Source organism: Ylistrum balloti, unplaced genomic scaffold (assembly GCF_031769215.1).
Source record: "Ylistrum balloti isolate Yb309-2 unplaced genomic scaffold, AGI_CSIRO_Ybal_v1 Utg370024, whole genome shotgun sequence".
Classification (NCBI taxonomy): domain Eukaryota; kingdom Metazoa; phylum Mollusca; class Bivalvia; order Pectinida; family Pectinidae; genus Ylistrum; species Ylistrum balloti.
Window position 1 is genome coordinate 1,084,634 of NW_026782090.1, and position 144,179 is coordinate 1,228,812.

The following is a 144,179-nucleotide window of genomic DNA, read 5'->3' on the forward strand; positions in this document are numbered from 1 at the left end:
AATGGCATTAAAGATAAGACAAGATGAAAATATTAAAGATATAAAGTTTTTCAGTAAACAAAGAGAGTTCAAAATATCTCAACTGGCAGACAATACAACTTTGTTTTTAAAGTCAAAAAAAGATATAAGCAAAGCATTAAACTTAATTGAAATATTTGGTACTTTATCAGGATTAGTCCTTAATAGACAAAAAACTCAAGGAATAAAATTAGGACAAAGGTTACTTATAGATGAAAACTTTGAAAACATTGAATGGTCAAGTACATATGTGAAAGCATTAGGAATATACTTTTGTAAAAATAAACAGTATGATTATAAAAACTGGGAAACTAAGATAGAAAAAATTTAAAAACATTTTATTTCTTGGAACAAACGGAAATTAACAATGATTGGCCGAATACAAATTATAAAGTCCTTACTTATACCACAAATTACATACACCTATTCGGTGCTACCAATAACAAAAATAAAAGAAATAGAAGGCATATTGTATAGTTACATCTGGGGAGGGAAAAAAGAAAGGGTTAAGCGAAAAACTATAGTTCAAACTTATGAGAGGGGAGGATTAAATACAGTTGACCTCACAGCACATGTTAAGTTAATGTTAATAAAATGGGTGAAAGCGCTAACAGACGAACAGGATAGTCAATGGAAAATAATTCCGGGGAGATACCTTACCAAGGCTGGGAGAAAATACATAATTTTTGCTATGAATATTGATAATATAAACCAACTGAAAGAATTTGACATTCCCACATTTTATAAGAAAATTATAAAGGCCTGGATTGAAATGGGAGGGGGACAAAAACAATATCCAAAACACACTGTAGACATTGGAGGCCAGATAATATGGGGAAATGGATTCATTACATATCAAAATAAAGTTATAGTCTTTGAAAAATGGATTGAATCAAATATTATAAGAATAAAAGATTTATTAGATAATCAAGGAAATATTAATGAAAATATTATATTAGCAAAATTAAGAAACAAACACAATTGAATTTCAGAATTCGCTATTTTAAAGAAATCCATTCCAAATAAATGGAAAAATAAATTAAAAAACTCAAATATAGACAAACATATATGGAATACAGAACCTTTTAAACCTACTATAAAACTGAAAACATCAACAGCTATATGGGAATTAGATCAGTTGTGCAACAAACAAATATACAACTATCTTAAACACTTAAACTCCCAAAAACCAGTCTCCTACATCTATTGGGCTTCCCACTTTCCTGATGAAGAAGACTTAGACAAAAAAATGGCAAATGCCCTGAAATTCACTTTCACTCACATTTATGATAATAAGCTGAGAATACATCGATGGAAATTGATTCATAAAATCTTAATAAACAATCAGTTATTATAAAAATATAACATAAGGATTAATCCACTATGCAACTTATGCAGTGTAGTTGAAGATTTTGATCACTTTTTTTACAAAATGTGACTTTATAGTTCATATAAACAATCAACTGAATAAAATTTTTGAGTTGATAGGCTATAGAAAAGACATGATAACATTAAAAAACTTAGTGCTAGGTTATAAACTCCACAGTGACAACCATGTGAATATAAATATTTTACTAACACTCATTGGATTCACAATCTATAAGGGTTACTGTATGAGTGATAACAAACAAAAACAAGTTAACTTAATAAACGTTCTAAAACAAGAATTAGAAATGTTTCTTGAAATTCAAAAACACAAAAATAAAAGTATTCCTAAAATTATTAGTAATTTCTTCAACCATTTAGAATAATCTAAGTATTAATTTTAATCTATAACACTTGTGCGTCTTATCTTGGTCAATGCAACCGGATGGCCCGCGAACGGCATGTAAACATAACAACACGTGACCATTTCCAATGTAAAAATAGCTTCCTCAAACCGTTAAGCCTGCCTGAACAAAGTCATTTCATATTAAATATTACTTTACCTAATACTAATAAATACACTGTAATTACTATAAATTACATAAGACAGTCATAACTTACTATCTAATTTGCAAGAAAGCGGGCTTCAACCAAACTTAGGCCTGCTACTCTGTTTCTGTTAATGTATATAGATCTACCTGTAATTGAGCTTCAGAAATATCATGCCACGATAAACAAAAAAACGAATTCAATAGACTAAAAATACCCTAAAAAAATAAACTGAGGTTTTGGAAACAAAATAAATGTTACTTACCATGTCAAGCAGTAAATGCTCAGCGTTATGCAGCCATGTGCTCCGTTTAAAGTACCGTTGGCGCCTATACTAGTGCATGGAATAATCGTGGGCGCGTTCGACTCAAGTTATGAATACTTAATACGTCTTTTTATTGTCTTAATATTTTAATATGTTTATATACTTATAAACAAATCGAAATTCTTTGTTGGAATGAATGTGATATCTATTTTATCTATTGTAAACAAATAGCTATAGGTCAGACTACAGCTACATGTATTTAGGATGAATGGTTATGTGAAAGGCGAGTGAAGAATGTGAGCCCTCCTGCGAGAGGATATTTCTGTATCTATTTGTTTATCACTGTATAAAAAGAATGTAAAAAAAAAAAAAAAAAAACAGTTAATTAAGACAATCGATTCAATATATAGGGAGTGGTTGTAATGGTTACCTGCTTTCTATACATTTCACGAATATGTTCTGGACATAAAAGCGTGCTCTGTGACGTCACATTGTTTTACGTTGCGCTTGTCAACCAATCTCTCCCAGTGTGCATTGCGGTAAGCCAATGATGAATAATGTATTGTGACTATCACGGAACGACAACTCTGGTAGACATTGCTCAGTTTTGAATATGCTGCTTTACGTTGTGTTCTATCATCCAATGCATTGATCTGGTCCAAAACTGTTTTTGTGTACTAGATTAGAGAAAAACAGATATTTACATAGGAATTATTGATGGAAACCAACTTGTTCAACCTTCGCATTATTTTCGTCCGAACAGGAAAATTGGAGAAATGGTTGGTCAAAATAACGAAAGTTACATAATCACTGAAAAAGTGATATCTTCACGCGAAACGTTATATCACAAATGGAGATATTCAATATATCACCACTGGAAAAGATATATCATCAATGGAAAAGATATATCATCACTGAAAAAGATATATCATCACTGGAAAAGATATATCATCACTGGAAAAGATATATCGAAAAGATATATCATCACTGGAAAAGATATATCATCACTGGAAAAGATATATAATCACTGGAAAAGATATATCATCACTGGAAAAGATATATAATCACTGGAAAAGTTATATCATCACTGGAAAAGATATATAATCACTGGAAAAGTTATATCATCACTGGAAAAGTTATATCATCACTGGAAAAGTTATATCATCACTAGAAAAGTTATATCATCACTGGAAAAGTTATATCATCACTGGGAAAGTTATATCATCACTGGAAAATTATATCATCACTAAAAAAGTTATATCATCACTGGAAAATTTTATCATCACTAAAAAAGTTATATCATCACTGGAAAAGTTATATCATCACTGGAAAAGTTATATCATCACTGGAAAAGATATATCATCACTGGAAAAGATATATCATCACTGGAAAAGTTATATCGAAAAGATATATCATCACTGGGAAAGATATATCATCACTCGAAAAGATATATCATCACTGGAAAAGTTATATCATCACTGGAAAAGATATATCATCACTGGAAAAGTTATATCATCACTGGAAAAGATATATCATCACTGGAAAAGATATATCATCACTGGAAAAGTTATATAATCACTGGAAAAGATATATCATCACTGGAAAAGATATATCATCACTGGAAAAGATATATAATCACTGGAAAAGATATATCATCACTGGAAAAGATATATAATCACTGGAAAAGTTATATCATCACTGGAAAAGATATATAATCACTGGAAAAGTTATATCATCACTGGAAAAGTTATATCATCACTAGAAAAGTTATATCATCACTGGAAAAGTTATATCATCACTAGAAAAGTTATATCATCACTAGAAAAGTTATATCATCACTGGAAAAGTTATATCATCACTGGAAAAGTTATATCACCACTGGAAAAGTTATATCATCACTGGAAAAGATATATCATCACTCGAAAAGATATATCATCACTGGAAAAGTTATATCATCACTGGAAAAGTTATATCGAAAAGATATATCATCACTGGAAAAGATATATCATCACTCGAAAAGATATATCATCACTGGAAAAGATATATCATCACTGGAAAAGTTATATCATCACAGGAAAAGTTATATCATCACTGGAAAAGATATATCATCACTGGAAAAGATATATCATCACTGGAAAAGTTATATCATCACTGGAAAAGATATATCATCACTGGAAAAGATATATCATCACTGGAAAAGTTATATCATCACTGGAAAAGTTATATCATCACTAGAAAAGTTATATCATCACTGGAAAAGTTATATCATCACTAGAAAAGTTATATCATCACTGGAAAAGTTATATCATCACTGGAAAAGTTATATCATCACTGGAAAAGTTATATCATCTCTGGAAAAGTTATATCGAAAAGATATATCATCACTGGGAAAGATATATCATCACTCGAAAAGATATATCATCACTGGAAAAGTTATATCATCACTGGAAAAGTTATATCGAAAAGATATATCATCACTGGAAAAGATATATCATCACTGCAAAAGTTATATCATCACTGGAAAAGATATATCATCACTGGAAAAGATATATCATCACTGGAAAAGTTATATCATCACTGGAAAAGTTATATCGAAAAGATATATCATCACTGGAAAAGTTATATCGAAAAGATATATCATCACTGGAAAAGATATATCATCACTGGAAAAGATATATCATCTCTTGAAAAGTTATATCGACAAGATATATCATCACTGGAAAAGATATATCATCACTGGAAAAGATATATCATCACTGGAAAAGATATATCATCACTGGAAAAGATATATCATCACTGGAAAAGTTATATCATCACTGGAAAAGTTATATCATCACTGGAAAAGTTATATCATCACTGGAAAAGATATATCATCACTGGAAAAGATATATCATCATCACTGGAAAAGTTATATCGAAAAGATATATCATCACTGGAAAAGATATATCATCACTGGAAAAGATATATCATCACTGGAAAAGTTATATCGAAAAGATATATCATCACTGGAAAAGATATATCATCACTGGAAAAGATATATCATCACTGGAAAAGATATATAATCACTGGAAAAGTTATATCATCACTGGAAAAGATATATCATCACAGGAAAAGTTATATCATCATTGGAAAAGTTATATCATCACTGGAAAAGATATATCATCACTGGAAAAGATATATCATCATCACTGGAAAAGTTATATCATCACTGGAAAAGTTATATCATCACTGGAAAAGTTATATCATCACTGGAAAAGTTATATCATCACTGGAAAAGATATATCATCACTGGAAAAGATATATCATCACTGGAAAAGTTATATCATCACTGGAAAAGATATATCATCACTGGAAAAGATATATCATCACTGGAAAAGTTATATCATCACTGGAAAAGTTATATCGAAAAGATATATCATCACTGGAAAAGATATATCATCACTGGAAAAGTTATATCGAAAAGATATATCATCACTGGAAAAGATATATCATCACTGGAAAAGATATATCATCACTGGAAAAGATATATCGAAAAGATATATCATCACTGGAAAAGATATATCATCACTGGAAAAGTTATATCGAAAAGATATATCATCACTGGAAAAGATATATCATCACTGGAAAAGATATATCATCACTGGAAAAGTTATATCGAAAAGATATATCATCACTGGAAAAGATATATCATCACTGGAAAAGATATATCATCACTGGAAAAGAGATATCATCACTCGAAAAGATATATCATCACTGGAAAAGATATATCATCACTGGAAAAGATATATCATCACTGGAAAAGTTATATCATCACTGGAAAAGTTATATCATCACTGGAAAAGTTATATCATCACTGGAAAAGATATATCATCACTGGAAAAGATATATCATCATCACTGGAAAAGTTATATCGAAAAGATATATCATCACTGGAAAAGATATATCATCACTGGAAAAGATATATCATCACTGGAAAAGTTATATCGAAAAGATATATCATCACTGGAAAAGATATATCATCACTGGAAAAGATATATCATCACTGGAAAAGATATATAATCACTGGAAAAGTTATATCATCACTGGAAAAGATATATCATCACAGGAAAAGTTATATCATCATTGGAAAAGTTATATCATCACTGGAAAAGATATATCATCACTGGAAAAGATATATCATCATCACTGGAAAAGTTATATCATCACTAGAAAAGTTATATCATCACTGGAAAAGTTATATCATCACTGGAAAAGTTATATCATCACTGGAAAAGATATATCATCACTGGAAAAGATATATCATCACTGGAAAAGTTATATCATCACTGGAAAAGATATATCATCACTGGAAAAGATATATCATCACTGGAAAAGTTATATCATCACTGGAAAAGTTATATCGAAAAGATATATCATCACTGGAAAAGATATATCATCACTGGAAAAGTTATATCGAAAAGATATATCATCACTGGAAAAGATATATCATCACTGGAAAAGATATATCATCACTGGAAAAGTTATATCGAAAAGATATATCATCACTGGAAAAGATATATCATCACTGGAAAAGATATATCATCACTGGAAAAGATATATCATCACTCGAAAAGATATATCATCACTGGAAAAGATATATCATCACTGGAAAAGATATATCATCACTGGAAAAGTTATATCATCACTGGAAAAGTTATATCATCACTGGAAAAGTTATATCATCACTGGAAAAGATATATCATCACTGGAAAAGATATATCATCATCACTGGAAAAGATATATCATCACTGGAAAAGATATATCATCACTGGAAAAGTTATATCGAAAAGATATATCATCACTGGAAAAGATATATCATCACTGGAAAAGATATATCATCACTGGAAAAGATATATAATCACTGGAAAAGTTATATCATCACTGGAAAAGATATATCATCACAGGAAAAGTTATATCATCATTGGAAAAGTTATATCATCACTGGAAAAGATATATCATCACTGGAAAAGATATATCATCATCACTGGAAAAGTTATATCATCACTAGAAAAGTTATATCATCACTGGAAAAGTTATATCATCACTGGAAAAGTTATATCATCACTGGAAAAGATATATCATCACAGGAAAAGTTATATCATCACTGGAAAAGTTATATCGAAAAGATATATCATCACTGGAAAAGTTATGTCGAAAAGATATATCATCACTGGAAAAGATATATCATCACTGGAAAAGTTATATCGAAAAGTTATATCATCACTGGAAAAGATATATCATCACTGGAAAAGATATATCATCACTGGAAAAGTTATATCATCACTGGAAAAAACTATATCATTGCTCATTAGTGATGATGTAAGATTAATTTTGTCATCATTGCAGTTTTTATCAAATCGATAAACTCATGTTTTTCACTGGCAAAAATGAATATGAATATATAATATAATGAATAGTAACAGCAGAAAATGCATTGAAATGAATTTCACAAAGTGGCTGCTACGTAAGGGAGTATTTCCGGAACAATTGTGTCTAATATAATAACATATTTTCCTGAACACATGCCACCTATGTACTCACCATCAAAAACTGCTATACTAAATGTGAGGAGAATGTCATTAGTTTGCCTCTTGGTCCCGTTGTTGTATACCTTGTTCTCATTTGAATACGTGGTACCATTTTGTTAACATATTATGATGTTTTCTTCACAAATGATAATATTGTTTATACTTAGGACAAAACTATTATTGTTAATATTTTACATTCACATCTCTGTTTATATTTATGATGTAATAGTAAAACTGTTTCAGAACTACTGATGCAAGGATAGCGTACAATTCCTAATCAAGCGCTACCAAAAACGCAAAATAATTTTGTCCTGCCGATATTATATTAATCAACATAACCTAATTAGTTTCGTCAGCTGCGCTTATTTTGATGAAAAAATAGTAAAAACCCTTTGTAGCAGAGTTAGTTTCGTATTTCGAAATCATCACTGAACGCTTGGTCATGTATCTCGCTCTACCGCTATACATGACTTGGTTTACATTCCTACTCTAAAAACAAATGGAAATGTAAAAGAAAGGAATTGTAAGGACGTTTAAAAAGAAAAGAATCTCTTTAAGAATAAATATTAATATGAATATGTCATGAACTAGGAAAGCTGTCATAGTTCTTAAGTTGTACTAAATAAGTGACAACGACGGTTCATCGGGAGCTATCCTTCTGGAATGTCCGTTTTGTGATTGTGCTAATCTTATTTCAAGAAGAGATAAAAGCGGTCTATATATGACATGCATGGAATAACATTCATTAGATCAAAACATCTTTAAATAATCTACATAGATATCAGAGAAAATATATCTTTTTAAGGATTATTTACTTTTTCTAGCAAGACCATGTGTTGGCAAAGGTCAGAGGTTACATGTCAGGTAAAGTCGCGCGCATTTAATGTCATTCGCATTGAATATATTTTTTATGACCAGGATGACTTGAGAATAGTAGTTTTGATATGTGTAGTTGTCTTTGATTTGCCTATATATCTTATTAATATTGTTTTCTTTTCTTTGTAGAAAAGACAGAGCAAGAGTTTGTTGAAATTTCAATGTCCTACTACTTGCACTTCTTACTTGGGTTGGCCAATGGCTGGTGTCGTCGATGCCCTAGATTTATGGGATTTTAATTTTAATTATGATTATGTTACCATGTTGGTATTGTCCTGAATTGTTACGTATGCTAATGTAAATTGAGTTACATTATTGTCCATGTAATGCAAATCCTTTGCAAAGTAAGTAGATCGGTATATGTTATATATCATCATAATTCATGCTTTATTATGTTGTATCTAAAATAGCATGTATAGAATAGCATTTTACAGAGTAGATAAATATTTTGATGGAATTCTAGTTACAGTCTTGTGTTCGATGAACAAGACAAAACATTAAGGCCTTGAAAAAAGGTCAGATGTAAAGACTCATAATTTTTATTGATATTTAAGTATTGCTGGTACTTTTCTGTTTTTCAGTTTTAAGGAAATAGGAAAACCAAATGAAAACTGTAAATATCCGCGTAAGTTATATATGAACATGACTGTTCAAAATTGTCGTATTATTAAGTAGTTCCCAATAGTTATCAGCATCAAATGTCTTACATTATTGTCTTCTTATGTTGCTAAGCAACCACAATGTAAATAGGTCAAGATTGTTTTGTTTATTGGTATGATAACATCGTTAAATTTCGTTCCTACTTTAGTTCTGTAAAATAGGAAATTGTTAAATAACAAATCATGGTGTGGCTGTTTGCAGTATTCGTGTTCGGTTAAACTGCATACGATTTTGACAATTCTAGTTGGTCTGTTTGACCTGTTATCGATAAGATCGGTAGGCGTGTGACGCAAGTCTGTCTGTGTGTATAAGATATTGACAATAAGCCTATAAAATGAAGACTGCTCCAGACTAATTCTGCTTTTCTTCCCATCGACCTGCAATCCCTGTCTTCTGACTTTAATGTATCGATTTGCAAACATCAAAAATACAAATCAATGACTTCTTCAATCCTGGTATGAAAGAAAAAGAAATAGAATGTAACCACTTGTGTGTATCTTACCGTTTAAAAGATTACGAACCCACGAATTCGGAAGAAGAAGAATAAGAAACATAACAAAAACGATAGGGTCTTTCACCAGTTAGGATACTCGATGATTAAATTCTTGGAGGTCGGGTGGGGCAGTGGTAACACACATGCCTTTCGCCTAGGCGTCCTGGGATCGATTCACGTCCCGAACTTGGTATGGTCATTTGCACGTTAAGTTTATATTTATAATTAAGTATATGCATTCATTCCATCTAACGGATATACACAATATAATCACTTATAGCTCTTTAAAGAATATAACAATTAGATATCATTATTATTATCATTACAATCATAGCGGCCCGACAACACATAAAAGGTCATGAGGGCCATCAAGAGATCCTAAAGGAAATAATATCAAAGGAACTAAAAGGTGAAAGACAAATGTCAAAAATCTTTAATGGTTATATCGTTACAAACGGTTAAAACGGTCAGTCATAATCTATAATATAGACCAATATCTTTTAGATAACCTAGAACTTTATCAGTCTCAACAATCTAAAAAAGGGTCGTTAGACTTGTAATGTTACGCTAAAAATATCTCGAATAGACTGAAGGTCAAAGCAGTCCAATAAAAAATGTTAAACGGCTCATCAAATTCTGTGCACGTTATCAAATGAAAACAGGATATACAGCAACGGAACCAACAGGCAAACAAATGAGCATTAAACACGTCAAGCTTCAAATCGCGCAAAGAAATAGAATATTTTCCAATGGAGTCACTGTTGTGACCGTCAAACTTTTTCAGCAACCTACATATTCTGGAATCCTATACGACTTTGTCAGACAGATGTTTAAAATGTTATGTGTAATTAATCCTGATACTGGTAGCAGTCCAATTAATGATGGCTGCACATTGTCCCGATCAATCTATTATTACGAAACAACAAAACATCATTGTGGGGTAATTTTTTTATTTACAATATACATGAATGACAAAATCAAATCGAAAAAAACACAGGAAGGATTTTTTTCATAATGAACAACAAAAAAAAAATTAAATAAAACATAAAAAAAATAAAATTAATGTATTATGTCAAAGTAGTGATAAACAAACCCTTTTACGATAATTTGTGAATGAGATTTACTATTTGATGCATTCCACTTATCAGTGCTTGAAGAGGTACATTGCTAAAATCACCGGGTTTTAAGCGAGATTGTGTATGATGATAACTATTATAGATGGTTGGTATAATTGATAAGCTGTTAAAGATATATGAGGTAGCTTTGTATAGATACTCTTATCGTGTACACAAATCCATAGTGGATATCCATAATAACACGAATAATCAATTGCTGAAATCTGTATTCCGTCGAAAAAAATGTCGTAATAGACTTATTTTAGTTAATCATATTTCTGTTATTTTTTTTTTAACATGAGACAGTCATTTACATATTTAATTTAGACAAAAGAGTATACATGTAGTTAGCATGTATGTTATTATGTGTTTCAAATATTTAATAGTAAATTACAACATGATTTTGTATACAAAGATCACGTGAATACATTGAATGTCCCTTACACTTTCTCATGAATATATACAAAATACACTGCACCAAAATAAACATATATGAATAAATTGTACGACTGCAAAATGATACACTTAATATAAATATATATTGATATTCTATATCCAACTGTTGCCACTAGGCATGTGCGGATTGTGTGCGAACACATTGGGCACCAACTCTAATAGGTCGGATAAAATCACAGCCTCGTCCTTGACACGTTTCATTAATCATTCGAACACTTCTATGGATGTATACACAGGTGTAGTCCCGTGAGCCAAGCCTCTTACACGGACTTCTGTTTTCCCTGTTGTTACATCGTAGCTTTGCCTTCAGTACATGGGAGGGAAATAAGCCTGACTGATGATGTAACTCGTAGTACCATGGGCACAGAGAGACAACATATTCTGGTAGAGTCTCTGTAGAATTGCTAATTGCACTGAAAAATGAAAATCCATATTTGTGAATTGGCCAATTCGTGCATTAAAATACCTTTAAATTGTACATCAACTTTAGAAAAACTTTATAACAATAAAAGTGACGTTGATAGAGCTTACGGTGTATTTACATAAAAAGCTTCAGAAGTATATTTTATATCTACATCGCTTTGAGCTGCAACAGCAGCCATCATGATTTCTATAATTGGCTTTGATAAGGAAAAATGTCTATTCTTTTTTACTGATCGGTTTTAATTTACCTATCACAGGTGGTGCCGTAAGATTGGCTCTCAATCGCTATAGCCTCAGCCTCTTCTCTGGTGAAAATAATATTTTCCGTGTGCAAAATGTTTTGCAAACGATAATCTGGTAAAAGGTTTGCTAGGATCATCGTCAAGTGAAATGTGGTCAGTGCAAAGATCATGTTACACATGTACATACTGAAATATACAAATTCAATCGTTATAGAGCATTTTACAATTTACTAACTTCTACATCATCAAGATTTTTTTATTTTATGTACAACTATTTATGGTATTTCAAAACATTCAGTTATAAGTGATTGGCGATTTTTATATTTTGAAAAAAAATTAAAACACTTGTTTAACTGAAGTATCAGTGATAATAATCATATAACATACCTGTCTCCGAACAGATGATATTCTTATTCGAATACTAGTGTAGATATAAACGAAGTCTTCAGATAAAACACTATGTTATGTTTCATCATTGTTTTTATACTATTCTTAACGGATCTTCGTGACTGAAAGTTAATCATAAAAGGTGAGTCCAACATTAACCACAACTTACGCCCTTTCATAAATGTAAGAAAACGTCTCGAATAATATGTAGGTTTTTTTTTTAATCCTTCTGACTTCCGCATATTTACTACGTTTTATCACACATGTTATCTCTGAAAAATCCACCCTAAGGTGTTAGCGCCACTTGGGGTATGCACTCAAGATAAACTTGTGAATTGCATTCTACCTTACTTTGCCTGTCGTTTGTAGGGAAATCGCAAGTAAAATCCGTCCCTTAAAGGGTCCAGGAATCATACTCGATGTCTTACTGTTAAACAGGCCACATTTCAGCCCAAATTTCAGGGCACACTTTCAAACTGATAATGGCACCAACTGTAACTGTATTCTTTGATTTAAGGGAAAGAATCACAAAGATATGAATACCTTAAACAGCAGGCAATATGACATTTGAAATATCATGATCACGTAATTTTGTTTCCAACATCAACAAAACCGGTAAAAGTAATTGGATACTAGAAGCAATGATAAGAAATACTGATGATTTTGTAATTGGAATAAAACATATTTGTGTTACAGGTTGGTATAAGCGTTCAATGAACAATGAGCTTGTCATGGTATGTATATATTGAAATTTGCTTAATACTGTTATGAAGATTCCATTGTTATGCATGAAAAATGAATTTACATGTAACAGTTTAATCAATAACAGTAAATGAACCAATGATTTAATAAAACATCAAGAATTTGGTGTTTTTATTCGTTTGATTTTATTTATTCTTTTTTTTTCGTTTTTTTTTCAGCCATTTACTAATGCTGCAGAATAATGCTGTTCCGTCTGTTAAATTGTGTATTCTTCAATTGAACTCCTCCGTTGGATTTTTAGCTGACATCTAAAAAATAGATTAAACTAATATACAAGGGTTCCAGAGGGCCTGTATCGCTCACCTGGATCTTTAAGACCATCATTACTATATCTGTGCATATGTAACACGTTTAACACATTTGACCCCCGTGAATTTGACTTTGGGTCAAGGTCATTTGTTTTACTTTCTTGGACTTCATAAAAGAACATACTGGCAAAATATAATGATTCTAGGCTTTTCGATATTTTAGAAGAAATTAAAACGTTTCAACACATTTGACTGATGTGACCTTGAAGATTGGTCAAGGTCATTTCTTTTTGCAAACTTTGTTTGGCTTCATCATAGCAACCTTCCAGCCAAATATGATAACACTACGCCTTTCGGTATTTTAGAAGAAGTTGTTTAAATGAAAAGTTGACAGACGCCGGAGGGCGAGAAGGACGACGGACGCCGCGCAATGGCATAAGCTCACTTGGCCCTTTGTAGCAAGTAAATTAAACACGTTTAACAATCTGATAATTTATTTCAGATCCGCCATGACCAATACCTACAGACAATTTCATCCTGTTTTATTCGACAAAAAATTTCATTTTCATATAGTTTATTGCACTCTGGCGAAAATGCATATTTTACTGCAAATATTGTAATGATTGTTCAAAAATGAGTTTAAAATATCGACACGTATTAATGATGTTCAGTAGGCATAGGTTTAACATGAAATCTCGCATTTCACCCTGAAAAAAAATCTGTAGCTTTGCATTATAACACAGTTGACTTTCTGTTGATATCGATCCGAAACTGTGAATTTTAATATCGTGACGATTTTATATCTGGTTGTAAATACATTTAGAACGTGCAGAAGTAATATGCTTAAAGCGTATCAAATAAGTACAATTTCCTTTAAAAAAGAGGATGTCAATTCTGCATAGTACCGGGTTTCTTTTAATTTCGTTACCTGATTTATTCGTTTTGAAAGATTGTGTTTATGTTTAACATTAATATGCAACCTGTGATACACACGTGGATGACATACAATAGAGGAAGTAAATGCTGACACCCAGACGAGGTCAAGGTTGTGAAAGATAGATACGATATCGCTCTTCCTGAGGGAGATGGTGCTCCTCATTCAAAGAAATATTAATAATTAGGGATTCTGGTGTGATTACATAGAAAAATCTCAATATAGAATGGTACAAAACACACAATTAAATCACACCTATCATTATTTAATATAACCGATATCACGTATAACTAAACAATGTATTAATCCCTGACCAGTATTTCAATAATAGGATTTGATTTGGGTCTCGTGGAAGAATCTGGAGAAGTCTTGAGTGTGATCCAGATGAGATATGAACATGTATGTGTAGGTATATATTGTTGAGTCAATAGTTCTCTCGACTCGGGTCAAACATATCAGGAAACGGCTGAGGGAAATCAACATCAATGACAAAACCACAGATAAGGAGTTGTACTAACATCATATCTCAACGCATTTCATAACTCTCCATCCTTGGTCATCAAAACCAAGGTGAAGTACTTGTGTATATTATGGACCGTGTCACCATTCAAACGAATTGAAACGTTACGTACAGAAAAAATATCATCAGACTAAACGCTAACTTTCCTTCCGAATTGCCTTGTTACAAATGACGTGCTCAAAATCCTGAATGTTTTGGTGTTAGGAAAATTTTCGACCATAGATTGTAAATGTGATATTTAAGCGGTAATCATATTATTAAGCTTTTCGTGTCGAAAATATTGCTCTGAAATGTGAGTACATTAATTGGAATTTCAGCATTTTGTATCTATAGCAATAATTGTGGATTGCGCTAATTTGTCAAAAAAAATATATAGCGCTTGCATTTAATTTGATTACACTTTGTACAGGAAAAAAGGAATGCTCCTTTTTAACAGCACTAATATCCAAAGCTTAACTTTGTTCATTTCCTTTAAAAAAGGTTCAAGATGGACGGAATGACCGACTGATGACGGACGAAGAGTGATTTGATTAATTAATTATTATAGCAATGAAAATATTATTGTTCCATCGGGGGATACGTAGAACAGCAATTATATTAATTGCATTCTTTGCTTAACATTTTACAGGTTTTTTTAACAGACAATTACCATGGCAATATATGTGTAAACTATCAAACCTCAAGACCTTTCCAAACTTCTGGTAGTTTTGTACCCTAAATTGCAATTTGGAACTTTGACCTCTACCTTAAGCCGGAAGTTGACGTTTTACACAAAAATGTCCAATTAGAAGTGCCATTTATTATCAATTCAACATAACATATCAAAAATGATTTCAAAATGTCACGTCATTATTGAGATATTGACGTAAGGGCAAAAATCAAATATGGCGTCATGGCGGCCATTTTTGTTTTTTCGACAAAGTTGAAAATCATCAGAATTAAGAGGGCACGTTACCAAACCTATTCCATCACAACATAATAAAATTTCTTCCTAGGATCTTGGAGTGATTTTAGTTCAAACGTTTTGTCTGCACTTTACATTGAACTATCGGAATTTTAATAAAAAGAAATAAAACGTCAAAAAAGACGTCACAGAATCAATGTAGACACTAAAATGATCGCATTAAAATTCTGCATTAAACAGTGGGGTATAAAATTGAAGATATTTACTAATAATTGTTTTTTTCTATTCTTAGATTACGTAACCCCTTAGCGCGCTTTTTTATTTGAAAGAATTTCTATTAGCATGTAGGAAAAAAGGTAAGATATGACCCTCCTCTACATAAAATATAATTGTAGCAAATTTATAGTTTTCGAGTTATTGATGTTTTTAGAATTTCTGGTAATTGGGTCAAGGCGGCCATACTGGATTTTTGACCTACATCAAAATGAGGCATTAAGAAATTCATAACATACTATATATGTACTTACATAACGGAAGAAGAATAATAATAAAAAACATAACAAAAACAATAGGTTCTTTTCATCTTTTAGTGAAAAACCCTAACTGTAATCGATTCCATCCATATTTAACTGTGATTTTGCGTTTCTCTTTTACTTTTCAGACTATTTTTTAATTAGGATACTCGTTGATTAAATTCTTGCATTGCTGGTTGGATGGGTCAATGGTAACACACATGCCTTTCGCCTAGGATCGATTCACGTCACGTGGGTTTTACTCCGGGTACTCCGATTTCTTTCCACAGTAAGAACTATCGCGCGCTTCCATCCGAGCCAACAAGAGTGATTGATATGAACTTTAAACTTGTTTCGCTATTGTTGTGATATGAGTAAAAATTATATTTATACTTCAGTTGATGCATTCATTGCATCTAATGGATATACATAATATATGAATGTGTAACTCTTTAAAGAATATAATAATTAAATATTATCATCATCATTACTTTCTTAACGGCCCGTCAACACATAAAAGGTCATAAGGACCATCAACCGGTGAATGACACAGCAATTGAACAGAAAATAATATCAAACGAATTAAAAGGTAAAAGACAAACGCCAAAATTCTGAAATGGTTATAAATCTGAACAATTTCAAAAAGGACCTTTACACTAACGTTACGATTCAAAAATCCTCGAGTAGACTGAAGGTCAAAGCAATCCAATTAAAATGTTTAACGGTCAATGACTCATCATATCCTATGCACATTCTCAAATGAAAACAGAGTATACAACAATGGAACCAACAAGTATACAAATGAGCATTAACCACGTCAAGCTTCAAATCGCGCAAAGAAATATTATATTTTCCAATGGAGTCACTGTTGTGACCGTCAAATTGTTTCAGCAACCTGCATCTTCTTGAATCCTATATTACGAATTTGTCAGACAGATGTTTAAAATGTTATGTGTAATTAATCCTGATATTGGTATCAGTCAAATTAATGATGGCAAATAATTTTCCCGATCAATCTATTATTACGAATCAACAAAACAGCATTGTGAGGTAAGTAATTTTTTTTATTTACAATATACATGAATGACAAAATCAAATCGAAAAAAGCAGAAAGGATATTTTTCATAATGAACAAAAAAAAATTAAATAAAACATTAAAAAAATAAATAAAAAGATAGATAATTAATGTATTATGCCAAAGTAGTGATAAACAAACCTTTTTTACGGTAATTTGTAAATGAGATTTACTATTTGATGCATTCCACTTATCAGTGCTACATGCTTGAAAATGTACATTGCTAAATTCATCGGGTTTTAAGCGAGATTGTGTATGATGATAACTATAATAGATAGTTGGTATAATTGATAAGCTGTTAAAGATATATGAGGTAGCTTTGTATAGATACTCTTATCGTGTACACAAATCCATAGTGGATATCCATAATAACACGAATAATCAATTGCTGAAATCTGTATTCCTTCGAAAAAAATGTCGTAATAGACTTATTTTAGTTAATTATATTTCTGTTATTTTTTTTCAACATGAGACAGTCATTTACATATTTAATTTAGACAAAAGAGTATACATGTAGTTAGCTTGTTTCATGTATGTTATTATGTGTTTCAAATATTTAATAGTAAATTACAACATGATTTTGTATACAAAGATCGTGAATACATTGAATGTCCCTTACACTTTCTCATGAATATATACAAAATACACTGCACCAAAATAAACATATATGAATAACTTGTACGACTGCAAAATGATACACTTAATATAAATATATATTGATATTCTCTATCCACCTGTTGCCACTAGGCATGTGCGGATTGTGTGCGAACACATTGGGCACCAACTCTAATAGGTCGGATAAAATCACAGCCTCGTCCTTGACACGTTTCATTAATCATTCGAACACTTCTATGGATGTATACACAGGTGTAGTCCCGTGAGCCAAGCCTCTTACACGGACTTCTGTTTTCCCTGTTGTCACATCGTAGCTTTGCCTTCAGTACATGGGAGGGAAATAAGCCTGACTGATGATGTAACTCGTAGTACCATGGGCACAGAGAGGCAGCATATAGTGGAAGAGTCTCTGTAGAATTGCTAATTGCACTGAAAAATGAAAATCCATATTTGTGAATTGGCCAATTCGTGCATTAAAATACCTTTAAATTGTACATCAACTTTAGAAAACCTTTATAACAATAAAAGTGACGTTGATAGAGCTTACGGTGTATTTACATAAAAAGCTTCAGAAGTATATTTTATATCTACATCGCTTTGAGCTGCAACAGCAGCCATCATGATTTCTATAATTGGCTTTGATAACGAAAAATGTCTATTCTTTTTTACTGATTGGTTTTAATTTACCTGTCACAAGTGGTGCCGTAAGATTGGCTCTCAATCGCTATAGCCTCAGCCTCTTCTCTGGTGAAAATAATATTTTCCGTGTGCAAAATGTTTTGCAAACGATAATCTCCTAAAGGGTTTGCTAGGATCATCGTCAAGTGAAATGTGGTCAGTGCAAAGATCATGTTACACATGTACATACTGAAATATACAAATTCAATTATCGTTATGGAGCATTTTACAATTTACTTACTACTACATCATCAAGATTTTTTTATTTGATGTACAGCTATTTATGGTTTTTCAAAACATTCAGTTATCAGTGATTGGCGATTTTTATATTTTGAAAAAAAAAAAATTAAAACACTTGTTTAACTGAAGTATCAGTGATAGTAATCATATAACATACCTGTCTCCGAACAGATGATATTCTTATTCGAATACTAGTGTAGATATAAACGAAGTCTTCAGGTAAAACACTATGTTATGTTTCATCAATGTTTTTATACTATTCTTAACGGATCTTCGTGACTGAAAGTTAATCATAAAAGGGGAGTCCAACATTAACCACAACTTACGCCCTTTTATAAATGTAAGATAACGTCTTGAATAATATGTAGGTTGGTTTTTTTAATCCTTCTGACTTCCGCATATTTACTACGTTTTATCACACATGTTATCTCTGAAAAATCCACCCTAAGGTGTTAGCGCCACTTGGGGTATGCACTCAAGATAAACTTGTGAATTGCATTCTACCTTACTTTGCCTGTCGTTTGTAGGGAAATCGCAAGTAAAATCCGTCCCTTAAAGGGTTAAGGAATCATACTCGATGTCTTACTGTTAAACAGGCCACATTTCAGCCCAAATTTCAGGGCACACTTTCAAACTGATAATGGCACCAACTGTAACTGTATTCTTTGATTTAAGGGAAAGAATCACAAAAAGATATGAATACCTTAAACAGCAGGCAATATGACATTTGAAATATCATGATCACGTAATTTTGTTTCCAACATCAACAAAACCGGTAAAAGTAATTGGATACTAGAAGCAATGATAAGAAATACTGATGATTTTGTAATTGGAATAAAACATATTTGTGTTACAGGTTGGTATAAGCGTTCAATGAACAATGAGCTTGTCATGGTATGTATATATTGAAATTTGCTTAATACTGTTATGAAGATTCCATTGTTATGCATGAAAAATGAATTTACATGTAACAGTTTAATCAATAACAGTAAATGAACCAATGATTTAATAAAACATCAAGAATTTGGTGTTTTTATTCGTTTGATTTTATTTATTCTTTTTTTTTTTTCGTTTTTTTTTCAGCCATTTACTAATGCTGCAGAATAATGCTGTTCCGTCTGTTAAATTGTGTATTCTTCAATTGAACTCCTCCGTTGGATTTTTAGCTGACATCTAAGAAATAGATTAAACTAATATACAAGAGTTCCAGAGGGCCTGTATCGCTCACCTGAATCTTTAAGACCAACATTACTATATCTGTGCATATGTAACACGTTTAACACATTTGACCCCCGTGAATTTGACTTTGGGTCAAGGTCATTTGTTTTACTTTCTTGGACTTCATAAAAGAACATACTGGCAAAATATAATGATTCTAGGCTTTTCGATATTTTAGAAGAAATTAAAACGTTTCAACACATTTGACTCATGTGACCTTGAAGATTGGTCAAGGTCATTTCTTTTTGCAAACTTTGTTTGGCTTCATCATAGCAACCTTCCAGCCAAATATGATAACACTACGCCTTTCGGTATTTCAGAAGAAGTTGTTTAAATGAAAAGTTGACGGACGCCGGAGGGCGAGAAGGACGACGGACGCCGCGCAATGGCATAAGCTCACTTGGCCCTTTGTAGCAAGTAAATAAAACACGTTTAACAATCTGATAATTTATTTCAGATCCGCCATGACCAATACCTACAGACAATTTCATCCTGTTTTATTCGACAAAAAATTTCATTTTCATATAGTTTATTGCACTCTGGCGAAAATGCATATTTTCCTGCAAATATTGTAATGCGATTGTTCCAAAATGAGTTTAAAATATCGACACGTATTAATGATGTTCAGTAGGCGTAGGTTTAACATGAAATCTCGCATTTCACCGCAAAAAAATCTGTAGCGTCACATTATAACACAGTTGACTTTCTGTTGATATCGATCCGAAACTGTGAATTTTAATATCGTGACGATTTTATATCTGGTTGTAAATACATTGAGAACGTACAGAAGTAATATGCTTAAAGCTTATCAAATTAGTACAATTTCCTTTAAAAAAGGATGTCAATTCTGCATAGGACCGGGTTTTTCGTTACCTGATTTATTCGTTTATAAAGATTGTATCTATGTTTAACGTAAATATGCAACCTGTGATACACACGTGGGTGACATAGAATAGAGGAAGTAAATGCTGACACCCAGACGATGTCAAGGTTGTGAAAGATAGATACGATATTGCTCTTCCTGAGGGAGATGGTGCTCCTCATTCAAAGAAATATTAATAATTAGGGATTCTGGTGTGATTACATAGAAAAATCTCAATATAGAATGGTACAGAAGACACAATTAAATCACACCTATCATTATTTAATATAACCGATATCACGTATAACTAAACAATGTATTAATCCCTGACCAGTATTTCAATAATAGGATTTGATTTGGGTCTCCAGGAAGAATCTGGAGAAGTCTTGAGTGTGATCCAGATGAGATATGAACATGTATGTGTAGGTATATATTGTAGAGTCAATAGTTCTCTCGACTCGGGTCAAACATATCAGGAAACGGCTGAGGGAAATCAACATCAATGACAAAACCACAGATAAGGAGTTGTACTAACATCATATCTCAACGCATTTCATAACTCTCCATCCTTGGTCATCAAAACCAAGGTGAAGTACTTGTGTATATTATGGACCGTGTCACCATTCAAACGAATTGAAACGTTACGTACAGAAAAAATATCATCAGACTAAACGCTAACTTTCCTTCCGAATTGCCTTGTTACAAATGACGTGCTCAAAATCCTGAATGTTTTGGTGTTAGGAAAATTTTCGACCATAGATTGTAAATGTGATATTTAAGCGGTAATCATATTATTAAGCTTTTCGTGTCGAAAATATTGCTCTGAAATGTGAGTACATTAATTGGAATTTCAGCATTTTGTATCTATAGCAATAATTGTGGATTGCGCTAATTTGTAAAAAGAAAAAAAGAAAATATATAGCGCTTGCATTTAATTTGACTACACTTTGTACAGGAAAAAAGGAATGCTCCTTTTTAACAGCACTAATGTCCAAAGCTTAACTTTGTTCATTTCCTTTAAAAAAGGTTCAAGATGGACGGAATGACCGACTGATGACGGACGAAGAGTGATTTGATTAATTAATTATTATAGCAATGAAAATATTATTGTTCCATCGGGGGATACGTAGAACAGCAATTATATTAATTGCATTCTTTGCTTAACATTTTACAGGTTTTTTTAACAGACAATTACCATGGCAATATATGTGTAAACTATCAAACCTCAAGACCTTTCCAAACTTCTGGTAGTTTTGTACCCTAAATTGCAATTTGGAACTTTGACCTCTACCTTAAGCCGGAAGTTGACGTTTTACACAAAAATGTCCAATTAGAAGTGCCATTTATTATCAATTCAACATAACATATCAAAAATGATTTCAAAATGTCACGTCATTATTGAGATATTGACGTAAGGGCAAAAATCAAATATGGCGTCATGGCGGCCATTTTTGTTTTTTCGACAAAGTTGAAAATCATCAGAATTAAGAGGGCACGTTACCAAACCTATTCCATCACAACATAATAAAATTTCTTCCTAGGATCTTGGAGTGATTTTAGTTCAAACGTTTTGTCTGCACTTTACATTGAACTATCGGAATTTTAATAAAAAGAAATAAAACGTCAAAAAAGACGTCACAGAAGCAATGTAGACACTAAAATGATCGCATTAAAATTCTGCATTAAACAGTGGGGTATAAAATTGAAGATATTTACTAATAATTGTTTTTTTCTATTCTTAGATTACGTAACCCCTCAGCGCGCTTTTTTATTTGAAAGAATTTCTATTAGCATGTAGAAAAAAGATAAGATATGACCCGCCTCTACATAAAATGTAATTGTTGCAAATTTATAGTTTTCGAGTTATTGATGTTTTTTGAATTTCTGGTAATTGGGTCAAGGCGGCCATACTGGATTTTTTAACTTACATCAAAATGAGGCATTAAAAAGTTCAGATGTACTATATAGGTTGCGTGCCTATCCCTTACCATTTTAATGATTACGAACTCACATATTCGGAAGAAGAATAATAATAAAAAACATAACAAAAACAATAGGTTCTTTTCATCTTTTAGTGAAAAACCCTAACTGTGTGACTGTGATTTTGCGTTTCTCTTTTACTTTTCAGACTATTTTTTAATTAGGATACTCGTTGATTAAATTCTTGCATTGCTGGTTGGATGGGTCAATGGTAACACACATGCCTTTCGCCTAGGATCGATTCACGTCACGTGGGTTTTACTCCGGGTACTCCGATTTCTTTCCACAGTAAGAACTATCGCGCGCTTCCATCCGAGCCAACAAGAGTGATTGATATGATCTTTAAAATTGTTTCGCTATTGTTGTGATATGAGTAAAAATTATATTTATACTTCAGTTGATGCATTCATTGCATCTAATGGATATACATAATATATGAATGTGTAACTCTTTAAAGAATATAATAATTAAATATTATCATCATCATTACTTTCTTAACGGCCCGTCAACACATAAAAGGTCATAAGGACCATCAACCGGTGAATGACACAGCAATTGAACAGAAAATAATATCAAACGAATTAAAAGGTAAAAGACAAACGCCAAAATTCTGAAATGGTTATAAATCTGAACAATTTCAAAAAGGACCTTTACACTAACGTTACGATTCAAAAATCCTCGAGTAGACTGAAGGTCAAAGCAATCCAATTAAAATGTTTAACGGTCAATGACTCATCATATCCTATGCACATTCTCAAATGAAAACAGAGTATACAGCAATTGAACCAACAAGCATACAAATGAGCATTAACCACGTCAAGCTTCAAATCGCGCAAAGAAATATTATATTTTCCAATGGAGTCACTGTTGTGACCGTCAAATTGTTTCAGCAACCTGCATCTTCTTGAATCCTATATTACGAATTTGTCAGACAGATGTTTAAAATGTTATGTGTAATTAATCCTGATATTGGTATCAGTCAAATTAATGATGGCAAATAATTTTCCCGATCAATCTATTATTACGAATCAACAAAACAGCATTGTGAGGTAAGTAATTTTTTTTATTTACAATATACATGAATGACAAAATCAAATCGAAAAAAGCAGAAAGGATTTTTTTCATAATGAACAAAAAAAAATTAAATAAAACATTGAAAAAATAAATAAAAAGATAGATAATTAATGTATTGTGCCAAAGTAGTGATAAACAAACCTTTTTTACGGTAATTTGTAAATGAGATTTACTATTTGATGCATTCCACTTATCAGTGCTACATGCTTGAAAATGTACATTGCTAAATTCATCGGGTTTTAAGCGAGATTGTGTATGATGATAACTATAATAGATAGTTGGTATAATTGATAAGCTGTTAAAGATATATGATGTAGCTTTGTATAGATACTCTTATCGTGTACACAAATCCATAGTGGATATCCATAATAACACGAATAATCAATTGCTGAAATCTGTATTCCGTCGAAAAAAATGTCGTAATAGACTTATTTTAGTTAATTATATCTCTGTTATTTTTTTTTTCAACATGAGACAGTCATTTACATATTTAATTTAGACAAAAGAGTATACATGTAGTTAGCTTGTTTCATGTATGTTATTATGTGGTTCACATATTTAATAGTAAATTACAACATGATTTTGTATGCAAAGATCACGTGAATACATTGAATGTCCCTTACACTTTCTCATGAATATATACAAAATACACTGCACCAAAATAAACATATATGAATAACTTGTACGACTGCAAAATGATACACTTAATATAAATATATATTGATATTCTCTATCCACCTGTTGCCACTAGGCATGTGCGGATTGTGTGCGAACACATTGGGCACCAACTCTAATAGGTCGGATAAAATCACAGCCTCGTCCTTGACACGTTTCATTAATCATTCGAACACTTCTATGGATGTATACACAGGTGTAGTCCCGTGAGCCAAGCCTCTTACACGGACTTCTGTTTTCCCTGTTGTCACATCGTAGCTTTGCCTTCAGTACATGGGAGGGAAATAAGCCTGACTGATGATGTAACTCGTAGTACCATGGGCACAGAGAGACAGCATATTCTGGTAGAGTCTCTGTAGAATTGCTAATTGCACTGAAAAATGAAAATCCATATTTGTGAATTGGCCAATTCGTGCATTAAAATACCTTTAAATTGTACATCAACTTTAGAAAACCTTTATAACAATAAAAGTGACGTTGATAGAGCTTACGGTGTATTTACATAAAAAGCTTCAGAAGTATATTTTATATCTACATCGCTTTGAGCTGCAACAGCAGCCATCATGATTTCTATAATTGGCTTTGATAACGAAAAATGTCTATTCTTTTTTACTGATTGGTTTTAATTTACCTGTCACAGGTGGTGCCGTAAGATTGGCTCTCAATCGCTATAGCCTCAGCCTCTTCTCTGGTGAAAATAATATTTTCCGTGTGCAAAATGTTTTGCAAACGATAATCTCCTAAAGGGTTTGCTAGGATCATCGTCAAGTGAAATGTGGTCAGTGCAAAGATCATGTTACACATGTACATACTGAAATATACAAATTCAATCGTTATGGAGCATTTTACAATTTACTAACTTCTACATCATCAAGATTTTTTTATTTTATGTACAACTATTTATGGTATTTCGAAACATTCAGTTATAAGTGTTTGGCGATTTTGATATTTTGAAAAAAAAAATTAAAACACTTGTTTAACTGAAGTATCAGTGATGGTAATCATATAACATACCTGTCTCCGAACAGATGATATTCTTATTAGAATACTAGTGTAAATATAAACGAAGTCTTCAGGTAAAACACTATGTTATGTTTCATTATTGTTTTTATACTATTCTTAACGGATCTTCGTGACTGAAAGTTAACCATCAAAGGGGAGTCCAACATTAACCACAACTTACGCCCTTTCATAAATGTAAGAAAACACCTTGACTTATATGTAGGTTGTTTGTTTAATCCTTCTGACTTCCGCATATTTACTACGTTTTATCACACATGTTATCTCTGAAAAATCCACCCTAAGGTGTTAGCGCCACTTGGGGTATGCACTCAAGATAAACTTGTGAATTGCATTCTACCTTACTTTGCCTGTCGTTTGTAGGGAAATTGCAAGTAAATTCCGTTCCTTATAGGGTTAAGGAATCATACTCGATGTCTTACTGTTAAACAGGCCACATTTCAGCCCCAAATTTCACACCACACTTTCAAACTGATAATGGCACCAACTGTAACTGTATTCTTTGATTTAAGGGAAAGAAACAAAAAGATATGAATACCTTAAACAACAGGCAATATGACATTTGAAATATCATGATCACGTAATTTTGTTTCCAACATCAACAAAACCGGTAAAAGTAATTGGATACTAGAAGCAATGATAAAAAATACTGATGATTTTGTGATTGGAATAAAACATATTTGTGTTACAGGTTGGTATAAGCGTTCAATAAGCGATGACCTTGTCATGGTTTGTATATATTGAAATTTGCTTAATACTGTTATGAAGATTCCATTGTTATGCATGAAAAATGAATTTACATGTAACAGTTTAATCAATAACAGTACATGAACCAATGATTTAAGAAAACATCAAGAATTTGGTGTTTTTATTCGTTTAATTTTATTTATTTTTTTTCCGTTTTTTTCCCAGCCATTTACTAATACTGCAGAATTATGCTGTTCCGTCTGTTAGAATGTGTATTCGTCAATTGACCTCCTTCGTTGGATTTTTAGCTCACATCTAAGAAATAGATTAAACTAATGTACAAGAGGCCCAGAGGGCCAGTATCGCTCACCTGGATCTTTATGACCAACATTACTATATCTGTGCATATGTTCCACGGTTAACATATTTGACACCCGTGCCCTTGACTATGGGTCAAGATCATTTGTTTTACTTTCTTGGACTTCATAAAAGGAACATACTGGCAAAATATAATGATTCTAGGTATTTCGATATTTCAGAAGAAATAGTTAAAACGTTTTAACACATCTGACTCATGTGACCTTGAAGATTGGTCAAGGTCATTTCTTTTAGGAAATTTTCTTGGACACCAAAATGAGGAACATAGTAACCTAATATAATGATTCTAGGCCTTCCGGTATTTTGAAAAAAGTCGCTTAAATGTTTTTAACACATTTGAACTCTGTGACCTTGAAACCAAGGTTATTTTTTTCACAAAGCTTAATCAAATATGCCAAATATAATGACTACGCCTTTCGGTATTTCAGAAGAAGTTGTTTAAATGAAAAGTTGACTTTGTGACCTTGAATATAGGTCAAGGTCATTTCTTTTTGCAAACTTTGTTGGGTTTCATCATAGCAACCTTCCAGCCAAATATGATAACACTATGCCTTTCGGTATTTCAGAAGAAGTTGTTTAAGTGAAAAGTTGGGCCAGGTGAGCTAAAAATGTAGCAAGTAAATAAAACACGTTTAACAATCTGATAATTTATTTCAGATCCGCCATGACCAATACCTACAGACCATTTCATCCTGTTTTATTAGGCAAAAATGTTCATTTTCATATACTTTATTGCACTCTGGCGAAAAAGGTAATTCTACTGCAAATATTGTAATGATTGTTCAAAAGTGAGTTTAAAATATCGACACGTATTAATGATGTTCAGTAGGCATAGGTTTAACATGAAATCTCGAATTTCACCACAAAAAATCTGTAGCGTCACATTATAACACAGTTGACTTTCTGTTGATATCGTTCCGAAACGTTGAATTTTAATATTGTGACGATTTTATATCTGGTTGTAAATACATTGAGAAGTAAAATGCTTAAAGCGTATCAAATTAGTACAATTTCCTTTAAAAAAGGATGTCAATTCTGCATAGTACCGGGTTTCTTTTAATTTCGTTACAGGATTTATTCGTTTATAAAGATTGTTTCTATGTTTAACATTAATATGCAACCTGTGATACACACGTGGGTGACATAGAATAGAGGAAGTAAATGCTGACACCCAGACGATGTCAAGGTTGTGAAAGATAGATACGATATTTCTCTTCCTGAGGGAGATGGTGCTCCTCATTCAAAGAAATATTAATAATTAGGGATTCTGGTGTGATTACATAGAAAAATCTCAATATAGAATGGTACAGAAGACACAATTAAATCACACGTATCATTATTTAATATAACCGATATCACGTATAACTAAACAATGTATTAATCCCTGACCAGTATTTCAATAATAGGATTTGATTTGGGTCCCCAGGATGAATCTGGAGAAGTCTTGAGTGTGATTCAGATAAGATATGAACATGTGTGTGTAGGTATATATTGTGGAGTCAATAGTTCTCTCGACTCGGGTCAAACATATCAGGAAACGGCTGAGGGAAATCAACATCAATGACAAAACCACAGATAAGGAGTTGTACTAACATCATATCTCAACGCATTTCATAACTCTCCATCCTTGGTCATCAAAACCAAGGTGAAGTACTTGTGTATATTATGGACCGTGTCACCATTCAAACGAATTGAAACGTTACGTACAGAAAAAATATCATCAGACTAAACGCTAACTTTCCTTCCGAATTGCCTTGTTACAAATGACGTGCTCAAAATCCTGAATGTTTTGGTGTTAGGAAAATTTTCGACCATAGATTGTAAATGTGATATTTAAGCGGTAATCATATTATTAAGCTTTTCGTGTCGAAAATATTGCTCTGAAATGTGAATACATTAATTGGAATTTCAGCATTTTGTATCTATAGCAATAATTGTGGATTGCGCTAATTTGTAAAAAGAAAAAAAAAGAAAATATATAGCGCTTGCATTTAATTTGACTACACTTTGTACAGGAAAAAAGGAATGCTCCTTTTTAACAGCACTAATGTCCAAAGCTTAACTTTGTTCATTTCCTTTAAAAAAGGTTCAAGATGGACGGAATGACCGACTGATGACGGACGAAGAGTGATTTGATTAATTAATTATTATAGCAATGAAAATATTATTGTTCCATCGGGGGATACGTAGAACAGCAATTATATTAATTGCATTCTTTGCTTAACATTTTACAGGTTTTTTTAACAGACAATTACCATGGCAATATATGTGTAAACTATCAAACCTCAAGACCTTTCCAAACTTCTGGTAGTTTTGTACCCTAAATTGCAATTTGGAACTTTGACCTCTACCTTAAGCCGGAAGTTGACGTTTTACACAAAAATGTCCAATTAGAAGTGCCATTTATTATCAATTCAACATAACATATCAAAAATGATTTCAAAATGTCACGTCATTATTGAGATATTGACGTAAGGGCAAAAATCAAATATGGCGTCATGGCGGCCATTTTTGTTTTTTCGACAAAGTTGAAAATCATCAGAATTAAGAGGGCACGTTACCAAACCTATTCCATCACAATATAATAAAATTTCTTCCTAGGATCTTGGAGTGATTTTAGTTCAAACGTTTTGTCTGCACTTTACATTGAACTATCGGAATTTTAATAAAAAGAAATAAAACGTCAAAAAAGACGTCACAGAAGCAATGTAGACACTAAAATAATCGCATTAAAATTCTGCATTAAACAATGGGGTACAAAATTGAAGATATTTACTAATAATTGTTTTTTTCTATTCTTAGATTACGTAACCCCTTAGCGCGCTTTTTTATTTGAAAGAATTTCTATTAGAATGTAGAAAAAAAGGTAAGATATGACCCTCCTCTACATAAAATATAATTGTAGCAAATTTATAGTTTTCGAGTTATTGATGTTTTTAGAATTTCTGGTAATTGGGTCAAGGCGGCCATACTGGATTTTTGACCTACATCAAAATGAGGCATTAAAAAGTTCAGATGTACTTCCATAACATACTGGTTGGATGGGTCAATAGTAACACACATGCCTTTCGCCTAGGCGTCCTAGGATCGATTCACGTCACGGACGTGGTATGGTCGCTTGCTCGACCACGTGGGTTTTACTCCGGGTACTCCGATTTCTTTCCACAGTAAGAACTATCGCGCGCTTCCATCCGAGCCAACAAGAGTGATTGATATGATCTTTAAAATTGTTTCGCTATTGTTGTGATATGAGTAAAAATTATATTTATACTTCAGTTGATGCATTCATTGCATCTAATGGATATACATAATATATGAATGTGTAACTCTTTAAAGAATATAATAATTAAATATTATCATCATCATTACTATCTTAACGGCCCGTCAACACATCAAAGGTCATAAGGACCATCAACCGGTGAATGACACAGCAATTGAACAGAAAATAATATCAAACGAATTAAAAGGTAAAAGACAAACGCCAAAATTCTGAAATGGTTATAAATCTGAACAATTTCAAAAAGGACCTTTACACTAACGTTACGATTCAAAAATCCTCGAGTAGACTGAAGGTCAAAGCAATCCAATTAAAATGTTTAACGGTCAATGACTCATCATATCCTATGCACATTCTCAAATGAAAACAGAGTATACAACAATGGAACCAACAAGTATACAAATGAGCATTAACCACGTCAAGCTTCAAATCGCGCAAAGAAATAGAATATTTTCCAATGGAGTCACTGTTGTGACCGTCAAACTGTTTCAGCAACCTGCATCTTCTTGAATCCTATATTACGAATTTGTCAGACAGATGTTTAAAATGTTATGTGTAATTAATCCTGATACTGGTATCAGTCAAATTAATGATGACAAATAATTTTCCCGATCAATCTATTATTACGAAACAACAAAACAGCATTGTGAGGTAATTTGTTTTATTTACAATATACATGAATGACAAAATCAAATCGAAAAAAGCAGAAAGGATTTTTTCATAATGAACAAAAAAAAATTAATAAACCGTTGAAAAATTAAATAAAAAGATAGATCATTAATGTATTGTGCCAAAGTAGTGATAAACAAACCTTTTTTACGGTAATTTGTAAATGAGATTTACTATTTGATGCATTTCACTTATCAGTGCTACATGATTGAAAATGTACATTGCTAAATTCCTCGGGTTTTAAGCGAGATTGTGTATGATGATAACTATAATAGATAGTTGGTATAATTGATAAGCTGTTAAAGATATATGAGGTAGCTTTGTATAGATACTCTTATCGTGTACACAAATCCATAGTGGATATCCATAATAACACGAATAATCAATTGCTGAAATCTGTATTCCGTCGAAAAAAATGTCGAAATAGACTTATTTTAGTTAATTATATTTCTGTTATTTTTTCAACATGAGACAATCATTTACATATTTAATTTAGACAAAAGAGTATACATGTAGTTAGCTTGTTTCATGTATGTTATTATGTGGTTCACATATTTAATAGTAAATTACAACATGATTTTGTATGCAAAGATCACATTGAATGTCCCTTACACTTTCTCATGAATATATACAAAATACACTGCACCAAAATAAACATATATGAATAACTTGTACGACTGCAAAATGATACACTTAATATAAATATATATTGATATTCTCTATCCACCTGTTGCCACTAGGCATGTGCGGATTGTGTGCGAACACATTGGGCACCAACTCTAATAGGTCGGATAAAATCACAGCCTCGTCCTTGACACGTTTCATTAATCATTCGAACACTTCTCTGGATGTATACACAGGTGTAGTCCCGTGAGCCAAGCCTCTTACACGGACTTCTGTTTTCCCTGTTGTCACATCGTAGCTTTGCCTTCAGTACATGGGAGGGAAATAAGCCTGACTGATGATGTAACTCGTAGTACCATGGGCACAGAGAGACAGCATATTCTGGTAGAGTCTCTGTAGAATTGCTAATTGCACTGAAAAATGAAAATCCATATTTGTGAATTGGCCAATTCGTGCATTAAAATACCTTTAAATTGTACATCAACTTTAGAAAACCTTTATAACAATAAAAGTGACGTTGATGGAGCTTACGGTGTATTTACATAAAAAGCTTCAGAAGTATATTTTATATCTACATCGCTTTGAGCTGCAACAGCAGCCATCATGATTTCTATAATTGGCTTTGATAACGAAAAATGTCTATTCTTTTTTACTGATTGGTTTTAATTTACCTGTCACAGGTGGTGCCGTAAGATTGGCTCTCAATTGCTATAGCCTCAGCCTCTTCTCTGGTGATAATAATATTTTCCGTGTGCAAAATGTTTTGCAAACGATAATCTCCTAAAGGGTTTGCTAGGATCATCGTCGAGTGAAATGTGGTCAGTGCAAAGATCATGTTACACAAGTACATACTGAAATATACAAATTCAATCGTTATGGAGCATTTTACAATTCACTAACTTCTACATCATCAAGATGTTTATATGATGTACAGCTATTAATGGTATTTCAAAACATTCAGTTATCAGTGATTGGCGATTTTTATAATTTGAAAAAAAATAATTAAAACACTTGTTTAACTGAAGTATCAGTGATAGTAATCATATAACATACCTGTCTCCGAACAGATGATATTCTTATTCGAATACTAGTGTAGATATAAACGAAGTCTTCAGGTAAAACACTATGTTATGTTTCATCATTGTTTTTATACTATTCTTAACGGATCTTCGTGACTGAAAGTTAACCATCAAAGGGGAGTCCAATATTTACCACAGCTGACGGCCTTTGATAAATGTAAGAAAACACCTTGACTAATATGTAGGTTGGTTTTTAATCCTTCTGACTTCCGCATATTTACTACGTTTTATCACACATGTTATCTCTGAAAAATCCACCCTAAGGTGTTAGCGCCACTTGGGGTATGCACTCAAGATAAACTTGTGAATTGCATTCTACCTTACTTTGCCTGTCGTTTGTAAGGAAATCGAAAGTAAAAACCGTCCATTAAAGGGTCAAGGAATCATACTCGATGTCTTACTGTTAAACAGGCCACATTTCGGGCCAAATTTCACGGCACACTTTCAAACTGATAATGGCACCAACTGTAACTGTATTCTTTGATTTAAGGGAAAGAAACAAAAAGATATGGATACCTTATACAACAGGCAAAATCACATTAAAAATATCATGATCACGTAATTTTGTTTCCAACATCAACAAAACCGGTAAAAGTAATTGGATACTAGAAGCAATGATAAGAAATACTGATGATTTTGTAATTGGAATCAAACATATTTGTGTTACAGGTTGGCATAAGCGTTCAATGAACAATGAGCTTGTCATGGTATGTATATATTGAAATTTGCTTAATACTGTTATGAAGATTCCATTGTTATGCATGAAAAATGAATTTACATGTAGCAGTTTAATCAATAACAGTAAATGAACCAATGATTTAAGAAAACATCAAGAATTTGGTGTTTTTATTCGTTTGATTTTATTTATTCTTTTTTTTTTTTTTTCGTTTTTTTTTTCAGCCATTTACTAATGCTGCAGAATAATGCTGTTCCGTCTGTTAAATTGTGTATTCGTCAATTGAACTCCTCCGTTGGATTTTTAGCTCACATCTAAGAAATAGATTAAACTAATGTACAAGAGTCCCAGAGGGCCTGTATCGCTCACCTGGATCTTTATGACCAACATTACTATATCTGTGCATATGTAACACGTTTAACACATTTGACCCCCGTGACCTTGACTATGGGTCAAGGTCATTTGTTGTACTTTCGTGGACTTCATAAAAGAACATACTGGCAAAATATAATGATTCTAGGCTTTTCGATATTTCAGAAGAAATTAAAACGTTTCAACACATTTGACTCATGTGACCTGTAAGATTGGTCAAGGTCGTTTCTTTTTGCAAACTTTGTTTGGCTTCATCATAGTAACCTTCCAGCCAAATATGATAACACTACGCCTTTCGGTATTTAAGAAGAAGTTGTTTAAATGAAAAGTTGACGGACGACGGACGGCGGGACGGACGACGGAAGCTGCGCTATGGCATAAGCTCACTTGGCCCTTTGGGCCAGGTGAGCTAAAAATGTAGTAAGTAAATCAAACACGTTTAACAATCTTATAATTTATTTCAGATCCGCCATGACCAATACCTACAGACAATTTCATCCTGTTTTATTAGGCAAAAATTTTCATTTTCATATACTTTATTGCACTCTGGCGAAAATGCATATTTTACTGCAAATATTGTAATCTGATTGTTCAAAAATGAGTTTGAAATATCGACACGTATTAATGATGTTCAGTAGGCATAGGTTTAACATGAAATCTCGCATTTCACCGCAAAAAAAATCTGTAGCGTCACATTATAACACAGATGACTTTCTGTTGATACCGTTCCGAAACGGTGAATTTTAATATCGTGACGATTTTATATCTGGTTGTAAATATATTGAGAAGTAAAATGCTTAAAGCGTATCAAATTAGTACAATTTCCTTTAAATAAAGAATATCAACTCAGCATAGGACCGGGTTATTTTTTATTTCGTTACATGATTTATTCGTTTTGAAAAATTGTATCTTTATTTAACATAAATATGCAACCTGTGATACACACGTGGGTGACATAGAATAGAGGAAGTAAATGCTGACACCCAGACGAGGTCAAGGTTTTGAAAGATAGATACGATATCGCACTTCCTGAGGGAGATGGTGCTCCTCATTCAAAGAAATATTAATAATTAGGGATTCTGGTGTGATTACATAGAAAAATCTCAATATAGAATGGTACAGAAGACACAATTAAATCACACATATCATTATTTAATATAACCGATATCACGTATAACTATACAATGTATTAATCCCTGACCAGTATTTCAATAATAGGATTTGATTTGGGTCTCCAGGAAGAATACGGAACAGTCATAGTGTGATCCAGATGTGAGATGAGATATGAACATGTATGTGTAGGTATATATTGTGGAGTCAATAGTTCTCTCGACTCGGGTCAAACATATCAGTAACTCTCAATCATTGATCATCAAAAACAAGGTGAAGTACTTGTGTATATTATGAACCAAGTCACAATTCAAACGAATTGAAACGTTACGTACGGAAAAATATCATCAGACTAAATGCCTACTTTCCTTCCTAATTGCCTTGTTACAAATGGCGTGTTCAGAATCCTGAATGTTTTGGTGTTAGGAAAATTTTCTACCATAGATTGTAAATGTAATATTTAAGCGGTAATCATATTATTAAGCTCTTCGTATCGAAAATATTGCTCTGAAATGTAAAAACGTTAATAGGAATTTCAGCATTTTGTATCTATAGCAATAATTGTGGATAGCGCTAATTTGAAAATATATAAATTCATATACAGCGCTTGCATTTGATTTGATTACAGTTTTTAACAGCACTAATATCCAAAGCTTAACTTTGTTCATTTCCTTTAAAAGAGATTTAAGATGGACTGAATGACCGACAGTTGACGGACGGAGAGTGATTTGAATAACAAATTATTATAGCAATGAAAATACTATTATTCCAACAGGGTGTACGTATAACAGCTTTTAAAGCAACGAGTACTCCGTCATCAACATACCCTACGCTGGCTATCGACCATAGCAGTTAAGTGGTCGGACGTGCACTTGATGATCACTGGCTCTCAATCGTAACAACAAATTTCAAGTTAAACTATTTCTCCTTCGGTTTAGCTTTTCAAATCAGTGATTCATCGATTGGTTTAGCATTGTCGTATCGGCTACTTTTGTTCTCCATGAAAACTGTGTGAAAAAAGTAAACAAGTGATGTATTAAGTAGCATAAGCTATGCTCGATGTAATATCTGTGTTGTTGGTGACATAAAAAGAACGATCAAGATACACGATAAGACACTCTTATAAAACAAGTGATGATAGGATTAATAAAACAAATGATGGTAGGGTTTATAAATTAAGTGCTGCCAGAGTTTATAAAACAAGTGATGCTAGGGTTGATAAAACAAGTGATGATAGGGTTTGTGAAACAAATGATGCTAGGGTTAATAAAACAAGTGATGCCAGGTTTAATAAAACAAGTGATTCTAGGGTTGATAAAACAAGTGATGCTAGGTTTAATAAAACAGGTGGTTCTAGGGTTTATAAAACAAGTGATGCTAAGGTTAATAAAACAAAAGATGCTAGGGTTTACGAAAGAACTGATGCTATGTTTTAATAAAACAGGTGGTGCTAGGGTTTATAAAACAAGTGATGCAAGGGTTAAGTCCACTTATGTGTCTTTTGTATAATCGTTGTCATTGTAGATTTATCAAAGTTTTGGCTCGAATTTATCGTTAAAATTAACATTTCTTCGTGATTTTATATATAACATTCTCATCCTTGCTGTCGTATATCACTAAGTGTGATACGGAAAGAATAAAATCAACATTGAGCAGGGACTCGGAAAGACATAATTGCATCAACTACTTTTCCTATTTTTTTTCTCTAAGTTGCCACGAGTAATCACTGATCCGAAGAACACAGTACATTTTATCGTGTAGAGCTTATATTGTTACATTATCTTGTTTTTTCTTATTTCAAAAACATTAAGATCTAATCATGTGCACTTTCTCTGAATAAAACCTATATAACTAAATGACTTTACTCTATGCCTTTCCGACTTACGTACGAATGGAGGAGCACAAACAAGTGATTACGGTCTTCAAATGATTACATATATCGTTAGATGCTGCATAGTTGTCATACGTGAAACAAAAGCCAAAAATATACGAAAATCCTTTTACTACAATATAGAAAACATTCACATCCAAATCATTGTACTTTCCTGTTGCTGATTGTTAATACCATCCTTCATTAGGTACGATATGGCAGCTTTCCTTCGAATGAGTTTACACCTAGAACTACACTGATGACGTATGTTTTAAGTAAGTGGAGAAGAGCATTGGCTTTAGCAGAATATCCTCTGTCATTTTTCTAGCTCCTCTAGATCATTCCAACACCAACAAGCCGAACACAATACATCCGGAAGGAAACCTGGTAGCTGTTCAGACACATGTATTATCGTCCAGATGTTATATTTACACGTTACAAGTAAACATGAATATTACAATACCAGTAATACAAAATAGATTACTACAATTGTGCTAATGCCTGCACTTGTTTTAGTTACAGGTGTCAATTTATTTAAACAAAATAAAGAAACTGAAACTAAATTATTTACAAATAAAATAAGGTATATGGTAACCGATTACCCCCAACAGGACGAAGTATGAAGGAATTGTTCGGCAAATATCATGATTATTTTTTGCCATTGATATATTACAATTTTTCGTTTCGTTCATTATTTCTAGTACAAAACTATATCATCGATGATAATAACCGGATAAACGGACATCGAAACCCTCCTCTAATGATGTTAGGAAGCCGACAGTAGTCTAATCAAATCAAACTGGATTCTCAATCAAAATTATATGTGTTATATCATTTTTTTTATTCTAGTTGCACTAAGCATCCACGTAAAATGAATGCATCATTATCATATTACAGAAAGTTTTGAATTAAATTACCGATCACGGAAGTACATGAGTGTACATCTCACCCAAATAGTCTCTTTTCGGGCTGTAAACACATAAAACTATATTATCAAATTAATGTTAGAAGGCTAAATGTTAGCTTTGGTTATAATCAGTTTTACAAGTCTTATACAAGTGTATATGAATAACAGTATAAATCTAACGTTTGTACTGATGATGTTTTTTTTTCAAAATTTTAAATTTTAGAAAGTGATTCAACGATGAAAAATCAAATTGTTGCTACGCTTTATCCGGCTTCAGTCTGTAGAACATGAGTAACGGCAATATTCCTTTTCACACATTATCGTTTTTTTCTTGAATAAGAGGCATTCTTTATTTTCAAGGCGAACATTTTTCTATTAATATCCTTTTTAAATTGAAGTCATAGAACGGTAGGTGGATAATAAGAAAAAACAATAATGTGAAAATACTAAATTTTCAGTTCGAAGGCTTTTTAAAATCTAGCTGTTTTTAAAGTCTTTCCGTTTGATCAATAAATGTTCGAGGCTAATTATAATCATTATAAAAGGTGTCAACTGTGCTTTATTTTTTGCAGTTTTCAGGTTCTCAAAATCGAACAAAGTGGTCCAACAAGTCAGGGTTTGACTGTTTGAAATCTATTAATTGTAATGATGATTCATTCAAAATTTCCTTGAAATCAAATCAAGTTTAGAATTAGATATACTCTTTAGAAGCAACATTAACGCTTTAACCAAGTTGTCTTTAAATACGCCAAAAGTAGTTCACTGGCAAAATATCTACAAACCGTAATATCAAGCTCTGCATTGTAGCTTATAAATACATATATAGATAACAAAGTAGTAGATATAGGAAAGAACATTTTAATATAATTGAAAACGAAGCAGGGAGAGATTACATTAACCCTCAACCAGGGGTCAGTGGTGAAGAGTGACATTTGATCTTTCACAATGACCATAACAACCTAATTCTATGCAAGAATCTTTGTAAATCTTAGTGTTATGATGATATGGTGTAAATATGAACGAATTTGTTCAAGGGTTCATGAGGTATATTTTATACACAAGGTTGTCACAAATGGGCACACAGACGAAGTGAATACTTCTCCCCTTAAATGTGTGTGGGGGTATAATAATAAGAATTTGAGGAATACAGACATTTTTTTACAATAATAATGAATATTTTTTAAAGACAACAATAAAACTAATTTGCCCTTCCAGAAGATTTGAAAATCCAACACGTTCAGTTGAAAAATAACTTTTTTTCTTGACGTAACACAAAAACAACAAACAGTAACGACACAATACATAAATATTTATCCCACCTTTTTTGTACAAAGATATGGAAACTGTAAGTCATTATATCTATTTTACACATTTTCCATTAAAAAACACAAGAAAGTGCAAAATTTCTATCATTAAGGGGATTTTCGGCAAAAAGTGAGAATCAACTTTATACAATGTCAACCTTCTAATGAAACATCAGGCCGACAGCAAGACAAGAAACTTCCATTGTCGTTAAGAAAATGAACATGAAAATAATATGATGCTCACTGCCAGAGCGTGATGATATACGATCTCGATCAACGAGAAGTCACAAATCAAACAAAATTATGAAAGTATAACCATTTTCCATGAACATATTGATAAATACAAAATATAGAACCATGCATTCGTTATGAGCAGTTTGAACAATCTGAATGTTTTCAACTACGTGAAGATTTCTTATATAAATGCACTGAAAATTAAAAATCAAAAGCTATGAGTTGATTTCTTCACATTTCTAGCATTTCGAGTTAGAAAACGTCTGACACTGTTATTGGTTGATTACATTTACATGTATGATACTGTTTATTTGTGGCTTGAATCCGAACTTGTATAAAGATATTAAATGGTTCATATGTGTTACACACAAGCGATGGCCACATGAGAAAACTGATTTCAAAATCATCACGTCCAATTAAAAATCACGTGTCCAATTAAAGTGAGATTTCAAATAATATTATCAACTGATGTTTACCATATTATATTCAAACTATTCAAAAGAAGATATGACTACATAACAAGCTACATCTTGAACCTTGTACTTTATGTGTACATCTGCTGCCACCAGTGAAAAAGCATTTATGATGCATTTTACAAGGTCCATCCAAGTAAATACTGGGTACTTCATTTTGTTAAAAATATTCACATCACAGTGTCCATTACAAGGGGAAAACAGCTAGTGTTTAAAAGTACAACAACACATAGTTACTTCAAGCTGACACACATGGTATATTGTATACGAATATATTAAACTACACTGTAGCATATACCATTTAATTTCCAGGTCAAATTATATCGTGTAAATTTAAACTGTTTCAAACTCAGCTACCTTACAAATATCAAACTTTCTCTTGAAAAAAGTTACTGTACCATTATCAAAACTGTTCCCAGCTACGGCTGCCATACCAACATCTGCAATTAAGTCACTATACCAATATCAAACTGTTCCCAACAATCACCAGTGTAACAATATCAAACTGTTCCATACTATCACCACTGTACCAATATCAAACTGTTCCAAACTATCACCACTACCAATATCAAACTGTTCCAAACTATCGCCACTGTACCAATATCCAACTGTTCCATACTATCACCACTGTACCAATATCAAACTGTTCCAAACTATCACCACTGTACCAATATCAAACTGTTCCAAACTATCACCACTGTACCAATATCAAACTGTTCCAAACTATCACCACTGTACCAATATCAAACTGTTCCCAACTATCACCACTGTACCAATATCAAACTGTTCCAAACTGTCACCACTGTACCAATATCAAACTGTTCCACACTATCACCACTGTACCAATATAAAACTGTCCCCATCTATCACCACTGTACCAATATCAAACTGTTCCAAACTATCACCACTGTACCAATATCAAACTGTTCCAACTATCACCACTGTACCAATATCAAACTGTTCCAAACTATCACCACTGTACCAATATCAAACTGTTCCAAACTATCACCACTGTACCAATATCAAACTGTTCCAAACTATCACCACTGTACCAATATCAAACTGTTCCATACTATCGCCACTGTACCAATATCAAACTGTTCCAAACTATCACCACTGTACCAATATCAAACTGTTCCATACTATCGCCACTGTACCAATATCAAATATCAAACTGTTCCAAACTATCACCACTGTACCAATATCAAACTGTTCCCAACTATCACCACTGTACCAATATCAAATTGTTCCAACTATCACCACTGTACCAATATCAAACTGTTCCAAACTATCACCACTGTACCAATATCAAACTGTCCCCATCTATCACCACTGTACCAATATCAAACTGTTCCCAACTATCACCACTGTACCAATATCAAACTGTTCCCAACTATCACCACTGTACCAATATCAAATTGTTCCAACTATCACCACTGTACCAATATCAAACTGTTCCCATACTATCACCACTGTACCAATATCAAACTGTTCCCAACTATCACCACTGTACCAATATCAAACTGTTCCCAACTATCACCACTGTACCAATATCAAACTGTTCCCAACTATCACCACTGTACCAATATCAAACTGTTCCATACTATCGCCACTGTACCAATATCAAACTGTTCCATACTATCGCCACTGTACCAATATCCAACTGTTCCAAACTATCACCACTGTACTATCACCACTGTACCAATATCAAACTGTTCCATACTATCACCACCACTGTACCAATATCAATATCAAACTGTTCCAACTATCACCATCACCACTGTACCAATATCAAACTGTTCCAAACTATCACCACTGTACCAATATCAAACTGTTCCCAATTATCACCACTGTACCAATATCAAAATGTTCCCATCTATCACCACTGTACCAATATCAAACTGTTCCAAACTATCACCACTGTACCAATATCAAACTGTTCCCAACTATCACCACTGTACCAATATCAAACTGTTCCCAACTATCACCACTGTACCAATATCAAATTGTTCCAACTATCACCACTGTACCAATATCAAACTGTTCCATACTATCACCACTGTACCAAAATCAAACTGTTCCCAACTATCACCACTGTACCAATATCAAAATGTTCCCATCTATCACCACTGTACCAATATCAAACTCTTCCATACTATCACCACTGTACCAATATCAAACTGTTCCCAACTATCACCACTGTACCAATATCAAACTGTTCCAAACTATCACCACTGTACCAATATCAAACTGTTCCCAACTATCACCACTGTACCAATATCAAACTGTTCCCAACTATCACCACTGTACCAATATCAAACTGTTCCCAACTATCACCACTGTACCAATATCAAACTGTTCCCAACTATCACCACTGTACCAATATCAAACTGTTCCCAACTATCACCACTGTACCAATATCAAACTGTTCCCAACTATCACCACTGTACCAATATCAAACTGTTCCCAACTATCACCACTGTACCAATATCAAACTGTTCCCAACTATCACCACTGTACCAATATCAAACTGTTCCCAACTGTCACCACTGTACCAATATCAAACTGTTCTACACTATCACCACTGTACCAATATCAAACTGTTCCAAACTATTACCACTGTACCAATATCAAAATGTTCAATGTTCCAAACTATCACCACTGTACCAATATCAAACTGTTCCCATACTATCACCACTGTACCAATATCAAACTGTTCCCAACTATCACCACTGTACCAATATCAAACTGTTCCATACTATCGCCACTGTACCAATATCAAACTGTTCCAAACTATCACCACTGTACCAATATCAAACTGTTCTACACTATCACCACTGTACCAATATCAAACTGTTCCAAACTATTACCACTGTACCAATATCAAAATGTTCCCATCTATCACCACTGTACCAATATCCAATATCACCACTGTATCAAACTGTTCCAACTATCACCACTGTACCAATATCAAACTGTTCCCAACTATCACCACTGTACCAATATCAAACTGTTCCCAACTATCACCACTGTACAAATATCAAACTGTTCCAAACTATCACCACTGTACCAATATCAAACTGTTCCCAACTATCACCACTGTACCAATATCAAACTGTTCCCAACTATCACCACTGTACCAATATCAAACTGTTCCCAACTATCACCACTGTACCAATATCAAACTGTTCCAAACTATCGCCACTGTACCAATATCAAACTGTTCCAAACTATCACCACTGTACCAATATCAAACTGTTCCCAACTATCACCACTGTACCAATATCAAACTGTTCCCAACTGTCACCACTGTACCAATATCAAACTGTTCCCAACTATCACCACTGTACCAATATCAAACTGTTCAATGTTCCAAACTATCACCACTGTACCAATAACAAACTGTTCCCAACTATCACCACTGTACCAATATCAAACTGTTCCCAACTATCACCACTGTACCAATATCAAACTGTTCCCAACTATCACCACTGTACCAATATCAAACTGTTCTATCACCACTGTACCAATATCAAACTGTTCCAAACTGTCACCACTGTACCAATATCAAACTGTTCCCAACTATCACCACTGTACCAATATCAAACTGTTCCAAACTATCACCACTGTACCAATATCAAACTGTTCAATGTTCCAAACTATCACCACTGTACCAATATCAAACTGTTCCCAACTATCACCACTGTACCAATATCAAACTGTTCCCAACTATCACCACTGTACCAATATCAAACTGTTCCCAACTATCACCACTGTACCAATATCAAACTGTTCCCAACTATCACCACTGTACCAATATCAAACTGTTCCCAACTATCACCACTGTACCAATATCAAACTGTTCCCAACTATCACCACTGTACCAATATCAAACTGTTCCCAACTATCACCACTGTACCAATATCAAACTGTTCCCACTGTACCAATATCAAACTGTTCCCAACTGTCACCACTGTACCAATATCAAACTGTTCCCAACTGTCACCACTGTACCAATATCAAACTGTTCTACACTATCACCACTGTACCAATATAAAACTGTTCCAAACTATCACCACTGTACCAATATCAAACTGTTCCCAACTATCACCACTGTACCAATATCAAACTGTTCCCAACTATCACCACTGTACCAATATCAAACTGTTCCCAACTATCACCACTGTACCAATATCAAACTGTTCCCAACTATCACCACTGTACCAATATCAAACTGTTCCAAACTATCACCACTGTACCAATATCAAACTGTTCCCAACTATCACCACTGTACCAATATCAAACTGTTCCCAACTATCACCACTGTACCAATATCAAAATGTTCCCAACTATCACCACTGTACCAATATCAAACTGTTCCCAATTATCACCACTGTACGCATATCAAACTGTTCAAAACTATCACCACTGCACCAATATCAAATTGGGGGGCTGAAACCCAAGTTCATTCAAAACTGAGTCAACTTCAGCACCAAGGATACTTTAGTTTAACTTCAAACCAAATGAGCTAAAATCTTAATATGATTGCCTGCATCTAACAACAACTGTAACTGTTTTGACTGAAATATGATTATCAAGCTGGATAGGCTATCAGTATTTAACTTATATCCCTGATACATTGATATAACTATCTAAAGTGCTTTCACTCCACATATCACAATTAAAATGTGTTTAAATAGAACTATCACACTTCAATGTCTAAATTAAGATCTTCACAACATCCCTGTTCACTAAGAATCACCCTTATTTACTAACAATTCCTAATGGTCAACCTCCTATATCAATGCTCATAAAACCAAGCTTTTTTTCATTTGAAACCTTTTACCAAAATATGTCCAATATGGCTGATGAGATCATCTGGTTCTCCGCTTACTTTAGCATGAAATTATACCAAATCCAGCTGGCATCAAATGTAATCCGTACATTGTGTTGTATTTAGGTTTCTACCTCCCCTCCATAATCAACTGAACTATGACTGATGTGAGGTCTATGATGTCATCGCAGGGAATATGGGTGATTCTGCTTAACTCTTTAATTATCTATTTAGAAAAACAAAAACAACAATGGCATTCAATCTTTTTATATAATAGACAATTTCAGATTAGGCTTATCAACACAAGAACAAGAGTATTCAATTTGTTTAATGTTTCTTTTGGGAAGAGTATTATGGTAGAGTTCCACTGCTTGGTATTGCTTTTTCTACGAAAAAGAATTTTTAATTAGTTTTTGCACAGTTCTGCATTAAATTGAACAGTAGCTTCTATAAAACTATTTCGACAAAAGTGAACAAATAAGGAATTTTTTTCAAAGTAATTACCACTGATCAAACACTAAAATCAGAACTTAAAATTTGAATGTCACATATTCAGATTGTCTCCCTAGTTAAATATACATGTAATCACAAAACTAATAGTTTTTTATATCTGGTAGGTCCATATATTTCATAAGATCATCAATAATGTTATTAATAAAGCATAAAAAAGACTTATAAAAAACCAGTATGAGAATTTTATAAAGGCATCAAGCAGAAATTACATAAAATAGAAAATGTGGAGAGTAACCAAAAGAATTGACCACTGACATCAAACATCATAAGAACTGGCTGAAAGAATAAGCAGTATGGTTTCCAGATTGGGGCATAGCTCTCCAGAATATAATTTGCAGTGACCATGTTCAATTGTTTCCCGAAGTTCATGCACAGATAAGGACTTTCTTTCAAGACACAAACCTGATGCATGTTAAAATCTTCAGTGTACTTTGTCATGATAACAAATAAGGCTAGTTAATGGCATTAAGCCTGTAACATGAATAGAGGAAAGACTTTCAAGTTTGTTTAAGGCAGGACCTTGACCCACTTTCAAGATTACAAGGGTCAACTAAGTTGAAATATGTAGATGAATTCATCTCAATAACCAAGATGCCCAGGATATTGACATTAGGCCTGTACCATGCTGAGATGAAGGGCTACCATATTTTTGATGCATGCTTTACCAACATTCAAGATCACAGGGATCAAACGTGTTAAAAGCATGCAAGGACAAAGGGCTACCAAATTTGTTATTTGTGTCTAGTTTCATAATGTAGTACCATGTATCATCCACATAATTTTTATGCAAAATTCTGGCAAGTTCATGCAGACCTTTAATTGTCTGGTAAGATTTAGCATCAAATAAATGTATATGTAATTTTGCCTAGGATTGTTGCAACTGAAGAAATTAAAACCTGCAAGAAGTATTGTGCTGTCTTTCTCTGATAAAAAGCATTACTATCTAATATGACTGATGGTGGTCTAACTAAAAGACAATATAAAATGTGAAGATGATATTCTGTTTCAGGAAAATTACAAACCTTGTCTGATAACAGTTGGTCAGCTAAGTAGACAGAGGACCCTATTACTGATACTGCCAGCAGCATTTTGTCAGCTTTGACTGCCATGTATTTCTTCCTATATAAACTGAAAAATTCAGTAACATACAAAATGATAACTTCATGGTGAACAAAACATACAAAATATAGTTAATATATACTTATCATGTCAGGTTGGAAATGATGCAAACTTGCAACCTTATAATTGTGTATAGTTTAATAAACAGAGTAGAGCACTTTGACTTATCTATAAATGCATTTTCCTTCAAAAACTTCATTCATATTTGTGAAAACGAAACATTCTCTTCCACTAGAATAATTAACAATATTTGATAGCCAAAAAATCTTTCTATAAAACATGTTGAATTTTCTCGAGCTAAAAATGGCTTTTATCATGGATTTACAAATTTTCATATGGCCGAGGATGTTAGCTTGACAGTTAGTTACTATTAGATGACTCTAAACATCAATAGAAACCCCACTCACCTGTCTTTGTTTTGTGGTGAAAGGGCCGTTACCTCAAACAGGAATTTGTACACATCAGAATACTTAATGTAGACAACTGTTAACACTTGCATGGCCACAGCATGATAAACCTTCACTTCTGTCTCATGGTCGTTGTGCCCTGCATAGAAAATAGTGTCCTTGTCAAGTAATCAATAATAAGTAACCATTAAGTAGAGCACAAGGGAACTATAAAACAATGAGAAATATAACTTTATACATGTATGTATCAAATGATGCTTTTTTCAAGCCTGCTCCTCATAGCTTGACTTTTAGTAGACACATTGCATGATTTTTCAAAATTATCCCTTTCAGTATCTATACACTTTTGCCAGCAATGTTTAAGGGCCACATTGCCACTTTTAAAGAAGTCCATTTCTTGACCATTCACAAAGTCTTTTACTGCCTGCACGACATCACCATCTAACCAAAAGTGGGTATCGGTATTGGCCTTTTTCAATTTTGGAAATAGGTAAAAGTGTGATGGACATCAGGCAAATAAGGATGATGCTAAATCTATTCAAAGCTACATGGGCTAATGGCAGCCCTGGCAATGACAGACAGGTGAACAGAGTCATTGTCGTGGTGGAACAACACACCTTTACTGAGTTTTCCGCAGTGCTCGAGTATAGTATTTTCTCTAAACTGCTTAGGCAATGATGCATAATATGTGTAATTGATTGTTTGTCCATTTTGCAGATAATCTACCATCAAAATACCATCGGAATCCTAGAAAACAGAGGTCATAACCTTTCCAGCTAGTAGAACAGTCTTTGCCTTCTTTGGCATGGGTGAACCATTGTGCTTCCAATGTTTAGACTGTTGCTTGGCCTATTGAGTGAAATGATGGGCTCGCATTTCATCCATTGTCACAAACCTTTACAGGAAGTTAGCAGGACCAGCCTCTAAAAGGATCAGATTTGGATACGACAAAGTTCACCTGGTGTGCTTCTAATCAACTGTCAGAAGTACCAAACAGGCTGAGAGCTTTCTCATTCCAAGATCTTTTGTGAGAAAGGAATGTACTGTATGTACCCGACAATAAGACACACTTTTTTCCCATCAAAATTCAATTTGAAGTAGTAGGGTGCATCTTATAAGCAAGATATAACAATCACATCCTAAAATTTTCACACGAAAACAGCATTCGGAGTGGCAGAAATACTGACTTCAAGGGCCATATATGACTTCAAGGTTTTACCGATGGAAAATGGTCAGAAGAGATAAAGAAGTCAAACTACAGGATTTGCCATAAAGAAATTTAAACAGTAAACGTTAACTTACAACAAAATTTCTTTACTTGCTTAAAATATGTAAATAAACTGTAAAAAGTAAACATGCTGAGTTTGTTATTCATTACGGACGCCAAATTGAGATCGTTTAGATTGCGACCCTGTATAACGTATGCGGGGTATTCTTTCTTTCTCTTGGAAAAAATAAATCATAAAACTAGTATACAAGTTATAATAAGTTAATTAATTACTCGTTATGATTATTATTATTCAAAATATTGCCTTTTGGGATTGTAATTCAAGACGATTTTGAGAAATAAATGTAATTTGACTATCATGTGGCTTCGTTTTTTGTCAAACAAATTAATGACACCCGATTGCTGACAACAACATCACGAACCTGATTACATTTCGTCTTGTGTCTATAAATGTGTTACGTGGATCTTTACCCTTTCAACACTAATTATAAACACAGGCATGTGTCAAACTGTGACAGTTTGAGGAGGGTTCTTTTCACAGTGTTGATTGCTGTGAAAACGCCGCCTTTTCGAGAAGCCATTTAGCATTACCGATACCCCAACCATGTTTGCACAAAGTTGTTTCTGATTGGGTGAAATGTGTTGATGGGCTGGACTACTAGTTGAATGACGTTGACATTTCCAAAATCTCATTATTTGATTGGCCAAATTTTGAAGATGGGTTGTATTGCTGATAAATACTTTGTTATTAGTAAGGGAATAGTAGAGTTGGAAAAGGACATCCCTTCTTAACTTCTTCAATACATGGCTCACAACTTATCAATTAGCCCTCATATATTGTAAGCTTTTCAAGGAAAATGTTGATTATTCAAAATAAAAATATACTGAACCCCATGATTTTTACTAATTCCTGATAAACAACATGAGTATTTTTGACTATGTATATCAGAATGAAAAATGTAATTATACCTAGAATTTCCAGTAAAGTCTCTATATAGGTGAGGGTGGAAGGTATGGTCACATTGTAGTTCAATGTTTTGAGAACTCTGAGTTCAGACTGCAGAATACCATCAGCAGTGTAACGATGGCCACAACAATCTCGAAGAAATCTCCTTGCCTTCAATGCAGATACTACCTAAAATGAAATTATGATCGTGTAGAAACATATTGTGAAATCTACTACAGGACTGAAAAATTTCAGTTCTCAAAATGAAACATTAATAAAGAGTGTCATGTCCATCGTAAAGAAGAGTTTTTTTCATTTACTGCTCACAACAACAATGGTCGAAGGTCCAACCATAAGGTAAGTTGATCAGTTATCCTAGAAATTAAATGAAATTCTCATGTTTGGATCACTGATCAAGACTGAGGAAAATGAATCCACTCCGTTTACTTTGCAGACAAACATAATTGTTTATACTGATCTTTGTATCAGGATGTAGAATGCTTCCTACGAGATGTGTCAGAACATACACGAGCATCAGAAGGACACCAATGTGAATACTTATGGATAAGAGAGTGACAGACAAAATTAGGAATGTTTATACAGCTGTCATTATACTCTAAACATAAAGAATACTTCCAATGTGAAAAGGAAGCTTACTTCAAATCTTCTATGTGAAGAGGTAGCTGTGTAGAGCTTGTTTCATTATCCTCAGTCTCCTCAAATGAATCACAAGTATTCTTAGAATCATTATTACATTGAATGTCATCCCTTGAGTCAAGTCACAGATCTTTTAAAGTAACAATGACCATGACCTTTGACAATTGGATGTGAAAAGAAATCCCAAGAATCTAATTTCAATCTTCAAGAATATACTGACATGATGAATCCAATCAATCTGATTTTGTTATCTAGAACTACTTTTATTTTTGTGAGGAAAAAGAAACAAGAAACAAGTATTTGACTCAGAAAGTTCTTAAAATCTACCTTATAATGTGAGGTCAATTTGCTAGCAATTTGACAACAGGATACAGCACGAAGCTTCAACTGGTTCTTGATTCTATCAAGAAGAGCCTTCCAGTCAGCTTGACGGTGCTTGCTTTCACTTTGGGTCACATGATTATATAAGTCCTTTATATGTTGTACCATAAATCTGCACAAACAGAAAGAAAAGAATTTCACAACAGATAATTAATCAAAATAATATGTCTATATGTGGGTCCTGGTTCTTGTAAAGTGCTAAAATATGTTACAAACTATATTTGTTTGCAGCTAGCAGTGTCTGTAAAATTTTCTTTTAACAACTCATTTGAAACTTTTCTTACTCTTGACATTTCACATCATTTTCTTTCAAATTGACATATGTGTAAGATCCCCTCTCCTAATTATCCACAAATCAATACTAAAATATGGTATACACACTCATGACAAGTAGATGTTTTAATGGACATGAGCAAACTGCAGAACACAAGTAAACATAGAGTTTGATCATCTGATAATGATGAATCAATTTTTTTCTTTTAAATTACCTGCATACTCAATTTCTTTAATTAATTGGCACACATTCCGAACTCTGAAAAAACTATACATATATTTTGATTGTTTAATTCATTATTTCATACACATAATAATGTGTTACATTTTGAATTAAATCCTTCTTAACAATGTATAATCTCCTTAATGAAACAGTGATTTAGGCAATTGGTAAATAAGGATAGAAATTAACAGCCATATAAAGGAAGTCCAGTTTCACAAGTTCAATTCTGTATATGTCCACTATTCACAATGATGTGCAACAAATATCTGCAACACATGAAACCGATCAAATTACACAGAAATTCTTGAGTAATGTTCTTCCATATGACAATGTTCAATTTGATATGTCAAATGTTACAAGAAGATTTTGGCCTTGACACAGAAACTGCATTGTTCCTTCCAAAACATGCTCCATGAAGACAAATCTGGTGACAAAGCAGGCCATCAGGTAGCATGGTGATGTTCTTCTGCTGCAGATATGTCTTGACAACACATATGGTATGTGCGATTTACTGCTGTATTTCAGTAAAATAGAAGAAATTGATGACATATAATTTCTTCATAGTAGCACATACGAGTATGGTTATAACATTTTAACTAATGGGGTCCTTCCATGCAAAAGTGTTTGCAAATGTGAGATTCAAACCTAACAGGAGGTTTCTGCCAGAAAGTACACTCACCACTAGACAGTATTAAGGCTTACACGATTTTGTTTTTGGGGAGAAACTAATAGACACTTGGGAAAAATCAGGAAATACCCTGAGCGTATTGTGAAAGAAGAATACAGTGAGCTGAACCATAGCATTTGAACCATAATATATCAACCCATGGATTGACGTTGCACCACTACTCTGTTAGTGACTCGCAGATATCTACTGCACCATGCTAAGCATGCAGCTCTTGTGATGTTGAAACAAACTGGACAGACATCTGGACATCCTGGGGAGATGATGCATGGCATTTCACAATCTGTTATACAGTTCTAGATCTGATCCATCACAATCCTGGACGGCTTGAAGCAGTCAATAAAGAGGACTGGAACCACTTATTAAATACGACATCCATATATACATGCATTGCTGATGTGACATGACAAGGGGATGTCCTGTCTGTATGTACTCTCTTATTAGACTGCTGAAAGTCACTACAGGACAATCAAACCAGCTTTTCATACAAATAATATTACAAGCTCAAAATGTATTCCAAGTTTAGCCACTTTATATATATTTATATAATCTTCTATTTATTCAATTCAATATTACACTAATGGAATGATTTTTCAAAATGTATTTATAATTTGACCTTACAAACTGACAAATATGCAGTATTAATAAATTTATCTTCAAAAACAAGTTATGAAATTATAAAGTTACCTATCAAATGTTTCCAATGCAAGGTATTTTGCTTCTGGTGACATCTTAAACTGGTCACAGGTATTGAAGACAAATTCTGCAAAGTCACCAGTCTTGAACAGACCCTGCTGATTACAAAATTCAATAATGTTATATGTATATGCATTTGTAATGTTGGCAACAAATAGTTTGATTCTGTAATTCTATATGTTGGTCAGAATGCCAAACCAATAAGCAAACATGAATAGAAAAATGCACATTTCACAAAATAACTTATAAATGTAATTCCTATACATGTGAGGAACTAAAAATGTACATTTTGAAACCTAAAATTTTACATAGCAAACGATACAGAAGTACTGGATGTTTGATTGTGCAAAAGTTTCATTTAAATGAATTCTTCGTAAAAAAAAAGAAAAATACTATATGGTTCAAAACAACAAATGAAAATGAAACTACACATACAAAGTGTGACTTGAAACACATCATATTGTTTCTCCATATTGTCAGACTTGATTCATTTATGAGATTTATGTACTTGTATGTATACATATACCTCTTGTGAAGAAGAACATGCCACTCTCCTGTTATTCATAGAAGCCAGCGAAATTAGCCATTCTTGAAGAATATCTGCTGTCACAGCTGTGAATCTGTCATTAAACAAAGGTTCCTCAGGAGTCCCAAAGATTCTATCCATAGCTAAAATTCTAAAAATTTCAGTATAAGTATGAAGAACTAAGTAAGCATACCTGACAATATATACATTATATTCTTTTGTCTCACACTACCCATTCTACATTTTTACATCCATGTTATTCTGTGCATGCATGCAGAATGACTTAAAATTTAAATTGTACATGTTGACTTGAAGTTAAAGTTGGAGGAAAAGAACTTAAGCAACTAAAATGTATTTAGCGCTGCACCGAACAAAGGATGTGCTCTGTTTGTAACCTGGGTTATACTTATTCTAAATACACAAAACCAGACTTTGATTGAAATTGAAATATGCCATTTATTAAAATAACAAATGATGACAGAAAATATGACTATTACAATTTCCATAAACAGTACAGTAATCAACTGTACTTAATGTTATCCAATCAGAGATATCCTAAAAAGCATACCCAGGACTACAAAGATGGGGATCAAATTACGCCATCATATAACCATGCAATTCCATTAATGTTTGAATAAATTGCTCGCTATATCCCCGTCCACATATAATGTATATCAGGTGGAATTAGCATTGATGTTAAAGAATGTAAACATTAAGAGGTAAGAGATGATATGTTGATAAACAGCATGTACATGTCATATGACATGCTCAATAACATCTAATTTTCTAAAAAAAAATCCTTGGTGTAGCACCGGGTATATATACAAAACAATTACAACTGCCTAATAGTAGGTCTCCTGTTGATAAACAGCATGTACATGTCATATGACATGCTCAATAACATCTAATTTTCTAAAAAAAAAAATCCTTGGTGTAGCACCGGGTATATAAACAAAACAATTACAACTGCCTAATAGTAGGTCTCCTGTTGATAAACAGCATGTACATGTCATATGACATGCTCAATAACATCTAATTTTCTAAAAAAAATTCCTTGGTGTAGCACTGGGTACATATACAAAACAATTACAACTGCCTAATAGTAGGTCTCCTGATTGATGCTAAAATTTAAACAGAATTGACACAGTCTAAAAATATAGTACAATAGTTAAGGTATAGCAATCCCACCCATAAATGTCGAACGTGCTATGTAAACAATAGACACTTTACCTTATATTCTTTATCTGTTTATTCTGTTTTTATCTTTCTGCAGCTTTTTCTGATGCGTCCTTATACAGATCTCTTCTCAGAAACATGGATAACCTTTATGAAAAACAAAAATGGGTGGGGGTACAAATTGTATGTTATGTATGGTAATGGTGGGAACACATTAAAAACACAGGTACTTGTGGACTCAATTCCAATCGCACCTAAAAATAACAAACAACACAATGTTTTTTTTTAAATCGAGTCTACAAGTATCGTCTCCAAATCGGTTAGGACTGTTATGCATTTTTTAGTTACCATTTTGTCATGCCGTTTCACATGAACTTCACACCCAGATGCTTTTATTTGCCGTAACATATCATGCTTCCAGAAAGAATAAAACAATTGTTATTTACACACACTGACATAAAATATTATGAGTATATATTTCATTGACAAATTTGTGTATTTTTTCTTAATACATATTTATACATGGTGAACATCCTCCAAGATATGATAAATTAACCTATTGACCCAACCTCGGATGCCAATGTTTTGTTGACAATGAATAAAAGATCACACTTTCATGAAATTTTGGGATATGAAAGTCCAAACAAGCATGTCTTACATTGAAAAAAATGATGATTTTTAAGTTATCACTTTTGAGGCCTCATTTAGTATTTTATTTAACAAGCAAAAAATCAACTTTAATTTATATCCTTTGTGTTATAAAAAAAGAAGTTTATCAAGAAATACGAGGATATATATGAGGTAATAGGATTATACAATAAAAACTTGCATCTAACCCTTTAGATAAGATGCACATATAAACACAGATATCCACCACTTTTGCACCATAAATTTATTTATTTATTATTTTTTTTTTTTTCATTATTTTCAACAAAACATAATTCCAGTCCAAATGATGATTTTATCTAATACATGTGTACTTCGGGGTCACTGTAAGCTAACTCAAGGGTCTGTATGATTTAGTGATATATGTGCAGTCACGTGCAAATGTTCGATACAGATGTCGGTCATTTCAGGTGAGCGAATTTGAAGTCGGACCGATTGATAAATTTTTAAGAAAAATATTTGTGTTTCATCGACCATTTTTTAAAATAGATTTTATAATATGAATACATTTTAGTTCATATAAGTATTTTTTTGATGGAAAATCATCGACATAGCGTAGCTACCGCGAAATGATTCTTAAGGGGTTTAAAACTAATGCGCCAATGATACCTTTGATAACAAACATGGAATCTACATCCTGGCGGAGTCTAGGAAGAGTGGTTTTTGGCTGTACCAGTTAAACGTTGTTAAACGAGCAACCATATGATATTTTTACCGAAACTTGTAAGATTTGTACTGTGTTTCTATTAGCCTTTCAACGGTTCTCTCGATGTCTTCATCGTACAACATAGCTGTTCGAGAAGGCTAGCAGACGACTTTGACTGCTGTCAGAAAAAGTGCTAACTTAAAGAAATACCTTAAATTAGAATTGAAATGTAAGGTAATTTAATTCACTTTTATGTCACTGAAACTTAAATGTCAGCTCATAAAATACTCACAAGTTCTGATGTTCTGATTATAAAACAAAAATCATATCATTCTAAACAAGTGCGTCGCCATCTTGAATGAAAAGACATATATTATCGACTACTTTTACCTTTTTCCACAAAGTTGCATATGGTGTATATACAAAATAGATCGCGGGTCTATTAAAAATTTGCAAAGGTGTTCGACGCTCCACAGAGGCATGCTTATTTTATTTCATTTGTAGATATGTTTAATCTTTGACATTACCAACACTACATCCGAAATATCGTGTTATGTTTTAGGTCTATAAAACATTGCCTTGGGTACCGCTGCTCCGGCATCTAAATGATACAATACAAATAACATTTCAGCTTTTCGCCCAAACAAAAAATATGTTTGATAACTAAAAATATTTTGTTAAATTTATGAACAAGAAACAATCAAAGAACATGAATACGTGATAACAATAATCATTTAAGTATTTAATGAATAAAGGTTTCCCGGTGACTAATATGTTCAATTGAGTAACATTTTGGTAATCAGATTGTTTCATTTCAATTGTCACATTATAATCCGGCTGTTATTCAATGAATCCCCACCTGTAATATTTGTGTATAAACATTTCACTATTGTAAAACATTTTTATTGGCTGCACCAGTCAGAAATCGATTGTGATGTCAAAACATGAACAATGACGACACGTCATGAACTGAAAATGGCGCAAAAAAAAAGGGGGGGGGGGCTGCTTCCGTCCGAATTTGTCCACCTCATTGTAACTTTAAAACCTGTCATGACTTACCTTTTTTATGTGTGTGATATAAAATCACGTGAGATTTGTTTCCGGCATTGCCCATAATCGACTCGTAATCAACTCTCATACGAAATGAACACCCGTTTTAAAATTGTATATATTTTCCGTGATAGCCATCAGATGGACAAGGCTGATAGTGTTACGATGTAGTTACAAAAACTACGTTTTAGGACCAGAATAGCATTTAATGTCTCTATATTTCAGGGATACACTGACTTTAATCAATGACTGTATACAAATTTACGTTTCAAATCTGAGTCGTTAGTGCATTAAAATATTATTACAAACAAGCACCTGCATCAATAGTAAATATGTCGTACATTTACAAGTGCAGCAGCAAGCTGGGACAAAAAACTGTGATGTTATAGAAACGGAAAGTTATCTTTACAACGCATGTCCGTTCTCCAAGTCCTGTTTCGAAGGTGTATATAGAATTACTTACATAAAAAATGTCCGAGACACCGATCTTTACAAAACTAGTCTATTTTTCCAAGTAACGGAATAAAGACATTGTGTCCAAGATATTGTTTTTACCGTATTTCACGAATCTGTGATAGCCTTGTCTCATGAGGAAAACCAGTTTGTTTTCCTTCTGTACAAACTTTTCTAAAAGACAGAAAAGTCTGTTGTAAAAAACTTCCTTTCCTTTTTCATTCTTTCCTTTGTATAGTTTTTTCTGACTTCCATATTCTTGTCCTCTAAGTGTACACGTCGTATTTACGTTTGTCATCACTGTCGTGTTTATAGCAAAATGTGTTAGAATGGAGAAGGCATTAATAAGTTTTGATAACTGATGCCTAATCCGATTGTGAGAGAATTGAATATGTTTGAATCGGATCGAATTCAATCGACACTATTTTTCAGTACATAAATATATTTGATACATTTTGTTGTTTGCATTTAACGTTTAGATTGAAACATTGAATGATTTGATGATCCAGAATTCCAAACATTAAACAAAATTTAATCGTCAGGAATGTAGCTGACTACGGATCGTTTGATATGTCATCGTCCTTATTATCTTATAAGAAGTTTTGTTTGTTTTTTTTTTTTTTTTTTAATTTTGTTTTCCTTGCTGGAATCTGACGCAAGTATTGTTTGGTTGACACTGTAGACTAAATTTTGGGGAAAAAAGAGGCGAATCGATATGAAAAATAAACATATTTAATGAATAAATAATCAACATAGATACCAGATGCCCGTAGTAAAAGCCACGTAGTTGAAATTTACAAATCCAGACTTGGTTATCAGCAAAAACACTTTCCTTCCTTATTTTTAAACCATCATTTCTAGATTATCATTGACATCAAAGTAATACATGTACATATAATAGTAGCATAGAAATGTTCATTACATTTAATTGAAACTAAATTAAAAGTGCATGCGATCTACAAGTACCTGCATATTAAATAAGTCATCTCCAACCTTATTTCACATGATCAGGCAAATGCTGTCGATAATTTATTTGTAAATTGAAAACGATTTTTCCAATACGAAGTAAGGTACATGTATAATATACGAGTAAATAGTCGGAGAAATCTTCCGCCAAAAGGATTTTTTATCAGAAATAAATTACACATTGTACCTATATTGTTATGTATCTGAACTCACTGAGAGCCTGTAGATATAACTCTTATTTCCAGTTCCTTCTGGTTGGAGATCAGTTGTGAAAGATGTATTGTTCATGACGATTGTTTTTAAATTTATGGATTCAACATTCGACTTATTTGTAGAACTAATGTTTGCCTTAAAAAAATAGTAAAGGTTTTGTAAATAATCACTATTTGTGGAAATTACTGTATGGTTGAATTTGCCGCAAAAACGGGTTATCTTGCGCAGCGCACTGTACCCATTATCGCGATTTTAAAAATCTGTGTATAAATCAAAGATAGTTCCGATCAATATGTTTTTTTCTTTAAAAAAGTGTTATCAATGCAAAGGAGAATGTTTAATTTTTTTAGTGAAATATTTTTATGTTGATACTATATGTTTATAATTGATAATCGTAAGTAGTTTTCTTACATTAGTTGGTGCATGGTAAGGTTTTGAGACAAAATGTCTGCTAATGAAGGATTTCAATTAAGTTACAACTTCACTAATGTTATATTTAACATGCTTTGTATAGTATTTAAAGTATCATTTGAAATGAAGTAATTAAATCACTCACAGAAGTTAAGATTTTCACAAAAAATAAATAAATAAATAAGAAGCTAACATGGTTTGTTATTGTTTTATATATATAACCTATTGTGACTAGATTCGAATTTATTTATCTAGATCGTAGATGCAAGTGTCGTCATTTTTGTCTTTGCGCGTGCATTGTGGCAGCAGAAAAATCTTGATAATGGGTACGTGACGATAATGGATCCACAACGTCGACTATTTCGGATTGATCCGTGAAGAAACTGTACTGTATTGTTACTGGTTCTCTCTGAAGTATTTACTTGTATCTCTAATGTCGTTTGAAGGAATTCATTTTGAAAACATACAAAGGGAACAATACTTATACAATGCATAAACGTTACAGAAAAAAAAATTCAGAGGATGAAAAATTTATATAAAGATTGAACACGCATACACCTTAAAGAATAAGCTACAGACAGAAAAATAATGTCTTTAATAATTACGTGTACTTGAAATATTACCAAGTGTTTATAAAGCGTTTATAAAATATGTGACATAGCAGCATAATCTCAACACAACAGGATGATTCGTGTGATATACAACAAATCTACAGCCTGCAGTAATCGCTCTAACACATCTAAAGCTGCAATTTTATCAACTAATCCCCGGCAGTCGTAGCATGAACAACTTTATGACATTAATCAAAACAATTCTGACCATAATTATTTTTAAAATTGAAAAGTATTTACATTCTTTTTTTAAATTAAGGGTTTAAGGGTACAGAAAGGATAACTCATTGCCAAGAACCACCGAACAATCTGGTAAGTTTTAGATAATGATAAGTTTTATCTTTTAAACCACAGGGTTTTTTTATCATATTTTAAATAACTAATATCACTATTGTTTTCATCTGCTGTTAAATCTATGTATTTTAATATCCTTCCATTGAACTTATCCACTCTAAAATGCTACAGTCACATTGTATATTGTATAAGAACATGAAACATTGTGACATTCTGTCGGTAGGACGGAACAATGAATAGTCTGTGTTATAAATTTTCAACTTTGTTTTTCCTGAAGCAGGCATACCAGCAACTAGAAATGATATAAAAAAATAAATGAGTTGTACATAAACAACAAGGCAAAGGATATATAATATCAATGTTAATGATAGTGCTCATTTTTAAAAAATGTGTGACGTAGATTTTTTCAACAAAAAAAGTGAAAAAATGATATTGAAATAAATCAATAAGAAATCATACCGAGATAAACAAATAAAAAAAGGTGTATATGATAACCTTTTCATTATTATTTTAAGAAATTTTATTAAGTTGTATCTTTTTTAAGTCTATTAAGTGTAAATTCACCCTTTTTCCTCAAACTCTTCTATTTCCTCAGGTCGGAGGTTGCGTCGTTCATATCTAGGTGTGGGTAATGTCCGGTCGGCCTGGGCACGCTGTAGAGCATTAAGCCACATCCTGAAGCAAAAATGTTCATTAGGTTCTCGTCCAAATTTCTGCGTGTACTAGCAACATATATCTTAAAACAGACCAAGAAAAGTATTCTTCGCTATACACAAATCTTTTCAGTTGAATTCATGTTTCATTCCATCACACAACGATATACCACGCACAGGTCGGTTCATCCGACACAGTTGTTATTGAAATCGTACTGAAATATCAGTTGTGCGTTATAGTTACTTTGGATTGGACCACTTAGCCTCAATATTAATATCGCCGGCTATATTTTATCGTCTTTACCATAATGTCATTGATTAGGAAACAGTTTTGAATTCGATCCTGTTTTACACAGTTTTTCTATTGTCAAGAAAATGGAAGACCCTGATCACTGCGATGTGCATGATATTTTTCTCTGATTTCCAGGCGTATTCCTGCAAAATAATCTTTAGTTGATGTCTCCAGACTTCTCATATTAAGAAACCCCCCTTTTATTAGAAAGCATTCTACTCTTACATTGTATAAGGATACACAAGTCAACAGCACATTTTAATACAAATTTAGTGTTAAATACAGTAAAGCCAAACAATGAATAGATGAATAGAGCTGTTCCATCGGTCTAGGATTCGTCAGTGATGCACAGGGCCTAAAGTATAAAGCATAGGAGGTGACTGAAGAAAATCTAGAGCAAAGTCACCGTCAGAAAATTCAGTATCTGGCTGGGGAAGCCCTTGCCCCTCAACTGAATAAATTTCTTAATGTTCATCGGCTGCACTGATAATGACATTATTGTATATATGCTGGTGATATATATGGTTGGAGGATATACTTCAGTCAAAAGTAACTTTTGAAAAAGTACTTTAAAATTGTAGCATACGTGTATTTTGTGTATCTATGGTTACAAAGTCACTGATTTTACCTGAAAAGTTCCAGATTTTAAAGCTGATGTGTTTCGCTTTTCTTTTCAAAATAAGATTTTTTTATGTCATACAAACACGTGCATCGTGTAATTGTCATAATTGCTGTATATTTACTTTTACTTTGTCGTTGAAAAAAAACACTGTAGTTTTGGATTGGAAATGATATCTGAAAAACGATATTAGATCTGAGATAAAAGATATTCTGATCATCAAGATATATATTTGCCTGGAACTCTTCTGGAATAAATGTAAATGTTTAAAATACACGTGTCTTAAGAGTTCAAGAAATGCATTTCAAAACATATGATATGTGTTGATTTGATTACATAGAATTACTTACCTCTTATTCCTGGTGACCAATGTTACAGGTATCCGCTCTAGCTTGTTGTTAATTATTGAATAAGATTGCATTCCATAGTAACAGGTGTTTTATGATTTGATAACAATTTTTATTATTTGAAAAGAATAGAGCTTACCTATTCATTTCATATTTCAGGTAAATACAAATTTAATCATGATTTATCACCATATTGCTGATTATCTAAATTGATCCAGTACTGCTTGAAACAATTGTTAAAGAATTTCACATCTGACACCCCTCAAAATTCATTAATAATTTTAACCGGTTCCTTTTTGGACAACAGAAATATAAAAGAATATGGTTCGGCAAATCGTTGGTAATTCATCTTAATGCTTGAACTATTCAATCATCAAGTTTCTTGACATGTACCAACATCAGGGAGACTACATTAGCCCCCTATTTTCCGAGTAGACGAGCTAGAAATGAAAGATGTGGAAACCATACTTACTTGAAACTGTCGCCATCATGTGCACAGAATTTCAATGAGCGCTCTCCTGTGAGAATGATTTCTATCAGAAACTCGGTGTCTACGTTATTCGGTGGCAGAAGATGGCGACACTGTAACAATTTCCAATGCAACAATAAACATAAAGTATAACAAATACTGAAACCAGATTAGTCATATAAATATCAAACGTTATGGTAGTTTAGCATACTACACCTACGAGGATCCCTATAAACGACAACCTTAACACTTTAACTCTTCCTTTATTTGCATCCTGCATACATTTTTTATGCGCTTTGTGTTTTAGTTTGATATCCGTTTCCTTGCATGTTTAATGACGTGCGGTAAGCTTTGCCCTATTACCTTGTATTTTTTTAGAGGTAATTTGCTCATAATTTCCATGGAGTCTAAGTTTTAATTAAGATTCTGTTTGTATGACAGACATTTCTTTGTTGTTGTTTCAGGATGAAGATAGTAAAAAAGACAAAGGCAAGATATTTATAATCATATTGGTAGAGTCAAATAATGCTGTTTTGTCCCCTAAGACTTGTCAGTGATGCTAAGAGCCTGAAGTTTAAAGCCTTAGAGGAAACTGAGGAAAATTAAGTGTATACTCAACAAACAAGAAACGCACAAAGTGTTTGTGCGTGTCCCTCCACTTCTCAGACGTAATAATCTAATTTTCGAGCGCACGATCCCAGAGTCTGTCGTGATTTTCTGTGGAATGGACCCCATGTAGCCCCGACATATCTCCTACTGAACATTTGTGGGCTGAGCTGGACTGACGTATCATAAAACGCCAAAAACCCAAATAACCACGCCCAGTTCATTGCAGCTTTAACACAATAATTGAACAACTTCCCTTAAGGCGAATTAATGCTCTCATGAATTCAATGCCTAGGAAAATCCGTGTAGGGATTCGTGCAAGAGGTGACCACACCAGGTAAAGAAGTGTCTTTTTTGGCAATTATCCCACTTTGAGTAACTGCTTACGACACGGGTGACGTCACACAGACTTTTCTTCTACATTATTGTAAAGAGTAGACTTTTCCCTTCACATTGAAACAAAATTTTGTACAACTTTCCCTAATTATCAAAGGCTATTGATTGTATAATCTTATTGTGCGTTCCTTATTTTTGTTGAGTATGTATCCCGAACCTTTTATTTCTATTAAAATATTTAAATGAAAATGTGAGGGGCACTGCCGAAACAAGGAATACCCCACTCGACAAGACCATTATGACGTCACAATGCAGTGGGACTCAATGCAAGTATTGTATCATTAATACATTGGCAATCTAGTAGAACATAATGTACAGGTATTGTATAATAGTATTGGACACTTACCTTTTTTCCTGTGCGAATAGTCATACAGTCGTTTTTTATATTAAATGTTTTCTGTGGACGTGGCGATTGTTTCCCTTTGTAATATTTCAAGCTACCGCCTAAACATACCACCAACCAACTTTTCTTCCATTTTCGAAAGAATGTCTCTAGAAAACAACAAGAAAAAAACTAAGTAAAAATAAGTGGAATACTATAAACGATAATTTTTATTGAAAACAGTCAAGTCCTAAGTTATGAGATTCGTTGTTTCCGTACACAAATGTATTTCGTATGATTGATGCATTTTGGTTGTTTTCGGTTGAAAAACTTCAAAATTAGTATCGTAACAGACATATACAAAGAAATGAGAACGAAATGTCGAAGCACTATTGTGGTGACAACAAAAGCGTTCATTGCAGATACCTCTATAGCTGAAATATATATATATAACACAGAAGTGACAATGTAGAGCAGAAAATGTCAAGGAATCTTTACAATAAGTTTTGTTTGTATTGGAAACTAGTGTCACCTTAATTATCGAAATAGTATTGTGCCTTAAGAAATAGTATTGTGCCTTAAGAAATAGTATTGCTTAAGGTACCCTGTAATTACATTCTCGTCTGTCATTCAAATAACTTTTTTACAATTTTCACGTCTATCTTGTCAGCAAGAGATCCATTGTCTAAATATGGCAATATATACTTCGTTCTGTATTATTGATTCAAAGTTTGAGCCATGAAATAGAAAGTAAATATCACATTTTATCTGACAATACCGTTTGGAAAGTAGCATGACATTATTCTATTTCATGAAGTTTACAAATCATGTAACACGGGAGACGGGTGGTGTTGTATACGTGTTAGTATGATAATCGAATATTTTTATATCCCAGATCAAAGATATCGTGAGGCCAACTTTTAATTCATGGCTTTACCTACATATAAGTCTTATGATTTAAAAGCATTGTTAGCTTCCGTAAAACCATGAAAATTTGCAGACAAACATATATCTTAAAAAGGAACTTTTTACGACATCTTTTTTATTTAATTTATTTTGGTTAAAATTGGTCTTACAATAGCCAAGAAATAAACACTAAACAATATTGGTATAATGTTGTAAAACGATCTAGTTTGCCTTAGGTGAACAAGTTCATTGAAATCCAACCTCAGCTGAATATACCCATATGTGACATAATTACACTGTAAGGATAGAAATATCCTTTAATTCGTGTAAATCGGGTTTGTCATATTTCGGGTCATGGCATGTGTGATTGTTACATGACTTCATTCTATATGTTACATATAGTAATTGGCTAGTAACAAATCGCGAAATAAAATGCGATCGATTGTGGAAGTTATATATATATATGTTATATTTGAGCAACAAAACAGTTCATATGAATTCAAACGTGTGAGAATAGATGTATTGAAATACAAAATACACATATGAACAACTGTTTAAATCTGTAAAGAACCTTTGAAATACTTCGTCATATATTCCGTAGAAAAATTAGTTTACAAAATTTAACAGGAGGATGGACATCTGAAGTTAGCTCAGGGTTAGGGATACTAATATCATATTCTATGTATCATATGATCCACGTGATAATAGGATAAGTATACACAGACATATTATCCACGTGACACAAAGATAAGTATACATACACAGACATATGATCCACGTGACACAAAGACAAATATACATACACAGACATATGATCCACGTGACACAAAGATAAATATACATACACAGACACATGGTCCACGTGGCACAAAGATAAATATACATACACAGACATATTATCCACGTGACACAAAGACAAATATTCATACACAGATATGTGATCCACGTGACACAAAGACAAATATACATACACAGACATATGATCCACGTGATACAAAGACAAATATACATACGCAGACATATGATCCACGTGACACCAAGATAAGTATACATACACAGACATATGGTCCACGTGACACAAAAACAAATATACGTACACAGACATATGGTCCTCATAACACAAAGACAAATATACATACACAGACATATGATCCACGTGACACAAAGATAAATATACATACGCAGACATATGATCCACGTGACACAAAGACAAATATACATACACAGATATATGATCCACGTGACATCAAGATAAGTATACATACACAGACATATGGTCCACGTGACACAAAAATAAATATACATACACAGACATATGATCCACGTGACACCAAGATAAGTATACATACACAGACATATGGTCCACGTGACACAAAGACAAATATACATACACAGACATATGGTCCACGTGACACAAAGATAAATATACATGCACATCCACGAGACACCAAGACAAATGTACATACACAGACATATGATCCACGTGACACAAAGACAAATATACATACACAGACATATGATCCACGTGACAACAAGACAAATATACATACACAGACATACGATCCATGTGACACAAAGATAAATATGTACATATATGTGCATATATATATACAATGTTATTATTAAGATATCCAGATAATTGAGAAACAAATAATATAGTCATTACAATAAAATACTACGATTAAATTATTGATATAATAACAAGGTAAATATGTGTGTACAAAAAAGGACCGAAGAAAAGTATGGTGAAGGTGTCGATGTCTTTAGTTTTTATTTATAATAGAAAACATTGTTGTTGTCTAATCACGCTTGTTTAAGTGACACTGCGTAAGTAATAACGAACCAATCTGTTATACTACAGCATTCTAGCAAAGTAGTCTTTAGTAGATTTATTTGAGACGCATTTTTTCATTTTCAGTATTTCAAAAATGAAATAGATTGTCTGCATTCATGTGTATTTCGTCAATATGTAGTCCATTGTCTAGATTTAACAAAAGATATAAAAAGTTTCATGTTATAGCTAGGCACTAAGTTGGTTTGGCTCCAATATATATCTAAATATCTTCAGCCTTGGAAAGTTGAATTGATTTTTGTCGTGAAATCGTGGTTGAATATACAAATAAATTCTTCATTCAAAAACTACAGATAATTTAGAACTTGAGATCAGATAATGGTGGCTAACATATAATTCAGATATCAGTTTAGGTGACGAGTATGAAGTAAAATGATACGTCTATATGTTTAATGAAAAGTGGTTAGGTACATGGGGATTATCGATTACAATTGCTTATTTTCAGACCATTGATCTCGTTATGTTAACTTTTTATATGTGTGCTATATAAATAGAAAAGTCGACGGTAAGAAAAGCATAGTTAGCTGAGAAACACACAATATATATTGTATCTGTTGTCATTGAAAAAAATTCTATCAACAGTTTAACTTGTAACAAGGTCAGTCTCAAATATTTTATGTATAAAGTATAACATCATTAAAAAAGAACATTTAATCTATCTAAAATAATGTTTTCCAAATTTATGATTTATATTTGTGAACTTTAAATGCATTTTTATAACAAAAAAAGCCTAACAATGATATAGTATGTGATATAGATTATGCATCAAGATTTTATTGATAGTAAAGTCATATAACGTACGTAAATAACTCTAGATTTAATCAAAATTGAAATTTGAAAAACCCAGCCAGGTCTTGAATACTACTGAAGGTTTGGTAAGTTAGTTATACAAACTCCACGAACAATTAACAGGCAGGGACATTCTGGAGAGTTATAGAGTCGGGGTGATGGTGAAGCAACATAAGGCCCTTCATTCATAAATCCATTTATCTACCTTGTTTATTGCATGACTTTCATAGTGTAACAATAAGGTTTTTGCGGAGTTTTTTCAGCTTATCACTTATGTATCTTTTATACAATCTGCAATACAGAGACTTATTTGAGTGCGGAAATCTCCTTAATCAATATAGTGATAATGGAAACCTATTTAGTAGAATAAATCCGAAACAGAAGATGCTTACTCTTCCGGAACACTTCGTATTATCATCCTTGAACTTAGTCACCGTCTAAAGTTTTCTTTTATAATTATATTGACATGTTGGTATTTTCTAGTTGCTTTCTGTAACGATTGTGGTTAGCATAGGGAAAGGACTGTTATATTTGTATTAGCACATTTCCGTCAATTCTAAATTACCAGAAACTGACTTACTGCAATACAGTGAGATGATTTACAAAATATGGATTGAGTCATAGAGCACTTTAATATTCAATATGTGAAAGCAATATAAACCAAGGGTTGGTTCACTCACTATTGTCAGTTGTAATTACAAATATTGAACTCGGAATACTTCATGTATTTATGATTAATGTATATACGTCATTAAAACTACATGTGTAAAAGGACCTTTTATGAAAAGTGTACAATAGTCTCATCTAGGGACGTGGTATAACAATGGATTTTAGTTCAAACATAAACTGTGGATGTCTGATGATATGATCAATATCTCTACACAACTGAACAGCAGACTATGGACCGTTCGATGTTAGAATCATATGCTCTTCTCCTAGGACATTCGAGTCGTCAATGTATCTGTTTAAGTATGTATAATTTTAGAATTACGTAGATTTATAGAATATCAAATCAAGAGTTTGGTTAATCATTAATCAAATAAAATACATTTTTGTCTATACTTTATCATTTGCCTGTTGATTTCGTTGCTGTTTACCTTCTTCTCATTTGGAAACCTGGCATTTCTTACTTTAACTTAACAATATTTTCATGGTGGGCGCCGTGCGATGGAGCAAAAGACGCTTACTCTATCGGTACACTCCTATTCTCCCGATATTTTTTCTGAAATCATTTCTTTTTTCCCATATCTTCATTGAACTTTACTTTGGATGATAAATCTGTTCACATGTTGGTATTTAAGGCTGACAGTACTAAAATTCTGTAATTTGTCTTCGTCCGATAAAAAAGGACATCAAACAGTTTTATTTTTCAGTACATTAAAAACTCTGAAAATTGCCTTAGAAAATGGCGTTGAAGATGTTGAAAAACATTACCCATTAATAAAACTGGACAAATCACGGTTCGAATTTAGCCAAAAACAATGTTTCGTTACGACATAGCTATATATAGAATAACAACTCATGAACAGTTTGTTTCATGACATATCAACTTGTCTTCATGTAAGTTGTTTTTTGCACTTTGATTAAATATTTTGTTACTTCCTTGTAAATCAGTTGTCTATATGAACAATTATTGCATTTATTTACAAATGAATACATGTAAACAGTGTGTAAATAGTGTACAAAAGTACATACAAATAAATCCTTAAAGACACATTATATAATTAAATGGGAATTAAAAAAACATACCTTATTGTGTGCTGAACGTATTGATTTATTCTCCATTACATTTCCAATAGACACCATGTACGTTGGAATTTTGATTTAAACATTCTATTGTATCATAACATGATTTATCTATTGTACATATTTTACAAAATGAACACGTTTTGTGTATATAGTGTTTAGTAACAATAAACTGATATAGAACGGAACACAAAATTTATGCTATATAAACAAATGGTTTGTATTGTGGTATCACTTTATCGAAATTATTAAATCAACTGTCACGTGACATTATTGCGATTAAACCAGCTTGTTTCAATTAATCATTCTCTCTCGTTACCCTTAAAAATAAATTGTCACAAAATCTATTGAATACAAAGACATTAAAATGATATGCTTACTCTGCCGATATATCCATCCCTGCTTTAATATCACAACATCGTTATCGTCCAAGGAAAGACCCATTCTGTCATTTTTCAACGAAGTTAAATATTATCCAACCACGCGACACTGCACACCTCCGTTTGGCTACCTCGTACACATTCTAAAGTAGTTTCTATTTCAATAAGATTATGCTCTTGTTTAAAAACTTCCACTAATTCGTACTGACCTATAACACGAGAGTCCATATGTCTGTAGCGGTACATATACATTTCAACTGTATTCTGTGTTCAATACACATACACACACCATACTTATCGCATGGGCTAACCTGATACTGGTGTTTATGAATACAACACAGAAACAATTGATACAATGATGTGGATTAGCCCGTTAAAACTAATGAACCAGTTGTTAGCGTCATTCCTGTTGGTTAGCTTTCCACGTTCAAACTTTAGAACGTTATCAATGAAAGTCCGACTTAAATGTTTCAAACAGCTAATGTTAGTTTTGTAACTTAAGTATATATATGATAGTATGGGATACAAGATATTTGTAAAGACAAACAACACTAACAATTAAAATGTCGTGAACATATTGTGTTACTGTTAAGGTTGGAAATCATTATTATACCTACAGTTAAGCCGGTATTCTATTACACCTTGGTTATAATACTGATCATAGGTATAGGTAAGTAAAAGTAGATGTATGTATACAAAAGAATAGTAAGTATTAAAGGGACAAACACCTTACAATAATATTTATGAGAGATAGATTTACATAATATACCGGGTTTATATAGACTTATTTACTTGTGCGGTAATGATCTTTAACATACATAGGTACCATGTAAGTTTGTATGCTGGTTTAATTGCCCCCATGGACCATAGGGGTCATTTTAGGCTAGACAGCCTTGTAGTGCTATTTAAAACTGTTGACTACCTTTATGCATAATGATTCTGATTCCGGAGTTACTGCCCTTTGTTGTCACTTTGTCGGTGCGGTTTAGCGATAAGTATGAATAATAAAGGGGAGGTCATCCGCACGCTATCCGAGGCATTCGGGTTTAGTGTGTTTTCCAATATCATCACCATGAAATTTATATTACGCTTTTATGAAAAGAAAAACCAGTCCGAGTTAGGATCATTGCACCACACACTTCGGATCTTCACCTGAGGTTGCTAAGTACAAAACCTTACCGAATGAGCTGTGCAATAATTCACAGCTTGTATACTGTAGTTTCCTTAATACAAATTAATGTATTTAAAAAATAATGCAAAATTATTGATATTTCAGCGCGATTTCATGCTATGGAGGGTTATATTACAAAGCATCACCAAAACGGTTTTAAATGTATAGAGAAGTTGTCGTTCGCATATGTTGAACACAAAAATACTTGATTTTTTGAGCCGCGCTTTTTTATTTTTTCTTTGTGTAAAATTTTGTTTCATAGGGGTTAAGACTATCAGATGGGATAACACTAGTGATTGCAGAATCGGCGACTTCTTTATGTACCTTAGGAAAAACCAAGCTGCTAGGCGACGCACTTCACGTGTGGAGCATTGAATGTATAGTTTTAATCTATAATGGAACATAAAACAGATATACATATGTAATAATACAATATATTGTATACATGTATAGTTTTTTCGTCTCCTCGCCGTTCGTTCAATTTTGGTATTACAGGTGCAAACTGGGATTTGTTTGTTAAAGAAAACACCTTGATAGTTTGCTGACGTAGCCGTACTTTGTATTTGGACCAGTTATATGACAATATTTTGCTGACGTAGCTGTACTTTGTATTTGGACTAGCTATATGACATTATTTTGGTGTTGTTGCTGTATTTGGACCAGTTATATGACAATATTTTGCTGATGTAGCTGTATCTGGACCAGTTATATGACAATATTTTGCTGACGTAGCTGTATCTGGACCAGTCATATGACAATATTTTGCTGATGTAGCTGTATCTGGACCAGTTATATGACAATATTTTGCTGACGTAGCTGTACTTTGTATTTGGACCAGTTATATGACAATATTTTGCTGACGTAGCTGTACTTTGTATTTGGACTAGCTATATGACATTATTTTGGTGTTGTTGCTGTATTTGGACCAGTTATATGACAATATTTTGCTGACGTAGCTGTATCTGGACCAGTTATATGACAATATTTTGCTGATGTAGCTGTATCTGGACCAGTTATATGACAATATTTTGCTGACGTAGCTGTATCTGGACCAGTCATATGACAATATTTTGCTGATGTAGCCGCACTTTGTATTTGGACCAGTTATATGACAATATTTTGCTGACGTAGCTGTACTTTGTATTTGGACTAGCTATATGACATTATTTTGGTGTTGTTGCTGTATTTGGACCAGTTATATGACAATATTTTGCTGACGTAGCTGTATCTGGACCAGTTATATGACAATATTTTGCTGACGTAGCTGTACTTTGTATTTGGACCAGTTATATGACAATAATTTGTGTGTGATCAATTGCTGATGAAATTGAGACAGTTTAGTTCTACTCAAAATGAACAGGCGTCAGGGTTATTAATATTACCAGTCATTTTAATATTTTTCAGCAGCTAGACTTAACATCTACTAAAGGTTACATGTACATATTCATTTTACAAGTCACTCTGATGTCAATCATTCTTCTTGACCAGGACGGCAATGCGCGACAGAGATCTTACTGTGAGAGAAAAAGTACACCCATGTGATTGGGCAGGTCACTCATCACTTTTCACGTCCGTTCTGACAAACGAAGCACAGATGTCTAGGTGCACGTGAATGGCGTGTTGGTTACTAGTGCGCTACCGACCTGTCTGTTTACGGACGATATACCCAGCAAACAAATTTTCTAAGTTTATTCAGTTGTGAGTGTTAGATATTTTTATGTCACATTGTCACGAATGATCAACGTTTCCTATTGTTAATTATTCTGGGAAGTAATTAATAAACATGTAAATTGTACCTTGTATAACACCTGATATAACCAAGAGTGTTTCAAAATACATACACTGTATGTTCTGTTCAATTAGGCTGAAATTAAATTAAGGTGTTCCTGTATTTTTTAGCTCTATGGAGTTTGGTTTGGGCTACAGAAGGTGTTTTTGTTATGATAAACAAAATATTTGTAAAAGTTCTACATTTTAACTTAGCTTAAAAACCACTCCGCAAAAACTCATCTGGAGTCATGATCTGAGAAAATGATATACATGTAAAAAATAACATTTTGGGGCAAATTTTCCAGGTTTATTTCCCCTATTCTTACCTTTTCAGCACAAAATGTAGTACAATGTTGTGACATTCAAGCCTTACTACAACATGTTTTCCAATGGCACGTGTTCTTATTGTTAAAACTACATACCAATATACACATGAAACATACATTTATGGAAGAATATTCCAGACAAATTTTGTACATGGTTACACTGTAGCATCTTTGAATAGTTTCACAATGTTAATATCAGAAAAAAGTAAAATTTTAAATTAAGCACAAAAATCAAACTGGCATAAATGTTTACAAAGTTAAAATAATTTATAAAGTAAACAAAGAAAACAAATCTTCAAATATTTCATTTTTATTGTCTCTTTCAAAAATTCAATTAAGATCATCAATTTGCAGCATATACATGTACTTTAATGTTACATATGAATTATGACATATACAACATGTGATAAAATTATCATTGACTATTTTAATAACAAATATATAAGTACATAAACTTCTATTTATGATACACAACCATCGTTCATGCACACAGTTACATATACATACATTGCATTTTAGATAAAATACCATCGATGCAGAAAACAATGGTTTTGAAATAAAAAAATTTCTGTCAAACAGCAAAATGCCTAACCTAATGAAAACAATTAAACAAAATAATGGCATAATTATGACTGTCACATACATTTTATATGTAAGTATGTATGTATATATAGTGCACATTTAATCGCTACATTTTCATTCATCAATGATCATCAATACATCAGATTTATCATACAATAAAAGATTTTTTCAAACATCTACATATTGGCAGTTATTTATGGCCATACCCTCTTATCTCTCAATCTACAGTTATAGAACTTTGATTATCTAGACTTTTTATCAGAATTTCTCATTTTCTCACTTTTAAATATATATAGAAGCCTGCAGAGTGACCCCTGTCTCTAGAATATCTAGTTGATGCATTATAAAAATCATTCTGATCATTCTGCTCTGTTGGATAGCTCTGATCCTAGGTTTCACAGGAAGGGGAGATAAGCAGGCAGACAAATGCAGTGAGGTATATCTTAGTGGCCAGTAGCAAGTCTCATTCTTTCCTTATTCAGTCATGATTAGAAGACTCTCATACTTCAATCCAATAATTATGGGACTGTCAATTTTTCGTACAACATATATCAAAATGTATAAGACCTTATCATTCTCTCTCTGCTAAATTTAACAGAAATAAGATTTCTTATCATACTGATAAAAAGTAATAAGTCAGTCTTCTCTATCTCTGTTCAATTTAACAGTTATCTCACTGATAAAAAACTATCTCAATCCTTCACTATTATTATTACAAAGAACTTATCATTCTCTCTTTGGTAACAAGTCAGTCCCCTTCTCTCAATAGAGTATCTTGTTTTTCCTCAAATTCATTTGAGTTATAAGAAATTCTGTGTCATCTTGGGATGATGTTTGTGCTAAGTTGTATACATTTTTCATCACACAACATTCCATTCTGATTACAATCATACTGCATCCTTCCTACTGAATATAAAACGATGTACTTCATTCTCATGTCACAATGTGTATAAATCTGCAGTATCAAGCTGTATTGCTACAGTATGCACAAAATATATTTACAGCAATGTATAGCACCATGGAGTTCCATTTGCTGTTAACTTCAGGACTGAATGATAAAGTCACTTCACAACATCAGTCTTATTGGTTAGCCTTCTGAACCTGGGATCCAGCTACTGCAAGTACCTTGTCACCAGAAGCTGAAAAATAACACAGATAAAATGACAGAATCATCCTTCAGCACTGAAAACATTGACAAATAAAATGCCACAAGTATAGATATTGTCAGTTGACCTGAGGACAGCCAAGGTCATTTAAAGATGAGGTGTCCTTATAGCAGCTTGTGGCTATTTCACTGAACATAAAACAGAAGACCATCTTGTGCAAGACAGAGTAATTTCAGTATAGTGTCATGTGAAAACATATATAAACACCAGAGTTGTTTACATTAATTTCTGACACACATCAAGAATTATTTAATTCAAGTCTATTTGAAACTGAGAATAAAAAATATCTACACAAAAAATTAAGATTTCTGTATACAAACGAAAACTTAAATCTAAAGCTTTCTAAATCTATATACATGTACTATACTTAAATTTCCATTTTTGAACATGCACATACTTCACATACAACAGTTTTTCAATTCCCTACTCAACCCCCTCTCCCTAAACTTCATATACAAGTTTTTCAATTCCTCACCCCATCCCCTCTCCCCTAAAAAACATTTTCCATATTAAAATTCAAAATGCACACATCATTGTGTTCCTAGAGCCAAAGCTATGCTGGTTTAGTGTTTCATTTTTTGAAGAAACTGACAGTACACACTTACCTAGGTTGCTTGAGACTTGTTCAAATTCCTTTAGGCTGGCACTAGAATTGGATTGTAGGTAAGCTTGTTCTGAAGCAGTCAAATCCTCCCCAAGCTTTTTCAATGCAGTCAAAATCTCTACAGACTGGGCAGTAGCTACATCAGCAGGGATTTTACCAATCTTAGCATCACGACTGATCTGAAAGGCAAATTTTGTAAGTGGTCATGATCTTTACTGTATAGACAATAGATTCAATATACAGTGTTTACCAGCTGATGTATGTTTGATGACATGTATTTACTGAAGTTAATATTACCAGTAAACAAACCATCAAGGTTTAAGAAAGGGCTACAACTCCTGAGACCAGGTGTCCCAAAATTGCCAACATGTTAATGAGGTTAAATTTAATGCACAAGTGATCAACAATTAAGGAAAAATAAGCTTCAATGTTTTATCATTCTTATACCAAGGTTTTGTATTTAGTTGCCCCACATTTATATATACAGGTGGCTCACTATTTTATGATTTTCATATAAAAAGCTGCCACTGTTACTATCCTTTTATTATCCATAAAATCAAAATACTCTAAAACTTATAATTAATACCTCTGACAGACGCTGACGTAATTGTCCTGGTTGTTTTTTGGCAAACAACCTAATTACTTCTGGTGTTTTGAAGGCTTCACTGATAGCTGCTTGTATCGCCTGTAGATAGAGACAGTATGTAGAAACCATAGAAACAGATAAACTATTGTGTGGCCTATTTATAGTAACAACAGAAAGTAGAAACCATAGAAACAGATACATTATTGTGTAGCCTATTTATAGTAACAACAGAAAGTAGAAACCATAGAAACAGATACATTATTGTGTGGCCTATTTATAGTAACAACAGAAAGTAGAAACCATAGAAACAGATACATCATTGTGTGGCCTATTTATAGTAACAACAGAAAGTAGAAATAACCGTAGAAGAGATTTTTGTCTGACTTGCTTATAGAAACAACAGAAATAAATATTATTGTGTGGTCTGTATATAGTAACAACAGAAATAAATATTATTGTGTGGTCTGTATATAGTAACAACAGAAATAGATATTATTGTGTGGTCTGTATATAGAAACAACAGAAATAAATATTATTGTGTGGTCTGTATATAGTAACAACAGAAATAAATATTATTGTGTGGTCTGTATATAGTAACAACAGAAATAAATATTATTGTGTGGTCTGTATATAGAAACAACAGAAATAAATATTATTGTGTGGTCTGTATATAGTAAATATTATTGTGTGGTCTGTATATAGTAACAACAGAAATAAATATTATTGTGTGGTCTGTATATAGTAACAACAGAAATAAATATTATTGTGTGGTCTGTATATAGTAACAACAGAAATAAATATTATTGTGTGGTCTGTATATAAAATCAACATCACACAGATAGTAGAAACATAGAAAGTCAATATTGTTGTGTGGTTAGAAGAAATTCCCAACAGAAAGTAGAAATAACAGAAGTAGATACAACAGCATGCAGGAACTACACAAGATATCAACATATTAACATACTAACATTAGCATTAACTATTGATGAAAACAGACAGTAGAAAAGATTATATATGACCTGTCAATAAAAAATTAAACAACAAGTTTGATGTACATTATGATACGGCTATGTATGACAAAGCTGTCACCTTAATCTTGTCTGTATTACAATCCTACAGTTTTATCATCTAGTAATACATTGTAAAAAACGTACATTTTACAAACAAGTATGCAATATAATCATGGATTTCATCTTTACATAGTTTATACATGTATATTGATGGTACTGTACAATTGTGAATGTAGTTTTTAGAGTTATGTCCCTTTTACTTAGACAAAAAATCAACACATTGATTTAATTATCGGCTCCCAATATATCTATATCTAAAAACTACAAGATATTTATATCCACTACATACGTGTAAAGAAGTTTTGTATTAAGGTAACTGAAATAAAACCCACTTGATGAAAGAATTGAAACACCTTTTAATTATATGCATAATTAGCCTGTCACTCAGTCATAATGATCATGTTGGGGTCACTTTTGGGCCAAAGTAAAGAAGGACTTACCAGCTGCATACTATTGAGTTCATCCACCAGACTAACATTGCCTTCGACCATCTTATCTAAGGATTCTTTAAACTCCTTTAACTGTTCAATTGTCTCATTTTTAGTCTCCTCATACTCATCCTCGTCAAAGTCATCTCTGGAAAAAAGAAGTACTACAGTTCAATACTGAATTAAATAAACATAATCTGACAACTCTTTGAATTAGTTTGTTTCATAAACGTACAGATTCACAAAATTTGACAGACAAATCTATAATCTAGGCAAATTATTCTGTTAAGTTTTAAACCAGCACTTCAGCACTTTCTACATCCTTCCACATAATATAATATTAATACACGAAAGAATATAATAAAAATATTCCTCTATGTCGTAAATTAAAGGAACAAACACACATGTAAACAAAGCAATCACAACATCAATTACTTGTAATCAATTATCCATGGTCTCTGTATTGATAAGGTACAGTATCTATTCTTGTTTCTACAGAAATCTTATACCAATGAAGAGATATAACTGATATTTGAAATTTTTAGGCTCTGTGATAGCCCTGTAATAGCTCAGTCAGTTAGAGTTTTACCCATTGTGATTTGTGTTTCAGGAAGCTAAGAATCTGACCAGTTTGTGGTAATGTGCACGTGTCTGTGTATTGGATAAGACACTAATCACTCTGGATAGTATGTATGGGCCTCATGTATGTTGTTCAGTGAGGTAGTCATCGGCTGCTACAAGGAAACCCCACCTCAAAACAACCCTGACTGTTCATGGAACAATAAACCCAGTATACAATCTTTTGAATATTTTCAACATTTAAAAATAATGTGGATTTTTTAAATAATACTCCTTACTATAAATGATGACATATAAATTTATTCCTACTTGCATTCCTCTAGGTCAGATAACTGCTGCACTAGTCTCTCTAACTGTTCCTCCAGGTTGTGTCTCAGTTTGGAAGTTTCCTGTGATCCCCGAGAAGCCATTTCAGCTGTAGGTTTTACATGTGTACTTATTAAAGGTATGGAAAGTGGAATCCGACTGAAACATTAGAAATGGAAACAAGGGTTGTTAAACTTAGGAAAGTATTTCATCAATGTAACCTTTTGAATCCCTTCTCCATCTCTCACTCACTACAAGTTCACTTATATACAATCACATTAGACGTTTAACACATTGACAGATACACCATACAAATAGTAGACACATAAGGTACAAATATGGTGTCCATGCACACTTTGGGGATAAGATGGTAAATGGAGCTTAGGATAGATGAATGCTTGAGGGTGAGGGGTGTGTAATTATACCAGGGAAAATACACATTCCTGCTGAGTGTCCTGACAGAAATAGAACTCGTTCCTTGGTAGAGTGATAAAGCAAGCATGTCTACCAACTGAACCAAAGAATCGTGCTCCGTCACCTGAATGACAGAGACTTTATATTAATATTGTGTACAAGTCACATCAAGTCTCTCCTTTTACACTACTTCCTGTTTTATATTGAGAATCCCTTGGCTCTAAATACCACATCCATCGGGACTTTGTTGGATGGTAATAGAACTTTAAAAAATACACATTCCTGACGAGTATGGCGACAGGATTTGAACCTTGGTCTCTGGCATAATAATAATAATCCATGGCTACTAATGCATTTGAGCCAAACAAACCATACTGCTCCACTCCTTTTATGAATTTAATCAATGCTCAATGAGTCCGTGTTAGTGCTTTCCCCTTAAGATTATATAGTCAAAATGTTTTCTGGAAAGAGAACTTGTGTCAATCCGTTGTGACACCCAATCATTGGGATTAAATTAGCACATACCATTTTTTTCTTTACACTTATGTATCCTTGGTGCATTAGTTTCGGATCCCTTCACAATCACTTTTCGCTAGCTACACTGTGCTAATGAAATGCCACCAAACAAATACATAAATGACCTGAAATGGGTTCATACTATAAGATTCATTTTAAAAATGTCCAGTAAAAGAACAGTATTTTTCTAAAAATATCCATGGATAAGACTTCTTTGCTCACCTGAAATGATTGACATGTGAGTGCACTTCCTTTTCTAATGAAATCACTACATCACAGATACGTTTGAGTAAGCTTTTATTTAGAGTGACCCAGATGTAAATGTTTTACATAAAATCATTGCCTGAACAGGAACTACATTTTGATGACAAAAACATTCAAATGAAATAATGGTGTGAAACTACAGGGTTAGATTAAGTTTGCAATGTCAAGTCCTTTTTTCTCAGATAAGCCATATTTCTCCAAAAACTTCATTTTTTGTAACACAAATTATTTAAAGAAAGTTATTTTTTTAATCTCTCGGTCTACAACTCGCTAGTTTGACAAAATCAGAAATGAATCATCAAACATAATACTTTAAAAATCATCATTTTTCAATATAAGGCATGCATGGTTGGACTTCTGTAGTCAAAAATTTACAAGAGGGTGTGGCCTATTATCTTTGTTCGATTTTTATTCACGAGAATGATGAAAACGAAACATTGACATTCAAAGATGAATTGATAGGTTATTTCGTTATATCTGAGAGGATGTTTGACGTGTGATAATTTGTATTAAGAATATCACAAAAATTTGCCACAAAAATATATACTAACATTTTTTATTGTGAATGGTTTTAATCACAAATTTTAATTCTATATGGAAACGTAACATGTTACAACAACTAAAATTGTTCGGATGCGAGGTTATGCAGGTCAATAGTTCAAGTTATACGGTTCGATAAAATGACCGTTCCGAAATACATAACGGTCCGGAACTGATGTTTGGACGATATATATCATATACTGTCATATTTCAGAATGAATTAGAAAATTACACAGAACTTGGATGACCATGAAATACACATCCATTTCATTCATCTGCTAAAATATCAAGAAAGTGCATGGTCAAGAAAACTGTGCTAGGCCTAGTTCGAGGGGCTCTAACTGCTAGGCTTTCTATACACATCGATATAGGCCAATGGGGTGTAGGAAAACGATGTACTATCATAACAAGTGCAAATCAAATGTGCCCTTTGATATCATGATGTAACAGGTTATCTATCGGATAAGTTACACATTTTTCATACCTAGTATGGCATGAATTTCATAGATCATTCGACAATATTCAGATACATGCTCTTGGTTTCATTTACCTACGTCGGTCCAAAGTTGACAGCCCAATTTAATTGAAGATCTCGTCGAAGGGAAACAACTCTGTCTAAATCACATGACGTACTATGTACTCAGATTGATGTGCACGTTCAGTACAACTATAACCCTTTATATGGACAAACATTAACACCCCAGGGTAAACTAGTAAGTTATATGTATTCCATTTAAGAAGACAAATACTTGCTTGTAATCTATCAAAACGTATAATACCTGTTCTGATGAATAGAGAAGATTACATTCTATAAAAGATTCAACACCCACACATCTTTTGTCACGTGTTCATGTCTCCGCCTCGAATTAGAAAATTGTCATAACTTACAGATAAAACAATGTTCATGTCGTCATCAATGACATTAACAATTTAACATTGTAATGTTGATGTTTATTACAATATATATCTCATACTGACCGGCGAATCTTTATGGAATGTTACACTTTATCACGTTTGTTTTGGGTTTGGTTTTATCCTACAGTTTTCTCAATAATCACAAAGATAATGTTCAGTTTGATTAATAAAAATGACTAGGAAACTGATCTGTTAATCGTTTCTGATTGATTCAGTACTTCAGGAGAACTAAAAACAGACAAGTGTTTTGCTTTGAAAAACAAAAACAGAACAAAAAAGTCAATTCTTATCGCGATTGCTTGGCTTTCCCGTTCAGTCAAACAAAAAACTCCGTCATGTAGAAACTGTCTATAAGGCCATGTGTTTGTGTGTGTGTGTGTGTGTGTGTGTGTAAATGCCTCCGATCTCACATACATGTAATTCAGAAACTCAATGGGTGTAAAACTTAATTTATGGGGTAAACTTCTCAGGGACAGGAATTGGTAGTACATGCTTATATACATCATTTATATATATATATAAAAATATATATATATATATATATATATATAAATGAGAACACTGAACAGCTCCAGTACATAATGTGAAAATTTAGAACACCAAGCTAAAGTAAATATGGAAACTTCGAACCCGAAAACAGAGTGAATGATATGAAAATTTTGAACTCCAAACTACAGTACAAAATAAACACTTGGAACCTCCTGTTTCAGTACATAATCTTTATTCAGAACCTTAAGTTCCAGTACAAAATTTTAAAACTTGGAAACTTGAGCTTCAATTCCGAATGCATGAACATTTATAACACTGGGCTCGAATACAAAATATGAAAATTTAGAACTTTCAGCTCTAGAACAAAATATGATAATCCATAACCTCCAGCTCTTGAACAAAATATGAATATGTAGAAAGTTTAGCACCAATACAAAATACATGTATGGAAATTCATGACCACGTGCTCCAGTACAAAATATCAAAATTTAGAAACCCAAGCCCCACACGAAATATGAACATCTTGAACTCCAGGCGCCAGTACAGTATAAGAGATATGTAGAAATCCGAGCCCAATTACAAAGTTTAAAATTTAGAATCATTGGCACAATAACACAGATCCATTTTTAAGATTTAGAACCTCGAGCTCCATTAAAGAATGAGCTGTATTTTCCAACGAATCATATATATATATTGATTGTAAATTATAAATAAGAACCATCATTATCTGGAGCCATAATGGAGACGTACAGGACAAATGACATTACCATAATTCTCTGCATGCTTATACTTGCACTACAGTGGGTAGTATATTCGAGTTAGACAACGTCGCTTAATATGTTGATCTCAGATATTACTAAGTAGTTGAGTCCTTACCAACATATAAACTTATGTTAACAATTTCCTCATAGCGACCGACCCTCATTTACTTTGACTTGATGTGTGAATGTAAGTTTAAAGTTGAACAAAGGCCATTTTCTAAAGAAATCTTAATTCACAAACTTAATGCCGCTGGAGTGTTTGTATAAATAGCCGACTATATAGGATCTTACAGGAGTACTCACGTGATCTATGACACGAGTCTAAGAAAATAATGTCAAATTCATGTAACAAATAGAAACGAATATAAGAGATATATTTTTATTACAGAACTGATTATTCTATTAAATATTGTAGTAAATTTGAAATAATATCAGTTTGATAATGCCGTATTCTCCAATTTTACGTCACAATGCATTCTGTGAATGTGTGACGTTGTCTTGTATGAACCTACGTCACAATAAGCTATGTTTCACACGCATAAATATCACATGGACATCTTCTCTAAATAACAAAGTAATGAAAGTAAGACGTTGTATGCTGAAACAATGACTGTGTTGTTTCTAAGTCAGCTTTCAATGCATATCGCGGTAATTTATTTTTGTTTCTTCTTCATAAACATGTCAAATTAAGCGATATATCATATGATTGATAATTTTTTTCGTACACACTTATCTGACATTTAAGGAGAAATCTATTAACGATAGGTCTGACATAAGTAACACCGATTATCTTTGGCGTCTATTTTAAGTAAGGAGAAAATGATTTTCGTGTATTTGAAGGATGGAGGACATTATTTAAGGTATTAGCATGTTCCTGACATAAGGAACACATATTTAAATATACCTGACATAAGGAACACATATTTACATGTTCCTGACATGAGGAACACATATTTACATGTACCTGATATAAAGAATACATATTTACATGTTCCTGACATGAGGAACACATATTTACATGTACCTGACACAAGGAACACATATTTACATGTACCTGACACAAGCAACACATATTTACATGTACCTGATATAAAGAATACATATTTACATGTTCCTGACATGAGGAACACATATTTACATGTACCTGACACAAGGAACACATATTTGCATGTTCCTGACATAAGGAACACATATTTACATATACATGACATAAGGAACACATATTTACATATACATGACATAAGGAACACATATTTACATGTACCTGACATAAAGAATACATATTTACATATACATGACATAAGGAACACATATTTACATATACATGACATAAGGAACACATATCTACATGTTCCTGACATAAAGAATACATATTTACATATACCTGACATAAGGAACACATATTTACATATACATGACATAAGGAACACATATTTACATATACCTGACATAAGGAACACATATTTACATGTACCGGACATAACGAACACATATTTACATGTTCCTGACATAAGGAACTCATATTTACATGTTCCTGACATAAAGAACACATATTTACATGTTCCTGATATAAGGAACACATATTTACATAATCCTGACATAAGGAACACATATTTACATGTTCCTGACATGAGGAACAAATATTTACATGTTCCTGACATGAGGAACACATATTTACATGTTCCTGACATAAAGAACACATATTTACATGTTCCTGACATGAGGAACACATATTTACACGTTCCTGACATAAAGGAACACATATTTACATGTTCCTGACATAAAGAACACATATTTACACGTTCCTGACATGAGGAACACATATTTACATGTTCCTGACATAAAGGAACATATATTTACATGTTCCTGACATAAAGAACACATATTTACATGTTCATGACATAAGTAACACATATTTACATGTTCTTGACATAAGGAACACAATTTACACATACCTGACATAAGGAACACATATTTACATGTTCATGACATAAGTAACACATATTTACATGTACCTGACATAAGGAACACATATTTACATGTTCCTGGAACACATATTTACATGTTCCTGACATAACGAACACATATTTACATGTTCCTGACATAAAGAACACATATTTATATGTTCATGACATAAGGAACACAATTTACACATACCTGACATAAGGAACACATATTTACATGTACCTGACATAAGGAACACATATTTACATGTTCCTTTACATGTTCCTGACATGAAGAACACATATTTACATGTACCGGACATAACGAACAAATATTTACATGTTCCTGACATGAGGAACACATATTTACATGTTCCTGACATGAGGAACAAATATTTACATGTTCCTGACATGAGGAACACATATTTACATGTACCGGACATAACGAACAAATATTTACATGTTCCTGACATGAGGAACACATATTTACATGTTCCTGACATAAAGAACACATATTTACATGTACCTGACATAAGGAACACATATTTACATGTTCTTAACATAAGGAACACATATTTACATGTTCCTGATATAAGGAACACATATTTACATGTTCCTGACATAACGAACACATATTTACATATACCTGACACATATTCAAACCTGTATCTAAGGCCATGGAATATTTCAAACGTGAATGTATAACGCAACGGAAATTTGTTTTAAGGTTACATGTATCTAAAGCTAAGAAATGAATCAGTTTAACCATGTACGTTGTTGTACCTAAAGTAAGGAAGATGTTTTAGACGTGCATCTGAAATAAGGAACACCTAATTTTAGGCGTTTTTTTAAAGAATCCTTTTTAAATGTACATATGCTGTATCAAGAGAAAATCACGAAAAAAAAACAAAAATAACAAGTATTGCTGTCTCTAACGTGACAGACACATTAGGTGTGTATCTATATAGATGAAGTAAGAAATTTATCTATCTTTAATCTGAATCAAAATGTCTGTATTGCGAAGATGTGAATCGATATAAAAATAGGATATCGTATCTTATTTTAGTCACTACATACTCGTGACTTTTCTGCTGACATGACATGTTACTTTATGTGGTGCAATACAGTATAACGTTAATGATTAACGCCGCTTACACGAAGTCGAATTGTTACTCAGAAGAAACAACGACAACGACCTCATAATCCAGGCACCATGTGATGACGTAGCAACAACTATAAAAGCTCGTGTGCCGACCGTTGTATTCGGGACCCACAACACCACTCTACCTGAGGTGGCCCTCGCCTCTGGTCGGCAAAATGGTCGACTGGAAGCGGGTGTTATCGAAGTACAAATAACACAAACTGACAATTCAGCTTACTTCGTAAATCTCTAGGTTTTCATACCTAGGGAACCGTTCCCGGTTTTTGGGCCCGTGCCACTAGCGACCCCGCCTTCGCTGGAGACAGCGCTAAGGGGTAGGTGCGGACACTCGGAGACCACATCGGTTTAGCCTCTAACCCAGTTTTTTAACATTTGTAGACTGTGGCAGAGGTTATGTTGGTGTGGTTCTGGGCAACATCATCACCAGACAACAGATCTAGAGGTAAGTAAATTTAGTCGGAAGTATGTCATTCGTAATACATACTACGAATAACAGTCTGATGTAAATGTGATATTGAAAATGTTGATTGCTTTGAACAGTGACGTACACACATTATATACTTCCCTGATGTGAATGATACAGATTGGAGATTTAACAGCTGGAATCAAATTAACGGCCACGGATTTTTTATTATTGATCTATAAAATTTCATCATGCTTATAAACCGGGACGTTATACTACGTCCCTGTTATGAATTAATATTGGGGTTAGGTGTGCTTTAGAAGTGAAATGTCTGTTGAATGTTTGTCCTTGTTTATCGTTGCCTAGTGATGATGTATACAAACAAAAGTTAAAACCAGTATGGCGTAGTGTATAAGGATAATATTTGTAATATGTTATACTGGATCTTTAATTCATTATATCTAGGAAAAGTCTTCCCTAATCATTGAAGTGTTAACCCTACCAAATGTTTTTTTCTTCTGTCTGATGAGCCATAAGAAAGTAATTATATTAGTCGAAAAAAAGATGTATGAAAGTACCATGTAGGCATTTTAAAGCGGTATTACGATATATTCGTCTGTCGAGGTAGAATCTCTGAAAGTTCTTGAAGCGTGTCAAGGTAAGTTAACACTATTTAAATACATGTACATACTTCAATACGATAAAGGCTTACTATGAACTGGGTTTGATTTTCTGCGCAGAACTCTTGTCATCGTCTTATGCAATCTAATTCACTGTACACACATACTCGCGAGGTCTCGTTGGAATAGATAAACATTAACAAGGTAAGTAAATCGAAGGGATTTACCAAATAAGCTGGTTGTTTGGGAGTGGTATTTGTGTTTTGATGGCAACTGCTACTACCAGTCGTTCCATTCTGTTGATCAGAAGTGGACAAGTCTCAACAAGACACAAGAAGCAAAACTTCTAAATAAAAAAGTAAATCATAACGACGCTCTCTTGTTATTTTTTCTTCTTAGATGAAGGTGTTTTATCTTTAATGTGATTGATATATCTCGGTATTAATTGTGATTTGTGAATGCAGTATTTTATCAGCTCATCATGATCAGATGGCGGGCTGTTGAAATCAATCTGCGTCCTTGATCCGGCCGTTTCTCCATAAACAAGTTTTGTTAACGTGATTTCTATAGAAGTCCACGACGGATCTATATCAAATTCTGTGTGTACAATGTACATCGGTTTCCCGTGGTCCCTAGTTGTGCTTGTCCGAGTTTCCAAATGATTCGAAAAACATGGTCGGCAGGCAGCAATGTTGAATTTTAATTATGAAGGTTTGTTATCGCTATTTCTCGAGTATTGGATGGTCCCTAGTTGTGCGTGTTTGACTGGCAGGCGGCCATATTGGAATTTGACAGTGAATGTTTAATCACCATTTCTTAAGAAGTATGGGATGGATCTTTCTTAAATTTCACTTTGGGTTACCTTTGGTCCTTAGCTGTGCCCGACTGCTTTTCGATCTGGTCAGAAAAATAAAATGGCTGAGAAGTGACCATCTTGAATTTTGACAATGAAAATTTTATTATCGCTATTTCTTGAAAAGTATTCGAATTTCAGTTGTAAGTTGCCTTAGACACTAGTTGTGACCATTTCATTTCTTAAGTGACTAGAAAAAAGAGCTGACAGGCGACCATCTTGGATTTGGCGATTCAAGATTGTTGTTGCTATCTTTTAATTTTTTAAATAGGGATTTTTAAAATTTCATTTAATTTATATAGAGAGAGGGGGTAGGCAGAGAGAACAAAAAATGAAGAGAAAAGGAAGAGATCAAACTATTGAAAATGCAGATAAAGTTTAAACTATGTGGACACCAAGATCCCTTGGGGATTTCTTGCTATACAAATGTAATTTCTTAGGTTGAAAATACCGGTCTTTGTTGCTATTATTTCACACAATAGCAATAGAATTGCAATTTAAAAAATATGAGTGAAAAATTTCTTTTATGTTAATAATAGACAAGAAAGAAGCGACCGACATATCACTAGAATCTTTATTCAAACTCGCATTCGACACTAAGAAAAGCCTGAACAAGGTGATTTACACGGATAACATTACAGAAATCACGAGGACAAGGCTAGTTGTTCAATAAAGTTTTTCGAAAGCGTATTATCTGCTTCATCAATGACACAGCCATGTAGAAACAAGGAAGTAAGATCTCGTTACTAAACAAAAAACACGGTAAACAACGGAACCATCAGACAAACTAACAAGCACGTCCAAAATTTCACAATGCATAAGAAAATGATTTATTTCTCAATAAGATCACTATGCCGATCCATTAACCTACGCCTCTCGAAATCCAGTGTTGAGAGGTCTTGCGCAGATACAGAGTGGGGAGGGGCTCTTTTTCGGATCACTAAATGATACTGTAAGAAGACAAATGTATGATCAGTGACGAGATGGACTCCAATTTTATTTTGTCTTTGGATTATAGGAGCAGTTGTGATATTCCCTCAGTGAATTCATATTCCGATGATTAAAATAAGTACTTCTGTGGACTACAACCAAAACGCTATGCGTGACTTAAATGTTTAAGTTAATATGATAAAAGATCATTAGAGTAAACATGACATACCGGGAAAGTTTTTTTAACATTACGTTTAATTTTGAAAAAGAAAATAAATAAATGAATAAATAAATATTAGGGTGCGATTCTGTATGAATGATTTTAAAAGACCGAATGCTTTAAGTGATCATTGCTTATAAATATACATGTATATACAAATATATATAATAACGACTCGGTTTCAGAAACGATTGAAAATATCTTACATCGCCCCAAATAGTTTTCCACATAGATAAATAAAACAAAAACAGTACTCCCAAATTGATTGTGGTTGTTGTCGATGTGTGATGATTTAGGATATTAACAATTCCAATCTGAGGCCGTGGAATTTATTTGGGGATGTACAACCTGGTTTTTGAGACATTGACGTGCGTGAATACATGAGTAACAGAGATCATTCTTTATGTCACTTCCTCAATCAGGATTCGAACCCGGGACCCCTGTGTTATTAAAAAGAAATTCTCTCTAGCCGAGTGTTTATATTTGTTACGGCTAATCTTTACCAGTGTTACAGTCCCCCTGAAGGAAATAACTCGTCCTCGAGTTTCCGGGGGCTACAGCGGTGATGGTGGGGCATGACTTAATATTATTTCCGTACCCTTCATGGACACCAATGTAACAGAGGTCATTATATATGTCATTGCTTCTACTAAGATTCGAACCAGTGACCCCTGACTTACTATAGTCTGACGCTCAACCGAGCGAGCTAAAGAGAAATTTTCTCTAGTCGATCGGTATATTGCGACTAATAATAACCAAGGTTACCCATGTATGACTGTTTACAACACTGAAACTTTTTCTACCATTAATGCACGCGATACTCTACTGACTAGCCATGTACGATGCTTATCGTAGTTTTTTATTAGATAAACATTAAATGTAATCATGATTTACGATGATTTGAAACTTTTTGTATGAAAGAAAACATGTTTTATTCCAGTTATAGTGTGCCTTGTAGATGCCCATATACCTGGCACCCCATCTAAGGTGGTGACAACAGCTAGCCAGGTATGTCGTGCACCATGTGGCGGGTGACAGAGTTAAGCAAATACCTTTGTCGGCAAAGATTTGCCCTATGCCTATTCGGGGCTGACACAGAATATGCACACACCGATTAAGTCCTGGACCAGATAAATGTTCCGGGTCGATGATAGATTGTTAGACTGTATATAGCTGTCTAACTTTAGCTTCAAAATTGAACACATACAAGTAAATGTAAATACGAAGTGGGCGGCTAGGATTTGGTGCAGGGCCTGAATAGGCATGGACTGTCCAACTGTGTATACATTGACCCAACGAAATTTATATGTGTAAATATGTGTTTAGCAGGACACTCGGACACTGTAGTGATAAAAGACTACCATCGTATACAAGGTTGTAGTGCCGAGTGATTGAAAAGAGAGAACTTACGCACGTTGTGTGACCTTGAAGACTTATAATCAGGTGTTTGCTACTCGTCATCGATAAAATTTCAGGACGAGACAACGACTTTCCGCTGACACGAGGTGAAGCTGGTCGTAGCTGTTCATTAATTGACACTGACGATCTAGCACACCACGGACTAGACACACCGGTACAAAGGTCAGTAATACCATAGATGTGGTGACACAATAGATGCATACAGCATCTACTTGTAAAATATGTATGACGTTTTGATGGCTTGTTTATATACATAAAGTTATAAACATGTGATTCTGTTGAGTATATTGTTGTGAAGGGAAGACCGGCGACTGTTGAGTATATTGTTGTGAAGGGAAGACCGGCGACTGTTGAGTATATTGTTGTGAAGGGAAGACCGGCGAGCGAAGAGTAATATCGACGAATTCGAATACATTTCATAACTGTAAGTGTATGTAGGAAGATCCCAACTGCTAACCACGTACAACAAGCACAATATGCAAAGCTTTAAAATAACATAGTTGTCAGTTACTGTCTACTTGCTAGAAGAGTTGGGTAGATTTGGAACTCGACAACAACATTATATCAACAATTGATTCAAATATATTATAACCAGATGTAACAGACGTCATTATTTATTTCAATACCTCCGCGTGGATTCGAACCCAGAACTTCCGGTTTACTGTCAGACACTCGACCGATCGAGACAGTGCATATAATCCAATGCAATGAAACATCCTTGTGATCGAGATTACCAAGTTTGTCTTTATTGGCGTCTTCTGCTAGATGTATAACAGACAGTGCATGGAAACTGATGCAAACAAAACATCCTTGTGATCGTTGTCACTTATTGACAGAGGCGACTACCATTTAGAAAATCAGGCGTTATAAGATAAATCCAGAAGATAGACATGTTCTCAGTGAAACATCAGACAAGTGCTATGAAAGCCCCATCACCTTTCACTGATATCAGTGTGCAGTAAAATCACGGTTATTCCAAAAATAACAAAACAAACTTTCCTATTTCATTATGAAATTATTTATGATGCATGTACATTTTCGTTTGAAAAAAAGGTGCTTATACTATTTAATACGCATGTTTATGACTGCACGATGAGCTACATGATTTCTTCTTTAAAAATTGTGTCTTCGGAATGTTAACTTGCTAACGTCAGATTCTTCTTCAACGAGATACCGAAACGCTCTGAAATATCTATACATGTATATATAAGTACAGTATAACAAAGGAACTGTTACCTGATTGTACTATACAGTCGATATGAATACAATTTGGGTGACAGATCAATGACATGCCCGTAACGCCTTTATTGTAGTCATATTGACTCTAAAATATCGGGTAAAAGTTCAATATTTAACTACAAATTTGCTGATGATTTCAACTTTTCTACATTTTAGTATCAACGTACAAATTTTATGTGACAAAATGGAGAATTTGAAAGATCAACTAGAAGACGGCTTTCAGCACCTAAAGGAGATGCTGGAACCGATGCAGAAATACGTCACACCAACTTCCGCTTTGGTAGGACTTGGTGCCGGTCTGACAGTCTACTGGCTGATCAAACGAAACAAATACAAACTACCGCCGGGACCTACACCTTTACCACTGCTCGGAAACTATAGTCGTAAGATTTAATTACCATAAACCAAAATACTTAAACTCTTTGTGAAATTTGAGATGTCGTCGTCAGTTATGACCATGTTTAAACATTGCGCATACTAATTACTTGAATATGTTTAAACATTACACATACTAATTAGTTGAATCTAAGATTTTCCTTTCCCACCTTATGCACAAATTGGATTGAAATTATAAAAAATTAGTATGATCTGGTTTTCTGAAACAGTATAATTGTACATGTAATACATATCAAGGTCTGTCACGTATTTCAGTCCTGACCAAATTTCTAGTTTTGATTTGTTACCCAACTTTAAAATATCAACGGCTCACATTGAATAACATGACCTGATACAAATTCCTACCTTATAGCGTTGTTGATTACTTGGTTAATTGTTACAGTATTGGGAACAAAAGACTTGCAAGAACATCTAGCAGAGCTGTCAAAGACGTATGGGCCGGTTATCACTGTATACATGGGTGAGTTGTACATCTTCAGTGTATAACTAGGGCATAGTCTTAAGAATGCAAGTCAAGTCGCCCCCAAGACAAGCCGCCCCCAATCCTAAATAAGACAAGTCGCCCCCTCGTAAGACAAGTCGCCCCCATATATCAAGACAACTCGCCACCCAAAAATATAATGAGGTGTTAGCCTATGGATGTTCTTAAAACAAACTTCATGTATATATTTATTATTATTAGTGCTTAAAATAAAACAACTTCATGTATATATGTTTGATGAATATCTGATTAATGATTGATGTGATTTATGTGATATAATGATAATGTACATGTAAAGGTGTGTGTAAATGTGTATGGATGTGGTATATGAGTACATAATTCTTATAACTGGAATAAATAAAATAGCATCAAACAACAAAATAATTATATTTTTATTCATTATTTATATTAATTTCGATAAGGTATTGATAAACAACGTTTTCGTTGGCTATCAAATTAATAACACGTTTTTACGTTTAAGGTATTGATAACCAACATGATGCGATAAAATGACACTATTTTCGGAATCTTCATGAAGAATTGGAAAGTATTGTGATAATTCTCCTAAATTTATATACGTGTATACAATCCTCCACTAACGATGACGACGTTTTGTAGAACGGAAGAAAGAGGATTCATTAGGTCCTTCATACTGATATCTTCAAAGACATGATCGATATATTTTGCAGCTTAATGTCGCAATATAATTCATGTATCTTCATAAAATTATGTCGTATTTATTAAACATATCGTACTCATGAAATCAACGAAAATAAAAACATCGAGAAAATTAACGTATTTACAATATATGTTTTATAATTATCAAGATATAGGTGTACATATATATTGGCAGGCACGATCCCCATGGTGATTGTCAATACAATAGAAGCTGCCACGGAAGCCTTGGTCAAGTCGAAGGCAGACTTTGCCAACCGACCAGAGTTTCCAACAGGTAGAGTATGCCATATCAATTATGCTAATTGGCTGATTTGATAATTAAGGCATATCACACCTTTGCCGACTTGCTATCGTACACGGATTTTGCGAATCAATATATTGGCTGATGAATACGATTTGAACATATTGAAGCATTGCATTTCAACGAAAATTCAGTAAAATGTAGATAATGTTGTTATTCCGACGTAATACAAGCTTGATTTGAATTACATATTTATGACAGATCCATAGTTGCCGTTATTGCATAAAACATTTTTCAAAAATATGTATTCTTTACCGGTTGATTTCTATTTCACGTAGACAACAAATTCTGTAACACAACACACATAAGAAATAAATAATCGAACTTCTTTGACAGAAATGACATCTTCTATTTTCCCACATGTCAATTATTTCATTGCAATTTATTACATTGACTAGAATATTACCTATAAAATGTCATGATAAATCATGTTTACTAATCTAGGGATGCTTGTTGTGATAGTGTTATTAAAACGCATCCTTCAAAATGTTTCAAAGAGCACTATACAAATTTGCTTTCTTTTACAATGAAGGAGATATTCTTTCTGATGGTGGAAAAGACATCGCTTTGGCCCAGTATACTCCTACATGGAAACTCCACCGTAAGATCGCTGGTTCCGCCCTCAGGTATATGAAACAGTGTCGTGTACTTAGACCTTAGATCTTGGTTCTGAAACTCTTTGTGAGTGGTCGCCGGTGGCACAGTGGGAACGCACTCGCGTTATATCTGACCAGTTACGGTCGATTGCCTGACATTAGACCACCTTTGGGTTATAAGAGTATTCTGGTTTTATCACACAATCAAACCGATTGCCCGCTTCAAGAGAGAAAGTATAAGTTGGTTTAACTTGTTCCGCAGTAGATGTAAAAAAAAAAGTGAATTTATATCATGTATTTGAAATTTTTATCAATGGAATTTGCTGAGATATTGAATTTATCTGTGGTAATTGAGTGCTGCTAGTTTGTCAAGGACGTTTAACTAGGTATTACTTTCTGTGATATTACAAGGAATAAAATATATTTATCATGGAATCTGTCAACTTACTTACAGACGAATCATTAGCTGAAAAATACGAGAGTAGAATGTTATTCTTGAGAGAGCGTGTCATCTCCAAATTAAGTGTCATATTGTCTGCGGCGTAATACTCCTTCAGTCGTTCATATATTTCATTTCATAGAAAAAATATTCTATTTATATTTTTATTCTGTTCGCCTTCTTTCTAGGACCTACCTGAAAGGAAAGCGGTTAGAAGATGCTATACACGGATCCTTGGTGCAGGGGATTAAGATGTTTGAGGACACGAAGGGAGAACCTTTCGTTCCACACTCACACATAGACCTTTGTGTAATGAACATCATCTGCGGGCTTTGCTTCCAGAAAGTGTAATTATTTTTAATGCATATTTATTATAACACAGTATTGCCCTGATACATATCAAAGTCGGTTAGGGAGAGGTTTTATGAAGACAATGGCAAACCAATTATAGTCAGTTCCATATTTACCATATAGTTCACCTGAGTTCATCAGCTACCTGTTACATGAGATACTATAATATAGATAATTTTTAAAATGGATGTATGTGACGATAGATGCCGTGGTTAAATTTATATATAAATAATATTGTTAAATATTAAAATAATATAATATATGATATAATATAATTTTTTTTTGTTTATCTTAAGGTATAATTTTGACAACCCTGCATTCAAGCATTGGTTGGATTTACAGAACGAACTGTTAACAACATTTGGGAACGGTTTCATAGAAGACCTCTTTCCTATTTTGGCGAAGATCTGGCCTAGCAAACGGTTCACAAAAGCAGTAACAATAGCACAGGAACTTTATCAGAACCTTGAGAAAGAGTTTAAGGAGCATCAGAAGTCCTTTGATGAAGGTTGCTTTTTATTGAAAATTTGAGATCAAATTATTATAAATTTCAATATACATAATATTTTAAAGACACATGTTTTAAATCCAATTTCATTTTATCGTATTTTTTTTTTTTTTTTTTACATATGTGGCTAGTTTTTATGTACGGTGTTATCCAGGTAACATCCGGGACTTCGCTGACGCCTTAATTCTAGCGCGACTAGAGGCAGAAAACGAGGACGATACAGAACTTCTGAGTCAACTCACAGATGTTCATCTGAAACAGACGCTGGGCGATATTTTCTTCGGTATGTCATTCAAATCGAATATGTTATGGATGACATGGATGTATATACACGCTTTTCTCTGTCAAATGTAAACCGAACCTCTCAAATCAGCTACATATTATTTAAAAAAACATAAAGTTAGTTCAGATATGAAATGTAAATATTTATATTTGCATTTGCAAGTTCACCGTCCCATACCGCTACAAGGCCACCAGTGGATTATAAGGCTATAATTGCCATTGTGACATTACAATATTTTCTCCAAACAGTCGTTCCATGTGGTGGTGATTCTTAAAGTTGGACTCACTGGAATAACTCAATCCTTAAGATTTAATGCTAATGTAACTAGAGACCTGATCAATATTTTCAGTACTATAAACAATTAAAAGTCCAGTGTTTAAAATATCGAACTAATCGATATAAAACCAAGATGTATGTTTGGTAAATATTCAGTTAAACCTTTCAAAATATTTCTTTGAAAAACCCGGTAAATTCTGTCAAATAGAGTTACATTATGGAAGCATATTTTGAAATAAATATATGCATTGTATTCACGATTCATTGCAAATATTTGTAGGGATGATTGTCGTGTAACTGATTGGTTGTTACCATTCTAGCTGGATTAGACACCTCACGGCTCACCTTGCAGTGGTTTCTACTGTACATTGCTGCAAATACTGAAATACAGAAAAAAGCACAGATGGAAATCGACAATGCTGTTGGTATGTACAGGAAGTGACGTTTGAATATTTTCGGTAAACTGTTTACATTTTCGACTTCTCGTGAAAAATCTTTAGACCGATTTTCACGGAAATTTTGTAGAAACCTTCCGTGGTGGAATATGAACCGCATTGTAAATTATATGGCCCCTACTTAATTTAGATAATTATTGGCAAAATCGGGAGATAACATTTAATTACTTAGCCAGTTATAAATCAGTCACCGGAGGTATAACCTAATATACTCTGTATTTTATACTGTATACCAGTAATGATATCGATATAGAGGCACTTTAATGCCTGCGTCCATAAAATATCCTATATATATATTCTCGGGGGCCTGATTGGTGGGGTCAGATAGGTTCAAATTCATTGAAGTTAAAAAAAAAATCTTCTCATAGTATAATAGAATAAAATACTTTTCATTTGTACCAAATATTTCCCTCACTTTCTAGACGTCTTTTACCGAAGAATATAGCCTTGTGAACAGTCATTTTGAGGCGGGATTTCCCTGTAGTAGATATTTGAACAGTAGGCGGAAGGTTCGTCGCATTCCATCCGGGTCAATGAAATTAAAGTGTCTTGTCTAAGGACGCTGCTACGACAGCATATTTTATTTTACCACACGTGTCGGATATGAGGTTACGTAGGTCAATGTTCTACCAACATATTCATCAACTTATTTTAGTGTTTTGCATTTGTTTATATTGTTGAAAGGGCGTGACCGACTTCCGGGTCTTGACGATCGAAATGCAATGCCATACACAGAGGCTACACTGCACGAGACAATGAGGATAGCCACAGTGGCCCCTGTGGGTGTACCACATGCAGCCAGAGTCGATTCTAAATTAGGTATATATATCATATAGCCATGTAATGACGGAAAATGTAAACCGTATATTGTAGGACACCCCCAACAAAGACATGTCATGTCTTCAAAATTAATTTTTTTAGCATATTTGATATGATGACTCTGAATCAGAAATGTATTTACCGTGCAAAGACGATCATGTTTATACTATCATCTCTTTCTCCATCCCGAGTTTGACAGCACATTGTATCCTCATCTTAAATAACTCTCACGACGCGACCAGCAAAAGTCGTCACCTTACTTGAATTGTAGAATAGTTGAGATTAAGTATGTCGAACATTTTCACGGCAGAGATATCTACTCTTCTCAAATCAACTGAGATTACGTTGTACACATATTGCTATTTTCATAACACCAAAGTTGCAAGGACGCATTTCGTTGATTGAGATAGAGCTCACTCATTCTAGAAATGACTATAAATAAAATTGGAAAAGTCATTTTATCACCAGGATTCATCATGCGTCAAAATTAACATGTTTGATAGTTTCCTTGTTTATTGTCATCGCATATACCACAGTTGTCCAAAGTAATGTAGATTGAAGAGGACGTTATATAATCACCATTGCCGCTTTGCATTGTACTTGGAACTATTTTTCGTTTGTGCCATAACGACGAAATAGAAATTTGTTTTAATGACCTATCCATCAAAAGGGTCTATTTACAATAATTGTTCACTCTGAAAACTGTAAATCGTGTTGATTTCTTTGAATAGGCTAATAAAGTATGTGTTCGATTCTGGACGTTTCTTTATCTGTACCGATTGTTTGACCTCGTATCACTAAGGTAGGCTCTGTTGACTTTTCAGGCGGATATGATATACCAAAAGGAACAACCATCATGGTTAACCAGTGGGCTCTACACTACGATACCCGACACTGGAAAGATCCCAAAAAATTTGATCCGGAAAGATTTTTGGATTCAGATGGGAATCTGGGACCTAAACCTGTTAGTTGGCTTCCATTTTCTGCCGGAAGGAGGGTTTGTCTTGGAGAAAGCGTTGCCAAGGCAGAACTTCATGTAATCTGCGCAATCCTTCTCCATCAGTTTGATATCATGCTACCGCCAGGTGTCGCTCCCGATTTTACCCCAGATATCAGTGGCTTAGGAGGATATACTGCGAATCAATACAAGATTGTTGTTAAGAAGAGGTCTTAATCTTGATGGATGTACCCACTTCTTTTTCAGATGTTCAAAACTAATCAAGAGTTTTTCAACTGTTCAATGGGGAACAGTTACTGTGTATGAATGGTATTGTAAATCACGTTATATTTACACAGTGATTTGATAAGTACCCGACACAAAATAACATGACAAAGGTCAATGGATCGACATGATGGAAATATGATACAATTAACGAGACTGATAACAGCAATGATATGAAATCATTGATATCAATTATATGCATTAGACTGTAATTTCATTGACATCGTCCTTCATATGATCTGGTTTAAAATGTTCGTGAGGTCGCACTTGATAAAGGCCTCACTTTATGAAACTTAGTTGTTATGTGCTGTGATAAATTCTATATTTTAAGTTGAAAACAAAATATGTGAAAAAAATATTATAGTAAATATTGAATTAATTATTCAGATAAGTTTTTTTTTCAATTTAATCACCATATCATCTAAACAACAACTTATCTGAATACACCGTTATAAGTTTATTCACCGAAATATAAATTATTTAGTGTCAAATTCACGTGGGGTTTGCTTCCTGTCCCATCGCCATGTTAGGTTTCTCTTTCCCACACGTATGTCGATTGGTCACAATTATTTTGCTGTTTTCCTTTGATTCATAAAAACAAATTGATTTTTTACAATCAAGTATTTTTTCTTTATACAAAATTATAATCTTGGGGCCGGGGTGGGGATGTTTTAGTTACGAAATAACGTTAAAATGTCGTCTGCTTCCAGTAACAAAATGACGGCGTCCATTTAGAATAATTGGTGATCGACAAACAATGTTTCTTATCAAATGTATTTTCAGTTCATAGAACCTTAGTGATGATCTCAATTAGAAGTAATCGCAAACCGTAGGCATATACAGATAGAAATGGCGAACTGTGAAATAGCATGGACGTGGTGACCGGCTACGACTCTGAGCTCGAAGCTCAGATCGGACATTTTTACACATTGTACATCAATGTTTTCTTTTCTTATTTTTTCTCTCTCTTAATATTCTTTTTTTATAGAAAGCTAGTGAATACTTATGTACCCAAATATCGATGTCAAGCACACATTTTAATATATGTTTATTTCTATGAAATATTTCACCACCGTGAACCACTGTATCAAACATTGTATGCCGCAGACTGTCTGCCGTTTTGATCAAGCATTGAGCGTTTTATGATGATCCAGGAGACAGGAAACGCTACGCAAAATACGATACGGAAATATGTCTGGATTCAGATGGGAATCTTGTGCCAGGAAAGAACCATTTCCTTTAACATTTATCTTCTTTATGGGAGGTTCTGGTCGACATGTTGATGAGTTGTGTAACTGGGGGCAGGTTGAGAAAATTATCTGGCATAATTGATACAATTTTCGAATAAAACCAAGAGAATGTAGCGACATATTGTCGATTATAAGCAGTTACGTATGCACTGGTATCAGTTGAAGGTCCGAATAGTGTGGATTTCTAATTAGAGCTCCAGAATTGAATACCTGTATAGTACAGATATAGCTATCCTATATACATATATACTGTGTACAGTATGTTGATTTACTGGGACCAGTGTCAGCTCAGAACACAAACAGCAACTGTAGATAAATATATATATATATTTAGGTAACCTCAATCTTTTGTATATTTGGTCAGCTTAACAACCCCAGGTGGTTGGGTCAACATTTAGTACGCAGGGCTACTCCATACACAGGCATGTATTCCTTTGAAAGAACGGAGATAAATTGCGTCACATACACATAAACGTTTGTTATAATTATTCCCTCGGATACACTTCATGGAACTTTTTCAAGTTTCATATGTCACTTCTCCTTTGTCCCTAGTGGTACATCTATTTACAGAGCTTATGTTACACAAGGACAACATCATACACCTGTATGTCTAATCACAATGAAAGGTCATAATCTAGCACGTAGAGGTGACATTCGGCTTGGTGACGAGGCCTTGGTAACTCCGTCACAATGAATACATATTGCGTTTTCCTGCTATCTCGTTGTATATATCTGTGCTGATGGCTGACACGTTGATCTTTTTCTCCTGTCACCTATATACTGTCTCAAGTAACTCACTTTTAAACCGGTCACAGTTTGGTAGACATGTTTTAGTTTCAAAGTTTAAGTGAATATATGTTTCATTCACTTGAGTATAAATTTCCAAAGGGTTGTTTCTGGGGAACAGAATGTGAACATCTTTGGCCAGCCAGTATTTACAATGTATTAAATAAGAATTGTCGGTCACAGCATTTCATTTCAATCATGTAAGAATTCTTGTAGCGCGTATCAGCCGCTGAAACGAGAATTCAATTGCATCTCATAAGAAAGTTAAATAAATGTCACAGATTTCATACAAACTTGGTAAAAAGCTATACAAAAGACAAACAAGTTAATAGTACAAGTGAATACAAAGTTAGAATCAGAGACAGAAGAGCCAAATAATGAACTAAGCTGCATCTCATACAACTTTTCGTCCTTGTAGAACCCGTCAGTGATGCTACATCATACAACTTTTCGTCCTTATAGAACCCGTCAGTGATGCTACATCATACAACTTTTCGTCCTTCTAGAACCCGTCAGTGATGCTACATCATACAACTTTTCGTCCTTCTAGAACCCGTCAGTGATGCTACATCATACAACTTTTCGTCCTTCTAGAACTCGTCAGTGATGCTACATCATACAACTTTTCGTCCGTCTAGAACCCGTCAGTGATGCTACATCATACAACTTTTCGTCCGTCTAGGACCCGTCAGTGATGCTACATCATACAACTTTTCGTCCTTCTCGAACTCGTCAGTGATGCTACATCATACAACTTTTCGTCCTTCTAGAACTCGTCAGTGATGCTACATCATACAACTTTTCGTCCTTGTAGAACCCGTCAGTGATGCTACATCATACAGCTGTTTCGTCCTTCTAGGACTCGTCAGTAATGCTACACTAGTACGGCTGTTTCGTCCTTCTAGGACTCGTCAGTGATGCTACATCATACAGCTGTTTCGTCCTTCTATATCTCGTCAGTGATGCTACATCATACAACTTTTCGTCCTTCTAGAACTCGTCAGTGATGCTACATCATACAACTTTTCGTCCTTGTAGAACCCGTCAGTGATGCTACATCATACAGCTGTTTCGTCCTTCTAGGACTCGTCAGTAATGCTACATAGTACGGCTGTTTGGTCCTTCTAGGACTCGTCAGTGATGCTACATCATACAGCTGTTTCGTCCTTCTAGGACTCGTCAGTGATGCTACATCATACAGCTGTTTCGTCCTTCTATATCTCGTCAGTGATGCTACATCATACAACTTTTCGTCCTTGTAGAACTCGTCAGTGATGCTACATCATACAACTTTTCGTCCTTCTAGAACTCGTCAGTGATGCTACATCATACAGCTGTCTCGTCCTTCTAGAACTCGTCAGTGATGCTACATCATACAGCTGATTCGTCCTTCTAGAACTCGTCAGTGATGCTACATCATACAACTTTTCGTCCATCTAGAACTCGTCAGTGATGCTACATCATACAGCTGTTTCGTCCTTGTAGAACTCGTCAGTGATGCTACATCATACAACTTTTCGTCCTTCTAGAACTCGTCAGTGATGCTACATCATACAACTTTTCGTCCTTGTAGAACTCGTCAGTGATGCTACATCATACAACTTTTCGTCCTTCTAGAACCCGTCAGTGATGCTACATCATACAACTTTTCGTCCTTCTAGAACTCGTCAGTGATGCTACATCATACAACCTTTCGTCCTTCTAGAACTCGTCAGTGATGCTACATCATACAACTTCTCGTCCTTCTAGAACCCGTCAGTGATGCTACATCATACAACTTTTCGTCCTTCTAGAACTCGTCAGTGATGCTACATCATACAACTTTTCGTCCTTCTAGAACTCGTCAGTGATGCTACATCATACAACTTCTCGTCCTTCTAGAACTCGTCAGTGATGCTACATCATACAACTTTTCGTCCTTATAGAACCCGTCAGTGATGCTACATCATACAACTTTTCGTCCTTCTAGAACCCGTCAGTGATGCTACATCATACAACTTTTCGTCCTTCTAGAACCCGTCAGTGATGCTACATCATACAACTTTTCGTCCTTCTAGAACTCGTCAGTGATGCTACATCATACAACTTTTCGTCCCTCTAGAACCCGTCAGTGATGCTACATCATACAACTTTTCGTCCGTCTAGAACCCGTCAGTGATGCTACATCATACAACTTTTCGTCCTTCTCGAACCCGTCAGTGATGCTACATCATACAACTTTTCGTCCTTCTAGAACTCGTCAGTGATGCTACATCATACAACTTTTCGTCCTTGTAGAACCCGTCAGTGATGCTACATCATACAGCTGTTTCGTCCTTCTAGGACTCGTCAGTAATGCTACACTAGTACGGCTGTTTCGTCCTTCTAGGACTCGTCAGTAATGCTACACTAGTACGGCTGTTTCGTCCTTCTAGGACTCGTCAGTAATGCTACATAGTACGGCTGTTTCGTCCTTCTAGGACTCGTCAGTGATGCTACATCATACAGCTGTTTCGTCCTTCTAGGACTCGTCAGTGATGCTACATCATACCGCTGTTTCGTCCTTCTATATCTCGTCAGTGATGCTACATCATACAACTTTTCGTCCTTCTAGAACTCGTCAGTGATGCTACATCATACAACTTTTCGTCCTTCTAGAACTCGTCAGTGATGCTACATCAAACAACTTTTCGTCCTTCTAGAACTCGTCAGTGATGCTACATCATACAACTTTTCGTCCTTCTAGAACTCGTCAGTGATGCTACATCATACAACTTTTCGTCCTTGTAGAACCCGTCAGTGATGCTACATCATACAACTTTTCGTCCTTCTAGAACTCGTCAGTGATGCTACATCATACAACTTTTCGTCCTTCTAGAACTCGTCAGTGATGCTACATCAAACAACTTTTCGTCCTTCTAGAACTCGTCAGTGATGCTACATCATACAACTTTTCGTCCTTCTAGAACTCGTCAGTGATGCTACATCATACAACTTTTCGTCCTTGTAGAACTCGTCAGTGATGCTACATCATACAACTTTTCGTCTTTCTAGAACTCGTCAGTGAGCTGATGGCCTAAATATTGAAACCTAGGAGGGACTGAGGGAAACCTAAATTGAAGGAAAGGTCAAACTTGAAACCGAAAGATGAATTTGTCCCATGATTAAATACGTTAAATTAAGTATCATTAATGAGCGAAAGCGATTGGGAGGGTGTGAAAACGGTCGTTATAAGCAGGTGGCCGTCCAACAAAGGTGGCCGTTATGACAGGTTAGACTGCACATTGCTTAATTTTCACATATGTGCTAATTTCAGTGTTAATAGATGATCTCTTATTTGATATCTACACAAGTTACATACTGTATAAAATGTCCTGTTAAGATTTGTTACATGTCTTATAAAGAAATATTATGTAAGATATATCAGTTGATTTTCTGTATTATATTTTATATACTATAAACAATAAACCATGTCAAACAATACAATAGGTAAACGGTACAATTTTTTAAACAAAAGACATTGCACGTGGAATAGATCCTAACTTGATCAACTATAGAGGTACAGTTTAAATCAGCGTACCGCCACACTAAAATCATAGGTAAGAGAATCTATTTTTAGAATGTACTCGCATATTTTTGTTTTTGTTTACAAAACTTTGCATTGTTATCAATGGCAAGATTGAACAGTGATGCGGTTTATCAATTTTTGAAACTTTTGTTTGAAATGGTAACTAATCTTTTGATCAAGCATTGAGCGTTTTATGATGATCCAGGAGACAGGAAACGCTACCTAAAATATGATACGGAAATATGTCTGGATTCAGATGGGAATCTTGTGCCAGGAAAGAACCATTTCCTTTAACATTTATCTTCTTTATGGGAGGTTCTGGTCGACATATCGATATGTTGTGTAACTGGGGGCAGGTTGAGAAATTATCTGGCATAGTTGATACAATTTTCGAATAAAAGCAAGAGAATGTAGCGACATGTTGTCGATTATAAGCAGTTACGTATGCACTGGTATCAGTTGATGAAGGTGCGAATAGTGTGGATTTCTAATTAGAGCTCCAGAATTGAATACCAGTGTAGTACAGATATAGCTATCCTATATACATATATACTGTGTACAGTATGTTGATTTACTGGGACCAGTGTCAGCTCAGAACACAAACAGCAACTGTAGATAAAGATATATGTATATTTAGGTAACCTCAATCTTTTGTATATTTGGTCAGCTTAACAACCCCAGGTGGTTGGTTCAACATTTAGTAAGCAGGGCTACTCCATACACAGGCATGTATTCCTTTGAAAGAACGGAGATAAATTGCGTCACATACACATAAACGTTTGTTATAATTATTCCCTCGGAGACACTACATGAAACTTTTTCAAGTTTCATATGTCACTTCTCCTTTGTCCCTAGTGGTACATATATTTACAGAGCTTATGTTTACACAAGGACAACATCATACACCTGTATGTCTAATCACAATGAAAGGTCATAATCTAGCACGTAGAGGTGACATTCGGCTGGGTGACGAGGCCTTGGTAACTCCGTCACAATGAATACATATTGCGTTATCCTGCTATCTCGTTGTATATATCTGTGCTGATGGCTGACACGTTGATCTTTTTCTCCTGTCACCTATATACTGTCTCAAGTAACTCACTTTTAAACCGGTCACAGTTTGGTAGACATGTTTTAGTTTCAAAGTTTAAGTGAATATATGTTTCACTTACTTGAGTATAAATTTCCGAAGGGTTGCTTCTGCGGAACAGAATGTGAACATCTTTGGCCAGCCAGTATTTACAATGTATTAAATAAGAATTGTCGGTCACAGCATTTCATTTCAATCATGTAAGAATTCTTGTAGCGCGTATCAGCCGCTGAAACGAGAATTAAATTGCATCTCCTAAGAAAGTTAAATAAATGTCACAGATTTCATACAAACTTGGTAAAAAGCTATACAAAAGACACACAAGTTAATAGTACAAGTAAATACAAAGTTAGAATCAGAGACAGAAGAGCCAAATAATGAACTAAGCTGCATCTCATACAACTTTTCGTCCTTCTAGAACCCGTCAGTGATGCTACATCATACATCTTTTCGTCCTTCTAGAACCCGTCAGTGATGCTACATCATACAACTTTTCGTCCTTCTAGAACCCGTCAGTGATGCTACATCATACAACTTTTCGTCCTTCTAGAACCCGTCAGTGATGCTACATCATACATCTTTTCGTCCTTCTAGAACCCGTCAGTGATGCTACATCATACAACATTTCGTCCTTCTAGAACTCGTCAGTGATGCTACATCATACAACTTTTCGTCCTTCTAGAACTCGTCAGTGATGCTACATCATACAACTTTTCGTCCTTCTAGAACTCGTCAGTGATGCTACATCATACAACTTTTCGTCCTTTTAGGACTCGTCAGTGATGCTACATCATACAACTGTTTCGTCCTTCTAGGACTCGTCGGTGATACTACATCATACAGCTGTATCGTCCTTCTAGGACTCGTCAGTGATGCTACATCATACAGCTGTTTCGTCCTTCTAGAACTCGTCAGGGATGCTACATCATACAACTTTTCGTCCTTTTAGGACTCGTCAGTGATGCTACATCATACAACTGTTTCGTCCTTCTAGAACTCGTCAGTGAGCTAATGGCCTAAATATTGAAACCTAGGAGGGACTGAGGGAAACCTAATTGAAGGAAAGGTCAAACTTGAGACCGAAAGATGAATTTGTCCCATGATTAAGTACGTTAAATTAAGTATCATTAATGAGCAAAAGCGATTGGGAGGGTCTGAAAACGGTCGTTATAAGCAGGTGGCCGTCTAACAAAGGTGGCCGTTATGACAGGTTAGACTGCACATTGCTTAATTTTCACATATTTGCTAATTTCAGTGTTAATAGATGATCTCCTATTTGATATCTACACAAGTTGCATACTGTATAAAACGTCCTGTTAAGATTTGTTACATATCTTATAAAGATATATTATGTAAGATATATCAGTTGATTTTCTGTATTATATTTTATATACTATAAACAATAAACCATGTCAAACAATACAATAGGTAAACGGTACAATTTTTTAAACAAAAGACATTGCACGTGGAATAGATCCTAACTTGATCAACTATAGAGTGAACAGTTTAAATCAGCGTACCGCCACACTAAAATCATAGGTAAAAGAATCTATTTTTAGAATGTACTCGCATATTTTTGTTTTTGTTTACAAAACTTTGCATTGTTATCAATGGCAAGATTGAACAGTGATGCGGTTTATCAATTTTTGAAACTTTTGTTTGAAATGGTAACTAATCTGATATATCACCTAACCTATGGATGTAAAAATGTCATTCTTCTAGAAATGTTTATACAGGTTTCTTGTACTTCACCTGTATCTTACCTTACCTGTGAAAGACAAAGTGCCATTTTCTGTTCATTAAAAAAAACGGTTTTCACTATATGCGTAGGTGAGTATGTGCAACAGTTTGAGCTGCTATGTCAATGTTATGTATTCACGTGATCAAATGCGACTGAAAGTTCAAGTTAAAAACACATTAATTGCATCGCTAAATATTTCGTCTTTACTCCGATATCAGTTATAGAAACCAAAACAAAGCAAAACGTATATCGTGTGTAACGTGTATCATCCTTTTTCATATGATGCTGATTTTTGAAGTACATTAAAAAGAGTCATGCTTATGCCATGCATAAAGATTGACCCGATACTACAAACACGAATCTAGTTAATCTGTGTCACACTTTAAGAACACTCTTGATGAAACATCGACAGAGGAGATCCCCGTGATGGCTGTCAACACCTTAGAAGCTGTGACAGACGTCTTGGTGAAAAGTAAGACGGACTTGGCTGACCGCCCTGTTGTTGGTTTGTTCTCAGTGATGGCTTTAGTTACGGTAAATTCCTCGATAGTCTTCATTTACGGATTTATATGATTGCGAACTAATCAACAACTATGTATGACGAAAAGTTTGAAAATTAAGGGATTAGAATTAAATTACCAAATCATGTGCTCAAATATTTCTCTAACCTTAAGTAACCTTACTATTTACTGTACATGCGGGGAAACATTCAGTATTTTTGTCCTATATGTAAATCTAATGTAACAATCTAGATTGTTTTTAAACCTTAACTATTGAATTGCAACGTTGGTTTTGGACACGTGACACATACGAAAAATACGGGTGGGCAGAATGCAGGTCTATTTTTTTGATAAATCTGAGACTTTTGTGTCGTTAACAATAATTGGAAATTCTACGTCAAACCTTTATATTTTGAATAGGATTAATAGCCCTTGAACCATTTTTGACACTGAGAGACTGTCTACAGTATTGTATGATTGTCTCCCGGTGCGCAATGTGTTCTATATTTAGCATGTTTCGGGGCCCGGATCCGTGTATATGTATATATTGTACGATAGTGTGGCGAAAGTTTATAATTTAGCACGTCGAGGTATTGATCACGTTGCAACTTGGAAAATACATTGCGTTATCCAGTCATTGACAGTAACTCTGATATAGGGGAAGCCATTTTATTATATATTTTATACGTGTAGCTGTTTACATCGATCTGTGCTGACAGCAGACACGCATGTGTCATACCTCGAGATCCACACAGTAAAGGTAAGACATAACACACATATCAGTGACACTCATGCATGTACAGTTGAAAAGTTATTTATGTAAAATTAAAATCTAACGAAATCTCTCTCTCTCTGTCTGTCTGTCTCTCTCTCTGTCTGTCTGTCTGTCTGTCTGTCTGTCTCCCCCCTCTCTGTCTGTCTGTTTGTCACTCTCTGTCTGTCTGGTTTCTTCTTATTGAATGACCCTGACCTATTTCAAGGTCACACGTATTAGATATTCTAATAATTTAATAGTATTCTTCATTTTAATTCTAGAAGATTTCAGGTGTTTGATATTTGGCCAGTAGTTACATGTGATCGAATGCTGCTGCGTTTCCTGGTAAAGCAATCTACATAAGGTTTCAAGGGCAAATGGGTCAAATAGATGAAAATACTTAATAATCGAATTCAAGTTCTGGAAGATCCATGTAATGATATTTGGCCAGTAGATTATGGTATAAATATAAATATACCTCATATAAATTATCTTGGTCACCTTCCGTGTTCACAAGGTCAAATATGTAAACACACATGGATGAATATTATCATTTGTAAGTTCCAGACGATACAGAGTATTAATATTTGTTTAAAAAGGTACATGAGGTGGTGTTGTACCAACTTTCCTCACATGGGTCAAATACGTGTCGGTTCAACAGTTGAATTATCTTCTTATTTTCTAGACGTTCAAGAGTACTGATATTAGGCAAATAGCAGCTTGAAAATATGTGCTTCAAAGTTCATATCAATAGCCTTGACCTATTACAAGGTCACATGAGATAATTAGGTTGGAAAACTTCCTAACCTACTTTCGCAAGTCCCTGAAGGCCCAAGGTACTGATAATTGGTAAGTAGGAACCTGGGACAGAGGGCTAATATGTTTCTTCCTTAGTGTGACTTTGACTTATTTCTGATGTCACAGAGGTCAGATATGTCTACATATTTTAGAAAATTCTTCTCAAGGTTCATATGAGTCGAGGTATAAAAGCTTCATGTACATGTGCCCAAGATCGAGTGCTATAAATAGGCTTCAAATAAATGACATTAACCTATGTTCAAGGTAACAGGGATTAAACAAGTTAAAAATTCCAATAAGTTTTATATTCAAGCTCCAGAAAATCATAGAAAAGAAATTGGCTAGAAGATACCTGGGATGTGATGCTACACATTTTTCCTCCTAAATGACATTGAACTACTTTCAAGGTCAAAAAATCAAATCTTATTTTTCAATGATGAACTTGTTGAGAAGCACTGTACAAATCTTTAACACGACCTTAATCTGTTTTCAAGGTCAATTGGATCAAATATAACTTATTTCTTTAGGAATATCTTTCTCGAGTTTAATCAGAGTAAGGCTACCTGTGTTTAGCCGGTAGGTAACTGATACCTGGACTGCTAGGAGGTCTCCTCAGGTAAATTTTCTATACTTTTTTTAATCTAGGTCAACGAGTTAAAATGTGTTAAAAAGGTGAAAGAATATTCAAATTCTTGATAATTTGTAGGCAGCTAGAAATATATACCCGGAATGGAGTGCTACAGGTTTCCGCAATTTCACATGGTCAGATTTGCTAAAACTTAAACAGATTTTATTGAATATCAGATTATCAAGAGCAGTCTTTTTTCATATCATGAGCGCCGGCATTTTATTCAATACATGATTATAGTGACAATATTTTCTGTAAATATACGTGTGGGCGAATATTATCATTTAGGTATCTTGTAAAATGTTCTGTAAATAAGAATGAGTATTAACAAAATACTAGCAGTCACTACAGTAAATGTTGTTTACCTAAGATAAGTGAAGAAAAGACCCTATTACATGTACACCCTATATTGTCTGGCTATCTGTCATTACTCTTCCGATGGGCTTATGATTTGAGAAGGATCCTTCGTCAGTCCGTCATTTTTATCATTTTAAACATCTACATTGTATTATATCTGGAGAGTGCGGACTGATATTTTTCCAAGATTTTTCGTTTTAAACGGAACTTGGAACTAAGAACCAAACTCAGCCTCCCGATCTGAGTCCACACGTGGAACTCCTGTAAGACAAAATATCCATGTGATCATCGTCACTTATACACAGAAGCGAGTTCCATCAAGATCGTTCCTGGTTATTCACGTGTATGTACACATTAATATGAAAATAAAAATAGCTCTAGTTAAATGTGCCTATTTATTTTCATATCACAGTCCTTGATGATGTCTCGGTGACATACATGTACACTAGTTCCGTATGTTTATCGTAATTACAGAATTTACCTGCACGACTCCACAGAAAAAAGACAAAGAATGGAGAATTTGAAAGATCAACTAGAAGACGGCTTTCAGCACCTAAAGGAGATGCTGGAACCGATGCAGAAATACGTCACACCAACTTCCGCTTTGGTAGGACTTGGTGCCGGTCTGACAGTCTACTGGCTAATCAAACGAAACAAATACAAACTACCGCCGGGACCTACACCTTTACCACTGCTCGGAAACTATAGTCGTAAGATTTACCTTATGTGGCCATTTCCCTTTAAAGATGAATTGAAATAAAAAATCTCCTTGGCAAAATCAGTTTAACAAAAGGAGTCAAAATTCTTTTGTGCTTATGTAAAAATTACAAAATGTTTATGGGACAAACTTAATTTATTTAACACTTATTGCGAAACGAGTTACGTGTAGTTCATCTTATACTAATCACCCATGTTGGACTGGACGGATGTTTTCTACTGTGGTAAGAAACCGGAGTACGCAGAGAAAACCGGAGCAATTGACCCCTACTATTTCAAGTCCGTTCAATGATCCGACCTAAGTCGGGAAATCGAACCCCGGACGACTAGGTAAAAGGCCAGTGCGTTACCACTTCGTAACCCGACAACTCCACATTCAAAATATTTAGTGACGTATCCCTGCAAGTAATTAGCGAAATAAAACGTTTAAAAAACATCATAATTCTTTCTTTTGGCTCTCGAAGGAAATCAAATCATTCGGTTTTATTTTTTCTTTCACCGATATTACTTCACTAACGAATCACAAAGAACTATCACTACAGCTATTACATGTTTCCATACTTTGACTTACAGTTCTGCTCTGACGTTAAGTCTTATTTGTTATATCTAACTCTACAACACTAGGTCAGTTATTCTAACGCATAGGTGTAAAATCACGATATTAAATTAATATTTATTGAAGGTCTTGATGTTGATAACATTTGGTTGGTCCTGAATATTTTAGTGTTGGCGTCAAGTAATTTGATGGCGGATTGTGAAAAGCTGACAGAGAAGTTTGGCCCGGTTTTCACGATGTACATGGGTAAGTATATAGCATAATGTGAGTTACTATGTTAATGTTTTATATTCACATGGTCAACGGCGGCTAATCAATCAATTAAAAACATATTTAATTTATTGTAACACTAAATTTTTCGTCGTTACTCCGATATCAGTTATAGAAGCCAAAACACAAAGCAAAAACGTACATCGTATGTAACGTGTATCATACGGTTTATTTTCGTATCTCCCGGCCTGTTGTAATGTTTGTTGTGATTAAATCGGTACTACTAATACGAGTCAGGTTTATCAATGTCACACTTTATGAAAATCTTACTTTAGAAATATTTCATTGAACGGGACATCACGGTAAAAACTTTATTTTATTATTTATTTTGTCATTGATTGAACGTTTTTTAAAACTTTAATTAACGTTTCTTTGTTATCCCGATATTCACAGCGCAGTCGATTTCCAATGTCCAGCTTGACCAGTTCTCCAGTTCGGGAAACCCGTCTCAAATTTAGCGTTGATAACGTTACGTAATAGTTTTGAAATGAGAGTTCATTTTGTAAACACAAACACGTGATGGCGGACAGAAATGACAGCTTCAGTAATGACACAGTCAGTAAAATTCCGTTTTTCGGCACCAGATTCTGTTTTCGATTTGGCGACTTTTATATGATACTTCTAAGTTAATTCAAAACAGAAATAATTAACGATAATCGGCAACACTGTCTCGACCGATTCAGACGGGAAGCCATTTTTGTTAACAGGAATTGGTGTTTAGTGAGATTTCAATATCATATATGACGCAACAAAATACATATTTATCTTGTTGATCAACATATAGGGATTTCTCCTCTTTATGTGCATATTTCAGCGAAAGTCGACTATCATAAAAAAAATCAGTCAAAAAACCCACACAAAAAACCCACAATAAAAAAACAAAAACAAAACAAAAAAACGCTTAACCGTGATGTCGCTTTAACGGTCTTTACGAAATGTCTTGTACATGATGTTCTGTTGCACTCATTCAGCATGGATATTTTGACGTTTATTTGATTGAAATCCCTAGCCTGATCTAATGAAGACAAAACAACTGTATGATACATTCTGATTTGTTGTTTGGTATATATTGAATTTTTCAAGGGCTGTACTGAAAGGTGCTAATCACTTTCATGTCTTTTGTTCCCTCGAAAATAATTTCAAAATCTCATATTAAATTGAAACGAAAAAAAAAATTGTTGACAATAATATTTACCATAGAACCAAGTCACATGCGTAATATCTTCCTTTGCGGTAGAACAACTGTCATAAACCTTCAAGATTCACCCAAACACAAAACAATGACGTCATTTTTCATATATATATATGATTTTATTATTGATGAATACTGCTGTTACCAATGATTCTAAATCGTACGGCTAGAGAACAATTTTATTGTGAAACTCTCTAGATGTTTAACACCATATTTTTCTGTGCGAATGAAAATTAACCAAAGTTGTTTTGTGTGAAAGCCGCGGTGTTGCCTGAATGACACTTGAGTTTTTTGAAAAAAAAAAACTTTATGCACAGCTAATATTTCACTTCTACGTGAATAGTTAAAGAAATTTTGCCTGTCGATCTCGATCACTGCCGAAATGAGTACCATCCACGAGGTCCATGTGTTTTTAAATTTCACCGGTCCACGGCCATACATTATTTGTACAGTTATACCAAAGTCCATACCACATTTTGTTAGGATGATCACATTTTTTAGAATATAAACTGCGCTTTTATATTTGATACAATAAAAAGAAAAAAAAAAACCATTAAATCATTGACAGGGACGATGCCAATGGTGGTTGTAAATACCATAGAAACAGCAACAGACGTCTTGGTGAAAAGTAAAGCGGACTTTGCAGACCGGTTTCAGTCAGCGTCAGGTTAGTAAAATTTTAGTTTCGATTTGTCTTAATACACTTATATTTGAATGCCCGCGAGCTAGTTAGTAAACGATTCCATATTTAACAAGAGGTTTCACAATTTAAAGATTTGAATATATACCAGTTATTCGAATGAATGGTCGACTTTTGTATTTTTCGCCAACGCCTAAATTGTTGTTTTTTCCCAAAGTGTTAAGTTCCTCTTGAAATACATAAAGATGGTCTCAATTTTAACGTCAAATGTAGGTTACCTTTAACTACCCTGATTTCAGGATATCAATCTGATGATGGGTGAAGTTCAAAGGTCAACTGCAGCGAAAGTTTCTATTTATCATTGTACAATTGTTTATGATATGGTGACAATTTAAACATGTCTCATGATGTGGAAAGATTTTCTTTTAAATAAAAATTAAATAGGCATTACAACATCCTAGAATCGGATGAACTCTTGATATTTATATTCTTTAGTGGAAATGTTCTCGGATGGTGGAAAAGATATCGCATTTTCCAACTATACGGATACATGGAAACTCCACCGCAAGATCGCTGGTTCCGCCCTCAGGTACATATACATATGCTGTTTTGTATTCAAAGAAAAGCATCCGTCCCTCATGTTAACGTAAATGGAAAAGTTTATCTTTCATTTAACATTAGTAAAATGCACGATATTTTTTTTTTCCTGTTAAAACATGGAAGCACAGTGTTTTTGTGAAACAAATGATACATTTTCCCTCTAACTATTAGCGGTGTTCCTTATGCGTGGGAACTCAAAAATTAAAAAAAATACATCTAAATTAAAAAAGGAAAGCGTAATCAAGGATAAAACACGCCAAGATTAAAATAAAAGAGGCTCAAAACAAACAATGTTGTTATCATTAGAAACAAACATTCTAATGATAATGTTAACTAACCGATAATGTATGTTGTACTGATGATATTTGTATGAAATGTACGCTATGTTCATACACATCTCATATAGCTGTACAAACACTGTATATATACTGGGTTTATATTCTGTCCCTTACATTGTCTATGACTTGTTTACACTGTATATATACTGGGTGTATATTCCGTCCCCTACATTGTCTATGACTTGTTTACAGTGTATATATACTGGGTTTATATTCTGTCCCTTACATTGTCTATGACTTGTTTACACTGTATATATACTGGGTGTATATTCCGTCCCCTACATTGTCTATGACTTGTTTACACTGTATATATACTGGGTGTATATTCCGTCCCCTACATTGTCTATGACTTGTTTACGCTGTATATATACTGGGTTTATATTCCGTCCCCTACATTGTCTATGACTTGTTTACACTGTATATATACTGGGTTTATATTCTGTCCCTTACATTGTCTATGACTTGTTTACACTGTATATATACTGGGTTTATATTCTGTCCCCTACATTGTCTAAGACTTGTTTACACTGTATATATACTGGGTTTATATTCTGTCCCTTACATTGTCTATGACTTGTTTACGCTGTATATATACTGGGTTTATATTCCGTCCCCTACATTGTCTATGACTTGTTTACACTGTATATATACTGGGTTTATATTCCGTCCCCTACATTGGGTATGACTTGTTTACACTGTATATATACTGGGTTTATATTCTGTCCCCTACATTGGGTATGACTTGTTTACACTGTATATATATATACTGGGTTTATAAAGATTGTACAAAAGTCCCCTAGCATTGGGTATGTCTACCACCTGCTGTCTTGTTTACAAAGTATATATGTACAAAAGTCCACCAGCAGTGTCTACCACCTGCTGTCTTAAAGATTGTCACCAGCAGTGTCTACCTGCTGTCTTAAAGATAAAACACACACAAGTGAATAACACCTGCTGTCTTAAAGATTGTCAAAAGTCCACCAGCAGTGTCTACCACCTGCTGTCTTAAAGATTGTACAAAAGTCCACCAGCAGTGTCTACCACCTGCTGTCTTAAAGACCAAAAGTCCACCAGCAGTGTCTAACCTGCTGTCTTAAAGATTGTACAAAAGTCCACAGCAGTGTTACAGTCTGTTAGTCCACCAGCAGTGTCTTCTGCTTCTTAAAGATTGTACAAAAGTCCACCAGCAGTGTCTACCACCTGCTGTCTTAAAGAGTAGCAATATACAAAAGTCCACCAGCAGTGTCTACCATCTAAAAGATTGTACAAAAGTCCACCAGCAGTGTCTACCACCTGCTGTCTCAAAGATTGTACAAAAGTCCACCAGCAGTATCTACCACTTGCTGTCTCAAAGATTGTAGAAAAGTCAACCAACAGTGTCTACCACATGATCTCTAAAATATTGTACAAACGTCAACCAGCAGTGTCTACAAAACAAAAGTCCACCAGCAGTGTCTACAACCTGCTGTCTTAAAGATTGTACAAAAGTCCACCAGCAGTGTCCACCTGCTGTCTTAAAGATTGTACAAAAGTACCACCTGCTGTCTTAAAGATTGTACAAAAGTCCACCAGCAGTGTCTATCACCTGCTGTCTTAAAGATTGTACAAAACTCCACCAGCAGTGTCTATCACCTGCTGTCTTAAGGATTGTACAAAACTTCACCAGCAGTGTCTACAACCTGCTGTCTTAAAGATTGTACAAAAGTCCACCAGCAGTGTCTACCACCTGCTGTCTTAAAGATTGTACAAAAGTCCACCAGCAGTGTCTACCACCTGCTGTCTTAAAGATTGTACAAAAGTCCACCAGCAGTGTCTACAACCTGCTGTCTACAAAAGTCCACCTGTCTACAACCTGTCTTAAAGATTGTACAAAAGTCCACCAGCAGTGTCTACAACCTGCTGTCTTAAAGATTGTACAAAAGTCCACCAGCAGTGTCTACCACCTGCTGTCTTAAAGATTGTACAAAAGTCCACCAGCAGTGTCTACCACCTGCTGTCTTAAAGATTGTACAAAAGTCCACCAGCAGTGTCTACCACCTGCTGTCTTAAAGATTGTACAAAAGTCCACCAGCAGTGTCTACAACCTGCTGTCTTAAAGATTGTACAAAAGTCCACCAGCAGTGTCTACCACCTTCTTTCTTAAGGACTGTACAAAAGTCCACCAGCAGTGTCTACCACCTGCTGTCTTAAAGATTGTACAAAAGTCCACCAGCAGTGTCTACCACCTGCTGTCTTAAAGATTGTACAAAAGTCCACCAGCAGTGTCTACCACCTTCTTTCTTAAGGACTGTACAAAAGTCCACCAGCAGTGTCTACCACCTGCTGTCTTAAGGATTGTACAAAAGTCCACCAGCAGTGTCTACCACCTTCTTTCTTAAGGATTGTACTTAAGACTCTTACGTGAATAGCACCTTTTCATAATGTGATGATAAAATATGCTGGATTTCCATCCCTGGCGTTGTTTTCTTTTCAGGACCTATTTGAAAGGAAACCAACTGGAAGAGGCCATACACGGATCGATGTCAAAGATCATCAAGTTGTTTGATGATACGAAGGGAGAACCTGTCGTTCCGCACACGTTTATAGATCTTGGTGTTTTCAACATTTTGTGTGCATTCTGCTTCCAAAAAGTGTAATTATTTTCAAACCATTATAGTTCAAAACAAATGGGTTTTTTTTTTGTTCTCTGAAGCGTGTTGGTCAGTGTATTGACAATTTCTTTTAATTTCACCAGAATAACAACAGAAGGAAGATAAACACGACTTTTAACACGTTTCAGAAGCAGTCTTATTATTAATGTCTCGGAAAACTTGTACGATATGGTCTGACATTGTTTCCTTATTCTATTTTTGAACATCTTTTAAATCATACGTGTTTTACATAATTATAATAACTGATTAATAATTATAGTTAATAGTATACTTCAATCTTATTGGTATATACTTTCTCATCATTACCCAATGACCTTCACTAGGACACTTTTTACAGGAGTAATGTCGTACATTATTATCCACTAACGAAGTTTGGTATTGGATGAATTTGTGGACAAACGGATTAGAGTAAAACATACCGCCAAAGTATACATTGCGACGGAATCTGTCATGGAGATCAGTAATACAAGTCAGGGGAGATAACCGATATTTTTATTTCCTTCCAACAGAATAAGTTAATCCGTGCCTATGTACTGTTCTGAAGCTGGTTAGTCTAGTAACGAGTTGTATATAAAGAAATGATAATTTTAACTGAAGTCGCCAGCCTAGTAACTTAGCAACGCGATATGATTGACACTTAGCAGATGAACATAATGAAGTGAACGCTAGTTGTTTTGATGATTTGTTTGGTAAGTGTTATTCTGATCTATAGTCTAAGTTAAGTTGTCTCTATTGCAAAGCATTATTATGCTTGAAATGGTCATCATAAACAATATATAGTATTGCAACCATCCAGATTGCCAATTAATAATAAAGGCTTTAAGTTCGCTTTCAGAGTCGGTTAAATCATTTCGGTCCGCCATTCTTAAAAAATAGATGTTTGAAATCTTAAAGGAAAGCAAAACACAAATCAGTGTTCCTCGATTCTTATGTCCAATCCCTAAAAAAACATTTGATGTTTCCCCTCTGTACACCACCATACCGCATACTATTGGCATAAAGGAAGTAACTGAGCCCCTCTGATGTTTGAAAGTAAATATTTCATTTGTTCCTATTTTGTCATAGTAATTATTAAATTCGAGTTTGGATTATGATTGCTTTGACATCTTCGTATTTTCCTGTTCTTGAACTAAGGCTGTTATTTATTTAACATAATTTATAAATTCTGTCCTGTTTGTTTTCATTTTATCTAGGTATAATGTTGATGACCCTAAATTCAAGCATTTGGTCGATGTAGATAATCAACTGCTTGCTATTTTTGGGTCAGGCTTCATAGAAGATCTAATACCAGTTTTGGCAAAGATTTGGCCGAGCAAGCGATTTACAAAAGCAACGCAATTATCAGCTGAACTGTTTCAGTTCATCGAAGAAGAACTACTTGAACACAGGCAATCATTCGACGATGGTAGGTTCTAATTTGAATATCTGATATAATATCTATTGCTATATGAGAAACGTTCGTTTTACAGATAATGAGTTTTTTCTGTTTCTTAATTACTGACAAAATTTAGGTTTCCAAAGAGACTTCACTGACACCTTAATTCAAGCGCGAGTACAGGCAGAAAACGAAGAGGATACTAACCTCCTGAGCCAGCTGACAGATGTTCATCTCAAACAGACGCTGATTGACATTTTCTTCGGTATGTTAACTTCAGATGTAATTTCTTCAGGATATTAACCAATAATCCTTTAATACACGTGTATGTGTTGGGGTGTGGGATAGGGACATTCAACACTAAGGATCATAAAATATGGGTAAAATGGTTTTACTGAGGTGATTGCCATATTTTATTAGCCGAAGGACAGAATAACCCATCCATCATCCAACATGTAAAAGAGAATTTCCACTCATTTCATACGTCAACAGTAGCTTTCAAAAACGTCATAAACACAAAAATCGTGTTTTATTTTCAATCATTCAAGTTATCTTAAAATTGACAAAGAAAATTAATTTATCAAACTGAAGTTCAGACATGACAAAGTATAAATGATCACTTCAGATAGCTATTCGTACACATGTGTAAGTACTTTGCAATAGGCGATGACGTCAACTGGGAAGACACATGTTATATATGTATGGGAATTGCCTCTTAAATGAACGTGCGCAAGGAAATACAGTCTTGTGTCAATAATTAAACACATCCATAATTTATTTCCCAACATAAGGTACATAGCCTGGAAATATTCGCCTTGTGATAAGAAAGCATTAAGAACTAGTAATATACATACTTGAATATGATATCGAAATATTTACCTTACTATAATTAAGTAACGGTACAGTCACACATAGTAGTGCGACACGCGTGTAGTACGTGCCAAACTAGGACTATGACTTTCAATCGCCATTCACACGTGCACGAGACATGTAACGTGACGAGACGTGGGCAGGAAAGAAATTCACGGCGGTTATCACCATTCCTGTCTTTGTAAGTCGTTCATGATATCCTAGATAATTTAAATCCATGTCGTCATCGTTTTCAATTCCATCCCAATACATATGAACATATGTTCCACAGCTCCTTCACTCAGGCTAAAGGTAAGTTGTGTTTTATTGAATTTCAGTGTAAATTTTTATTGTGTTAAAATATTGTTATTTCTGGTTGACTTTTGGCATTTAAATTTCCCACTCCGGAGAGGATGACCGATGTTAAAAAAAAAGTATGACGGCAGTGCGAGTTACCTCCCCATCACCGATAAATTACTACATACACAGTGAAGCTGGGCGTATTTCATTAGAGAGCCCAGTATAACACAAGAAGAGCTGGAAAATACCAACAATCGAATCAGCATTTGTGTTCGTTAGTATATAATACGTAAATACGATGTCATTGGTCCGACGTCCCGATGGTTACCATGGTTACTCACTTCACAATGTATTCGTAGTTCCTTTCCTATAATAGAAATTTACAAACTCAGTTTTTGTTCTCTGTCTTTATTTTAACATTTCTGTTGGCCCATTTAATTTCCTCATTCGGAATTTAGTCCTATAGCATCACTACCCGTTCGTAGAAGGTCCAACCAACATGAGAACGAGGTTTAAGATGAAATTTATAATTTGCTTTGTCTTTAGATTAATTTATATTAAAAAGATACTGTGCATGTTGGATGTCATGTGTTGAATCTTCAAATCAAAACTTACTCTTTATCTTTTCGGAATGTACAAAAAGTCTAGATGACATTTAAACAGATAATGTAATCTGTTCATGTTGAAAATAATATATTTCAGTTCAATAAAGCTATTGTATAAAACATATGCATATAAATATCAAAACTGCTAGTTAGCCAACCTATTGGTTTCGTTGTTGTTTGAGAACGAGACAATACTTACTTGGGTTGACAAAGATTTACATAACAAGTATCGTCGAAGAAGCAGATGACGCTTACTTTTCCGGAGCACTTGTTCTTATTCTCCTTTTATTTTTCCAGGAGTCTCCATTTAGATCTTTCGTTTGCTCTAGTTTTATTGAATTTGAGTTGTTTTTTTCAATGGTAACAAAAGGGAAAGGTACAGCTATGGGATCGCCCAACATTGTACGATGTGCTCATTATTTATGCACGAAGTGCGCACATTCGGAAAAACTAAATATACCACATTTGTGCGCAGGTTGTATGGTTCTATCACACCGATGTGCGATTTCTTCGTGACTGATCCGACTTTAGAAATGACGTACAAATAAGTGTGGGGTAGGGTTTATTTCTACGTATATAAGAGAACAGCTGAATATATTTCCAAATAAAGCCACGAATCTATGGGTTGGACATGTGTACATCCTTCACATACAAACTGAATATTTATGTACACCCGTAATTTAAATTGTTTTCTTTACAAAGTGCCACGCGTAACCAGTCATAGCATAGAGATACTTTATATATATATAAATATTAAATGGATGTCTCTTTTTGTCTCGGCAATTAATTAAAGTCTAAAAGGAAAGTTCATTTTTATTACTTCTTTATATACCGGTATACAGGTATTTTTTGTTGCCTGAGGCACACCACTTGCCACTCTATCTCTGAGGCGTGAAACTGTACGATATGAAGAACAATTAATCCGTTTTCCGTTTAAATTTAAATTCCTAATTTCAGCCAACCATTTTTACCAATCCGCATTAAATGTGCTATTCTAGATACAATATAGTGCGTGTTTGCGGATGATGACTTTGAGCGGATTTTTTTCGGACGATGTGCGCACAAAGTTCTTTGTGTATTATGAGTTATCACAATTGTAAAAAGCAATTTGTCTTTTTTTCCAGCTGGAATTGATACAACTCGTTTCACACTTCAGTGGTTCTTTTTGTATATAGCTGCGAATCCAAAGGTACAGAAACAAGCACAGATGGAAATAGACGAGGCCGTTGGTATGTACCGGAAATGACGTTTATATGTTTAAATATTTGAAAAAAAAACGAACATTGAATTATGACTGCTGATGTAAACAATTCAAATACAAACGTAAATACGATAATTGGCTGGCACAAACAAAGCTTCACCTAAATCAATTCATCATTGTACATTATAGCAACTGTAGAAATGTGATTTTTGATTTCATTTGCACTTGTAGTTTGTTGGTAGTTCGAGACTCTCTGGTCCTTGGAACCCTGGGTTAATAGGAAATACAATGTAGTTTATTAAGTGTTGATCCTGTGTTCGCTTCCCCTAATTTACAGTGAAAACGAACTCGCCATATTGATTGTTAATATTGCATGCTTTTTTTGTTGTTGATGTAACTAACAGGGCGTGATCGCCTGCCAGGACTAGATGATCGTCCTGCGATGCCCTACACTGAGGCAGTCTTACACGAGACTATGCGGATTGCCACTGTGGCTCCTTTTGGTCTTGCACATGCCGCAAGAATTGATACCAAACTATGTGAGTTCAAATATATATCAAGTTCCATTTTGTAAGCTCGAATGTTGGTAAATATTATAAGAACGTCCAACTACATGGGGAAAAAATGGTTTTTAATGGGATTGTTGATGACCTGATACTTTCCCATCGTATTCATCAACAACAATCGTAATATTGAGAGCAGTCCTTGCATATTAAACAAAATGTTCTATGGTCAAAGGTGGGGAATTTGGGATGTTACATTCCAGAAATGGAAAGCTCATCATATAGCTTGGTGAAAAGTTGTACATGTTGACTATGTTGTAGGAAAAGATTGAGCTAATAGGTTGACTTAAAAAGTTGTGTCCTTGCTTTTCAAGTCGGGAGGGTAGATAAGGTGCAGCTGATCCATAGGCTTCGTGTTACTTGCTAAAAAGACGTTTATCAATATATTGAAACTGCAGGATTTCGCAAGGTCTTTGTGCCAAGTTTTGATAAGCTCTTCGATAAATTTAGCCTCGTATGAATACGAATAACAAGTATTCAAACTGTCAGTTGGAAGATCTAACAGCCAAATTCGACGAAGATATTGTCAACCAGAAATTCGATCATTTTAACAACTTCTTGTTTTGTAAATGTCTTCTTGACATACTCATATTTCCCTCAGTTTATAATGGACTATGATAATGTGTAGAGGTGAAAAACCAAAAGTTCTTGCAGTTATGGGATCGCACAACGTTACACGAGACGCGATGGCCGCACGATGTCTGCACGATAGGAAAAACTGGACTGTAAACTCCAGGGATAAAGGTTACACCAAAAAAGATGGCACCACAGCTGCCACCTTTTTCGATACAACTTTACACCATCTCATGAGATTACACCACTGGTGTAAACTCATGATATAGGTGCAAAGTTACACCAAGAAAGGAGGCAGCTGGTGTTACCTTCTTCCTTTATCAGTGTTTTCTTCATCCTTTACTGGTGTTACCTTCATCCTTTATCAGTGTTACCTTAATTCTTTACCGATGTTACCTTCATCCTTTACTGGTGTTACTTTCATCCTTTATCATTGTTACCTTCATCCTTTATCAGTGTTACATTCATCCTTTATCAGTGTTACCTTCATCCTTTATCAGTGTTACCTTCATCCTTTATCAGTGTTACCTTCATCCTTTTTCCTGGTGTTACCTTCATCCTTTATCAATGTTACCTTCATCCTTCACTGGTGTTACCTTCTTCCTTTACTGGTGTTACCTTCATCCTTTATCAGTGTTACCTTCATCCTTTTACTGGTGTTACCTTCATCCTTTATCAATGTTACCTTTATCCTTCATTGGTGTTACCTTCATCCTGTACTGGTGTTACCATCATCCTTTATCAGTGTTACCTTCATCCTTTATCAGTGTTACCTTCATTTCATCCTTTATCAGTGTTACCTTCATCCTTTATCAGTGTTACCTTCATTCATTACCGGTGTTACCTTCATCCTTTATCAGTGTTACCGTCATCCTTTATCAGTGTTACCTTCATCCTTTATCAGTGTTACCTTCATCCTTTTTCCTGGTGTTACCTTCATCCTTTATCAATGTTACCTTCTTTACTGGTGTTACCTTCATCCTTTATCAGTGTTACCTTCATCCTTTATCAGTGTTACCTTCATCCTTTATCAGTGTTACCTTCATCCTTTACTGGTGTTACCTTCATCCTTTATCAGTGTTACCTTCATCTTTTATCAGTGTTACCTTCATCCTTTATCAATGGTACCTTCATCCTTTATCAGTGTTATCTTCATCCTTTACTGGTGTTACCTTCATCCTTTATCAGTGTTACTTTCATCCTTTATCAGTGTTACCTTCATCCTTTATCAGTGTTACCTTCATCCTTTATCAATGGTACCTTCATCCTTTATCAGTGTTATCTTCATCCTTTACTGGTGTTACCTTCATCCTTTATCAGTGTTACCTTAATTCTTTACCGATGTTACCTTCATCCTTTACTGGTGTTACCTTCATTCTTTATCAGTGTTATCCTTTATCCTTTATCCAGTGTTACCTTCATCCTTTATCAGTGTTACCTTCATTCTTTATCAGTGTTACCTTCATCCTTTATCAGTGTTACCTTCCTCCTTTACTGGTGTTACCTTCATCCTTTATCAGTGTTACCTTCATCCTTCACTGGTGTTACCTTCATCCTTTACTGGTGTTACCTTCATCCTTTATCAGTGTTACCTTCATCTTTTATCAGTGTTACCTTCATCCTTTATCAATGGTACCTTCATCCTTTATCAGTGTTATCTTCATCCTTTACTGGTGTTACCTTCATCCTTTATCAGTGTTACCTTAATTCTTTACCGATGTTACCTTCATCCTTTACTGGTGTTACTTTCATTCTTTATCAGTGTTCTTTATCCTTTATCAGTGTTACCTTCATCTTTTACCTGTGTTACCTTCATCCTTTATCAGTGCTACCTTCATCCTTTATCAGTGTTACCTTCATCCTTTATCAGTGTTACCTTCATCCTTTATCAGTGTTACCTTCATCCTTTACTGGTGTTACCTTCATTCTTTATCAGTGTTACTTTCATCCTTTATCAGTGTTACCTTCATCCTTTATCAGTGTTACCTTCATCCTTTATCAATGGTACCTTCATCCTTTATCAGTGTTATCTTCATCCTTTACTGGTGTTACCTTCATCCTTTATCAGTGTTACCTTAATTCTTTACCGATGTTACCTTCATCCTTTACTGGTGTTACCTTCATTCTTTATCAGTGTTACTTTCATCCTTTATCAGTGTTACCTTCATCCTTTATCAGTGTTACCTTCATTCTTGATCAGTGTTACCTTCATCCTTTATCAGTGTTACCTTCATTCTTTATCAGTGTTACCTTCATCCTTTATCAGTGTTACCTTTATCCTTTACTGGTGTTACCTTCATCCTTTACTGGTTTTACTTTCATCCTTTATCAGTGTTACCTTAATTCTTTACCGATGTTACCTTCATCCTTTACTGGTGTTACCTTCATTCTTCATCAGTGTTATCTTCATCCTTTACTGGTGTTACCTTCATCCTTTATCAGTGTTACCTTAATTCTTTACCGATGTTACCTTCATCCTTTACTGGTGTTACCTTCATTCTTTATCAGTGTTACCTTCATCCTTTATCAGTGTTACCTTCATTCTTTATCAGTGTTACCTTTATCCTTTATCAGTGTTACCTTCATCCTTTATCAGTGTTACCTTCATTCTTTATCAGTGTTACCTTCATCCTTTATCAGTGTTACCTTTATCCTTTACTGGTGTTACCTTCATCCTTTATCAGTGTTACCTTAATTCTTTACCGATGTTACCTTCATCCTTTACTGGTGTTACCTTCATTCTTTATCAGTGTTACTTTCATCCTTTATCAGTGTTACCTTCATCCTTTATCAGTGTTACCTTCATCCTTTATCAATGGTACCTTCATTCTTTATCAGTATTACTTTCATCCTTTATCAGTGTTACCTTCATCCTTTATCAGTGTTACCTTCATCCTTTATCATGGTACCTTCATTCTTTATCAGTATTACTTTCATCCTTTATCAGTGTTACTTTCATCCTTTACTGGTGTTACCTTCATTCTTTATCAGTGTTACTTTCATCCTTTATCAGTGTTACCTTCATCCTTTATCAATGTTACTTAAACTCCAACTAGGGAAACTAGTAATTTGTAAGCAGTGTAAGCTTCATACTTTATCAGTTATTTTTATTTCGGGTCATCTCTATTTGAGGTATACATGTTTGCGGTGGTATATTTTTGCGCTTGTGTATGAATGAGTGCCACAGTATCCAGGCAAATGGTATAAAAAAAGTTTGCGGGGTATTTAATTTCGTGCTACCTTCAACAGCCGCAAACAGAGCTAAATTAAATCCTCTGTGAATATTACCAACTACACAATATATTAAAACCTCTCCCAACTAAATACAACAAAATTGTAATAAGTCATCTGTCTCAAATCCCTCTGGTCTTTATTTTTAGGTTGCAAAACTTTAGATAACAAATCTGTTTACAATGTTCAATAATAACATAAGGTATCAATAATATTTTCCATGTACATGTAAAGCAATGAGACACAAAACTTACAAAGATCATGCATCACTAGACTGTGGACATACTAAGTGCGCGGTTTTTCAGCTTCTTACTCGCAAAAACACTTTTAAAGCATCTGAGTGGCCCGGTTTTTTGCAGCTAAAGCCCTGTTCATTAAGCGGTCAGAACGATTCGTTCAAACATGCATCTATGTACTGAAAGCATATGGCCTAACTGATGATGGTGACTATTGCAAATACAGATTTTGCATTTTATTGTAATTGTCCATTATATCCGACAATAAACCATTAGGCATGTTCACATTTCATAAACCCGGGTTTAACAGGCAAAATCAAATGGCATTCAACGTGAGGTTACGTATACTGTACCCAAAATTGAACAATACCCAATATTTTATCTTGTAATACGGAGGGCCACAATGTTGTCCGACGCAAATAGGCCAAGATTAAAAGTTAGCTGCAGTTTGCTCTTGATGTGGGAATAACTAATATGTTTAAGTGAGGATTTGATTTTGTGTCCGAGTGTCCCTCACGGGTACACCAGAGACATCTCTGCTTACGCTTACATTGAATATGGTGTAATCACTCCTTACGATGTAAGGTAACACATCTCGGTCACGATTTGGTGTAACGTCGCTCCACACGGTGTATGGTGACAGATTTCAGTACTGATTTGGTGTAAAAGTCATTCCCTTACTGTGTAAAGTACAACTTTTAAGTGAAAATTTGGTGTAATGCCGCACCCGTGCGGTGTAAGGTAACATTAAAGGTATCGATTTGGTGTAAAATCATTCCCTCACAGTGTAAGGTAACACTTTTAGGTGAGAATCTGGTGTAATGTCACTCTTTACGGTGTAAAGTAACACTTTTAGGTGAGATTCTGGTGTAAAGTGACTCTCTTACGATGTAAAGTAACACCTTTAGGTGAAAACCTGGTGTAATGTCACTCTCTTACGGTGTAAAATAACACTTTCAGCAAGAATTTGGTGTAATGCTGCACCTGTGTGGTGTAAGATAACATAAACGGTGTAAAGTAACATTTTTAGGTGAGATTCTGGTGTAAAGTCACCCCTTACGGTGTAAAATAACACTTTCAGCAAGAATTTGGTGTAATGCTGCACCTGTGTGGTGTAAGATACACATGAATTCTGGTGTAATGTAACATTTTTAGGTGAGATTCGGTGTAAAGTAACACTTTCAGCAAGAATTTGGTGTAATGCTGCACCTGTGTGGTGTAAGATAACATAAACGGTGTAAAGTAACATTTTTAGGTGAGATTCTTGTGTAAAGTCACCCCTTACGGTGTAAAGTAACACTTTTAGGTGAGATTCTGGTGTAAAGTCACCTCTTACGGTGTAAGGTGACACTTTTAGGTGAGATTCTGGTGTAAAGTCACCCCTTACGGTGTAAAGTAACACTTTCAGCAAGAATTTGGTGTAATGCTGCACCTGTGTGGTGTAAGATAACATAAACGGTGTAAAGTAACATTTTTAGGTGAGATGCTGCACCTGTGTGGTGTAAGATAACATAAACGGTGTAAAGTAACATTTTTAGGTGAGATTCTGGTGTAAAGTCACCCCTTACGGTGTAAAGTAACACTTTTAGGTGAGATTCTGGTGTAAAGTCACATCTTACGGTGTAAGGTGACACTTTTAGGTGAGATTCTGGTGTAAAGTCACCCCTTACGGTGTAAAGTAACACTTTTAGGTGAGATTCTGGTGTAAAGTCACCCCTTACGGTGTAAAGTAACACTTTTAGGTGAGATTCTGGTGTAAAGTCACTCACTCTCTAACGGTGTAAAGTAACACTTTTCGGCGAGATTCTGGTGTAAAGTCATCCCCTTACGGTGTAAGATAACGCATTTACACCGATTTAGGATTTAAGTAACACCAAATGTCGGTATACTATTCATTTTTCTTTGTTGTGATTAACTTTACATCAGAAATGGTGTTTCCATTAATTTTACACCAAAATAGGAGTGAATTTACACGTTAAAAACACCATATATGGACGAACCTAACACTGAAAGTTTACAATGTGGACGAAATAAGTTATCACACATTTTTTGCGCACATTATGCTGTTCTATTGTTTAAATGTACGATTCTGTCATGGTAGATAAAGATTTAGAAATGACATATAGATAGATGTGGGATAGAGTTTACATAATTTCTAGATATATCGGATAAGAATGAATAGTTTTATAAACTCGTAATCTAAAGTGCTTTTTTTCTTACAAAGTGCCACACATGACCAGCCTTGGAGTACCGACACTTAAATATACATTATATATGTAAAACTGAAATGGCCATCTCATTTTATCTCGCCAATGAATCATAAGAATTCTCATACTATCCTTACCTTACTGTTGGAGAAACTCTAAAAACTCCTACCACTGTCCTTACCTTACTGTTGGAGAAATTCTAAAAACTCCTACCACTGTCCTTACCTTACTGTTAGAGAAACTCTAAAAACTCCTACCACTGTCCTTACCTAACCATACTGTTGGAGAAATTCTAAAAACTCCTACCACTGTCCTTACCTTACTGTTGGAGAAACTCTAAAATCTCCTACCACTGTCCTTACCTTACTGTTGGAGAAATTCAAAAAACTCCTACCACTGTCCTTACCTTACTGTTGGAGAAACTCTAAACACTCCTACCACTGTCCTTACCTTACTGTTGGAGAAACACTAAAATCTCCTACCACTGTCCTTCCTTACCTTACTGTTGGAGAAACTCTAAAAACTCCTACCACTGTCCTTACCTTACTGTTGGAGAAACTCTAAAAACTCCTACCACTGTCCTTACCTAACCTTACTGTTGGAGAAACTCTAAAAACTCCTACCACTGTCCTTACCTAACCTTACTGTTGGAGAAACTCTAAAAACTCCTACCACTGTCCTTACCTTACTGTTGGAGAAACTCTAAAAACTCCTACCACTGTCCTTACCTTACCTTACTGTTGGAGAAACTCTAAAAACTCCTACCACTGTCCTTCCCTTACTGTTGGAGAAACTCTAAATTCTCCTACCACTGTCCTTACCTTACTGTTGGAGAAACTCTAAATTCTCCTACCACTGTCCTTACCTTACTGTTGGAGAAACTAAACTCTAAACCACTCCTCCTACCACTGTCCTTACCTTACCTTACTGTTAGAGAAACTCTAAAAACTCCTACCACTGTCCTTACCTTACCTTACTGTTAGAGAAACTCTAAAAACTCCTACCACTGTCCTTACCTAACCATACTGTTGGAGAAACTCTAAAAACTCCTACCACTGTCCTTACCTTACTGTTGGAGAAACTCTAAAAACTCCTACCACTGTCCTTACCTTACCTTACTGTTGGAGAAACTCTAAAAACTCCTACCACTGTCCTTACCTTACTGTTGGAGAAACTCTAAAAACTCCTACCATTGTCCTTACCTTACCTTACTGTTAGAAACTTCTAAAATCTCCTACCACTGTCCTTACCTTACTGTTGGAGCAACTCTGAACTCTCCTACCATTGTCCTTACCTTACTGTTGGAGAAATTCTAAAAACTCCTACCACTGTCCTTACCTTACCTTACTGTTAGAAACTTCTAAAATCTCCTACCACTGTCCTTACCTTACTGTTGGAGAAACTCTAAAAACTCCTACCACTGTCCTTACCTTACCTTACTGTTGGAGAAACTCTAAAAACTCCTACCACTGTCCTTACAATACCTTACTGTTGAAGAAACTCTAAAAACTCCTACCACTGTCCTTACCTTACCTTACTGTTGGAGAAACTCTAAAAATTCCTACCACTGTCCTTACCTTACCTTACTGTTGGAGAAACTCTAAAAACTCCTACCACTGTCCTTACCTTACCTTACTGTTGGAGAAACTCTAAAAACTCCTACCACTGTCCTTACCTTACCTTACTGTTGGAGAAACTCTTAAAATTCCTACCACTGTCCTTACCTTACCTTACTGTTGGAGAAACTCTAAAAACTCCTACCACTGTCCTTACCTTACCTTACTGTTGGAGAAACTCTACAAACCACTGTCCTCCTACCACTGTCTAAAAACTCCTACCTTACCTTACTGTTGGAGAAACTCTAAAAACTCCTACCACTGTCCTTACCTTACCTTACTGTTGGAGAAATTCTACAAACTCCTACCATTGTCCTTACCTTACCTTACTGTTGGAGAAACTCAAAAAACTCCTACCACTGTCCTTACATTACCTTACTGTTAGAGAAACTCTAAAATCTCCTACCACAGTCCGTCTTTACCTTACTGTTGGAGAAACTCTAAAAACTCCTACCACTGTCCTTACCTTACCTTACTGTTGGAGAAACTCTAAAAACTCCTACCACTGTCCTTACAATACCTTACTGTTGGAGAAACTCTAAAAACTCCTACCACTGTCCTTACCTTACCTTACTGTTGGAGAAACTCTAAAAACTCCTACCACTGTCCTTACCTTACCTTACTGTTGGAGAAACTCTACAAACTCCTACCATTCTCCTTACATTACCTTACTGTTGGAGAAACTCTAAAATCTCCTACCACTGTCCTTACCTAACCATACTGTTGGAGAAACTCTAAAAACTCCTACCACTGTCCTTACCTTACTGTTGGAGAAACTCTAAAAACTCCTACCGTCCTTACCTACCACTGTCCTTACCTTACTGTTGGAGAAACTCTAAACACTCCTACCACTGTCCTTACCTAACCTTACTGTTGGAGAAACTCTAAAAACTCCTACCACTGTCCTTACCTAACCTTACTGTTGGAGAAACTCTAAACACTCTACCACTGTCCTTACCTAACCTTACTGTTGGAGAAACTCTAAAAACTCCTACCACTGTCCTTACCTTACTGTTGGAGAAACTCTAAAAACTCCTACCACTGTCCTTACCTTACCTTACTGTTGGAGAAACTCTAAAAACTCCTACCACTGTCCTTACAATACCTTACTGTTGAAGAAACTCTAAAAATTCCTACCACTGTCCTTACCTTACCTTACTGTTAGAGAAACTCTAAAAATTCCTACCACTGTCCTTACCTTACCTTACTGTTAGAGAAACTCTAAAAACTCCTACCACTGTCCTTACCTTACCTTACTGTTGGAGAAACTCTAAAAACTCCTACCACTGTCCTTACCTTACCTTACTGTTGGAGAAACTCTAAAAACTCCTACCACTGTCCTTACAATACCTTACTGTTGAAGAAACTCTAAAAATTTCTACCACTTTCCTTACCTTACCTTACTGTTGGAGAAACTCTAAACACTCTACCACTGTCCTTACCTAACCTTACTGTTGGAGAAACTCTACAAACTCCTACCACTGTCCTTACCTAACCTTACTGTTGGAGAAACTCTAAAAACTCCTACCACTGTCCTCCTACCACTGTTGGAGTACCTAACCTTACTGTTGGAGAAACTCTAAAAACTCCTACCACTGTCCTTACCTTACTGTTGGAGAAACTCTAAAAACTCCTACCACTGTCCTTACCTTACTGTTGGAGAAACTCTAAAAACTCCTACCACTGTCCTTACCTTACTGTTGGAGAAACTCTAAAAACTCCTACCACTGTCCTTACCTTACTGTTGGAGAAACTCTAAATTGGAGAAAAAACTCCTACCACTGTCCTTACCTTACTGTTGGAGAAACTCTAAAAACTCCTACCACTGTCCTTACCTTACTGTTGGAGAAACTCTAAAAACTCCTACCACTGTCCTTACCTTACCTTACTGTTGGAGAAACTCTAAACACTCTACCACTGTCCTTACCTTACCTTACTGTTGGAGAAACTCTAAACACTCTACCACTGTCCTTACCTTACCTTACTGTTGGAGAAACTCTAAACACTCTACCACTGTCCTTACCTAACCTTACTGTTGGAGAAACTCTAAATTCTCCTACCACTGTCCTTACCTTACTGTTGGAGCAACTCTGAACTCTCCTACCACTGTCCTTACCTTACTGTTGGAGAAATTCTAAAAACTCCTACCACTGTCCTTACCTTACTGTTGGAGAAACTCTACAAACTCCTACCACTGTCCTTACCTAACCTTACTGTTGGAGAAACTCTAAAAACTCCTACCACAGTCCGTCTTTACCTTACTGTTGGAGAAACTTTAAAAACTCCTACCACTGTCCTTACCTTACCTTACCATTGGAGAAACTGGTACCTCTTATCACTTTTCTTTGTGTAAAACGTCACATCTGTAATTGACACGTAGCAGTCAGGTTTCTTCACGTCATTGGTTTTCTCCTTATGATACTTTGTATTAACATGTCGCGTTTAATTTGATAACCGATGTTCTGTTTCAAATACACCATTTTCCTGATAGATGTCGACGGAGGTTAGTTTATTGATGGAAACTATGTTTCACTATTCTTTCAATGTGCACTGCTTTTAGCTAGCATTATTTAATAAATTCTATCAATACACCAATGTTCGCTTAATCTCCTGAAACACGTGGTCTTAAAATTCTTCATCATTCTTAGTTTTCTAATGATCAATTAACTTTATATGTGCCTTTATTTTTCCATTATGACTTTCTATTGTTTTTTTTAACATGTTGGAGTTCTATTGTTATGTAGGTGGATATGACATACCTAAGGGGACCACAGTCATGATAAATCACTGGGCTTTGCACAATGACCCTCGACACTGGAAAGATCCCAAGACATTTGACCCGAAAAGATTTTTGGATTCAGATGGGAATCTGGGACCTAAACCTGTTAGTTGGCTTCCATTTTCTGCCGGAAGGAGGGTTTGTCTTGGAGAAAGCATCGCCAAACCAGAACTTCATTTAATCTGCGCAATCCTTCTCCATCAGTTTGATATCATGCTACCGCCAGGTGTCATTCCCGATTATAAAACAGATTTATGTGGCATTATTGGGTATAACGTAGGCGAATACAAAGTCATTGTTAAAAAAAGGTTGTAACGGACTGCATTTGTTGTGAATGGGACCATTTCTTCTTTGAGGTGGAATGTTTGATATAAATAACAGCAAAAAATGTTAGTCAAAGAATTAACAACCCGGTATCAAACCGATATACCTGTATGTTTATATTGTTATCTATGTAAAATTCACAGTTAGTACATATGGCTGCACTTGTTTGATCCAAACTTTATGCTGATACTGATCATTAGGACGATTTGTAAGAAAGACACGTGTGTGAATCAAAAACATCTGCTGATAATGATCATAATGCCGATATCTAAAAAATCACGTGTGTGAATCAAACATTATGCTGATACCGATCATAAGGACAACGTGAAATTGACGGAATAATATCATTTTTGTATTATCCTTTCTTTTCCTATTAAATGTACATCTTATGGGCTGAAAATGAAACAGCGTCACACTTCTTGAAAATATTGTATGCAATTATATAAAAGTTGTGTGAAATGTGCGTGTATACTACTTTAGGAGCTTAACTTAAATTTCTAAAGGTCGTTGCCTAATATCTATTTATCAAAGCAGACAATCAATATGAGTTGGTATAACTTTATTCGTTAATTCAGGTGGGACTGATATTGTGTCCTGTGTTATATCTGAGGCAGGTGTATAATGCCTATGTTATCCATTGTGTTTCTGTCACTTCAATGCTGAACACATCATCAGACTCAAAGATAAAAAAGCACTTGTGTTTTATCCTAACATCCATATTTGTGATATTCGTTATAATAAACTTGTGTTTTATCCTAACATCCATATTTGTGATATTCGTTATAATAAACATATTCAAGATTATACACAAACTATTTTTTGGTCGTTTACCCTCTGAACTTAAAAGATTTTTTTTCTTCGTACATGTAATATTGTTGTAAAGCAGACTAATTTTTAAAATTGTAATGTTTTGTCAACCATTGTATAACATATGACAAATGAATTTTGGGTAACCTCCAGCTATGTAGTAAACATGTCAAGTGCGCTTGGCTAGATTAGATTTGGTTTTATATCGTTTAACATTCTGTCAACTGTGAGACAGTGTTTATATCAGAGGAAATATTTTAGAAAGAAGAGAATTCCTATCCAAACTTTAATAAACTCTTATGATTATGCAAAGGGGACAGTAGGTACAGGTTTAACGCCCTATCTCTAGGGCAGTCATTTAGGTTTGTCCATTTTTATCGGATTCTCCACTTAGATACTTGTATGCCTTCTGTCTGCATTATTTCTATTACACAAATGTACGATACTTAAAGTTACCAACCCCTGTGAACCAGTATTATATTGTTAATAAGATAAAAGCCGTTGTCCTTAATATCTTAATTCAAGACACAATGGACATGATATTCTGCCATGTAACGATACAATGTAACGATACACTGTACATGATACAGGTAATGATACATTGTACATAATACATGTAATGGTACACTGTACATAATACATGTATGTAATGATACACTGTACATAATACATGTTATGATACACTGTACATAATACATGTAATGATACAATGTACATAATACATGTATGTAATGATACATTGTACATAACACATGTTTGCAATGATACACTGTACACAATGCATGTAATGATACACTGTACATAATACATGTAGTGATACACAGTACATATCACATGTACTATAAATAATAACGGTAACATACCATACATACATGCAGTAGGTCAACAGAGGAAGATATTACGGTAAGCTTCATTAAATGACAATACACAGTTTGTGACAATATCATTCGTAATGTTCTACAACTACATTGACAGACCAGGTCCTGTTCGATTTCATTGCCATAATGACGATAGACATTATTTAGGGATCCAGACAGAAGTAAAACCATTTCCTCGTCGTACAGAATGTATCATTATACAGCCGAAATATAAAGGAACAGCAGCTTTCATTACAAATCCTGAACAAGATACAATATACCCAAATATGGAATTAAGCTGCATGATACAGCTATTTCTGCCTTCTAGGACTCGTCGCTGAGGACCTATATTATTGAGGCTGATAAAGCAATGAAGAAAAAATACGCGGAAATAAATATTAATCAAAGTACTGAAAGTACTGAGAGGCTAAACATATTGAAAAATGTTCACAAATAGCCGCTAAGCTATATTACTTTCACCATACTCCTACACTTTGGAATGCAAAAATTACTAAAATAAGAGAACCAGAGGCTATATTTCTTAATTTTAAGCGATTTTATATCTTCTTTAATTCTTATTTCAAATTTGACGACAATAATGTGAATAAATCAAAATAGGTAAAAAAAAAATAACAAAATACACACAACCATATATTTATCGCCAACAAGCCAAATGATAAATAGCTCTATGATGAAGTTGACTAAATAAAACTTTGAAATACCCAAGATGTTGCAATTACTATCCTATCAATATGAGGATTTAGACAAATCGAAAGTTTATACCTACTTCTTTATTTTGAATGTATTGCAAAGTAATAGTCCTTACTTATTATAATTATATTTGTAGTTGAGGAAAGTAGATAAGGTGTACACAGCATTTCAGATAGATAAAAGTGTAAGTAATTACATTAAATGATTTACATGCCTATCTTCCTTGAAGTATCATGGTTAGATTTTTCTTCCAGTAATTATGTCTATAAAATAAAGCACAGTTCTATGAGATTAAACCAGACTTCCATATATATACAAAATTTACAATATGTTCACTATAGCTAATACTATTTCTGATCTCCAATGCATTAGATAATGTCACCATGACACGCTAAATGAATAAATATGTTATGGAAATATTTCGTTCTAGTTAATTGATAATTATAAACATGAATATTTTGGGGTTTTTATACGCCCATTGTTTGAAGGAATATTTTCAATTCAAGGAACTTTGATACACATTAACAAACCTTGAGAAATCAGCACAATCAACCTTCATCAAATAAAACTAAAAGGTAAAAAAATTAAGTTATAAAAAAGTCAACATCATGATCAGTACAGTATTGAAATATATCATTCATGAACCATGAGCACCAAATGTACCTTGCCTACGAAGCGCAAACTTTATATCTTCAAAAACTTGAAAAAGTGTCATGGCGGTGGGTGTGAAAATCCTGAAAAAGTGTCATATCGGCGGGTGTGCGCGTAGGACGAACAGTCCAATTTTGTGACGTCTAATGAGGTAAAGTGATGTTATATATTAAGACGATCTTGCCACAAGGGTTAAAGCAAAATTGATGTTCTGTTTGTAAGTTTTGTTTGTTTATAAGTGCTGTTAGCTGATAATTCAAACCAAGCCCCCAGACTAGCTTCTTATCATGGCGCCAACTCGCACGTACAGTGTTCTGTACGCTTACGTCATGTCGAGAATTCCATAAAATATATTGTTCAAAATTTATCAATAGTTCAACCACACTGTGTTTCTTTTTTGAAATATATAGTAATCGTATTGTTATTAAAAAAATAAACTGATTTTGGATGCTTTTAAAATAGCGATTTGAAAAATCGCGGTATTATTTACGCAGAAAACTGCCGCTAATGGGCTCTAACTCTTTTCGATATTTCAGCCAATGAGAAGGCCAGGATCGGTAAATTTTGTCTGAAAGGCCATCGCAATAGGCTATGCGTACTGAGTACGTTTAGCCTAAAAAGCGGATGGAAGATGCATTAACCTGGGGAAATCCATAAATGGCATAATACAATGGACAAACATATATGACCCCTGCTGGCTTCAAGAAGAATGAAACCAGCTGTAAAATCAGTGGCCACCAGGTAGCAACTGTTGAGTTTGAGATTGAAATAAGAGATCTAAATTGATATATGTTTTGATTGTTTTCTCACTTGTTCATTATATCATCTTTAGTCCATTGACAACTGTCAGGCTTATGACTGTATAAAGTAGAACGAAGGGAATTAACTACGTTAGATCAGAGTGAAGCTGTACATTAAAAACTGTAAGCACGATCCCTTCGCGTCTGATTTCTACTTTTTTTGTTTTAAAGTAACATTAATATTTGTTTGTTTGAATCCAGAGTAAGCTTAACTGCGATAACCATAACAGGTAGTCTTTTTTTACATATAGGACATCTACTTCCGGTTCAATCCAAGGGCCGCAATCCAGTATAGCTGACATCCCAACGTTCGTTTCAAACAAAGTGCTGTAAAACATTCAGTAACCTACTTTTTTGTATTGTTTGCGAGTACACATGAAATGATTAAGTTATAGAACGTTATTTTACCTCAGCTTACGTTTATAAAGAACACATGTGTCTGTACAAGCTTCTTTTAGCATGTTACATATATAATGTCGGGCCCCGTGCCCAGTAATGTTACCGGTGCGCATGCGTCAACATAAACACATTTGAATCGGTAAGACGATATACAGGATCGGGTAGCATTCTGTCATGCGCGACCAAAATACATGTGTTGAAAATGTCTTTAGTCATTCGGATTTCATTTGCCGTTAAATATGATTTTTGATGTTTCATGTTTGAACATTTCAAATTACATAAACACTATCAAAACGATCGTTTTCTTCCCCGATGCTGTAAATCGTCGCCGATTCTTGAAAAGATTAAACCCCAAATGAACTTTTCACTTTCATTTCAAAATCTAAGTTGTAGATAGTCTTACATGTTCTCACAGTGGCTTCTCATTGATCCTTTTAATGCAAATCCAGATTTTAAAAAATTCTTCTGTAATCGTTTTCCGAAGCAATTAATTTGAAGTAAGTTCATCAAAGTTCGTAGAACGTAACACTTGGAATGAAAACTTGTATCGACAGAAAGTAGTATGCGTCCAATTATAGTTCCGTATTCAAAATTTTATCAAAATACATTGCCATTTCAAAATCTTTATCGTTCTCTACTTTCGCTCTAATCTTATCAAATAATACTAATTTATACAATTATATGTTGTATTCCTAAGCAATTTGTTTACATAAGCCTATATATCAAATATCGCATTTTTCACGCAATTATAGGTTGTTCTTTTTGTGGTCCAAACAATATTACGATTCTCACACTCTATGTTGCCCGGTTACATATAAATTATCCAGGTATCTCGAGGACCCTTCCGTATACTCATCCGTCAAAATAGGTAACCCTTCGCACATCGTTTTCAGTCAAAATGAAAATCTACCTGACCTATGATCTTTTGTTTTTATTTTTCTACAATAGGATTTACATGTATTGTCACCTTTATATTTTCCCCATACGTTTTGTTTTATTCGTACAATGTAAGTTCATTTCATATAGTTGCGCCCGAGATCGAATACCAGGCAGTCGATCTATAAAACGTAGAAGATGCGTGCTTTTTATTCACTGGTTTAAAAGTTCATCCAAACTACATATGATCTATCTAGTAATGAGTATAATGTTAATGCTGGTTTAGAAAATATGTAAGTTGTGAAATGAAGTTCTCGGCTTTGGAAATAAATGCACCAAAGTCTAGGCTAATATTATAAATCAAAACAAGATATAGCAATTGAAACTTGAACTCGAAAGCATTGTTCTAATGTATGCATAACTACACATCATATCAATCACTCATCACCGTTAACGTTAATTCCAATTATCAATGTCCCTCGGGGGAACCCCCATTACAAATCATCGAAGATCAAATATATGTAAGTTATATTAATGTGTTTGTTGAGGAAGTATTCAAATACGTACACAATGAAACTTATAAATCTATATATGTCTTATACGTGTATATTTAAAACCATTTATTTAGATTCCTTGTAATGTGTTCCTGGGAAGCAAGGCGTTTTGTTCCGAAATAGTTAAACCTCACAATTATTCATTGAACCTCATAATGAATCTCATAATTATTCATTAAACCTCATAATTATTGATTATACCTCATGATTATTCATTAAACCTCATAATTATTCATTAAGCCTCGTGATTATTCATTAAACCTCATAATTATTCATAAGACCTCATGATTATTCAATATTGACTTGTGTATCTAATCATAATAGTGTAGCTCACAAAGTTATCTTATGAGTGTAGTTGTTATAAATTTATGTCATCAATAGAGCAGGTATTCAAAAATAAATAGCACTTCAAATATATACGCAGATAGTCCAAATTATGCTGACATTCTGTCAGCTTATGATAGCAAATCTATTATTGATAGAACAGGACTCAAATATACATATTGCAGTAAAGGAAACAAAATGTAATCGAATTATGGACCTGGCCATTCTCTCTTGATGATAACAAGTCGTGATAACATTTATTTTTCCTTGTAGTCTATATGTAGTTACTCGCGTTATCTTAAGGGCTTTTCTGTAACTATGGAAATCTATTTTTCAGTCTCTACTCTTTATCCACTATTTCTCTCAGTATTTTATATTATGTTTTCGTGTTATGCTAATGTGTTGACATAGTCTGATTGTTTCATTAATTTTCCATCCAAGGTCTCCATTACTTCCTGGTGACAGCGAGTAGGAATGTGTCAAAACTTTGACAAATTTCGTCATTAGCACTGTCGTAATTACATCTACTAGCCTATACACATTGTTGTGACCCGTTTTATACACTGTGTACATTAGGGGAATACCATCGGCGTGTGTGTTTTCTGTATAATAAACATTTTATTACTGTAAGCCAAGTATAAACTTTTGGTATCATTTAAAAGTAGAGTGACGTATTACAATGCTTCTTTAGACTTTACTGTATTATTTGGCCTGAAATTTCAAAATAGAAAGTAAAAAAATCTGCTTGTACTAATCTTCATCGTGGAGGAGCGTGCGGGATTAGACAATCACATGATTCAAAACGAGGCGGCGTCCTAAACAAAGTTCAACCATACGTAACAATGGCTGGGAAAGATATAGCATTGTGTTGGGCCATGAAAAGACACATTTCATCTGTGGTAAATAGCTTTCGAAAAAAACAATACATATAAACTTGAAAATATTTTGGTTATAAAATCATTATAAATTTACCATGAATTTAAAAATAGAAAAAGAAAAAGCTGACACGAAAAAGATTGGACGCGGTTTCCTCAGGTTTTTTTCGATTTCTTTTTTCCAATCAGTTAAGTCACATTTACATGTAGTTACTAACCGAGGACGACTGTGGAGTTCGATAGAACAGATTTACGGGAGATGTAGTTTTTTAGCTGTGGATTAGTTATCTTACCTGTTTAGGTATGCTCTATTCTGCCTTCGTGTAATTTCTGTATATTAGTTTGATACTGAATAAAAAAAAAAGTTTAACAGACAGTTTGACAACAGGCAATGTCTTCACATTCCCTCTCCCTTAAAATACGTACATTTAAAATAATGATAGGGTTATGATGAAGTTATAAATAGAGCAACATTTGCTTCGACCATTAAGCAGTACATTTTCATAAAGTCAATGTTTCGATAGACAGCTGGTATAAATACACGCTAATATATGCCTGCTTAAAATAACAGCGTCATTATGCAGGCATGCGCATACCCATGGTTATAAATAAATATCGATATTAGACAAATATAGTAATAAATAAATGATAAAAATTGAATAGAAGAACAAATATAAAGTATTGCTTGAATTGTTGTACTAGCTAGTCCCTACTAACATCTCTACTTCAGATGTTATTTATGACTGTGCAGCGATAAAACGTCCATGTCCTACATTACATATAAGATAAATATATCTTGTATGTTGTACGTATCCTAGGAAAAAATAGCCCATTAACCATGTCATGTCTCTTTGTCATCTTTTGTTATAGCCGTTAGACCAATGCTGATCCGTGTTGTGTTGATTTCATCACAAATAAACAGCAGTTCTGAAATACCAAATTCAACCAAAAGCATTTATCAATTATGAAAGCGAAATTACGAGAAAATATATTTAGAGCCAATGTCACTGTGTACCAAAATTAATCTTAACTATCCATATTTCTTTTGTTACGTCACAATTAACGTCACGAGGACAGGGGTCGTATACAGCTTTTTTTTTAATTTTAAGATTTAGATTTCAGTAACAAATGACGTAAGTATCGTTTAGAATATGCGTAAGACCGCAAAATATATACAAAATTGAAGGTAACCTTTGAGCTGCCTCGTTGGTCGATTCATAAGATATTGCTTGTTTACCTTCAAAGAATTGGAATTTGAAATAATATAAATGTTTTACATAAGTATTCCTTGTTACTTAATCCTGAACAATACATCAATTACCCTCACCGTCTTTCAACGTGATCGGAAGTGACTTTGTATAAAAAAATTTCATTTTATTAATTTTTTTTTGGTGTGGGTGGGGGGGGGGGAGGGGGGTTGTAGCATGTAGCTGCTTGAACAGATACAACATAAACAAATCACACACAAAACAAACGAACAAAAAACAAACAAAAGATCACTTCATAGCATATTGTGACTTCCAAGCATCAACACTGTAATTTGCAGAACTACGAAAAGAAGTTTCAATAAACAAAAGTTCTTGTGACACAGTAGAAACAAATAGACTTTAGGCCCTTTCACGTTGCATTGGTAATGAAACATGTAATTTAGTGAAAGGACTAGGTTAAGCCTTGTTAAGTAAATCCCTCCTTGTCCAAGACTCCCAAGTAAATCCATATCGATATGATGGTACATGCGTTCTCGACAACACCTGGATTATTTCACAATATCTGGTTACAGGACTATACAGATGTTCCAGTGTTGGATGAGTGGCAAACTGCACGTGCTTGAAACTTTTTATCAGACTTGTAGAGATCAGAGATTCAAGGATGTCGAACTCACATCCTTCACAATTGATTGTCAGTAGATCCACATCAAAACACCCGACTCCTAGTTTGAGCATGAATGCTGTAGCATTGATGACCTTGATAAGGCAATCTCCTGCCCTTGACCCCGTGAACTGTGAGGTAGCCTCTCCTTCATGACCCTCCATATAAACATGGAAATAGGAGAGATTTTTCCCAAGTCCAAAGTTATACAAATACATATTTCTTGTTTTATTAAATGTTTTCTTCAATTTGTTAAACAAAGGAAGAACAGGTTCCAGCAATATGTAAGCACTTGGCTTGTATTTTTGTATGATAGCAGCGGCATCCACGCCCACGTTTCCACCAACTTCTATCACTATACTATTTGGAGTCAGGTATGAATGATGTTTGTGACGAATTAAATGTGTGGTTCCAGCCCAAAAGGCATTTTTGGAAATCTTATGTTCTTCTTCAAAGTTCTTTACACATTTAAGTCCATGTCTGTATTCACGTATATCTAATTCCAAATCTGTAGCGATAAAATTTTGATCACACGGTCTAGAATTTTGTGCTGGCCTATATTCTCCTTTTGGAATAAATTGCAATCTACTAACGTCATTGAGCCCGGCACGAATATTTCCTCCATATGTTATATGACTACACTGCGCAATTTGACCATCCTGTGTAGTAAATTCCGATTTTTGTTGTTTGTTAACTATAGCAAAAACGTTATTATGAACCACTTCCTTTGTGCTGTAATTGTCTACGTCATTTCCGGTTGAAGTGTCAGCATTGGAGTACAAATAGCCCAGGAAAATGTAGAGAGAAGCACAGGTTGTCAGAAATACAACTGAAATACGAATCCGGAGGTCAGCATATATTCTGTTGACCATGTCTTCGTAGGGTGAATCTTCTCCGCTAGAAAAATGCAAAAACAAAAATATGGTAGAAAGTCCCGTTAGGTTTTTAAAATAACGCGACTTAAGATAACAGCATGTCCGGATGATGCATAAATACATATCATCAGATAATTAGGTAAAATGCGTGTACATTTACATAAATAAATACATATTATCGGATAATTAGGTAAAATGAGTGTACATTTACATAAATAAATACATCTTATCGAATAATTTGTTAAAATGAGTGTACATTTACATACAAAAATACATCTTATCAGATAATTAGGTAAAATGAGTGTACATTTACATAAATACATATTATCAGATAATTAGGTAAAATGAGTGTACATTTACATAAAAAAAACATCTTATCGAATAATTTGTTAAAATGAGTGTACATTTACATACAAAAATACATCTTATCAGATAATTAGGTAAAATGAGTGTATATTTACATAAATACATCTTATCAGATAATTAGGTAAAATGAGTGTACATTTACATAAATACATAATTAGGTAAAATGCGTGTACATTTACATAAATACATATTATTAGATAATTAGGTAAAATGAGTGTACATTTACATAGATAAATACATATTATCGGATAATTAGGTAAAATGAGTGTACATTTACATAAATAAATATTATCAGATAATTAGGTAAAATGAGTGTACATTTACATAAATACATATTATTAGATAATTAGGTAAAATGAGTGTACATTTACATAAATACATACTATCAGATAATTAGGTAAAATGAGTGTACATTTACATAAATACATACTTATCAGATAATTAGGTAAAATGAGTGTACATTTACATACAAAAATACATCTTATCAGATAATTAGGTAAAATGAGTGTACATTTACATAGATAAATACATATTATCGGATAATTAGGTAAAATGAGTGTACATTTACATAAATAAATATATTTTATCAGATAATTACGTAAAATGAGGGTACATTTACATAAATAAATATATCTTATCAGATAATTAGGTAAAATGAGTGTACATTTACATAAATAAATACATCTTATCAGATAATTAGGTAAAATGAGTGTACATTTACATAAATAAATACATCTTATCAGATAATTAGGTAAAATGAGTGTACATTTTATACATAAATAATCTTATCAGATAATTAGGTAAAATGAGTGTACATTTACATAAATAAATACATATTATCAGATAAGAAGGTTAATGAGTGTACATTTACATAAATATATCTTATCAGATAATTAGGTAAAATGAGTGTACATTTACATAAATTAATACATATTATCAGATAATTAGGATAAATAAATACATCTTATCAGATAATTAGGTAAAATGAGTGTACATTTACATAAATAAATATATCTTATCAGATAATTAGGTAAAATGAGTGTACATTTACATAAATAAATACAGATTATCAGAAGAGAAGGTTAATGAGTGTACATTTACATAAATATATCTTATCAGATAATTAGGTAAAATGAGTGTACATTTACATAAATAAATACATATTATCAGATAATTAGGTAAAATGAGTGTACATTTACATAAATAAATACATATTATCAGATAATTAGGTAAAATGAGTGTACATTTACATAAATAAATACATATTATTAGATAATTAGGTAAAATGAGTGTACATTTACATAAATAAATACATATTATCAGATAATTAGGTAAAATGAGTGTACATTTACATAAATAAATACAGATTATCAGAAGAGAAGGTTAATGAGTGTACATTTACATAAATACATCTTATCAGATAATTAGGTAAAATGAGTGTACATTTACATAAATAAATACATATTATCGGATAATTAGGTAAAATGAGTGTACATTTACATAAATAAATACATATTATTAGATAATTAGGTAAAATGAGTGTACATTTACATAAATAAATACATATTATCAGATAATTAGGTAAAATGAGTGTACATTTACATAAATAAATACATATTATCAGATAATTAGGTAAAATGAGTGTACATTTACATAAATAAATACATATTATTAGATAATTAGGTAAAATGAGTGTACATTTACATAAATAAATACATATTATCAGATAATTAGGTAAAATGAGTGTACATTTACATAAATAAATACATATTATCAGATAATTAGGTAAAATGAGTGTACATTTACATAAATAAATACATATTATCAGAAGAGAAGGTAAAATGAGTGTACATTTACATAAATACATCTTATCAGATAATTAGGTAAAATGAGTGTACATTTACATAAATAAATACATATTATCGGATAATTAGGTAAAATGAGTGTACATTTACATAAATAAATACATATTATCAGATAATTAGGTAAAATGAGTGTACATTTACATAAATAGATACATATTATCAGATAATTAGGTAAAATGAGTGTACATTTACATAAATAAATACATATTATCAGATAATTAGGTAAAATGAGTGTACATTTACATAAATAAATACATATTATCAGATAATTAGGTAAAATGAGTGTACATTTACATAAATAAAAGCAACTAATAGTTTAATCAGGTAAAATCATACTTACCTGTTGATTTTCTGTTGTTCTATACGATGTACACAATGTGTAAACCGGTGCTATTAATATGTTTATAAATAGTTGTAGAAGGCTGCCTGACGTTTATTGTCGTCAGCTATCTTGCCATGATAATAAAAGCTGGATGTTGTCGTTTATAAATCGCATATAATGCCTTGTCTTATATAAGGCAGACGTTTCTACAATTCCCTTCTGACTAGCACGCCTACATGCACGGCTGTCTGATCATAACACAGAGACATGTTATAGAATCGTCCGGGCTATTCAGGCCGAGTGTCTGGCACTGTGGTTTGAGTATGGTGTTAAAAGAAACTATTACCTTGGACAGAAATATATTTATGAAATATCAAGAAAAGATACTCAAATCGTTTTCTTCATTAGTTCATCAGAGTGTATTATCTACAATATATAGCATCCTTTCAAGAAAGTATGATCTTGCATATACTTGCTTTATGAACAAGTTATTTATTTGATAAAGAAAGAAAAAAGAAAGAAAAATTGTTCTGAGAGACGAATGCTATCTTTATCTGTTCTACAGTGGCAGTAATGTGACAAGAGATTGTCATACGTCTTTATGTCGTTTGTCTTTCCTTAATGTTTAGTGTCCGGAATTGTTTTAAATAGCTACTTTCTTTATTACATAGTACTTTACACCTATTTGAAAAATAAAAAACATTCCGGATTTTTTTCTTTTTTTCTTTTTTCGGTTTTTGTTGGTTGTGGTTTGTTTTGTTCTATATAAACTTTATTGAATTAATTTCAACCTCTTTCCCTGACGTGAAATGAGCAGTTTATACGATTATTAGATTTATAGCTATCGTATCACAAAGTGATATTTCTCCAGGTTTGGATAAAATATCCTCAGATATAGATCTTTATCTACGTATGATAATATTACCTACTTTTTCTTCTACCTACCTTCGTTTACATGGACGATTTTTTGTTTTACCATTCATCGTTTATACATGTATAGCCTCTTACAGCATAAAATACAAAGCGGGATAACTCCGACACCCGTGTTTTATGCTAGTTTAGTTAGTCATTCTAATTTCATTTTTCATAAATTTTCTCTTCTGAACATACGACTGTATCATTTTCTTTTTCTCGACTAACGAATATTTTAACACTCATACAAATAACTATATTAAATTATGTATAATTTTTCAATAATTGCACTTTCTGATGTCTAAAGAGAAGAAAAAATGAAGTGAACTGCACGTGCGTCCAACAAACTATAAAATGAAAAGTGTATATACCATTAGAACACAAGAATATTAAAGTGATTTTTTATTAAATGTATCCAGTTTCCCATTTTAAGGCACGTAGTGACCAAAACATCAACAGAACAATTGCTAAAATTTGATGTAAACAGGAAATTACATCACTTGAAGATGCCAGATAATATGATTTTTAAAAATGTCATATTTCCTGCTCCAAAATGCAGCTTAGCTTATTTTGATGTCCGCCGGGAAACTCGGGCAACTGTCAACATGTCTGAATAGAACATGTTGTCACCGCCACAATGGACATGCTTGATAAAAGAATTATGGTGCTTCAGAAAAAATGTATTTACAATCAGGATGAAATATAAATGCAAGATAAGCAACACATAGTTGTTTATAAATAGAAGAAAACAATAACAGATCAATGGCAGTGTACTCACTTAAAACAAACTGAATAAATACCTCAACCCCGTCTCCATTTGAACAACGAAAGATCCGTCATCGATACCATGCTTATCCGCAAAGTCACCTGAAGAATATATCTGTTCTATTTAGTGTCTAGTATACTGATTAAAAAACATTTCGTGGAAGTTTTTATACAAATGTAACAAAAAACTGCCAAGTTTCACCTTATTAACACATTTAGTCCCAGGCAATTCCACATCTCAAGCTATTCCAC

The 144,179-nt window shown here is 34.0% G+C and overlaps 6 protein-coding genes across 6 annotated transcripts; 2 read left to right on the forward strand and 4 right to left on the reverse strand.

Moving 5' to 3' along the window:
• Positions 1-31,480: 31,480 nt before the first annotated feature.
• Positions 31,481-52,022, reverse strand: LOC132548699 (cyclin N-terminal domain-containing protein 1-like). The gene is made up of 9 exons (XM_060212578.1): positions 51,882-52,022; positions 51,347-51,450; positions 49,425-49,590; positions 48,464-48,629; positions 46,267-46,405; positions 45,763-45,859; positions 44,362-44,453; positions 32,040-32,219; positions 31,481-31,781 (listed from the first exon to the last, which is right to left on the reverse strand). The coding sequence occupies exons 1-9, from the start codon at positions 52,020-52,022 to the stop codon at positions 31,481-31,483; spliced, it is 1,386 nt and encodes a 461-aa protein (XP_060068561.1).
• A 6,591-nt stretch (positions 52,023-58,613) lies between these two features.
• On the reverse strand, positions 58,614-67,808 carry LOC132548666 (pleckstrin homology domain-containing family B member 2-like). The gene is made up of 5 exons (XM_060212544.1): positions 67,745-67,808; positions 62,096-62,241; positions 60,751-60,860; positions 58,932-59,042; positions 58,614-58,659 (listed from the first exon to the last, which is right to left on the reverse strand). Exons 1-5 carry the CDS (start codon positions 67,806-67,808, stop codon positions 58,614-58,616), a joined length of 477 nt encoding a protein of 158 aa, XP_060068527.1.
• Positions 67,809-71,305: 3,497 nt separating this feature from the next.
• On the reverse strand, positions 71,306-78,656 carry LOC132548671 (protein LZIC-like). The gene is made up of 6 exons (XM_060212550.1): positions 78,617-78,656; positions 76,336-76,491; positions 75,460-75,595; positions 73,950-74,048; positions 73,365-73,542; positions 71,306-72,732 (listed from the first exon to the last, which is right to left on the reverse strand). Exons 2-6 carry the CDS (start codon positions 76,434-76,436, stop codon positions 72,674-72,676), a joined length of 573 nt encoding a protein of 190 aa, XP_060068533.1. The 5' UTR covers positions 76,437-76,491; positions 78,617-78,656; the 3' UTR covers positions 71,306-72,673.
• Positions 78,657-89,204: 10,548 nt separating this feature from the next.
• Positions 89,205-95,777, forward strand: LOC132548711 (steroid 17-alpha-hydroxylase/17,20 lyase-like). The gene is made up of 10 exons (XM_060212590.1): positions 89,205-89,403; positions 89,799-89,876; positions 90,751-90,849; positions 91,409-91,502; positions 92,100-92,258; positions 92,559-92,770; positions 92,925-93,053; positions 93,650-93,754; positions 94,469-94,603; positions 95,428-95,777. The coding sequence occupies exons 1-10, from the start codon at positions 89,205-89,207 to the stop codon at positions 95,775-95,777; spliced, it is 1,560 nt and encodes a 519-aa protein (XP_060068573.1).
• Positions 95,778-107,787: 12,010 nt separating this feature from the next.
• On the forward strand, positions 107,788-130,090 carry LOC132548700 (steroid 17-alpha-hydroxylase/17,20 lyase-like). The gene is made up of 10 exons (XM_060212579.1): positions 107,788-107,986; positions 108,718-108,795; positions 110,580-110,678; positions 111,147-111,240; positions 114,063-114,221; positions 115,434-115,645; positions 115,752-115,880; positions 118,494-118,598; positions 118,975-119,109; positions 129,741-130,090. The coding sequence occupies exons 1-10, from the start codon at positions 107,788-107,790 to the stop codon at positions 130,088-130,090; spliced, it is 1,560 nt and encodes a 519-aa protein (XP_060068562.1).
• An 8,527-nt stretch (positions 130,091-138,617) lies between these two features.
• Positions 138,618-139,694, reverse strand: LOC132548701 (uncharacterized). The gene has a single exon (XM_060212580.1). The coding sequence runs from the start codon at positions 139,692-139,694 to the stop codon at positions 138,618-138,620; it is 1,077 nt and encodes a 358-aa protein (XP_060068563.1).
• Positions 139,695-144,179: the final 4,485 nt, after the last annotated feature.

Coding starts and splice junctions, on each gene's coding strand:
- LOC132548699 (XM_060212578.1), bottom strand. CDS start 52,022: ATGGATAGAATCTTTGGGACTCCTGAGGAACCTTTGTTTAATGACAGA. Junction 49,591..51,346: donor GCATTGGAAACATTTGATAG/GTAACTTTATAA, acceptor CTGTTTGTGCAG/ATTTATGGTACAACATATAA. Junction 44,454..45,762: donor ACCAACTGTTATCAGACAAG/GTTTGTAATTTT, acceptor TTTTCTAAATAG/ATAATTAAAGAGTTAAGCAG.
- LOC132548666 (XM_060212544.1), bottom strand. CDS start 67,808: ATGGGTCTTTCCTTGGACGATAACGATGTTGTGATATTAAAGCAGGGA. Junction 60,861..62,095: donor CTATTCGCACAGGAAAAAAG/GTAAGTGTCCAA, acceptor AAATTGTTACAG/TGTCGCCATCTTCTGCCACC. Junction 58,660..58,931: donor GAAGAGTTTGAGGAAAAAGG/GTGAATTTACAC, acceptor TATCATTTCTAG/TTGCTGGTATGCCTGCTTCA.
- LOC132548671 (XM_060212550.1), bottom strand. CDS start 76,436: ATGGCTTCTCGGGGATCACAGGAAACTTCCAAACTGAGACACAACCTG. Junction 75,596..76,335: donor TCTGACCTAGAGGAATGCAA/GTAGGAATAAAT, acceptor TCTTTTTTCCAG/AGATGACTTTGACGAGGATG. Junction 73,543..73,949: donor TACGTCAGCGTCTGTCAGAG/GTATTAATTATA, acceptor TTTGCCTTTCAG/ATCAGTCGTGATGCTAAGAT.
- LOC132548711 (XM_060212590.1), top strand. CDS start 89,205: ATGGAGAATTTGAAAGATCAACTAGAAGACGGCTTTCAGCACCTAAAG. Junction 89,877..90,750: donor GGTTATCACTGTATACATGG/GTGAGTTGTACA, acceptor ATATATTGGCAG/GCACGATCCCCATGGTGATT. Junction 92,259..92,558: donor GGGCTTTGCTTCCAGAAAGT/GTAATTATTTTT, acceptor GTTTATCTTAAG/GTATAATTTTGACAACCCTG.
- LOC132548700 (XM_060212579.1), top strand. CDS start 107,788: ATGGAGAATTTGAAAGATCAACTAGAAGACGGCTTTCAGCACCTAAAG. Junction 110,679..111,146: donor CCGGTTTCAGTCAGCGTCAG/GTTAGTAAAATT, acceptor TATATTCTTTAG/TGGAAATGTTCTCGGATGGT. Junction 115,646..115,751: donor CAGGCAATCATTCGACGATG/GTAGGTTCTAAT, acceptor GACAAAATTTAG/GTTTCCAAAGAGACTTCACT.
- LOC132548701 (XM_060212580.1), bottom strand. CDS start 139,694: ATGGTCAACAGAATATATGCTGACCTCCGGATTCGTATTTCAGTTGTA.